Source organism: Delphinus delphis, chromosome X, assembly GCF_949987515.2.
Source record: "Delphinus delphis chromosome X, mDelDel1.2, whole genome shotgun sequence".
Lineage (NCBI taxonomy): Eukaryota > Metazoa > Chordata > Mammalia > Artiodactyla > Delphinidae > Delphinus > Delphinus delphis.
The window spans coordinates 15030281-15174459 of NC_082704.1; the positions used below are offsets into that span (position 1 = coordinate 15030281).

The window sequence follows — 144179 nt, forward strand, 5'->3', positions numbered from 1 at the left end:
CGAGGCCGGAGGGCTCCGTCCGGCTTTGGCCCGCGGGCAGCGGGTCAGGTGGCCGCGCGCAGAAGGCCTAGGACTCGGACGTGGGTTTCAAGTCCCCAGCCTCTCGGTCCCCTGGGACTTGGGCCCTTCACCCCGGAGAAGTCAGCCTGTCCTCCCCGGGTTGGGGGCGGCGGGCAGGCTCCCCGCCTCCCGGGAGGAGGGAAGGAGGGAGGAGTCCCGCGGGGCGTGTCGCGCGAGGGCGCGTTGCGCGCCCGGTGCGGGCCCCCTAGGAAGTGGATTTGGACGCTCCGGATCCAACCCCGCTTCCAGGTTTTCTCCCGTCCCGGCCCTGCTTGCTCCCGCCCGTCTCCGGCCCCCCCGCCGCCCGCCCCCTCCCCCTGAGTGCCGCCCGCTGGGCCAAGTTTGTGGAGCGTCGCCGCGCACGCCGGCCAGTCAATCAGCGGCAGAGCTGAAGAGGGCACAGCCGTGCGGCCGAGGGCAGAGCGAGCCGAGCCGAGCTAGCAGGGCGGACCAGCGCCGGGCAGCCCGAGCCGCGCGCCGCGAGCGCCCGCCGCCGCCCCTCACGCCCTCCTCGGCCTCCGCGGCGCCTGCCACCTTCCCCTCCTTCCCCGCGCCCCTGTCCCGCCTCCGGCCAGCCCGCCCCGATCGCTGCCCCCGCGGAGCCGGGAGGTCACCGGCCCGCGCCTCCGCTCCCCTGGGCCGCGCACCGCCTCCACGCCCTCCTCCTCCTCCCCGGGCTGGGCGCCTGGCACCGGGGACCGTTGCCTGACGCGCGAGGCCCAGCTCCACTTTTCGCCCCGCGTCTCCTCCTCCTGCTCTCCTCCTCCTCCTCCAACTCCCCTCGCCCTCAGACTCCGCTCGCGAGCCCCCGACTCCGCGCCCGCCCGCCACTTTCCGTCCCGCCCCGAAGGTGGGAGCGCGTCCGCCCCGGCCGGCACCATGGCACGGTTCGTCTTGCCCGCGCTGCTCTGCACCCTGGCCGCGCTCAGCGCCGCGCTGCTGGCTGCCGAGCTCAAGTCGAAAAGTTGCTCGGAAGTGCGACGTCTCTACGTGTCCAAGGGCTTCGACAAGAACGATGCCCCCACGCACGAGATCAACGGTAGGTGGGAGTCCCCGGGAGGCGAGCGCAGAGACGGGAGAAGGGGCCGCAGAAGCCCCCTCGCCCCGCCGCCCCTCGCGCCGGACGCAGGTAGCCGAGACGGAGAAATGGGCAGGCGCGCCGGAGCGAGCCCCGACGCAGAGCGTTCGCTGCGGACGCCGGGGCCCCGGGTGCGCCAGCAGGCGGAGGGGCGCCGCCGAGTTACCCGGCGGCACTCCCGCGCTCAGCTTCCTTCCCCCACCCCCCCTCCCGCGGTCTCCCTGGTCCCAGGAAGCCCCAGAGGACTCTGGCCCGCAAAGTGCGTGTCACCGGCTCCCTCGCCTTTTCCGGGTTGAACTCCTTACTGGGCTCCCCGCTTTGTTGTGTGGGTGACGAGAGGTCGGGTAGGGTGGAGGTTGCCAGGTTCCGGGGGGCGCAAAACGTGGAACTTGATGTTTCATTGATGTTCTTTAAAAACCCACTCCCCGCCTCTCTTCCACCGCTGACACGGATTAGGAGTTTTAGTAGCTACAGCGGCTTTAGAAGTGGCCTTTAAAAACCAAACGACTCTCCCTCCACTCCTCCAAACCCTGACTTTTGGGGACTCTCCTGCTTTCCGGAACGTGTTGGACGAGAAGGGTATTTCCCCCCCTTTTCTTTATTTCTCACCCCATTTTAAGGGTTAATTGCACTTTAAATTACAAATCTTTGAAAGGACTGATTACTAGGAAGCCTGAATCTCAGTTGGGAGATGGTTATGCAAATAGAGACCGCTTAGCCTGTGAAAAAGTTCACCGGGTTTCGGCGCTGGGGGTGCGTGGGGTGTTTGTGAAAGCCCTTGCAGCGCTGGGGAGGCAGCTTTGCGGCGGGTGCCCTTCGCCCCTCCTCGCCAGGCTGGCGGCGGTGGCCGGGCCGATCCCCTCTGGGTGGCACTCATTCGCAGAGGCCAACTGTTGCGCGCAGTCCCGCGGGCCGCGCTGGGGCCAGCGGCCGCGCAGGTAGCCTCTTCGCCCCGAGGGTTCGGAAAGAACCACGAATCTAGCTGGCTGATGGCCAGCTTAACCTAACGGAGAAGTGAGCGATTCGAGCCCCGGGGGCCAAGCCTCCATTCCAAACCTTTCATGGAAGTGAGCAGAGCGCGCCTTTGCCTCGCGGTGTTGGTCACCCGGGTGGGGCGGGCAGGGGGCCGGCAGCCAGCAAAGGAAATACTGTAATTTCAACCAGGCGCTTCCAAAGGCTTAGGAAGACTTGGGGGTCATTTTTTGGGAAGGGCTATTAATAACCTTGGAGATTAAGTGCAGTCATCAATTACATAAAAATTACAAAGGTAGTTGAGGGAAGTTGCTGGGCACTTTTCTTGTGTGACCGGCATCTATCTAGAAATAGAACCTAAGAAATGGTTGGAGCAGCCTAGGACCCCACGCACCTTGGGAGTTATCAAGTAACTCGCACGTTACTGATTAGAGACTGTTTGCCCTTGAGCTGCTTTTTTGGGGGGGAGCTCACGTCTGTCTTCACAGCGGCACGATTTTATTGGTTGTAGAGCCCTAAGAAGCCCTCTTTCTTTCCCCTCTCCCTTCCGCCCCGCTCGAAAAAGTAAAGTTGAGTTAGTAGCCACTGAAGCTTGGGGGCTCCACAGGTCAGACCTGGGGTCTTTGTGCCCTGCACGGTTTGGGCCCGGGGCCCAGTGGAGATGATTGGCGTGAAGGTTACAGTTGTCATTCCCACATTTTGAAGGGATAGATGCAGCGATGCACTTAATGGGAACGTGACAAGTTTTCATCTTCTGCTCGTGCAAAACAATATGTGCCTTTGAGGTGGACTGGAGGCGTTCGGGGAGTGGGCTGTGAAATTGTCCTCCCCACTTTCTCCAGCTGTGTTCTGTGCAGGCTTGCAAGGGCAGGACATCTTCCCCCGCCAGCATCTCAGGAAAAATGAAGTTTGAAGGGTGCCCAAGGACAGTGCTAGGTGTTCCCTTTGATTGTCATGGTCCCCAGAAAACACCTGAGGAATGTTTTTGCATAAATATTTCTCTGGACATATTCCCCCTAAAGATAAGAGCGTTATTAGTGACCAGCAGCAGGAAATGGAAGCTAATGTGCTCACACCCAAAACATTTTATTCTTTTTGTCTTGTCCTTCATCTCCCTCCCAGGGCTGCTGCTTTTATTTCCCCTTTTGAATGACCTACTGGACTGCATTCTCCCGAGGAACAAAGGAAGTGCCTTTTTAGCTGGAATCCTTGGAAGACCACCAAGGACTTTAGCTCATGCAGTGCAATTTCGCACCACTTTCAACAATAACAAAAATGCATGACTGAATGGCTCAAAAATGTGGAGTGTTAGAGGCATTCATTTGAGTCTAGGACACTGTCACAACACAGACAGACCCAAGTAAATACCTTTAGACGGCCAGTATAGAAACGGGGTAATCTTTACCATCACCCTGGCCTCTCCAGCTGCATACATTGTCGTTGTCTTCCCTGGGCTCCACTCAGATAATTTTGGTCATTTGGGAGAGCATAGTCAACGTAGCGACTTCAATGAATTAGTTGCCAGGCACTTTCTTTGGTTGGGGGTGTGTGCGTATGTTTTCTTAAGTGCAAAAAGTCCAGGATTGTTTTCCAGGCAAAGGGTCACAGTGTCTGGGTGCCTAGCCCCAAGTTTAAGGTTTGATTCTTGATGGCCTTGCACTTGCCTTCTAGAGGTTTGAAGAGGTTTTGAGAATACTCCACGTTCTTAAGGAACGGTTCAGTCTTTTTAGATTATAATTAAGATAATTTGATGTGCTCTCAAGGGTGTTGGGGAGTACAGCATGCTGACAGGGCTCCGACCTAGGTCCTGCATTGCCTATCCACTTGACCCCTGAACTTAACCAAATAATGTGTAGCCCAGATGCCATGATCAAAAGGGATCTTTAACACAAAGGATGGGTTTTTGTTCAGCTTCAATGGGCATATCTTTTGGAGCACCTACTGTGTGCGAAATTCTGTGCTTAGCATCATGGGGGCAGCAAGAAGGACGGGAGGGCCTCTGCCACCAGGACCTTCCCAGGTGATAGGGAGATAAGCCTTGCACACACACGATTGGAATACAACATGGTGTGCGATAAGGACCATATGAGTGGTACAGATGAGGAGAAAGGAGTACCTGGGGAGTTCAAGGGAGAAGGGATTTGGGACTAGGATATTAACTTACTAATGGTAGTTCAATAGTAAAAAAAAAAAAATAGTATTTATAACAAGGAATTGTAAAATCTTACCATTCTCATTGCACCTCCCTCCGTAAGGACAGGATAAAGGATATGCAATAATTGGCATTTATTACTAATCTAATCTTTGCTTGTAATTGTCTTGAAGAGTGAGGCAGTTGGTTAGAAACCTACTTCACCTTGCCAAAGGTCCCTTCCACAGTGACATCGGATGATACCAAGGAGAACTTTGCATCACAGGTGTGATTTGGGAGTTTTTATTTTCCTGTTCCCATTTACGCTCATGACCAGTGCACCTGTGAGTGTGCACGCATGCGCACATGTGTACCTCTGAGGGAATCACATAAGCTGTTAGGATTACATGGGAAAACGTGCTGGAGAAGTAGGAATACTTCCTTTTTTTTTTTTTTTTTTTTTTTTTTGCGGGGCCTCTCACTGCTGTGGCCTCTCTTGTTGCGGAGCACAGGCTCCGGACGCGCAGGCTCAGCGGCCATGGCTCACGGGCCCAGCCGCTCCGCGGCATGCGGGATCCTCCCGGACCGGGGCACGAACCCGCGTCCCCTGCATCGGCAGGCGGACTCTCAACCACTGCGCCACCAGGGAAGCCCCAGGAATACTTTCTGATACTGCGTTGATTATTCCATGTAAGACACAGCATATGTCTTCAAGAATTGTATTCCCTCTTACCTACTTTAAGTAGATGAGTTGGATTTTGCAGAGAACTTGTGATTTTTCTCACCTGTCAGTATAGAAATTGTCCCAAGTAGTACAGGGACTATCTCCTGGACATGCTCAAAAAAGAACTTGGTAAAAGTTCCGGCTTATGCAGCTCAATCTCTAGTTAGAACATACAAATATAAAATGTTTGATTCAGCATAATTACTATTTTCGTTTTTTGTTTGACTCACGTTGGGTTGCACGCAATTTCGGGATTAGCTGGAGAGTAGACTGAAGAATGAAAAAGGAAGGTTTTTTGTTGTCTCAACAAGGGAAACATCAGTGATTATCTAAGTCAGTTGGGAAGGGGTCTGTGGCTCCCCAATAACATCTGTTTTAGCCCTGAGGTGGTTGCCATATATGTTCACCAAAAATGCATTTTGGCTTCAATGAAAAGATGAAAAGAGCTGGTGGCTATTAAGTGCTTTCCCTGGGCCTGGTCCTAAACAAGATCGTCTCATTTAAAGTCCACAGCAACCATATAAAATCAGAATGATGATTATATTCATCATCCCCATTTTACAGACAAACAGATTCAGAGGGATTTAGAAATCTATTCGCAGTCTTACAGCTAGTTAATGTTGGAGGTGGGATTTGAACCCTAGGTCTTATCTGACCCAAAGTATAGTCTATGCTGTGTTGTACAGATAATAAGAAAGTACCTTCCCAACTCCCATAGGGGGCTGGTCTTAGAAACATAAGCTATGAGAGGACCAGCAACTAACTGGTAAAAGACCATCATCACAGCACTATGCTGATGCTCTAGTAGAGAGATCCAGTCGTGTCCTTTGCAGGCAAAGTGTTGTACCCAGACAGAGACAATCTAATGTTAACAGTAGAAGGACTGTAAATTGTATTTCCTGGGTCATGGGGAGCCCACGATAGCTTCTGAGGAGGGGAATTTCGTTAGTCAGGCTGTTTCAGGAAGATAACTAGTGGCACTGCAGAGTTCAGGGTTGGTGAGGCAAGGGGAAAGCAGGGAGAGCTGTTGGGAGGCTGTTTTAAATAGTTCTTAACTGCCTCTTGTCTGTTACATCGGATCCATGGTCTTTGCACACAGCTGTCTTGTTTCCTAGTTCATCGTGTGTGCAGGCACACGTGTGTCTTCTTGCCTCAACTGTAAGTAACCTGAGGACAGATGGCAGCTCCTGGCATTTTGTGTGCCCAATGGTACCAGGTGCGCGAGTGCGGTGCAGTATTTGTTAAACGGGTAGGGGGATGACAGATAATTGTATTGCCTTGTCTGGCAGGACACCGGTGCTATCATGGGATTATACTGCCTTGGTGATAGATCATCATCCCATGGTCTCTTGCTCTCCTGGGAAGCTTTTGGGTCTAAACATTCTGAAGTGAAATAAATTTAGAGTAAGTCTCCTAGAAATGTTGTTATAACTTGGAGAATGTTTTTATTCTCTTGGGAGTGTACTCATCTTCACCACTTCATTAATAACCGAGTGTCATAGGCATTTTTCAGAAGCATTCGGAATTCTGTTTTTCTTTCCGCCTTGAGATATACTTCTTTTAAGAAAGAAACAGTTGAGACTTGTGATGAGGCAATTTAGAACAAATGGAGAAGAGTAATTTAACACCTTAGATTCAGCATATAGAGCTGTCTGATGCACGTCAATTACCTTTAAAAAAATAAAATCTTAAATTTGTTGTCTTTACCAAGGTGAAGAACACAGGCTTAAGGATATCAATATTTCATATAAGCGGGGAATTCCCTGGCGGTCCAGTAGTTAGGGCTCTGTGCTTTCACCTCCTATGCCCTGGTCGGGGAACTAAGAACCCACAAGCCGTGTGGTGTGGCCAAAAAAAAAAAAAAAAAAAAAAAAGCAGACACTAAAATACGAACAGGTAAAAACTAGCATTTTCAATTCCACTTGGCTAAACATCTGTTGCTTACTATAGAGAACATGAAAGTGCAGAAAATTCATGAAGCAATTCCATCTTGGAGGTAATTTGAAATATATTTAAGTTCTGATGCATTTAATTCAGCAATCTGGTGGGAGAGAAAAATCAAAGAGCTCCATCAACCAGGTATTCAACCTTTGAAAAAGAAACTCTAACAAATGTTAGAAATTAGGAAAAAAATTGAATGGAAGAGTTAAAAAAAAAAGTCAATAACCTCCAGGAAGCCTGGAAACTATGTAAAAACATCTTATTGGAAGCCCAGATAAATGTGTGCCAGACATCAAAAAGACCAGCTGCTTGGGGGAAGAAAAAAAGAACCCGGCATGACTAACTGGCAGAGTGAAAGAGGTGCTTCAGGGAAAAAGGCATCTTTCACAAAATGGAAAGTTTAAGCCAGCAGAAGAGGGAAGTCCACGAGGTATGGCAGGGCAGGTACAAACTAGAAATTAAGTGAGCTGAAAGAATCAGAGGTGAGCCTTGCCAGGGATTTGAAAAAGGGCCCATGTGATGATAATGGTGAAAAGGGTGGGCTGAGTCCAGCCTCTTAGAGGAAAAGCAATATGGCTTCTTTAAGGGGCAGCCATGCCTGATTAACCTCCCAGAGATCTTTGAAAGAAGCAAGTGGGTGGATACAGGGAAACAGACCTAGTTTAGATTGTCAAGAATTATGCAATGGGATTCCAAGACGGAGTATATTCAGAGAATGCATTTACTTTGGGATAGGTGAGGACATTGGGTTATTGAAAAGAGGAAATAATGGAGGAAGGGCGGGGGAAGAGGGAAGAAACCCCACTGTCCTAGGTGGAGTAGTTTACATGGAAAGGCCATGGTTTCTTGAAAAGAGCAGTTCTAGCCTAGCTCTGTGACAAATCAGTTGTCTTGATACCTTTGGTGAGGTTCTTTCTCCTCGATTTGAAAAATGGGAGTGGGGTTGTTAGAATACTGGATTACATCAGTGATTCTCAACCCTGGCAACGCTTTAAAGCACCTGGAGAGCTTTTTTTTTTTAAAAAATAAATTTATTTATTTTTGGCTGTGTTGGGTCTTCGTTGCTGTGTGCGGGCTTAGTTGAGATGAGCCGGTGCTATTCTTCATTGCGGTGCATGGGCTTCTCATTGCGGTGGCTTCTCTTGTTGCGGAGCACGGGCTCTAGGCACATGGGCTTCAGTAGTTGTGGCGCATGGGCTTAGTTGCTCTGCGGCATGTGGGATCTTCCCGGACCAGGGATCGAACCCGTGTCCCCTGCATTGGCAGGTGGATTCTTAACCACTGCGCCACCAGGGAAGCCCTTGGAGAGCTTTTAAAATCCACTAGTGCCTGGGCATCACCCCAGACCAATTAAATCATACTTTCTGGCAGTGGGGCTAGGTCTTGGTAACTTTTTAAAAGCTCCTCAGTGGCTCTAATGAGCGGCCATGGTTGAGAACCAGTACCCTAGATGATCTGTGAGTTCCCTTCCATCTCTGAGATTCTGTGATTCTGAATTTTCCAGTGAAATTCATCACAAAGTGTTATCTCAGAAGAGAGCTTTGATTTAGACCCAGTGCATGCTTGTTTCAATTTTGGCTAACTTGGATTTCAGAGGAACGTCTGGTTTATTTATTTATTTATTTAAAAAATTTATTTGTTTTATTTATTTATTTTTGGCTGTGTTAGGTCTTCGTTGCTGCTCGCGGGCTTTCTCTAGTTGCGGCGAGCGGAGACTACTCTTCAGTTGCGGGGCACGGTCTTCTCATTGCAGTGGCTTCTCTTGTTGCGGAGCACGGTCTCTAGGCACGCGGGCTTCAGTAGTTGTGGCTCGTGGGCTCTAGAGCGCAGGCTCAGTAGTTGTGGTGGTGCATGGGCTTAGTTGGTCCGCAGCATGTGGGATCTTCCCAGATCCGGGCTCAAACCCGTGTCCCCTGCATTGGCAGGAGGATTCTTAACCACTGCGCCACCAGGGAAGTCCAGGAACATCTGTTAAACTTGGGAAAAATATTTTTTAATCAAGACGCAAGTATATGCCATAACCAGTGATGCTTTGCTGAGGGTGGAGAAATAAGACTAGGACATTGAGAGTACTTTGGAGAGAATTAGACAGGAATCCAGCCTTGCTGTTGTTTATTGATTGTCAGTGTGCTAGGTGATACTTCTTCCCATCTCTTTATTGGTAAAATAAAAGAAATCTCTTTATCCCTTACTTTAATGTCCTCTTTGCCATGTGTTTATTCTCTTCAAGTATCTTATCAAGAAATAGAAGTACAGTAAATCCCTAGGCTTCTGGTCGGCACAACCATCCAGAACACAGCTGGGAATGTGGAAGTAAGCAGAAAAGCTAAATGATGGAAACAGCTGTCATAAAGCCCATGCATTCTACTTGGAGAAAAGGCCTTCAGAAATTTGTCATCCGCAATCATTGATTTTTTTTTTTTTTCGGTACGCGGGCCTCTCACTGTTGCGGTCTCTCCAGTTGCGGAGCGCAGGCTCAGCGGCCATGGCTCACGGGCCCAGCCGCTCCGCGGCATGTGGGATCCTCCCAGACCAGGGCACGAACCCGTGTCCCCTGCATCGGCAGGCGGACCCCCCAACCACTGTGCCACCAGGGAAGCCCCGCGACCATTGATTGAATAGCTCTTCTATCAAGAGCAGAATGCTAGGTGCTGGGGATTCAAAGAGTTCCTTTAAAACCAGAATCAAGCTTTTTTGAGGCACTTACATTCAAATTAGGTAGATAGGGTTTAAATGTGGGAAGATAGAAAGTTTAGGTTACCTGGCTTCCCAGCACTACTTGCTACTCCTTACCTGATTAGGAGTAGCACGTAGTGCTGGTTGGGTTGTGGACCCATCAGAGGAAGGGATGGGTTTGGAGGCAGGCAACCACTGGACTGCCAGGGAAGTCCCTCAGGGCAGTATTAAATAATTGTATATTCTGATTTAAAAGTTCCGAAGGTTTTTTTTTTTTCTTTTTCTGCACCATGTAGCTTGTGGGATCTTAGTTCCCCCACCAGGGATTGAACCTGGGCCCTCAACAGTGAAAGCGCAGAGTCTTAACCACTGGACCGCCAGGGAATTCCCAGAAAGTATATTTTAGAAAGAGTGGACATCTTCTAAATACAAAAAAATTGCTCTTGAAAGCACATTACCTTTTTAGAGCACCTAGTTTCCCAACAGTGCTGGGTCAATAAGGAGTAAATTCTGTGTGTCACTTTGTCCTTTTCTGGAAAAAAAAGTATTTTAATATTAATATTAATACCACTGAGTATTACTAATTCAGTGGTTTACTCACTTCAGAGCTTTTGGTTGGTGATTTTGTTCCTCTGCACCTTGTCTTCTAATCCCCTTAGAATGTCAGATACTGCTGTTACCACCTGCTGTGCTCAGCTTGGGAAACTGACATGCTGACCTGAAGCCACTAAAGGCAAGAGTTGGTTTTGAGTTAGAGGTGACAGGTTTAAATATGTGAATATTGGTTTCCCTTTTATACATTTACCAAACTAAGTAAATGGATAATCATATTTAAAGAAACACTAGAAGTTAAGGACGGGAGTACTGTATTAAGAATGAGGACACATTTGAGGGTCCTTGTCTCTGATGAGGTGGCTGTTGGAACCTTTAAAGGAAAAGAAGCTGTTGCTGCCCGGTCACGGCCATGTAGCTCCAGCTTTTATCACACTGCCCGGCACATGGTAGGTGTTAGAGAAATGTTTGTGGTTCACAAAGAAGTTCAAGCATGATTTGTGACTTTTGTATTCATTCTGGGAATGAATATTTCTATTCATCCATCCCTTTTAATTCAATTAACTTATTTTTAGCTATTTATTTTAAAATTTCTAATACGTTTAGTCCTAGATGCCTAAGTGAGAAAGAGAATCTTTTTTTTTTTTTTTTTATTTAGAATGTAGTGTTATTTCTCAGCTTGCTCAGAGGTGGGAGCTAAGTATTTCATGTGGTTTGTTTTAATCCTGGTAGACAAATGGTTGCTGCTTCTTACATTGTCTGTTCCAGACATTAATAGGAACTCTGCTGTACCTGCAGAGGTACTTCTAGAAAAAATAGCCTTTGCTCCTGTTCCTTTCTTTAGACTCTCAGCCAGGTGTTTGCGTCCCTCCCCTTCCCCAGGCAGTTCAGGTTGGGCCCCAGACAGGGTTGCCCTCTTTGTCTAGTCTAGCTCAAGGTCACCTGGTCCCCACTTCATCCCAGCCATCTTTTCATGCCAGTCCTTTCTCCTCCCAGCTACTTTGTCCGTTGGCTTTCGCAAGCCTCTTTAAGCCTGGCTTCTTTCTTGATGTTGGGCTTCTGTCTACAGGAGCAGACTGGGAAGTGGTTTCTTTTGGACTGCAGAGGTTTCCTTAGTTCTCCAAACCCTTGACGTCGGCATCCCAGCAAGCATCAAGCCGCAGAAAAAAATTTTCCCTTCAGTTATTGTTTCTATTCCACCAGCCGGGTTTGTCTCCGTTGAGTTTTCAGTCTGGTGTTTGGTTAGAGATGAAAACAAAGAACTGTGTCCTTGCAAACTGCAGTGTGAAGCATGTGGTTAACAGTTACACTTGCAATGGTCCAGCCTGAGTGGGAGTATCATTTTTCTTGGCAGTCACTTCACAGAAAATCCTGCTTCTTTGGTGCCAGAATAAGCAGTCATTGCATTCCTTACAATTTATAGTCAAATTATTATCTACTATTGTTAAAATTGCCTTAATTATGGAATATTTCCCCATGCTAAGATTTTAAAAAGCAACGCAAGACAACTTTTCACTGGTGTACTTCAGAAATAGTCCTTAAAAATCACTCTCTGACTAGGATGTTAGAGGCTATGATGAGGAATAGTTTTTTGTTTTTATGAGGAGAATTTTTTTTTTTTAAGGGGAGGAGTGCAGTGGGTTCACTTTAAACCGAATCCTAACTAACTACCCCCAGCTGGCTGGTTGGTTAATATTGTGCCTTGTTTATCCCCAGTTTGGAAGTAACTTTCTTTTTCCCCTGCCTCTTCAGGTCCCACAAGCCTGGATTCATTCTGGGAAGAAGGCTTTACTGGTGGGAGGTGGGTTGATCATTAAGCAGTGTGGCGATGGGAGAAGATGGTCTTGTGTCTTTCAGGTTGGAGGGCAAATGAAGAAATCAGAACCTTCCAAGATAAGACACTGTTCGTTTTCTTGGGATCAGAACAAAGGTTTAGGTGACTGGGTGGGCAATGTTTCTGTTTAGATGCTCTCTCAGAATCTCTGCCTTTGAGCTCTGCTTTCAATATGGATCCAAGAATCTGTCCTCTTCTCTACCACCTCGGTAACTACTGTCCTGATCTCATCTCCCATCACCTCGTCCCTGGATGATCACAGCTGCCTCTGACGAGTCTCTCCGCTCTGGCTCTTGCTCCAGCCTCTTCCCCACCAGTGTGTTCCCAGCACATTAGCCAGCGTGATCCTATTCTGTTAAACCTCACTCTGACCTTATCACTTGTGCTCAAAGTGCTCCAGTGACTCCCATTGCCACCCAGACCGAAAGCCAGAAGCTTAGGAGGCCTTACAGGGTCTGCCTCTGGCCCCCTCCCGTGCCAGCCTGCGCTTTTTATAATTTTCCCCCATATACTGGTCTGTCTTCCTCAGCAGGGCTGGCTCCCTCACAGGGTTCTGGGCTTTGCTTACCTATCCCCTTCATGGAGGAGCCTTTCCTGACCTCCGTGTAAGCTAGAATGCCTCCCACAGACACTTTGTCCCTCTCCCCCACTGCTTTGTTCAGTTCTCACAATCTGACCTAAGGGCAGGGACTTTGCCTCTTTTACTCACTGCCCTACACCTAGTGTCTAGTGTGTTGCTTGCACTCGGATGTTTCTTGAATGAATGCATGAGCGATTCCTCCTGGCAAGTAGCGTGCTCTTAACCGTCCGAAAGCTTTTTCCTGACTAAGAGCATCCTACTTGCGAGTGTGAGGCTACACATCTGACCCTCCATCTGTAGAAGGAGGGTGCCTAGGCCGAAGGTTCATTCAGCAACTGCTTTCGAGTACCTCTGAATTGATGGGCATGGTGCTGCGCGCTGAGGGTGAGGCAGCGACCAAAGAGGACACAGGCTTCGCATGCATGGCGTCACGGTCTAAACGGCGAGACACATATTGACTTGGTAGTTCTCCAAATCAGTATTTAGTGACAGTTCTGATAACTACTTTGAAGGAGAAGTAGTCTTGAGTGCATATTGTACATGATCGGAGTGGAGCACAGTGTGCTGGAACTTTCGACCCCCCATTTAGGCCCGTGGGGCTTTTCTCACTTCCTAGGAGATGTGCGTTTTACACCATCACAACCACCACCCCTGCAACTTGAATGGCAGGGTCTGTTACTGCCAGTGGGTCCTGAGGCGAAGGCCGGAGTACTTGGAACAGCACAGGGGAGATGGGCCTAAGTTAGCGAGGCTTACACGGAGCACTCTTCTCTGGTTTTATCTCTTGGCCATCATTTTAGAGATGGGGCTTACGTGGGCACCAGAAAGGGCACGGTGAACTCTTGTGTCACCTTTGCACAGTTGTCTTCTGTTCTCGGGGTGCTCCGTGGGGGAACCACCAGGTACCATGAGTACTGAAGCCTCCAGGTTTCTGTGAAAGGTCAGCGTCCACTCTTAGCCCCACAGAGACCACAGAAATGCTAGTTTTTAGAAAATATTTTATTGAAGTATAGTTGATTTACAATGTTGTGTTTAATTTCTACTTTGCAGCAAAGTGATTCAGTTATACATATATATTCTTTTTCATATTCTTTTCCATTATGGTTTATCACAGGATACTGAATGTAGTGCCCTGTGCTGTACAGTAGGACCTTGTTGTTTATCTATCCTGTATCTAATAGTTTGCATCTGCTAATCCCAAACTCCCAATCCTTCCCTCCCCCACCCCTCCCCCTTGGCAACCACAAGTCTGTTCTCTATATCTGTGAGACTGTTTTTGATTCGTAGGTATGTTCATTTGTGTCGTATTTTAGATTCCACATGTAAGTGATATCATGTGGTATTTGTCTCTCTCTGTCTACTTACTTCACTTAGTATGATAATCTCTAGGTCCACCCATGTTTGCTGCAAATGGCATTATTTCATTCTTTTTAATGGTTGACTAATATTCTGTGTATATACATATGTATATGATACACACATATGTGTATTATATATACACATGTGTATGTGTATATATACATATATGTATGTATGTACACCACATCTTCTTTATCCATTCATTTGTCCAGGGACATTTAGGTTGTTTCCATGTCTTGGCTATTGTAAATGGTGCTGCTATGACCATTTATATAGCGTGTATCTTTTCAAATTATACTTTTGTCTGGATATATGCCCAGGAGTGGGATTGCAGGATCACATGGCAACTCTGTTTTTCGTTTAAGGAACCTCTGTACTGTTTTCCATAGTGGCTGCACTAATTTACATTCCCACCAACAGTGCAAGAGGGTTCCCTTTTCTCCACATCCTCTCCAGCATTTATTATTTGTAGACTTTTAAATGATGGCCATTCTGACTGGTGTGCGGTGGTACCTCATTGTTGTTTTTGATTTGCATTTCTCTAATAATTGAAATGCTAGTTTTTTTGACCAGTGAGTGGCTCAGCATGAAGCCCTCCGGCCCCTCAGTGACTATTCCAGTAGAATTCTGGGTCAGCAGAAACGGGCCAGATGCTCTTGCCAGTTGGTAGCAGGATTCCTTCCCTCCCCAAGCCTTTATGAATGGCAACCAAGTGTGCAGGTCTACAAGACAGGGGGACCCTGGCTGTGCAGATGACAGGGGGACCCTGGCTGTGCAGATGAGTGCAGAGGCTGGCCAGGGAGATAGGATTGTAAGGAAATGCAGCCCAAGTGATAAGTGTTCTAGCAGTTATCATCGGAACAGGATGGGAAGGAGCATTCCCTGCCGTACATTGAGCCCCTCAGAACAGGGTTGTCCCCATTTCAAGAAGGAGTGTATTTCAGAATTTTATTATATATATATTTTTAAATTGAAATAGGATTGATGGTTTTCAGAATTTTAGATGAGTACTCTGGATGGAAGTAGGGCCTTATTTTTGTTAGTATGTTCGGAAATTCCAAGCTCTAATGAGGAACCCTGAGGCTGAATTATGTATAGGCACCACCTTGCGTGCTTGACAGTTTTACCTACCAGTGCACAAGTAGTCATGAGATCCCAGTATTCCCAGTGTTTCCCGGTTACAAACCAGTGGTTTTCACCATCTTCTAATCCAGACCCCCTCCTTTTACAGCAAGGACAGTCTGTATTGCAGTGTTGAAGGCTGAAGCCCCAAGCTCTTGATTTAACGTAGTGAACTGGCTGTATCTGTAGTAAATGGGTGCGTATGTTTGTATGCAAGGGCCAAGTCTTGCGTAGATACGCAGATTAAGGTGTTCCCTATTTTATATATGGATTTAAATATGAAGATTTTGGCATATGCCCTATTTTAAATACAATAGGCTGGCACTATCAATATATAAGGATAAGTTGCCTGATTAAAAATAGAAATAAGCATTTTGTTTCTTGTTGTCCAATCAAGCAAATGGTCCATATGCTATGAAGTACTCATGGTTTGGACTAAGATGTGTGGGTTCATGCTGGGGCAAACCAGTCCTTAGCTATCTAAACATAGCTTTAAGTTTAGGGAGAAGTGATTAATTGTCTCTGGTTTTATTTTTAAAACAGACACAGCATGGAGCATTTTTTCCAATAACCTCTTAGTGTTTCTCTTAGAGCCCAGAGATTTTCTTCGTTGCTCCTAAGCTCAAGAATGAAGTAAAATACAGTGAGATTCTGGGATAATGGAGGCTGAGGCTAAGCTTGTTTATCTCTGCTGGATCTGTAATAAAAGGGTTTCCTAGGCAAATGAATGGTGTAAATAAGATCTTAGGAGATGTTTGACACCTGCATAGGGGAAGCCAGGATCTCCGAACACCTCAGGAACAGCCATTTTAATTGAAACCATTGTGTTAATTACAAGTATCTCTCTGTTTATTGAAGTAGGGTCTCTAAGTTACTATGGTGGGAGAGTGGGAAGTCACTTTGGGTTTAAAAGTGATAAATCTGTGTTTCTTTAAAATATTGTATAATTCAACTCATATTCCCTCCAATTAGTCAAATTTATAGAAGGCATTTCTGTAATTGACCATAGCAACATGAGCAACTAATGGCAGTTCTGCTGTTAGGGCAGGATATGTTTTCCTTCTTGAAGTCCCAGCAGCTGTTGTATCCTCAGAGTTTTCAGAAGGGAAAAACAACCCGAAAAATTGAGATGTGTTTTTCATGTGAGAGGAATGCAAGCTGATCACTAAGAATAAAGGGAAATGACTGCATTGGCGCAGTTATTAATTTCAGAAATGTCTTTGAATCTGTGCTATATGCCGGAGTGTTATGCCAATGCTTTGTGGCTTCCTGGGGTGACACTTAAGAAATGTAAGATTTAGATCCTGTATTTTGCCAAATACGAATTGCCTCAGTATTAAGTGTTTTTCTTAAAAATTGGTTGTAAAGGAATTTTTCACCATTTTCAAGTTACTTGATGTGTGATCAAACCTTAAATTTTCATAATAGTGTATATTTAGTAGTGTACGCTCTTGTGGAAGAAAGCAGAACCCCAACTGCAGACAGCTTCCAAGGGACCATTAAAATGTCCTTAAAGTATTTCACTTGTATAGTCATTCTTGGAAATGAAGGACAATTTTGATCCTTAATTTAAAAAAGGAAGAATAGGGCTTCCCTGGTGGCGCAGTGGTTGAGAATCCGCTGCTAATGCAGGGGACACGGGTTTGATCCCTGGTCCGGGAAGATCCCACATGCTGCGGAGCAACTAAGCCCGTGCACCACAACTACTGAGCCCGCGTGCCACAACTACTGAAGCCTGCGCGCCTAGAGCCTGTGCTTTGCAACGAGCCCGCGCGCCTAGCGCCCGTATGTTGCCACCGCAATGAGTAGCCCCCACTTACCACAACTAGAGAAAGCCCACACACAGCAACGAAGACCCAGTGCAGCCAAAAATGAATGAATGAATGAACTTATGTTAAAAAAAGGAGTTACTCCCTCTTAATTGGAGGGAATATTAAAAAGAAAAAAAAAAGGAAGAATAGGTACTTCCTTGGCCATCCAGTGGTTAGGACTCCAAGCTTCCACTGCAGGGGGCACGGGTTCGATTCCTGGTGGGGAACAGATCCCACATGCTGTGTGGCACAGCCAAAATAAAAAAACAAAACAAAACCCCAGGAAGAATAGCAGGACATTTTACTCCAGCTAAATGTAAAATATTGGAGATTTCTTCAAATACCACATCACTTCAGTACGTTTCTTGGTTGTATTGAATTCTGTCCACTGAAGTAGTTGACTTTTGTGCTTTTGTTCTTTTCTAAACAATTTATTGTAACCTTGACCAGGCCTTTCTCATCTCCTTTCTCTTCTCTTCCTTTCCTAATATTTGTTTTCTTTAATCAGTCAATATTGATACATTTTTTCCATTTTAAAAAAACAACCAAGAGGGACTTCCCTGGTGGTCCAGTGGCTGGGCCTTCAGCACTCCCAATGCAGGGGGCCCAGGTCCAATACATGGTCGGGGAACTAGTTCCCGCATGCCATAACCAAAGATCCTGCATGCCGAAACCAAGACTCGGCGCAGCCATATAAATAAATATTAAAACAACAACAACAACAAGAAGAGGCTAACGTGATTTCATTAGCCCTCTAATTGCTTTATTAATGGAAACCTGTTGGTCCGTTCAAGAGCGAGGGTGCTGGTGACCGGTTCTTCAACCATATGTCTTTAATTTTTAAAAATCTGGCAGGGCCTGAAACTTTGAGAAGTCATGTCATTTTCTTCCAAGGTTTTAAAAATTTAACTGTAATATAAACACTACCTACTTAAGATTATTTAATCCATATTCAGTAAGATTCCTACAATCATAGTGATCATCATTATTTTAGTTACAATAGATAGTATGTACTGAGCACTCATTATGGATCTGTTTGGAAAGCATTATGTAGAGTAACCCATTTTATATAAACAGAAAATAAAAAGACACGATGGAAGGAGAAGGGAATGAGGAATTGTAAAAGCAAGGCTTATGCCAGTGAATGGGCTATGCCAGTAGGCTTTCCAGGTAGCATTTATCTGAGAAAAAGAAACCTGACAGTTCTTCAGGCAGGACACTTTCTTGTTGTTACTAAACCTGGAACGAATTTATTATATAGGGTTTTACGTAAAAGACATCAAACAGTGTAATAATCAGTGTCATCAATATGATGTCATTTATTGTACTGATCTCCCATAAAAACCCCAAGAAACAACATTTGAGAAATTCAGTCTGGCTTTCAGATCCATGGTATTATCTTCAGTCTAAAGAATTCACCTCTTCTACCTTTCTGGGTAACTGCTTCCTTTTTGTGTATGAATTCATATCTCTTGGTCTCTGAGTCAGAGCTCTCCTGTAACAACCCCATGATATCAGCAAGTACAGCCACCTGCAATGTCCAGAAAACCAGAAAGAGTTACATACCAGGGGAAGTGAGAGCCTGTGGGCTGAAGCCACTTTAGATCTAGGGATTGAAACCATTTTGGGGAGCTGGACAGCATCTTTGATTCTTCAGCCATTTTTCTTCTCCCTGTCCTAACTCTGCTCTCAGGACTTTGTACCTGGCACTCAGAATTGTTAGAGTGTCATTTGGCCTCCAGAGATTGCTGTTTATGGTAGGTTACATATTTTCCAATTGAAAAGGTGATAGAACAGTAATAATAATGAGTAACTTTTATATCCTTTGCACATCACAGCCCAATCCCTATTCACATGTACACGTTTCTATGTGGCTTAAATTATAGTACTTGGTGTATCTGCTATTTTTCCAGTTTGATTGAGATATAGTTGGCATACAGCATAATGATGTGATTTACATATACCATGAAGTGATTATCACAAGTTTAATTGAACATTCATCGTCTTGTATAGATAGAAAATTAAAAAAATAGAAAAAAAATTTTTTCTTTTGATGAGAACTCTTAGGATTTCCTCTTTTAACAACTTTCATATATAACATACAGCAGTGTTAATTCTATTGATCATGCTGTACATTACATCCCTAGTACTTATTTATCTTATAACTGGACATTTGTACCTTTTGACCACCTTCATCCAATTTCTCCTGTATCTGCTATTTTTAACATAACATGAAAAATGCTTCTGTAGTTCTGTCGAATTCAAATTTTCTAATAACTGTATGGTAGTCCCGGAAGTTGATGTACCAGAATCTACTTTACGTACCCCATACGGCTGTTTAGTTATTTCTGGTGGTTTGTAGATGTGTGTGTTGGGTTTTACATTGAGCACAACGGTGATCATCTTCATCCCTATGTGTTTGGCTTCTGTTGAAGAACTTCCTTAAGTTAAATTTATGTAAATCTTTTTTTTTTAATTTCAGAAAGCTTAAAAAAAAAAAAGGAAACGTTCCCCTGGTGTCTCAAGGGTGCTGGCGGCACACTCCAGCCTCCTCTGTTCAGGTGTGCAGGGAAGAGAGAGGAGAGGAAATCTGAGGTTTAACCCAGGGACTTGGTCAGCTCTAAGAGTTCAGTTGTTTTTTCCAGCATTTCCCAGATGCACCCTCTCTCAGCTCTTGCCAGGAACCTACATGTACTTTGGTCCCTAAAAACCTAGTTCAGCAATAATCCCAGAAACAGCTCAAATGTTGGTTGTTGGGAGGGGGGATTAAACCTGAAGGCGCGTATGAATTAGCTGCTTGCAGGGCAATGCCTTTTTCTCTTGTTCTTCTGCCCTTTGATTGGAGGAGGGTTTCCCACATGTCTGTGTGTCCCACTTAAAACAAAACAAAGGGGAAAACCCCGAACAAAACCCTTCCTAAAAACATTTGTCATTTAAACAGAACTTCCTAGAAAGCAGTGTCATTTTTTTTCTCAAAGGAGGGGCTTGTAATAACCCTCCTTCTCACTCCTCCCCCAGTTTTTGACAATGAGAAGATTTTATGACTATTAGTGGTGAAATGGCTTAATTCAGCTTCTTATTCTCTATGGAAAATAACTTTGCTATGCCTAGTGTCTGTCTCTGGTCAAAGGGCGTTTCCTCTGTCATTGACTTCCACGGTTTGTCTGCTTTCAGCTTTGTGGACGGGAGGGTACAGTCTCGCCTTTTAAATTGTCCGCTTCATCTTTTATCTTTCAACAGGTCCTGGAAAGAAATCGTCCAACGGCTTCTTTCCAGTGTCAGTTTTTGAAAGATCCATGGTTTGCTTTATTTTGACAGGTGGCTGGTGAAAGAGGTGCTTACAGGGTGGGGTAAAGGAGGAGGGGCATCTCAGTGCAGAGAGAGGAGAGAGGTTAGCTGCTGCTTCTGGGGCTTTCTGACACAGGGCGAGTGATTATTGTGCTCTTTCTCCTCAACGGGGCCTTGAGAGGAGTTTGCTGACAAGGCCTCCAGTTGGAAGACAGCTGTACCCTTTTTAGGACCGTTTCGGGGTCTTTGCCTTTTACTGGGAGCAGAATTAGAATCTGGAGAGGATGCAACTGTGTGGATTAATTTCTGGTGATGGTGAACAGTAGTGATAAGTCATTCAAAAGCTAGGTGTCTTTATTTGGGGGAGCTGTAGCTTTGGATCAGCCCCAGAGGCCAGGCCAGCGTGCTATCTCCGTTGGTCTCAGCGACCCTGGTGTTCAGGGATATCTTCCAATCGTCCTGAGTTGCTTTTAGCCATGCTTGCGTTAGTTTATACCACTCCTGGGGATGGCAAATTGACTGTCGACTGCCTGCTGGATAAGTTAGTGCTTCTTTGTTATAACTGAGGCAACCCCCCAGGTCTTTTAACCTTTGGTTATTGGTAGCTTCCTGAGATTGTCACTTCTAGGGTTAATGGGCCTTTATGATGTCCTAAGAGTTAGAATACATATGTATCCCTTTACATCTTCTCTCCGGTACCAGACTGCCCTCTCTCCCCATCCCATTCTACCGCTGACTTTTCATCATTCCAGTTTCTGTCTCCTGAGCCTTCAATTCAGGTTACGGCTTGTTTCATTTGCACAGCCCAGCATTATACAAGAATATTCCAGGTGGTTGGAAGAGAGGTAGGAGAGTGTTTTCTGACTCCCATCCCCTCCCTACGTTCGGGGACAGTTTTTTTTGGTGTTGTCGACTACAGTACATTTAACAGATTAAGCCCTGTTAATAATTAAGAACAAGATGTAAGGTTTAAACGGGTCTAAAGAATTAACCAGTAAAACAAGTGAAGCTAAGACAATACATAATTGAAAGGATTGGGGATCCAGGAGGCTCTTTTCCAGACCCTCTTTTCTTGCTCAAGCCCAATCCTGGCTTCCAAGTGGCCTCTTGGGGAGGAAACTGAGTGATCAGTAACGGTGAAAGCAGGGAGCAGAAATCGGTCCACATTGTCTTTTGTACTAGAACACTGTGGTAACAAAGGCCTCTTGGAAAGAGGGCCATCTGCTGAGGCAGGGAAAGCTTTCTGTCTGCCATGAAGGGGGATGCTTCTTGCATGGGGTTTTAGGAAATTCACTGTAAATTAGAGAGCCTTGATATTAAAGAAAGTGGCTCAGTGTCCTAAGTGAAGGCAGATGCTAGCAGTAACAGCAAATAATAATTAAAGTTTTTTTTAGGGAGGGGTTTCGAGAAACTTGACAATATGCATAGCTCTTAATTCCTTTTGCTGACCTTTTCAGAAGTTCTAAGCTACTCCACTATGCCGTTTGATTAGAATATTTACATTCGACTTTAAGCTGATTTGTTTGGTTTGGTTCGGTTTGGTTTTTCCCGTAAGCAGACACAAGCTGTAACATAAGCACGGAAACATATCACTGGCAGGCAGGAGAGAGCCTTCCTTGGATGGCCTGTGAGTCAGGAAGCCTGGGTTCTGCTCCCTGCTCGGCCCCTGACCAGCGGGGGTGATGGGCATTCAGTAAGTCATCATATCAGGGCCTGGTTCCTGGTGTTCATTAAAGGAGGGCGTTGCACTAGATTATCACTAAGATCCTTTCCAGCTCTGATATTCTGTATTTCACTGCAAATGTGTTGAGAGCTGATGAGATGATCTGGAAAGATGAGAGGAATAGAAGGAAAGCCCTTTCCTCATTGCATATGTATTCTCGAATACAATAAAACCTTGAAATGAGCAGTTCTGGGTAACTGAGCTTTCTGAATGGTTTTTGTCTCCTTCCTCGCTGTCAGCTGTCATTCTGTATCGCTGTCAGCATGCCGGCTTTTAGCAACTCCTGTCCCCCCTTCTTGGCTGCTTCCCTTGTGTTCTTAGAAACCGTAGCATTAGGCTTACCAGAACTCTGTGCCAAGTAAGTGGAGAGAAGCTGCTGGGAGGGCCTCGCCTATGACCCCAGCCCGTGGACGTTGGTTGATCAGAGCTTTTTGGGGCTTATTTTTAGGTTCCAGATAGGCCATGTGTCACTCTATCCCTGTTTGTCTCAGGCTAGACATTAGTGTAGTTAATAAGCACATTTCTTTTCTAAGCTAATTAGTCACAGTAGGTGGATGAGAGGAGGTGCGGAGGCACTGAGACCGGGAAGGGGCCGGGGACTCAGTGTGTATCCCAAGGTGTAGCCAGATGGCTAGACATGCATCAGAAGATGCCTCGTTTTCTAAAGGATCAGAAAAGTGGTTGGGAGTGAAGAGCTAGGCTATGGAGCCGTGGCTCGGATTCTAAAGAGAAACCCGGCCCAGGCGGGCCTCTCTGCTTGAAGTAGGGTGCTGCCCGGGCCAGTGTGTGTACGTTTAGGATTCGCTTGTCTGCCTGGTGCCCGGAATGTTGCACTCGAGCTTCTGAAAAGCTACAGACACGCTGCTTGCTCCCTGTGACTCAGGACGTAGTCCCAGAGTGGGAACTTCAATCAAGCCAACCCTCCAGAAAGTTCCTCGGCAAGGCATTAACATCCCAATAGGCTTCCTTTTTCTGAATTTTCTTTCAGTGGCTCCTGCATGAGACAGCAGAAGTGAAATGATTCATCATTACGTTCAGAATAGTCTCTCTGGCCATGAGGCCAATAGCAGTACGTAACCCACAATCCAGGCGGATAAACCTTGCCAAGTAAAAGAAGCCAGACTACTCATTCGCCAAGAACAGCAGGACTGTCAGGTCCCCTCCCCACCAGCCGTGGCACACGTGTTCTTCCTTCTGCCTAAACTTGCCCCTACCTACTTCTGCCCATTGAATATTCTGCGTCTCTCACAAACCTTTGCCTTCATTTTCTCTGATACCCATGGTTGAACATCTCCCCTTCTTGCCCCTAGCATTTTGCTAGGAAGGAATAGATGGACGAATGAATGGACATTAGAATTAGAATGAACTATTCATTCACTTATTCTGTAAGCATTTATACAACATCTTCTATGTGCCCAACTAAGTGGCAGTTACTAGGGATATAAAAAGACAGATCGTGTCTCAGTCCTCAAGGAAATAATCCTCATCTCCTACTAAAATTGGCTATTGGTTTTATTACCTCTCCAGGTTTGGAAGCTCCTTGAAGTCAGGCATCCTGATGTCTTGCTCAGCTCTATAATCCCCCATCATGCCTCGCAGCACAGTACAGGAGCTCCATAAGTGTTTATTAGCTTGATTTGAAAAACACTCAACTTTTGCCCATGAAAAAAAAAAGGGCATACGTTCCCAAAAGCCCTTTCCAAAGTGTCGTCGTTGGCGTGGTGCTTTGATCTAACAACAGCAGGCGTGTTAGTCTTTGAAGCACACACTTCCCTCAACATCAAGTGGACTAAAAACACAGAGGGTTAAGACCAGTCGCTGCCAGCCAGGTACAGGAAGGGTCTTCTTTTTACTGTGAAGCCTCCAAAATAAGGACTTCTGCCCACTTGTACTTCTGGATAAGTGCACGTTCCAGCCTGCCACCTATCTTGTTATGCCCAGAGTTGATAGAGTGCTTTTAGCTACAAATATGTGCATCTATTGAAAAGATTCGATGCCGTCTACTCAGCTGTAGAAAAGCCTAGCAGAAGAATTGTTTCAGGAAGAATAAGGCTTTTAGACCACACAGTGGTGTTGGAGAAAACAACTTCTAATTATCTAGTTCTTGAGTCTAGTGTGAAAATAATATAGCTAGGGATAATTTATTATGCTGAGTGTAAATGGGTGTTCAGAGTTAGAAATTGAAGAACTTACTGGGGGAATTCAAGTATTTAAGCCCTTTGATTCAACCATCAGCACTGCACTGAGAGTTAGGAAAATGAAGGGCTGCAACCTCACAGGTCCTACATATCATGTGATTAATTATCAACAAACCTTTCGAAGTATGATGATAAAATTAAATCCAGCTCTCATTTACAGGAAACCCTGCCTCTAGTACAAATTATAGACTTACTAGGTTTATCTAGCAAGGCCTGTCCTTTAAGTGCTATATAATTATTCCTAAACCTTTCAGGAAAGAATTTGAGAAATAATATTTTAAACCCATAAGCTATAGTTCACTAACAAGTTGGAAATCTCATTTAGTCTTCTGTGCTTGCTGGCTGGCTTATTTATTTATTTATTTAAAATGTTCAAAAATTAACCTTTCCTGCCCAGAAATGCTTCCAATTCTCTGCTGTTCCTACTCTGGCAGACAACTATAAATAACAAGGAATTAATATCACTACAAAATGCTTCGGGACAGTTATTCGCAGCATGTAATTGAAACCCACTGCTGTTTTCATGCCGCATGACTACGATAACAGAAAATACTGGGAGACCAAAGGAGAGACTCTCGGCTCACCCCAAGGATAACCGGACGCCTTCTCCCATAAAGCCACTTTGCCCTTGTGAACTGAGGCCGGTGTGTTATGGCCAAGTAAGATTTAGTGGACATCTGTGAAAACAGGCTCCTGTCAGGACACAGCTGATCAGCAGTCACAGTGAGGATCTGAACGGCCCATTGGCCCATAGCACAGGTATCCTTCTTCATGGGCTGCAGATCCCAACATCTGCTACCTCCAATGGGCTGGGTCGCGTGATGGACGCCTCAGAGGGAGGGACCGAAGGCTTCTGGCTGCTGTCCCCCTCAAGTCTTCCCACAGAATCTGGTCTCTAATGGCCATAATTAGCTTGGGGTCCAGAAGCACTGGGTGTGAGGTTTTTTCTAAAATCAAATTCTAAAATCAAATTCTGCATAAAAGGAGCTCTCATCTCAAAAACATAAACTAAACGGACTAGAAACTGGAGGCGGGGGGTGGGGGGGAGTCCTTTGTACTCAGAGAATAGGTACTTTTACTTTAAGTGTGCCAGAGTGAATTAGGACTATTAATGCTTTCACAACTCTGCTAGTTATTGAGCCGGTCCTTAAAACAAGGGAGGCAAGGGGGGATCTGAATAGACGGATCTCTGACTTAACAGCCACTTCTCAGGTTGTTCTTTAGGCTCTGAGCATGTGCACCTGCCTCTCATTTCCATTCACGTCATTAAGAGCCGCATATCATGTGTAATACAGGACCATCAGCGTTCTTTATTGCTGTTCTTTGAAAGGGAATAAAATCATGTCCCTTTCATTCTCTCTGAAACACGACGTGTTAGAATTAAGGGCCCTGGTGCTTTGCCCAATTACTTTTCCAGATAAAGTTTCTTGATTAATGTGCCTAGAAGTAATTTTCATTTAAACAGGCAAATATGTATTCTTTGTTTAAACGTTTTCCAGTTCCATTTGTGTCCCTGGTAGAGTCCTCTGAAGGAACTGCTTAGATTTAAAAACAAAACTAAACCAAACCAAACCAAACAAAAAAACCCCAAAGAACAAAAATACCTCCCCAAACCAAATAAAATGGACGCCGGTGCCCTTAATGCTATTTCACAGCCACGAGGCCCCGGTATCAAAAAGCTGCTGCATAAAGAACCGGCATCAGTACCCTCAGCAAAGCTGAAACCCCAGTCCTATCCCTCTGCCAAACTACTATTATCAGTAGTTTAGGAATGTCCCTTAATTTTAGCGTTAGCTTAATAGCACATACACATAGATAAGCCATCCACAAATCAAACATGAGTTTTGGCTCCCTTGCTTTTTGGGATGTGGGTGGGAACAGCAAAAGGAGCTCAGCAGTTAGATGACCTGTATTGTAACTAGTACGGAGGGCCTATTCTGGGATAAGCTTCAAGGAATCTTATCGATATATCAACTTCACAAGCATCTTGGAAGAGGATTTTATTTCTTCATTTTTCTGATCAGAAACCGAGCCTCAGTTTTTCTGACTGTAAAACACGATACTACCTTTGACAAAAGAAAGTAATATATGGGAAGATGCTTCAAGAGCCGTATGAACCACGTGAGGCGGCATTGTTAAGACAGCTACTTCTGTTCTGGTTATACATAGGTACTTTCAAGTAAAAATCAAAACCAATGAGCCCAATCTTTTGACTGTTCCTGATGTTTAACAACAGAATTTTTTAGTGTTTCTGACGTTTCTTCGAAGACCACCTCGATTACAAACATTTTTAGACTCCTTTTCCCCAACCTGCCACCCCATAAAAATTGATTTGTAAATGCCGCTGCAGGTCACCCTGTTTGCGAGCAACACCGCGTCCTTGAACGAAATGCTCTACTACAAAGTCAAAAAGGACACGTTCCTGTGAGGCAGAGGCTGTGTTGCCCCTAAATACATTTTCTTTATTTACTCACAAGTTGGAAAGGTGCAGGGACTTGGTAAGGAAGTAGTACTAGGCTCTTGGAGTCATCAGTTACCTGTACTGAGATACATTTTGATATTTTTATGCCAACAGATGTGCATTCATTATGAGTCCTGGCTTAGGGTTCTCTGGCCCTGATCTGAGTCCCCTCTTGAGTTCAAAAGGGCTGCTGAGGGGATCCTGAAGGGCAGTGCCTCCCAGCAGGGTGTTACAGACTAGAGAGGGCAGGCCTTAGTTTTCAAGCTGGGTCCAGATACCCTTCCTGTTCTGTGGGGAGTGGGCGGCAGGTCAGAAAGGGGAATGCTGGCTAGTAAGAGATTTGCTGCGGGGGGGCGGGGGTGTCAGGGCTGTATGCATGTGCCTGAGATGTGACATCTGTGCTGGTAGCTTCTTAGGGTTCCTGGTTACTCTGAAGGTCTTTGCTGACACCCTTGGGGAGTGATGTCTGACCTGGGACCTTTCGAGGTTCCTGCTTGTACATGTAGCCCAACGTCTGAAGCCTCCTGAAGCCTTCCGGAAACGCTTTACATGTGCCAAAGACAAGGCCCCGAGTCTGCTTTTGGCCTGGGTTCTCCCTCCTACTCAGGTAATTGTGCATCCTTATGTAACCTTTCAAACTGAAGACTGAGACATTTATAGCAACCCTAAAGTTCCTCTCATCTCTTCTCACTTTCCCCTTTCAAAGTTTGAGCTTTGAGGTCCGGGGTGTGTGTGTGTGGGTTTTTAAGAAATGCGTTTAATTCACTGCAGATTTAACAACGTCGTATGTATGGCCCTGCTCCCAGCTTCAGCTGAAGGACGTGGCTTTGTTTGACAGAGATCCTTGAGACTTATTAACTTTTAAAGAACAGATAGCACGATTCCTTCCAGGAAAAAAGAAAAAGGTTGTATGGCTTCTTTTCATAAAGGAGTCAAAGTTGTCACAATTAGTTAGGGCTTTTTTATTTTGTGCATGGCCATTTGCTCTGGGTAGTGGGTTCCTATGGACACATTAAAGTGCAATTCTTTGTGCAATTTTAGTTCTCTGAAGAAACTTTTCACGTTGCATTATCACAGTAATAAGCATAAATGTTTTTGAAAGGGCTTTTTAACTTTAAGAGCAACTTTTAATATTTTTTAATGGACTTTATTTTTTAGAGCACTTTTAGGTTCACAGCAAATTTGAGCAGAAAGTACAAAGAGTTCCCATGTACCCTACGCCTCCCCACATGCACAGCCTCCCCTGCTATAAACATCCTGCACCAGAGTGGTGCATCTGTTACAGTCTGAGCCTACAGAGTTACATCAGTGACCCTACGTTATCACCCAGAGTCCACCCTTTACATTAGGATTCTCTCTTAGTGTGACACATTCTGTGGGTTTTTGACAAATGTATAATGACATGTATGCACCATTACAGTATCACACAGAATAGTGTCACTGCCCGAAAAATCCTCTGTGCTCTGCCTATTCATCCTTCCCTCTCTCCCTGCCCCCAACCCCTGGCCACCACTGATCTTTCTACTGTTTCCGTAGTTTTGCCTTTTCCAGAATGTCCTATAGTTGGCATCAGACAGTATGTAGTCTTTTCAGATTGGCTTCTTTCAGTTAGTAACATGCATTTAAGTTTCCTTCATGTCTGTTCATGGCTTGATAGCTCATTTCTTTTTAGCACTGAGTAATATTTCATTGTCTGGATGTACCACAGTTTATTTATCCATTCACCTACTAAAGGATATATTGGCTGCTTCCAGATTTGGGTAATTATGAATAAATCTATAAACATCTGTGTGCAGGTTTTTGAGTGGATATACTTTTCAGCTCCTTTGGATAAATGAGTATGTTTAGTTTTGTAAGGAACTTCCAAACTGCCTTCCAGAGTGGCTGTACCATTTTGCATTCCCCCCCAGCAATGCATGAGAGTTCCTGTTCCACAGCCTCACCAGCATTTGGCGTTGTCAGTGTTTTGGATTTTAGCCATTCTAATAGGTGTGTAGTGGTATCTCATTATTGTTTTAATTTGCAATTCTCTAGTGATGATGTGGAACATTTTTTCAAATGCTTTTTTTGCCATCTGCGTATCTTTGGTGAGATGCCTACTCAGGTCTTTGCCTCATGTTTTTAATCAGGTTGTTCATTTTCTTATTAATATTTTTTCATCCTATGACAGATGTTCATTTGCTCTCTTCTAACTGGCAGCTAGACAGTTAAATTTTGGTTACATATCTCACCTAAGATATGTAGGGTTTAAGGCAGATCATGCTTGGTATATGTTCCCCCGGGCTTGCTGAAGGATTCACTTTTATGAACATGACTCTGGTGAAAGGGCAGGTAAAAGTTAGTGATCAATTAAGTGTGCAGCTGCCAATTAACCTATTGAATGTATAAACCATGTCAGAAAATCCAGTTAGTTCTGCTATAACACAACTTATTCATTCCTAAAAGTCACTCTGCTATGTAAAATCATGCAGTGAAACCACAGGGCTTATTGGGAATATTGGGGTTAGGGTCCAACAATTAAAAAAAAAAAACTTCACCTGTGGCACATTTTAAAAGCAGGAAACCTAAGAAAAACAACAGCCTACTTTTGCACATGGTTAAGAAATATATAAAAACTACAATAAATACGACACTTTACCTTAAAGAACACCTGAAGTTTGCTTGTGGTCACGGGGGTGGGGGGTGGTCAGAAGGGTTGCAGACTGTGAGTCCTGGAAGTGGTAGAAGGGTGTTATCTGAAGTCAGATGGGAAGTTAATAAATGTGAATGGGTGTGACTCAACAGGTGAACTGACAGAGCTGGTGGATGTTTGTGTGTTTATGTGTAGATTCCTACTTGGTTTGTTTCAGCTGGTTGGAGTCCTCTGCTTCTACCTAGTGTTTCTTGAAGATGAAATCACCAGTGAGGGAACCACAAGTGAGCTGTGAAATTCACAATTATGCCCAAATTGCTTCCTGATTTATCAATGGCATTGGAAGAAATTTACATTTTCAAAATAAGCATTGTAGCCAAGTGGACTATAGTTAATATCCTTTGTTGATTTCTTGAGTGGCGGTGGGTAGTAGCTGCTCACATGTGACCTCCTTTGTATGTGCTGCTCAGAAGTGCTCCTCTTGAGGGTCCACTGACCAGGGCTCTCATCACCAGTCAGTCCCTCCACAAGGGGCCTCTTGTGCTGCCTGGGAGGGCCGGTTAGCATGCGAAGAGTGACTTCTGGTTTTATATTGATGGGAGAATGCTGTGTTAAGACCTCTGGCTTACTCATAATTGCTGGTGTGGATGAGGCATTGGCCAGCAATGAGTGGCAAGAAGGCTTCCCTGGAGCTGGTCTAACTAAGGCTGGCTGTATATTTGAGCCCTCAAATGGACTGTCGTCCTAGAGTAATTAAAAGCATATTAGACTCTGGTCTTCTTTCCAGTCTCTGGCATGGATCGTAAGAGGACTGGATTCAGTTGTGTCTCTTTTCTGTGCACTTTTCCCCTGATGGATTAAAGAAACCAACTTTTACTAGGGAAACTTTCAATCATGTCAAAACCTCGTTTTCAAAGGGAAAACACCACCTTAGAGAGGAACTTATTTTCAAATATAGACATTCACATTGCATATAAGTATATAGACAAGTGCTCTAACAACAGCAGCAAGATGCTGCCCTTCTGTTCTGGAGAACAAATACATTATTTTCACTTTGGAGGGAGGGATTCTCCACAAAATACAGATGCTCTGCTCTATGTGTATTATTTCCTATAATTCCCCTCACTAAACATGCTTTGGCTCTGTTATTCTTGGGAACCTTTGGGTTTTTCTGTAGATTGGCTGAGACAGATCCTTAGCCTTAAAACTTCTTGCTATCTGGGAGCTACATCAAATTTATGGGGCTGCTGTGCTTGATTGGGAATGGGTCCTTGGAATTAGGAGCTGACATTGTAAAAAGGTCAAGGTTTTGTGAAGAAAACTCGGAACTGTCCCATCTCCGGGTCAAAGCCATCTAGTTTTCCTGGAGCCCCATATTTCTCTGTTACTATTTCCTATTTAGGACCACTCTCTTATCTATGGAAAACTCCACTGTTTCAGCACTGATTTTCGTGTGTCACCTCCTTTCATTCTTGCAAAACATTGTAAAATTACTCCCCCCTCCACCGTTTTCCACTTAAGGGAACTGAGACTTATCTAAGTCTCTTGCACAAGATCAAGCAGCATGCAATTTGAACCCAAGACTTTCTTTTTTTAACTCTTATTTTTTTTCATTGTGGTAGATTTCACATAGAAAATCTACCATTTTAACCCTTTTCTTTATTTTTTTTGGCTGTACCGCATGGCTTGTGGGATCTTAGTTCGCCAAGCACAGATCAGACCCGTACCCTCAGCAGTGAAAGCGTGGAGTTCTAACCACTGGACCACCAGGGAATTCCCTATTTTAACCATTTTAAAGTGTACAGTTCAGTGGCATTTAGTACATTCCATAATATTGTTTAACAGTCAGCACTCTAATTCTAGAATATTTTCATGTCAAAAGTAAAATCCTGTACCTGTTAAGCCACCATTCTTCATCTGCTGCGCCCCCCCCCCCCCCCCCCCCAGCAATCATTAATCTGCTTTCTGTCTGTAAGCATCTTGCCTATTCTGGTATTTCATATAGATGGAATCATACAGTATTGGACCTATTGTGCCTGGCTTCTTTTACTTAGCACGGCTTATCCCCATGGTTGCATCTATTGGCATTTTATTCTTTTTATGGCCGAATAATAGTCCATTGTATGGACATACCACGTTTTTAGTCCATTCCTCATTTGATGGATGGCCTGTGGGTTGTTTCTACCTTTTGGCTATTTCAGTAGTGCTGCTATGAACATTCATGTACACGTTTTTGCCTGCAACACCTGTTTCAGTTTTCTTGAGTATATGCCTAGGAGTGGAGTTGCCGGGACATATGGTCATTCTGTGTTTCATTTTTTTTTTTTTTTTTGCGGTACGTGGGCCTCCCACTGTTGTGGCCTCTCCTGTTGCGGAGCACAGGCTCCGGACGCACAGGCTCAGCGGCCATGGCTCACGGGCCCAGCCGCTCCGCGGCACGTGGGATCTTCCCGGACCGGGACACGAACCCGTGTCCCCTGCATCGGCAGGCGGACTCTCAACCACTGCGCCACCAGGGAAGCCCTGTGTTTCGTCTTTTGAGGAGGTGCCAAACTGTCTTCCACGGTGGCTGCACTATTTCACACCGCCATCAGCAGGTGTGAGGTGAACGCAGGTCTTTCTGACACCAGAGGCTGTGCTCATTTTCTTAGGCCATACCGTCTCCTAATAACTCCGCAAAGGCTCCGGCAGCCCCCTGCCAAGTCTCTCCTCCAGCCAACAACAGAAGCACGTTTCAGCATGTCTCGTGTTTCGAGGGGAAGTTGGTGGTAATACGACTTCGGCTTGGGGGAAAGAACAGGTGTTTGCAATTTGTCAGTGGCCATCTCCTCTTCCTCAGTGTCAGGTAGTGGTGAAGAGGGTAGGCTCTAGAACCAAATACTGTATGATTCCAATTCTAGGAAATATCCAGAGTAGGCAAATCTATAGATAGTCGGGTCAGTGACTGCCTAGGACTTAGGCAGTGATAACTATGGTATGGAGTTTCTTTTTAGGGGTCATGAAAATGTTCTCATGTTGGCTGTGGTGACGGTGCACTAAATATACTAAAAACTATCGTGTGGTATACAGTTCTTTTTTTTTTTCTTTTTGGCCACACCGCGCGGCTTGTAGGATCTTAGTTCCCCAACCAGGGATTGAATCCAGGCCCCTGGCAGTGAGAGTGCAGAGTCCTAACCACTGGACCGCCGGGGAAGTCCCTGTGTGGTGTACTTTAAATATTGTATGTCACTAAAGCGTTAAAAATCAATGTCGGCTCTAGAGTCTTACTGCTGCTTATTAGCTCTGACCTTGGACAAGTTCCTTAGTGACTTCTGCTCCAGGGTTCATATGTGTAAAAGATGGTAAAATAATAGGTTATACCTACCTCATAGAGTTGTGAAGATCAAAGGGGCTAATATAGATAATATAGTGCTTGGCATGGTGTCTGACACATAACCAGTGGTCACTGCATGCTGGTAACTATTAATATTAGCATCATAAAATAGTTTTTGAAGATCCAACTGATAGATGGTGTTCATGATGGGACAGTGAAGACAGGAAGTAGGTGGAATTCCTCTTGCAATTTGAATTCTTAGTTCAACCCTGCTGCCGAGGGCAGTGAGCGATACAGGACAGCATAATGAGGCAATAATTCGGATAGTAATGGGAGATGAGGTCATGTGGCAGGGGGCGTTGGGTAGAGACCTAAGGGCTAGAAAAAGAATATTGGTGCTGATGTGGGAGAGGAAATTGTATTAAAAAGGCTGCTCTGCCCTTCACTGACAACAGATGTTGGGAGGTCTTGGGCTCTGGGCTCCAGGGTCTCTGACCCCCTTGAAATTCTCTCCGGTTTCTTTGGAGGTCATGATCCCACAGTTGGAGGAGTCCTGGTGTAGATTAGCTCCCTTGGATATGTTTTCCTCTGTCTTTGCCTAATGCCTCCCATACCCAGGAACTTGGAGGTAGGTGCTCATGCTAGCAAAGGAACCAGCAGCTTTTCTAGAGCAACGGAGGAAAAAGCTGGGATGGGATGGAAGGCAGGAGCCTAAAAGACAGGGATCTGTGAGTGAAAAGAAAGCAGAACAAAACGCCGAGCTGCTGCGCTGGTCCAGTTGCTCTCAGGCTGAAGGCCCTCCAGAGAGTCAAGCCCTTGTCTGTGTTCCAACTTGCAGGCTCCAGGCATGGGACGATGTCCCACTTGAGGGGCACACAAGAGCAAAGACAGCCTCCCTCCCCCCAGTATTTGAGGAGACAGACTCAAAGCAAACACATAAAGGGACTGAGGATCATGTCCAGAGAACATGCTCTCGAGTCCAATGGGCAGGCTGTAAACCGAGTGTGTAAAGTGCCTAGCGAGGCAATATGGTTAAAGGTTTAGGTTCACAGAGTGCTTTCCTGCCGTCTCTGCACCTCCTTTCCATAAGCCGGTGTCCTGCGTGGACTGATCGTGTTTTACGGCCGGGAACACCCTGGGCTATCGACCCGCTGAGTGATTTGTCACTGAGAGACTGTTCAGCGCTGGTGTCTGCTTCTGTGAGGGTATCTGTGCTGGATTCCATCATGGGGGTAGGGATGCCTTTGCCAGCCGAAGCCGCACACGCACGCTCTGTGGCCGAGCGCATGCCTGGGCCATCGTGGCAGATATGGGGATATCCTTGCCAGGAGGCTGGCAAGTGTGAAATGCCATTGGCAAGGACCGGGGCCCGGAGCGTGCAGCGCTGTTGCCCGGGGCAGGGGAGGGGGTGGTCGTGGGCAGCAGGAAGGGGCCTGGGCTCTGATGTGCAGCTTCTCCCTGCCTGCTCGCCCACCCCTCTCCAGCCTGCTGTCTGCCCATCAGCTGTGGGACTGCCAGCCTGAGCACGTGGGCTGCTTCTTGGCTTCGAGCCAGTGGCGAGCTGGGAACCTGTGACTTTGAGACTTGGCCCTTTTCAGTTCTCTTTGTTCAGAAAAAAGTTTCATCCTGGCTCTCTTCAGTGGCTGCCGAGGATTAGGAGAACCCCGGGGAGACTTGGCTATAGGACAGCTCTCAAAGCTGTGCTGGGAAATTTGAAGAGGGGCCATTTCTCTCTGTCTTATTTCAAGTGACATTCTTCTCTCCTTTCCTAAACGGGTTTTTACTGTTGCAAACCCTACAGCATAATCCCCTCGTGTACTTTTGTGATTCCGCAGCTATGGAGGGGATTAGACCAGTATCTGGACCAATAAAATATGGTAAGGACCGTTGAAATGGACAATAAGAAGGAAAGTTCAAATCTAGGCGCTTGTTTTTAATGGTTGGACCAGTTAGAGCCTGTGCTTGTTTTCCTGGGTTAGCATTTCTCATTCTTTAAAAAAAAAAAAAAAAAGTCTGCTTTTCACTGCCTTGGAGGGAAAAAGAAAGAAGGGAGGCTTTGCTCCCCTGAACAGAACTTGAGAACCGGACAGCTAAACGGCCAAAGGCTATGGTATTCCCAAGTACAAGTGGGCCATTTTCCAGAATGTGTAACTGCTTGTACTTTCCCCAGTTTAATATTGTTAAGAAATGGAAATTGCCTCGGTTGTAAAGTGGTTTCGTATTAAACTTTCTTTTATTAGTGTCAATGGCTTTTAGCTTTTAAAAAATGCTATTTATTCCATGACTATGAATAAATTGTTTTTTGAGAATCTGATTATTAAAAGAGACAGATTTTTTCCATTTTCTGTACACTGCCCTTTGGTATATATGATAAGTGCCTCTGTCCGTCTTGTTACCATGTTTCTTTTGGTATCTTGGGGAGAACTTAACTGTGAGCTGCTTCCATTAGAATTATTTCCTGGAGGACACATTAACAAATCAAAAAGCTGTAGATGACTACATATACACATACCGGGGTGCTTGGTTCGGTTTCTGTAATCCCACAATATACAAATGTTGGCAGAATTTCCATGATTGTATTAATCCTGTGAGCTACTTTGTCATGCATGCTAGCTGATATTTACAAATGGAGGTCTGAAATGGTCCGAAACTTTGAAGTTGCTTTATTGTGCAGTATGTGAAAGTGGAAGTGTTTATATTTCTTGTTTTAGACTATACTGGCCAACTGGGCAGCAAAAAAATACACAGTCTCCTAATAGGCTGCAACAATCTCGTAACAAACCTGAAGGTTCCTGGGGAGTTTTCACAGCCTAAACCAACAAGGTTTTGTCAAAGGTTTTGCCAAGGTCTTAAACCCTATGGATGGGTTTTCAATATCTGCTGTGAAATGTTGGTCCATTTCTATGTCATCCACATACCTGCTGAATGACTTTCTTAGTCAGTTTCTGTATTGTGAGCTCAGATGGAATACGATAGCCCTGCTACAAGGAGTTCCTGGTTTTTTAAGGGCTCTGCTTGATTAATGGGAGAGGATTTGAGCATAATTAGGAATCACATTGCGTTTGAAGACTGGAAGTGGAAGCCCAAGAAGGGTCACTGATTTGTTCTCAAGGTCATAGAGTCAGACCGAGTCAGCCTCGCTTCCTCTCAACATGTGTAACAGACTGGATATAGGTTGCTTTTGCCCTTTCCCCCACTCTCCCTATTGGATACATTTTAAAGGTTTCTATAATCAAAGAAGGTCTCGGCTCACCCTGGCCATGCTCTTTGTGACTTTGCACATCTCTCTTTTCTTTCCTCCACCCACCTTCCACTGGTTGTCTGTTTCTCCCACTGGCCTTCTCCCTTCCTGTCCCTTTCATTTTATTGTTATTGTTGCCCTTCTGCAGAAAGTCTCTTGGTAGTGTTCATGTGTTTTAGAATAGCAGACGATATTCCAGGCACAAGTGAGTTACCCTTTGGTTTGTATAAAGAGTAGGCCTTCCTTTTTCCTTTGGTTGCTGCGGGGGGGAGTGTTGGTTTTGGTCTCTCATGGACTGGAGTATTTCCCCCCTCCCCCAGCTCTATAAGGCATGCTATGAAACTTACCGTGTTAAGGTGTACAATTCAGTGGTTTGTAATATAGTCAGAGTTGTGCAACCATCACTTAACAGTCTATTTTAGAACATTTTTGTCTCCCTCCCACAAAGAAACCCCTCTAGCAGTCAGTCTCCCCTTATCCCCCCCCACCCCGCCTCAGTCCTAGGCAACCACAAATCTGTTTTCTGTGTACAGAGTGGCATCCTGAGGGCCCAGTGTATGGTCCCTTCCCTGTGATAAGAGGAGCCGTGTGGCTGCTCGCTTCCCCGCCTTGACAGTGGCCTTCCTGAGTTTTGCCCAGTTTTCCTCACTAGCTTGACATATCACTAACTTCTTTAGTCCAGTAAGCTTGGAGATGAGTGTGCCCTGCACTCCAATTCCTATTCTACAGGTTCCGGGATAGGACCTTGGAGAGCCTCTGTGTTGAACTCCCTTTCTGATGTCTGACTTCCTGCCGCCTCGTTGTTTGTCAGATGCCCCTTGAACCCTGGTGATAGAAAAGCCCAAGACTGGAAGCCTGCTCAAGGCAGGGACTGTGAAACTCCAGCTCTGAGCCCAGTGCCTGCCTGTGGCATAGGAGATGCTCAGTATTCACTGAATGAGTGAGCTTACGCACTGATATTAATGAAGATTAAATTACGCTAGCATTTTGAGACATACCTGTCACTGTTAACTGAGTTCATTTATGCTGTTGTGTACGTGTGTGTTTTCTTTAAATAACCCAACTATGGAATCATTTTAAAAATAGCATGTAAAGCTGTTGTCAGAACAAATTCGGGATGTATCTCATTTTGTGTATTAATGAGACATATGCTTTCCTCTCAACCTTTTGTTTCTTGTGAGTTGGGTCCCTATCGAGGAGAAAACAACATGATGCTCTGTTTATTTTCAGGGGAAAAAAGGAGACGGTTTAGAGGACGTAGTAGGACTAATGCTATAGACATGAGTACTCCAGGTAGCTGCTTTGGTTCTTTTTAGCGTTTTTCTCATTTATATGAGGATGAGCATCTGGTAAGGAATGCTTTTACTTGCCATTGAGGACATGCCTGTCGTGCAGTCAGAAAACAAGTGGGAGTGAGACATTCTATCTGAGATATCTCTGATTGCCGGAACAGCGGGCTTGGTGTCAAAGTTGAGAAAGTGTCAATAAAACGTTAATGGGGAGACTCCAGGAGTTCAGGGCATTTTGAAGCTCAGCACGTATTCACATCCCTCTGGTATCAGTGAAGATTCCAGAGTGAAACCTGTAGGGTCATTTGGTTTTAATGTTGTCCCGCAATAGGATATTAAAAGCCACACACTAAGGAGCGCAATATTGAAAATTGCTTTGAACTTGCAAAGCTTGCTATCTCAACTGTCCCAGCAACTTTCAAAATGTGATAAGCAGGAATGCAGCAGTTCCAAAGACATGTGCTTGCTCTTAAGCAAACGCCTCAAATGCTCTTAATTTGTACCAGAGACCTTATCAAAGGCCTTGGCAAAACTTCCCGTTTGGCAGTTACGAGAATTAGTTGAGCTTAACCTCTGAGGCGTGGGGTAGGGGTTGGGGAATGAGCATTTCATGCTACTTTCTCGTTGTCAAGGCAGGTGGACCATGGACGAGTGGAAAAGGAATTGGGAAGCAAAGGGGAGGGAATTTGAGAGGATCCTCTTTTCCGAGCTGCCACAACTTTCCCTCCAAGACCACTGTCCCCACCAGGCACAGTAACCTATTAGTAACAACGTTAACCCCATCAGTGAAAACTTGGCTTTGTGTTAAGCTTTGGATGTTGGCGCTCCCACCCTCAGGCCCCATTTAGCCATGATACTGCTAGGAATAAAGCCTTTTTAAAGAAATTGTTTGTTCATTCTTACTAAGGACTTTTTAACAGTCCAGAAGACAAATTCCGCGTTAGGAAAATAAGTGATGCCTATCTGGCTGTCTGTGACCTTGAAGTAATGACTGGCTTTCCTAGAATTAGGATCTGTATTGCTTGAGAAGCTTTTATTATTTTATTTTTAATAGATCTTTATTGGAGTATAATTGCTTTACAATGGTGTGTTAGTTTCTGCTTTATAACAAAGTGAATCAGTTATACATATACATATGTCCCCATATCTCCTCCCTCTTGCGTCTCCCTCCCACCCTCCCTATCCCTCCCCTCTAGGTGGCCACAAAGCACTGAGCTGATCTCCCTGTGCTATGCAGCTGCTTCCCACTAGCTATCTGTTTTACATTTGGTAGTGTATATATGTCCATGCCACTCTCTCACATCGTCCCAGCTTACCCTTCCCCCTCCCCGTGTCCTCAAGTCAATTGTGAAGCTTCTAAGTAGATGGTAGAAGAGTGGGTCAGAAGAATATTTTCAGAGATGCAAAGTATCTACAACTTTGTAGATACAATCGTCAGCAACCAGAATTTTGAAATAATTCCATCTTCCTCAGGAAAGATGAAGGGATAGTGTTTATCAGTAAATGGAGACCACAGCTGTTTTTCTCTAACATATGGCAGGGGGATAAAAATCTTTTACTATATTTTGGCATTTAGGAAAATGTTATAATTTGGTTTTTTTGGAGTGGTGTGTGTGTGTGTGTGTGTGTGTGTGAGTGAGCGAGCGAGTGTGTGTGTGTGACACATTCCCCTTTATACCATGTGTCTCGATTTTTAATCATTTCCAGAAAATGTAAGAAACGGAAAGAATTCTGAAGGAACTAGTAAGAAGTAGGTGTTCATATTGAACCAGAAACTGCATTTAATGGTGTTTTCTCCGTGAACATCTAAGAGTAGTTGTCAGTAGTCCTGAAGCTGACTGGCTGGGGGGGATCTTTACATGTAGGGTTAGATGACTCTGGAGAGAGGGGTCCCGAGGGTTAAGCTTGGGAGTGGGTCAGGAGATTTCATTCTAGAAAATGAACACCCGCATGTTATGATTACCCTTAATTTATACCCTTGGGGCCTCCTTACAAAACAAAAACACATTCTGGAGTTGAAAAGCAAAATTTGGGCTTCATGGAGCCTCCTTCAGCTGTTGAGCCAGGGTCTGGGTGGAGCCGCTTGGTGTTGGGATAGGGGGCCACACTCATTGCTATGAAATTACCTGTAGCCCTTTGGGCTCAATTTTAGAATGACTTTTAGAATGTCCTGGAAAGTAAATTACTTACCTTGGGGCCTCGGTTTCTGTGAATTGCCTCGCTCTGTTGGAAACCTTGTAACTCATATAATAGCCTAAGGTTTGTTAGATTTATATCGATCAGTTTGGAAAAAGAGAAATCAACTCAAGCATGTTTTTTTTTTTTTTTTCTGTGAAAGAAATCCTGTGTCCATTAAGGACAAGCTTCGTGTATAAAGATAGCTTTATTTATATTTAGAAATGATAGCTGCAGGCTTTTTAAAACATTAATTAATTAATTTGTTTTTATTTTTGACTGTGTGGGGTCTTCGTTCCTGTGCGCAGGCTTTCTCTAGTTGCGGCGAGCGGGGGCTACTCTTCGTTTCAGTGCGCGGGCTTCTCATTGTCGTGGCTTCACTTGTTGCGGAGCACGGGCTCTAGAGTGCGGGCTCAGTAGTTGTGGCACACGGGCTTAATTGTTCCGCGGCACGTGGGATCTTCCTGGACCAGGGCTCGAACCCCTGTCCCCTGCATTGGCAGACGGATTCTCAACCACTGCGCCACCAGGGAAGCCCTAGCTGCAGGCTTTTCTTTGATGAGTTTGTTTAGATTCCAAAACCTGAGCATGTTTCAGCATTGGGGAAGGGAGGCTACTGACACTTCCCCCAAAAGACAAAGTGATTTGAGTAAAGCAAAAGAGTTGGTAGTAATATGTACACACGTATTGTGTGTATGTGAGTTTTTAGTCCTGAAACTAAAATAACGAACACTGTGTTTCAACGGACTGTGTATTTGCCTTAAAAGTATCACTATCACTGAGTATGAGTTGCTTCTTAGCGATTTGTAGTTCTGCCCTGTCTCATTTAGGCCTAGAAGTCAAGAAAAAAGTAGACTTGTAATTAGTAGTTTTAAAATTTGCCATAGTTTCCAATTATGTTTATATTTGAACAGGAAGAAGGCTTAGGACTTTAAGAAAAGTGATGCTCATAAAACACACTGAAGGGGAACTTACTTGAAGACTGGTTTCATATATGTGTACACACACACACACACAGAGCAGTAAATTGGGAAGCCACAGCTTGATGAATTTTTCAAATATTTTAGGAAAGGTTTCAGAGCACTCATGAAACAAAAGCATTAAGGACTGCTTGTCATAGCTAATAAAGTTTGCTTGGATCTCACTTGATTTTTCTGCTTCACTTCACAAGGTAATTGAAACTTCCTTTTTACTTCGAGCTCCCCCCCCCCCCCCCCCAGCAAGAGCTACAGTCTTAAAAGAACATCTCTTTTGGTTAGCAATTCTATGGAATTTTTCTGAATGTAGGACTAGGTCTTAAATAGTTATAGAGCTAGTGGTCTTTCAGTCCTTGGCAGGGAAATTAGTAAAATCTCTAAGTGGCTTCTGGCGGCTGAATAACATCCAAAGAGGAAAAAATGGCTTATTACAGCTGGAGCATTTAAAGCATCTCTTGGGTAAGACTGGAAATTTGATCCAGGTCGAAAAGTAGAGATGATGGAACTGTCCCCCTGGAACAACGAAGGTATGAAAATAGGAATCTCCAATCGTCAAAAATCCCTGAAGAACTTAGGTATAGGAACTATGAATTGATGCAGATGAGTCCAAATGATGAGGTTTCCCAGTGATCCACGTCTGCTTGTTTGCTTCTTTATGTCAAGTGGTTCTCTAGAAAAATGCTTTTCTCCATCAAATAAACCAACCTGGAACTCTTAACCAGCTCTTGCAAAATAGCTTCTTCCTCCCTCCCTTCCACCCATGGTTGGTTTTGGGTTGACAGTAAAAGACAAAACAGATTGTTGACTTTACCAGAAAATTTGGGGGACAGATTTTGCTGCTGTGGCTGCCGCTGAGGTGAACAAAAACCTCAGATTGCATGTCCCGTATTCTCAGGGCAAAAGCACTTATTTTGGGAGCGATGTGGGTGGGTTTTGAGGCGCTCTTCTGTTTTTGTTTTAAAGCGTTTGGTAAGAAGACACTTAACTTTGAAATTTTATTTTCATATGTACTGGCTTGAGAGCCCTGACCTCCCACCTCCGCTCAATCCACCTTGTCAGCTTTCATTTTTAACTAAGTAATCAACTAGTTGACATAACTTGCTTATTTTAAAAGCAATCATATGGGAGTAATTTGGCCTCTTTTTTTTTTATCAAGTCGAGTGTTAATTATTTTGATCTGCCTCTTGAATGGTGGGTTGTTAATAGTAATATTAGTCACAGCTGGGCTGTGAGTGCTTGAGTCCGGATTCCTTGGTTGACTGTTTCATAGGTCACTAAACAATTTTCTGATGAAAATGATTTATTTAAAGCCTAATTCTTGACCTCTGTCTTCCCCAGTGCCTTAGGATAATTAAATGCTCAGTACTGTACCTCTAACTAGTTACTTGCCGTTCAAGAATTCCTCATTTCAATGTTCATATCATATTCAGAAAGAATTATGTGTCCTGGAAGGAAACCTTTGTAAATACTGGGGTGTTTAATTCAATTTAAATTCATTTTGAAGAGACTAGTACCATGGATTGAGTGACTGCATTATAACTCACTGTGCAAACGAAGGATTTGAAAAATATTTTGACGTTCTTGACTAGGTTTCATGCCATTCTTTATCAAGTGCATCATAATATATTAGGTTTCTTTGCTTAGCTCACACTGTCTAATGTGTACAAGTTTAATATCATTTAAGACAGACTCTGGTTATCTCATATAAGTGACAGTGGTTCTGTGAGAACTATAGCTTCACAGAAATATAAGAGAAACAGGAACTAGGGTCAGAGGCCCGCCAGGGTATGAAAGGATCATAACCTTTCTCAGAGAAGGCCAACTTGACTGATATGCTAGTTTTTATAGAGCACTTTATTACATGAAGGAATGTAGTAACAGGACTGAAAGCAAACATATAGCAGTAATAAAGATTAAATCAATTGTATGTCCTGCTTTGGGGGGAGATAAAAGGATGTGGTTTTATATAAAATTACTTAATTATAAGTAGGATAAAAATGTCCTGGTTTTGCATATCAAAAAGGTACAGCTCTTCCTCAACTTACAGTAAGTCAAAAATGCATTTAATGCACCTAACCTACAGAGCATCATAGCTTAGCCTAGCCTACCTTAAACTTGCTCCGAACACTTACATTAGCTTACAGCTAGCTGGGCAAAGTCATCTAACACAAAGCCTATCTTATGATAAAGTGTTAAAAATCTCATGTAATTTATTTATTTATTTTGCGGTACGCGGGCCTCTCACTGTTGTGGCCTCTCCCGTTGCGGAGCACAGGCTCCGGACGCACAGGCTCAGCGGCCATGGCTCACGGGCCCAGCCGCTCCGCGGCATGTGGGATCCTCCCGGACCGGAGCACGAACCCATGTCCCCTGCATCGGCAGGTGGACTCTCAACCACTGCGCCACCAGGGAAGCCCTCATGTAATTTATTGAATACTGTCCTGAAGGTGGAAAACAGAATGGTCGTTTGGGTACAGAATGGTTGTAAATTTATCGATGGTTTTTCCTCGTGAATGCGTGGCTGTCGCTGCCCCAGCATCACCAGAGTCTCCTACCACATACCCCCTAGCCCAGGAAAAGATTGACATTCAAAATTCGAAGTGCGGTTTCTATTGATTGTGAATCACTTTCGCACTTTCCTAAAGTCGAAAAATCATAAGTTGAACCTTTGTTAAGTCAGGGACCGTCTGTACTGTATTTTATGACGTGTTGCATGTATACGTTTATGTATAAGTAGGATTTACACTTGGATATATGAACAAAATCAAGAAGCCAGGTCAAAGTCTAAAGATGTGTCATCCTTGTATCCCTTTATATTGAAGTAATGTCAGTATTTTCTTAGATGATAAAATTACCATGCTCTTAAAAATATTGAGCGTGAAGCTCTAAGTGAATCCACAGTCTTTTAGATGGTAAGTCATGAGAGTACAAAAGACGTCGAAAGGTGGTTAATTTTATTAACAGAGCTTTTGTGAAATGAAAACATCCCCTTAGACCTTGGTGTGGAGGAGGGAAAGAAGGCGGTGTTTTCAGCTTGGACATTGGGAGTTCTGTAAAATATGCTCCCTCGCCGGCCCCGGGGTGTCTTGTTCAGGGAGGCCTGCATCGTTATTGAAGGGCCTAGATTGGCCATGCAGATAATTGGGATTAAATTAAGACTTCATACGCTGCCAGGAAAAATAATAGCATATCCATTTCATCTCCAGTACGGTTTCAAGATGATTCACAGTTGGAAGATAGATGGCATGGACTTGAACCACTATGCATTTTATTTTACCCTTTGATTTGAAAATCTCAGCAAATAGATACTTTACTTGAAATATTATAGGTGAGGGAGGGGCTCATTGTTCCAGTTTGCCCAGCACAGTCCAGGTTCTCAACCTGTCATCCCAGCATAATTGTTAATACCGCCTCCTTTCACTCTCAAACGTGTCCTGGGGTGGACTGTAATTTACGGTCACCCTAAGGACAGGAATCGGTATATTCACAAAAAGAACTCGATAATTAAATATGATTTAAAAGAGTCTTGCTCCAAAAAAATGGGTACGTGAACTTGCAAATATTTGCTAGATGTGAGTTAGCCTGAGTTAGCAGCAGGTTGATGTCCTGGAGGAGCAGGTTCTGTGTATGTTGGAAGAGCACTTTTCAAAGACACAAGAAAGCCGTCTAGACGGTGTCTAAAAAGAATCACTTAGAATAGAATTAAGGCCTATTCCGATGGCACTCCAGGGCCCCCATTATGAACAGCCCCTCTCCTGACCCTGGCTGCGCACGCAGGCACAGTAAGAGTGGGGGCTCAGGGCTCGCACGCGCTGGGAGGAGTTTTGTGGGCTCTCGAGTATCTGCTTCCCTCCACAGGCTTCTGCCTGAGAGTTGGATGCGGTATATGCAACTGCCTTCCTCCAGGGCCTGCCAGTGTTTGTGTTTTTGAAATCACCGATAAAGACAATCTTTTCTTTTGTGAACCTCTTTCCAGGGAACAACAAAGAGCAGCCAAGAAGCGCGCTTTGCTGTTTTATTTGTGCATTTTTTTAAACTGCTTCCAGTGCTATAGGGCGAAACTATGAATTATGGTTTTGTGCCTGGTGATCAAATCTCCCCAGCCTAGGGAACACCATAATACCCAAGTTGGATAGAAATGTCCAAATAGTGCAGAAGAGGTGTTTTCGAATCAGATTTATGTGTTTATTATTATGACGTGGTTTAGTGGACCTGGAGCAGGGTGATTGATTCCCAGGCTATATGGGATGACCTTGGATAAGTCACTTAATCCCTCTGTGCTTTAGGTCCCTTTTCTACTTTTCCAGGCTTAACAAAGCTACGGAAATACTCTTCTGGGGTTAAAGGAGTGAATTGCTTGCTTACAGGAGACACATTCACTCACCCACCCTTGTGTCTTGCTTGCTAAAACAGGAGAGGTCACGGAGGGCTTGACAAGCGCCTTCAGCTCTAACCCTTGCCCCGAGCAGGATGAGATTCAGAATGCATAGAGTTCCCGGACAGGAATGTGCAACCTAAGTGTAGCAGGAGGTAAGAAGGCCTGGAACTGGCCCGCCCACAGGCCTGCAGGACTATTTTTAGTTCTGGGGCACTAGGGTGGGTCAACTCCTTTTCCAGGGCAGTGTTTTAAACTGGAGCCATGAGTGGCAGGCCCCTCTGGGGAAGCTTTAAATTGGGCCAGGATCGGGTCCCAGTCCATCCCTGGCTGATGATAAGAAAACTGAGTTATTTGGGCAACAGTGGATAGGGCAGTTACATGTTACTTACCAGGAGAATATCTCAGTTGAGAAAACTGGATTACCTTGGAGCAGTTGGGAAGTGCTTCTTTTCGCCATCTGGTTCAGAGAGACCATGACAGAGGGAATAGGGCAAAGTAGCAAGGATAGAACACATGGCTCCCCATGTTTTGAAAGTACCTTAGCTCATAAGGCCAGACTCGGACCACCTCCGCCTGCTTTCCATGGAGCCCTGTGCCCTTGGAGTTCATTGTCAGAGAGCTTCACGTGTGCACCTTTATGGTCATGGGAACAAGTTATGTTAATCTTGCTGACTTTCAGTTTCAGTGGTGATTACAACACTTATTTCTTAGGATTTTCTTACCTTAATCAATTGCAAGTGATTTTTCTTGGATTCTTTTAAATGAAAAATTAAATAGAGAAAGACCATAGTACATTAGACTTGGGGCTAGCGTACAGGGGAAACTGAGACCCCCAAAGGTTAAGTACTTTGCTTGGATACAATTTATGAAGTTGGTCCTAGGGACTTACCTCTGTCGTGCTAGGCTGGCACTGGGAGTAGGTTAGGCTGGCAGTGGCCATGGGAAGAATGTTTTGCTTTAGTTTATTACCGTTTAATTCATTGCTGCTTTTCAGTCCTTTACCCTTTGATAGAATCAGAATCATATTGTTTGTCGGTGGTATAAGTTTAAAATTGATTTCCAAAGGATAAGTCTGCAAAGTCCGTTTATTTCTGTAGAAATGTCCCCCCATTAGCCTTGGCAGGCCTCCAGCCTTGCAGACGTAATGGACCGAAAACTCTGCTGGTTGCCAGCTTTTGGCATTCATACACTGGAACGTACCAACTGGACCATCCCACAGAGGTAGACGTAACTGTAGTCTCATAACTTACAAAAATACAGCTACTCTATTTGGCCTGCTACTAAATGTAGAATGTAGAAGTTGCCGTTGAACACAGAGAGGCAGGGTTGGGGAAGAGAAAGTACACTGCAGAAGGAATCCGAAATGATCCGATCTTCCTAAGAACCTCTAAGGACCTCCGTTGACTAAGAAATGAGAGGTTTGGTCTGAAGGCCCTTTCCAGCCTTCCTATTCATCCAAGTATTTACTGAGAACAACTCAACCAGGTACTGCAGCTCTGAGGACGCTCAGGTGAATAAAAGAAACCATTGGCTGCTAGAGGAGCACCCAGTCTAGGAGCTCATTCGGGGGGCCAGTGCTCCTTAGCTCTGCCCTCCACAGGAGGTCCCTGGGTGCCCCTGAGGAACAGAATCATGGGAGCATAGTAAGATCTTAGAGCTCCTATGAATGTTGGAGCTAGAGCGGGGGTCAGAAGTCATTTAACAGATGAGGTCACTGACACCCAGAGAGGTGTCACATCACCTGTCATACTTGACCCACATCACCAAGCTGGCTTGTGGCAGAGTCAGTTTGAGGACCAAGGCTTCTTATCTTCTTCATCATTGCTCTTTTAAAAAATCAATCAACCTATCTATCTATCTATCCATCTATCTATCTATGGCTGCATTGGGTCTTCGTTGCTGCACCCAGCCTTCCTCTAGTTGCAGCGAGCAGGGGCTACTCTTCGTTGCAGTGTGTGGGCTTCTCATTGCGTGGCTTCTCTTGTTGTGGAGCACGGGCTCTAGGTGCGCGGGCGTTAGTAGTTGTGGCACTTGGGCTCAGTAGTTGTGGCTCGCGGGCTCTAGAGCGCAGGTTCAGTAGTTGTGGCACATGGGTTTAGTTGCTCCGTGGCATGTGGGATCTTCCTGGACCAGGGCTCAAACCCATGTCCCCTGCATTGGCAGGCGGGTTCTTAACCACTGCGCCACCAGGGAAGTCCTTCATCATTGCTCTTTAAATGATACTGTGGTACTCTCTCTCTCTCTCTCTTTGGGCTTAACAGAATATTGGTTTGGTGTCATCCATGGTGACCATTTTTTGCTGAGTACAGAGTGAGAATGGTTCACCATCCTTTCCTAAATCATTTTGATCATTTGTCTCTGGTGCACCAGCTCACTGGCTGCGTTCTCTGAGGGACGCGCAGTAGTGCTCAGGGTAGGCTGCAGTGGATCCCAACCTTTTGTAGTCTGAGAAAACCATAGTGCGTTCTGTAAGTGGGGCAGTATTCAGTGTGCAGAAAGTACTTGGCAGACCTGTAAATCCATAGATGTTTGGCAATATCGCTAAGACCCACAGGTTGAGAACCACTGAACTGAACCATTGGAAACACGTGTGTGCGCCTTCATGTAATGATAACATTTGGAGCTTTGGTCTTGGAACTTGATGTTATGATCTGAAATGCTTTTAAACTTGAGTCATCTCAGTGCATACGTGATCTATGCCTTCATTACATTCTTTTGACCTGAAATGCATGAAGCTGATAAGGACTTGAGAAGGCCGTTCTGATGGCATGTAAACACTTGGACTGATAAATGTCCTGCTATAGTATTATATCCTCGCTGTCCAGCTCTTGAGGGATTGCTTATTAACATTTTATCAGCCAATCATTTGCCATTTCTGATCTTACTGTCTAAAACGTGTGCCCTCTAACCTAACATCTAGTACAGGATGTTGCTCCGTCTTTTTGCAGAGAAAAGCATGTGAAACAGCTGCAAGTATTTAGGAAAGATGAGTAATGCAGAAAATAGTGCATGTTTGCAGGTTTTAACAGGGTTGTTTCCTTTTCTAACAAAAAATAAATGAGAAAAATCACAGCCTGTAGGTTTGGAAGACCTCAGACAATAAAATCATTCTGACTTTCGTTTATGAAATGGGGCTGGAAATTCTTCAGACTTTCTGTTCTTGAAGAGATTTCCCTGTCAATGTTGGTATTCAGCATCAGAATAAAAATGGAATAATTTGAGTATGGTAGAGCAGTAAGTCAGAGGGTCTTCTGGGAACAGATCTCAAATCCAGCAGGCTCTCAAATAGATGGTTTGACATGGAAGCTTGGTAGGATGTTGTCATAACTGGGATGGAATGGAAATGGGTAGGGGTGGGTTGGTGGAATAATGCATACTAGACCCCGAGCTCCTTTAGGGCAGAGAATGTGATCATTTTTTATCCTCATCACCTGGCACAATACTTGAGTGACTAGAGACAGAAAACTGGTGGAGATATAGGTAGAGCAAGCATGGTAGTGGTGAAAGACTAATGAAATTGGGATGAAAAAGCACAAGTTTTAAAAATTAGGTGGAAACCACAGGGGGTGTCTACAGGCAGCCACCAAAACTATAGTTGAAATAGAATGAAACATTAAAAACAAATTGGGGGAGGTTGTAAAAAATTACTTATTTGGCTTTGGGGCTAAAATTCTGCAGCTGTCATCAGGGAGAATGCTCTGCCCGGCAGCCTGAGTAATGAACAAAAAGAATTTTCAGAAGAAAATAAATCAACAAGCTCTGTGACTGGCCAATTGTGGCCTCCCACCATCTTTGACAAGAATGACATTTTACCCACCCAAGCCATTCTCCTAAAATGAATTGATAATGTTTGCATTAGAAGGATCTCTTGTTAGAGAATGAGACTGTCTTAAATTTCTTACTGAGCTTTCAGCTGTGTTAGAAACAGTGGCTATTCTTAGATTTTCAACAGCATTCATATCTGGATATCTTTGGGATAATTTGTTGTGTTCTGACCTGGAAAGTTGATTATGTTTTCCTTTTACTATTTCTGAAAGATGTAATTCACATGAGAGTTATTAAAGTTATCTGATTCTTATTTACTATTTCATTCCAGTTTTACAGTTGTGTGTGTGTATTTGAAGTTCTGAATGCCCTGGCTAAATTTTAGGATGAAAACAGGAAGTAGTGACTATATTTAAGTGTTTTCTTAGTTGAGGGATTAAAACCCATGTTTTCGAGTTTGTTTTGTTTTGGCCATCACTCCCAATTTAAATGGCGTTGTTGTTTTCTGGTGGCCAGAGGAGCTTGTGGAGACCAATAACTTGTGTTAAGCTTGTATGCGAGGTCATTTCAGATGAGATTCTTAACTGTAAAACGTCTATGGATGGCATTCAACATACTTTTTGGCCTGACTGAGTAATTCCACTCCTAGGTACATACCTAAGAGAATTGAAACCCTTTGGGCAGAAAAAAGAAAAACAAAACTGTAAATTTGGGGATTACTGAGATTTTAGTGCTGTAAAACTGGTTTCCTATTAATGTTTGTATCCAGTATCAAAAATCTGATACTATAATAAATAATGTAAGTATGTTTGTCACAACATTATCCACAGTTGTCACAAGGTGGAAACAACCTAAGTGTCCATCAACAGATGAATGGATGAACAAAGTACAGGCCTACATCGTTTTATTGTGCTTCACTTTATCGCACTTCACAGATATTGCGTGGTTTTGTGTTGTTTTGTTAAACAAATTGAAGGTTTGTGGCAATCCTGCATGTTCATGTCTCAGTCACATTTTGGTAATTCTCACTATATTTCAGACTTTCATTATATTTGTGATGGTGATCTGTGATCAGGGGTCTTTGGCGTTACTATCGTAATTGTTTTGGCATTTTTAATAATAAAGCATTTTAAAATTAAGGTCCGTACTAAAGAAGGCATGTAAAATTAAGGCATAGTGTAGTGTAAACATAACATTTGTACGCACCAGGAAAGCAAAAAATTCACGTGACTTGCTTTGTTGTGATAGTCACTTCATTGCGGTGGTCTGGAACCAAACCTGCAATATTTCTGAGGTATACCCCTAAGGTATAGCCACACAATGAAACATTATACAGCCACAAAGAAGAATGAAGCACTGATACATGCTACAGCACAGATGCACCTTGAAAACCTTATGGTTTGTGAGAAAAGCCAGTACAGAGAGACTATATATTGTATGATTCCTTTTATATGAAATGTCCAGAAGAGACAAATCCATAGAACCAGACAGTAGATTACTGCTTGCCTTGGGCTGATGTGTGTGTGCAGTTGGAGGGGAGAGCATGATGGTGACTACTAATATGTATGAAACTGCTTTTGGGGGTGAGGAAAATGTTTTGGAATTAGATAGTGGCGATGGTTGCAAAACTCTAAACGTACGAAAACCCACTGTATTGTACACTTTAAGTGGGCAAAGTGTATGGTATGTGAATTATATTAGGGTTTTTAGAAGTTGCAGGGTGGGAGTGGAAAGCAGCATGTTAGCATCGTTTCCGATGTCCAGTTCTCAAATGGCTAATGTCGGGGCTCACCTGACAGATGGGATGGAAGAATTACAAGCTGGACCACAGGAGACCAGGGTTCTAGCCCTAACCAAATAAGCTGATACTGTCCCACCTTGGACAAGTTCATCCACATTTGCAGGGAACTTCATTTCCCATTCTATAGACTGAGGAAATGTGATCTCGAGATCATAAGTCCCTTCCAGTTCTTAGTAGTTGGAAACTTTGATGGCATTTACTTACGTGCAACCTTATTTCACTGTTCTCCATCCCCAGAGAATGAAGGGTGATGTTGGGAGTTGAGCCGTGGGAAAAATAGCGTATCCTTTTCATAATAAAAGGATTGAGGGTATCTGGGGAAGGGGGGAAGGAAAGGAGCTTGGCTTAGTCACTTTGGGCTGCTATAACAAAAATATCATAGATTGGGTGACTTAACAGAAATTTATTTCTAACAGTTCCGGAGGCTGTGAAGTCCAAGATCAAGGTGCCAGCAGAGTCAGTGTCTGGTGGGAGCCTCTGGGGTATCTTTTGTAAGGTCCCTAATCCCATTCACGAGGGCTCCACCCTCATAACCAAAGGCTCCACCTCCGGATACCATGACAATGGGGATTAGGTTTCAACATATGAGTTTGGGGGGTGGAGGTATACAAACATTCAGTCTATAGCAGAGCTATATGTTTAAAAAACAAATCTGATTTCTCAGACTATTGGGTGAGGGCATGCATGTGGGGTTAATTCCTATTACTGATCCAGGCCGGACCTTGACAATGATTTACCCAGGCACCCTTTGGCCTCTCTGCCTTGGAAATCCCAGCTCTCCTCATGCCTCAGCTTTCTGTCAGAACCGAAATCCATCACCACCATTTGTTTTACCAAAAGTAACATCGTCTCTGCCCTGCCCTCCCCTTCTGCCCTTAGCCTGGCTCGCCTGACCTGACTTACCTGTTCTTTGTGGTGGGAGACAGCTCTGCAATGGGTGGGAGGTGGAGGGGGTCCAGATCCACCGCAGCACCCATTCATCATCGCTCTGAGAGGAAGCAAGGAGTTTACAAGCTTTTAGTGAAAAGTCATCGTTGTGTAGGTTTTCCGGAAATAAAGATTGTGTGAGCCATCACCGAGGGCTGTTTTCAGGACATCCCTCACAGAGGATGTTCGTTCGTTCCCCCCAGAAATGCTGGCAGTGTGTAAGCTTTTCATCCCTTCTTTAGCAAGGCATCAGTCTGGTGCTTTTAGTGTCTGATCCTGCTAAAGAAGTAGGAAGTGTTAAGAGGGCCTTGTTCTAAAGAAATGATCTCTGAATATCAGTGCTAAGCACCATCTATGACCACACACATGTCCATTTATAAAATGCCCTATGACACTGGGAGCCATGATGGTTTTATATCAAAGTTCAGTCTCCAAATCGGGTCCATTTAAAATTGTAAAACCGTTCTGAACTTGTATTGTGTTTATGTTACACATAGGGTGCAGATGTGGCAGGTAACATTTGGTACACTGGCACTTTTAGAATGAGAAATAGTGAGCTACTGTTTTCTCCTGCTTCTTCCCTTCTCTGTCCTTTTCCTTCAAGGTTTTTGTTTCCATTATCATATGTAATTTGTTTGGGGGGGTCTTTCCCTTACTGAGCGTCCTGCCTTGTCACTTGTTCTCTTTTGTGAGAGATGAGCAATTTTTGCATTGGGGTACTCTAAAATGAATGAATGATAGAATTTATGCAATTTGGTGTTCCAGAAACTTTGCTTATTTTGGCCTTTGATATCACCCAGGCTTTCTAACATTTTATTTCCCTGGAGCACTTCAGGCAGCTATGGTGTTCTTCTGGCGTGCGCAGTGGCTTATTCTAAGGCATATGGTTTGAGAAATGGCTCTTCTTAAGTATCTTATTTTTGCTTTCTTCTTGGATGTTTCAGATCTGTTTCCTTCACTAAGACCTAGTTGTCTTGAGATAAATTAAGAATGGTCTGAAGTGCAGACAGCAGAGTCTCTCTTCCCAAGTAGGAAAATATGTGTTTGTAGAAATAAACAAGCCCGTTCTGAGAAATAAATTTATTTTCATGTTTACTTAACTTTTTTCTTTTAAATCTTTTAGGATTAACATTTTCGGTAATATGAATCAGCTGTTTGAAGCCCTTTGAAAGAAAAAACAGCATCATGACCTGGGTCAGCTCTCTGGTCAGTTGTGTCTCTGGCAAGGACACCACACTCAGGTGGAAGGACAAAGAATGTTCTTTTTTGGAACAAAATCTAAGGATCTAAATGTATACAAAACAAACCAGTTTTCGTTAATAAATCACTCCATTGATCTCTCTCTGAATACATCTAGAACTTTTGTGAAGCTCTTGAGTTGTAACCTCGGACAACTGTTGACCTTACACTTGTGGCAGTCAAATATGTGTTAGTTGTCTTGCTTCATCTGAAAAGGAAATATTTGGAGTAACAGATTTTTCTAGATAACTGTTCTTTTACACATCAAACAAACTTTTAAAGATGTTCTAAACATCTCAGTGAAAATATTTCTGAAATATTTATTCTCCTGCCTAATTAAACAGAACGATAAAACCATAACTAATTAAAGAAGACCCAGGGTCAGCAGGGAAATCATATAATAAATGATACTCTAACGCAGTAATGTCCTTAGGGGTTTTTGAAGTATGAGGAGCTATTTGCCCCTAAGCTAAATGGCCCTAGAAGGTTCTGCCTGTGTTGCTTCTGCCTCCGTTTTCAGCTGTCACTTGAGCTGTCCTTGATTTGGGTTCACTCTTTGTCGTTTTTCACCCAGGGCAGAACTGAAGGTCTAGAAATCAGACAACAGAGTTGGTCAAATATGCAACTGGAATATTTGTGTGCAAAATAAAGGCGGCGTCCCAGAGGGTGGCTCCAATATTCTGCAGTAAATTTCACAGACTTTGACTGTTTCTGTTTTCCTCTTTTTGTTGTTGTTAAACCTCAACTTCCCTTGCTCATTGGGTTGTCTCAGAGGTTGAGGCAATGTGTGAGCGATTGCTATGCTTCTAGGGTTGTTTACTGAATGAGTGTACTATATCGGTAGTCCATAAAAAATACTTTTAAAACCTCTCCATACGTGTAATTAAAAAAAGTAATATTCCCATCTTTCCACACCAAACCTTAATTTATTTTCCTTCGTCTCCTCCAACTCCCTTAACTTCTTTTTATCTAACTTCGGAACTTTACTTACCTCCTTTGTATCTTTTAAGGTTCAGTGCCAGTACACAGGAGCACAGGTGCATGGTAATGCTTTCTGTTATGTTTTTAGCATCCTCCGTAACTTGTATATTCAGGGTCCCCTTTATTCAAATGCATATTCTCCTTGCCTCACCAACCCCACAAGCTCTAGCTTATTAGATGAACGGGATTTTTCTCCTTTGCCAAAATATTTGGTGTTCTGTCTCCTCCCAGGCTTTATTTTTGTAAATATGCACTGATTTCACCTTTATTGTAAAGTCGGCCGGCCTACTTGATATGGAGATGAGTCTTACTGGTTTCTACTTCCCAGGGTCCCCTCTGGAACCCTTCTTATGAATAGGAATCGCGTTGACAAGCACCAATCTCTTGGGCACAGTGGCTGTTTGTAATGACGGCCGACACATGTTGGCCAAAACAATTTCACCCTTGAGTGATTTCAGAACTGGCTGGTGGATACCATCTGGTCCCAGTGATTTATCTACTCCTGGTTTGTGATTAGATGCAGAGCATCGTGTTTACCACTATTTGATCTAGTACCTCTGACCTGCTGAGTTCAGTGTTCTGGTTTGGGAATGCGAATCTCTTTCCAAGACAAAGAGTTCATTCAGTCTCTTGAGCATCTCCTTTTTAGCCTGTGACTGTGATTAAGTGGGTCCTCGGATGCTCTAAATGGCTTCCTCTCTTACTCTGTTGGCTTTGCGATCTCTTGCAAGTGGCTCCTGCCTAATTTTTATTTTGTGTCTAACCTTCTATGCCTTTGGGGCTTTTCTCCGTACCCAGTCTGGGACTAGCTTTTTATTTCATCGATGATACCTTTACTTCTTTTTACTCTGGCCTTTTAGCCATGAGGAAGGTTCTCTTCTCTCTCTCTCCAGCCCTGTCCTCAAAATCTAAGTGCTTGGGAGCACTTACTCTGAAGTAACAATAAGGAAAGGTCCCCCCCTCCCAACCTCGTATTTTCAAGCCAGTCTCCAGGCATCTTGCTTGTTGTTTACTTTCTGAACCCTTTTTTTCTCTCCCTCAGTAATGCCTGGTTCTGTCATAGCTTCTTACTCTAAAATGGGCCATGTAATTTTGAACTTTTCTTTTCCTCTCCCATGGCGTTGTTGAATTTCATAGTGCTGGGATCCCCACTACACACTGTTTATCCAGTTCTTTGGTGCCTAACTAACTTCTATATACTACTCAGGACCAAGGCCAGGGTATCTCAGGCCCCGTCCTCCCCTCCCTCCCTGCACACCCCCACCCTATGGAAACATTTGTTCAGGAAGCACTTTTCATCTTTCCAAACCCTGCCTTCACATCCTGGCAGGTGAGTATTATGTTGATGAGTTTTCCTTTTCTCACTCATGTCTGTAAATTATATGCACAATTGTGAAGGGGAAATGCAGGGAAATGTATGGCCCCAGTCTAAAACCTAGTAGAGAAAGACCTATTTGACAGAAATATTACAGAAATAAAGAGAATAAAAGGAGGTGATCAGATGATAAACTGACAGACGCTCTGAGGTCGATATACTCTCATCAGCAACATCAAAAAATCAGCACTTAAATGCATCACGATTGTGCGGGGCAGCTGTCATTTCCATCTTTGTTCTCCCTTTCTTTGATGTGATAGGGAACAAACTCCCTTCATCTGGGGGTCAGTGTTTTTGTTTGTTTGTTTTTATTTGATACACACTTATCCTTAGATACTCTAAATTTCTGAATCATCCACCTTTATTTTATAGAGCAGAGTGTTCTTTCAACAAAGTGATTGGCTATTAAGAACTGATCATTTGTCAGGATAGTGCAGTTAACATAGTATGTACTCCAGGCACATGCGTTTTTTTAAAAAGTAAGTTGCATATTTAAGTAAGTAAATAGGAGTGTCTTATTTCAGTCTTTTGTATTCATGAGTGCAGGAGTTCTAGAATGCAAATGATTCATAGTTTATTTGTAGAAATACTTGGATGTTGATGCAAAGTTGATTCCTCAAAATATTAGGCTGGGCTATGTGAAATTGTTGAAATTTCACCCTTTTGACCTGAAATAATGGCAACTTCATATGAATCAACCTTTATTATTTTTTTTGTTAATCTCCAACTTTATAACAGAGCCACTTCAAAACTTAAAGAAAAGATCCTCTAGTCTGTAATCCCAAAGTGATATTGCTATAGCCTGAAGTTTTACCAAGGGACAGTTTTGTGTTTGGGCTAAATAAAGCTAAATTGCTGGTTATTTCTGTAATTTTTAGAAGCAATGCTTCTTAAGACTACTAATAATAGTAGTAATAATCACAACAGGAAAACAACACTCTTCCCTTGATTAAATATAGCTGAACCCTGAAGCATAGAAAGGACCTCCCTTCTGAGGAATATACAGCCATTCCTCGGGATTGGGGTGGGGGGTTGGTTCCAGGACCCCGCCCCCCCAGGGATACCAAAATCCATAGATGCTCAAGTCCCTTATGACCTAGTACATCGTTCCATATGCTTTAAATCATCTCTAGATTACTAACAACACCTCATACAATGTAAATGTTATGTAAGTGGTTGCTGGTACATGACAAATTCAAGTTTTGCCTTCTGGGACTTTTCTGGAATTTTATTTATTTTTTAAAATACTTACCTAATTTATTTATTTGGCTGCGCTGGGTCTTAGTTGCGGCATGCGGGATCTTTTTTTTAGTTGCGGCATGTGGGATCTAGTTCCCTGACCAGGGATTGAACCCGGGCCCCCTGCATTGGGAGCACGGAGTCTTAACTACTGGACCACCAGGGAAGTCCCTAGAATTTAAAAAAAATACATATTTTCTATTCACGGTTGGTCGAATCCACAGATGTGGAACCTGTGGATACAGAGAGACGACTGTATAGCATCTTTTGATGTCAGTATTTATAATAATAGCTACTATTGAGTGAGGCCCTATATAGTTTAATGCTTATATTGTATATATATTATATATAGTTTGACATATATAGTTTAATGCTTTCAACGATAACGCTTTCAACGAATCTATGAAGTAGGTTCTGTTTTTGTCCCTGTTCTACAAAAGAAGTGGTCTAGAAGTAAAGAGATCAACCCAAAGTTGCACAATTTAGTAAGCGACAGAATTCAGTGCAAACTCAGGTCTGTGTAACTCCAAAGCCTTGATTCCTTCCGTATAACATGGTGCCTTCCTGCCTCAAAGACTCAGAGCAAGTACTGTGTGTAGGAAGCTTTTCAGTTTCCTTTGTTTGAGTTTCCTGCTTGTTGTGACTTCATTCATTTGTTTTGTAATGAACTGGTCTGACTGAGGAACCTTGGTGATGGGGAATAAAATAAGCTGAAGCTCTAGGTTCATTAAGAGCCCGATCCTTCCTGTTCCAAGTTGCTGTTCACTGTGAGATGAAAAGAAGCTTGAGTTCTGTATGCTATTCCCGGGCTGCCACATTTGTCAACACTATTATAAGAGTTTTAGCCAATAATGCATCATGTTTTTTTTTTTAAAACATAGGCTCATTATTTTTTTTCCATAGGCTCATTTTGTAATAATCCCTTAGGTAATTTCTGTTTACATTTGCGGCCACAGATCATGGTAGCACAGAGGTTCATCTCACAATAATGGGAACAATGCCTTTTCATAAGAGGATACCCACCATTTACCCATACCCACTCAGTCATCAGGCCAAATGGAAACCCAGAAAGTCAGACTTGTGTCACTGAGCACCTCTTGGCGTGTATGTTTATGAAACTTGAGATTGAGCTGTGGTTCTTTTCCAAGCTTACTTAATTATGGTCTCAGAATCATATTCTATGATTGAACTTATCATACCATAGTAGGGTTAAACTTCGATATGATTAGTTGGTCTTTTTGTATTGGGCTGTATCCATTGTAATATATTCAACCTAGAAACGCCCATGGGCAAAAACATAAGTATTTTTTTCAGATCACCCGGTCAAACTCATTCTAACTTAAGCTGTTCATTTGCAAAAACCAGGGCTTATAATGCTGGACATTCAGCTTTTGGAACGGCCTTTCCCTACTACATTGAAACTGATTCCAGAATGTGATTGAAAATCTTTCACCATGGTAATGCCTATGCTCCTGTAACATTGGCTCTTATTTGGGATCATGCCACCTTGGCTCAGAGTTAAAACATAAGATTAGGTAGGTGTTTTTTAAAAATGTGACCTTGCACGGTTTATGATCCTATGAAAGGCAAAGAGGACAAAGTAAGCTATTCTCCGTTCTTTCATATTTCTAGTTACCAATGCTCATTTAAGTACAATAAAATGTTTACTAATTCAAACAGGTAAGCACAGCACCGCCCAGTGTTATTTTTAAAACAAGACAGACATTTAGTGTCGCTTGTTGTTTGTTCTCATCCTCCAAGACAGTTTAAAAAATTGCCTCTCGTGGGTTACTGTGGGATCTGGAAAGACTAGGAGCTTGTGCAAAATATAGATGTGTGTGTCTGCAAGGAGAAAGTTACTTTAGTTTTTACTTTCCTTTGAAGTACCTTTAAGTATATTCTTAAAATACATCCTAAACCACATACCATTATTCATTTTTCACATAGGATAAAACATCTTCAAGGAGAGGAGCCGAAAACAAGTATATTAAAGTGACTTATTCTTTTCTGGCAAGAAGTCCTGGTATGAAATTGGGTCCTTGAATTTTCCAAAGGAGGCTGTATTTACTGACCTTCTTTTCTAAGAAGGGCCATTTTAATAATTCTTGCTCGCACATCAAAGACTTTTCACAATAATTATAGTCAATAATTGCAGTAGTAATGCTGTGTGCCATCTGCAGGCTCTGTGTAGTGGAAACTGGATAGAAAAACGTGTCCCTCTGCTTGATGGGAGTTACCGTGAACTTGAGGCCCTGGTGCCAGATTGCCACTAGCATCAGCTTTAGGTGGTCCTGCCACTACTCGGCCCTGGGTCTCATACCAGCTTCCTTTTCTTTCCCTTTCCCTGGGCCCATTTCTCTTCAGTTCTTTCTCTCTCCCTCCCCTACCCCTGCAGCCTGAACCTCCCCATCCCCCATGGTTGTTGCTCATCCTAAATTAGCTGATGGGTCTTGATGCAGACTCACATTCCCAGACTGGAGGAGTAATTGGAACTTCTTTGGGATCAGATATTTGACCAAATCAGTTGCTTTACGAGTAGTTGGCCCATGACCCAAAAGATTTATGGAAAGCAATTGGATATTGAAATAATGAAACAGGTACTTACTCTCCCATTGCTCCAGGCCTTTGAAAGCTGTCTGATGTTTGGAGTTTGTGAACATGAGGCCTCCAGACTATCTCCTGGCCAGACTCTGATGCTCTGGTACTTCTCTTAGGTCCTGTGACAGACACCATTCTATAGTGATTCCAGTGTCAGCCCTATGGCAGCAACCTTCCGGTCTTCGAGGCTCAAAGCAGAATGGCCTCTCTCCTTTCATCCCCACCCAAAGCAAAACACGGGAACACGCAACCCCTTTATTCTTAGTTTTCTGACGGTTCTGCAGGAAACAGGGCCAGGGTACCTCTGATGCACTAGTTGCTTTCTGGAACATTCATATCTATCTCTGTGGCTCTGGGGTGACTAAGAGGACTCTGATCTGGCCAGCCTATATCTGAGGATGGTCAGGAATTAAATAGGCCAGTGGGGGCTTGAATGCAGAGCGAACGACTGGTTTCTCTCTTTTCCTCGTCACTTGTTGGCAAGGTCAATCACTTTTCCATCTTCTTCTGTAACGAAGTAAATTTTTTTGTGTGTCATAAATAAGTAATCACATTAATCTGTTTAGTGCCCAAGATCTGCCCTTATTTTTCCCTTCTCTTAAACCAGAGGAAAATGGTAGATGGCTGGCATGACAGCCCAGCCGAAGAATTTCCTAATTGATACCTTACATTTAACTTTAAGTACCTTTTTTTTTTTTTTTTTTTGTGGTACGCGGGCCTCTCACTGTTGCGGCCTCTCCCGTTGCGGAGCACAGGCTCCGGACGCGCAGGCTCAGCGGCCATGGCTCACGGGCCCAGCCGCTCCGCGGCATGTGGGATCCTCCCGGACCGGGGCACGAACCCGTGTCCCCTGGATCGGCAGGCGGACTCTCAACCGCTGCGCCACCAGGGGAGCCCTAAGTACCTTTTCATCAGTTTCAGAGCCCAGAACAAACAGGGATTATTCCTAGCACGGTAGAGAGGAATTATGAAGTCTCTCAATTCCTTTGCTCTTTGGTTTGTCAGTCACTTGAGGGCATAGAAGCTCCTCTCCTCTGACCTCAGCTGCAGGAGTTGGATGGGGTGTCACGCCAGTGATTTATTGACTATTGGAATATAAGGTTCGGGAAGCTCATCATCAAGGGACCAGATTTAGATCTAGAGACGTGTAAGAAATTGAAGCATGAACATCGTCTGAGAGATGGCATTTTTAAATTAATTTGCGTGTTCAGTGACCTGATTTGTCAAGCCAAATAAGTAAAGCATTTGTGTGAAGTTTTTCCTTTGTGGATTTTGCTTTATTGACCAAGAAAGGCAGCGGAACTAGATGCCCAAGGAATTTGCTCATTGCAAGATTTTGCTTTGAGTCCAAGCTAGTACCTTCTGTTAGTTTTGGATAACTCAAAAAATGGCCACGGCATATCTGGCAACGTATAGATTATATTTGAGTAGATGAATCTCTCCCAGTTTGTCCAAAGGCACCTCCTAAGGCACATCTGTTGATGCCCCCAGTGTAAGAAGCATGGGCTGGGTGGATTTGCCTGGGATAGTGTCCCCTCTCCTGTCTTTCGAACTTGAGTTGTTTCTAGATGAGATCAGAAGACCTCAGAGATCTTTGGTCGGGGGAGGGTGGAGGAGTGGCGTGATTCAGAATATATACATTAAGAGGGAGAGAGAAGAAGCCTATAGAGCAACAATAAAATCCACTTCTGTTCATCTTGTAATTTTCAAGAGGGTGGAGACCGAGCCTTTTGCCTTTTCTGCACCGAGGAATGGCATGTAGCACGTAAGAGGCACTGGGCAAATACTGCATTAAGCACCAACAATTTTTTTTGTGTTGTCAAATTGGGCCAAAGGTTAGTTTGGGAGAAGTGAACCAATACTTTGATACAGAGTTGGAGAAAATTTTAGGACAGGGTTCCATTTGCAGATAATCTCTTGAGGTGGAATGGTTGAAGTAGTAAATGTACTCAATTTTTTAATCCTCATGAACAAATCAAATGTAATTAATCAACAGGTCTGATCCTAAAGGAGAGATTCTGAAAGGTGAGATTGGGGAATTGAATGGCGCCAAGGAGACGGTCATTAGAATAAATAGGGAGATGGCCATTAAAATAAATGCCAGTCAGACCTGGGATGCCTCACTTATAAAGGCAAGCAGGTAGAATGTATAATAGAGAATGGGAACACTGGAAAGTTAAGCAAACTCAATCTTCTAGGAAGGGCAACATCATTTCTGTAAGTGGAATCTGTGCTTGATTAATGACCTTGTGTTTTTCAAGGGACTAAAGCATATGTGGACAGAGGGAAACCAGTGAATGTGATCTATCTGGGCTTTCAAAAAGCTCTTCGTGGGATTGCACAGCAAGCCAAGGAAACTTAAAATAACTGGCATCACCACAGAATTGTGGGGCTATTCCATCCAATACTATGATTGGCTTTGAGGCAGGAAGCAAAGGGTTAGCGATAAATAAGTCAAGCCTCTGTATAGCCACATTAACAGTGGCATTCTCTCCAAAATTAAGATGGAGACAAATTTTGCTTGAAACTCTAGTAAATGGCCTAAAAGAGGAAATGTACGTTGAAACTTTACTTTTGGCAACAAAAATGGGACTGAATTCTAGGGTGTCTGCCCCAAGGGTGGCAGGCCCAAGTGTTAGGATACTAGATGATGGTGAAGAGGAGCTTTTTTGAGGGTTGGGGAAACTCAGCCTTGCAAAATGAGGGCTCTGCCTTTCCTCCATCTGCCTGCGCTAAGGTTGCATAACACTTTTATCTCATGCTATAAAAATTAACCCCTGTTCAACTGTGGCCCGTGTCCATGGGAAGGGAGACTAATTAAATTAAGAGTCCTTAAATGCACATCTGTATTAGAGTCAGCTGTAACTTACTGTGACCTTTAACAAGAATTTTGTGCAAGTGGGTTTTAATTAAGTACAGACTTTGAAAAAGTAACTTTTCTTTCCCCTTCGCCGTTTCATTGATACCTGGCTAGAATTTTAAAGAATGGTTCATGTGGCTTGAAATCTGTTGTTAGAGAATCATTTTTCTTTACGTGAGGCAGTGAACTTTCTTATCACTCAGGGTAAAGGCATTCTAAGTAGCCATTTGGAAAAATATCTGTGGGAGAATTCCTAATGAATGACTATGTTGTTATTTAGGTATATTTTTCCTAGAAAGTAGATTTATTAAAAACCTATTCTCACACTGTATTCAGGAGGGAGGAATTTTAGGTATGTCATGAAAGGGGGAGTAAAGAGAAGTTAAGGAGGGTTTTTATTTTTCTAGTTACCCAAGCTGAAAAAAGGCATAAAAAAGGAGAAAACAATGTTAAAAATGTTCGTGACCCACACGACCCGTGACACGCATATAAAACGAAAGGCATTAATTAATGTTTGTATTAGCGCCTCCCCACCCACCTACTGCATTTTCTCCTACACTTGGAATAGACTTGGTACCCAGCTGTTGACCCTTTCCAATCTTGCTGTGAAACCTAAATGGCTGTGGCGGGTTATCTTAGAATGGGGCTCCTCGGGGTTTCTTTAGAGATGATTAGGAGATAATCAGGAAAATCGCTCCCTGTTGGAAGTCTGGTGTTCCGTCAGACCCCTGGGAGAGGGGGACAGGAGCGTCTCCAGTGTTTTTCTGAGGATGCCTTCCTCCTCCACTTTCTCTGAGGTCTGATGTGGTTGCCCGCAGGAGACTGCTCTCGGGGATCATTGTAAGAGTGTACGCTAGGGGTGCAGAGAAAGGACAAGATGCTGGGGGCCAGCATCCCTCCCATCCCAGGAATCCCCGTGACCCTCTGAGCCTGGTCTCTTCACTGTCTTAGAGATGGCCCTCACGAGGCCTCGCTCTACCAGTAATTAGGACGCTTGGCTTGGGTACCTAGGTTCCAGAAAGAAGTACTGTTGGGCACCAAAGAAAAAAAAATGTCCTAGCCAGTGGTGTTTCCCCTCTAGGCTACATTTTATTTGTAGCTGAATTTGAAACAGGCGTATTTGGACTCGGGCATTCTGTTAAATGACGAGCTCAATGGAGATCGGAAACTAGTGTTCGAGAGAAACTCTCAAATGATGCTACTCCAGGTATGTGCACCTGAATCACTGACAGGAGAGATCTTCATTATTTGTAAAACAAGTAACAGAGCTCCTTCTTTTCCTGCTTGCCCCTGTCGGGGGCCCCCGCCCCCAAGTCAAGTCACCAACACATTTCCGGGAGCCTTTTATTAGCTTAGGTAGTATTTACTGGATCCTCAGAATTGTTGAAGAGATTGGGGTTAATCGCCAGTATTATTATTCCTGTTGAGTCCTGGACCGGGACGAAGTGGTTGGAAATGTGCAGAATAGATACAGTTGCTCTACGTGCTCTAAAGTGATGGTAACATAAGGTCAGAGTATGCATTTCAGGTCATTCACTCAGTTTGGTTGATGTGCCTTTCTTCAGTGAACCTTTGGTACAGTTAAAATGGAGATTGAAGATTGTCAGATAAAAACTTTGGTTCATAATTTGCTTATCAGTATAAAGCAATAAAAAGCCCTGCTTGATTTCTATCTCAGGTGGATTTTAAAGCTGTTGCAAGCTCACTGAAATGAAGTGCGGGGTTTGAAAGTAGCAGCCCTGACTCTTCCAACGACACTTAAACGAAGTATTCTTAGGAAAATATAATAGAACTGATTTTTGAAATGTATGTGTTTCTGATTGGCCTTCTAGCCTACCTTGCAGGATTAGTGGACCTAAAAATAATCAGTAGCAAAGCCCTCCAGAGCTGTATTTCGGAAAGGTTCTGCAAAATGCTAACTGGCTGCATTTCCCCTACTGATTGGTAGGTGATCTCAAATCATACATCTCCATAATGACTGTAATTTATGTGCTTTATTATTACGGTTTAGGTCAGAAGGCTTCAGGCTTTGGATGTGCATAGCACATTACATGCAGTCATTTCACTGCTGTTTCGCAAGGGAGGAAGGATGGATTAATGTATACATTCCCTCATACCCCTGGGATTATTAAAAACCTTTAGAGATTTTCTTTCTTTGTTCCCATGAAGCAGAGCATTGTATATTCCTCCTGGGGTTCTTAGATAGCTTGGAGGGGATGGAGTTATACAGCAACCTGCATTTTAGCTCATTTTGTGGCTACACGAATTTAGATCTAGAAAGTGAACGGAAACTATTTTGGTAACTCTTTAGACCAACGGCAAGGAATTGTTTTACCTTCAGAACAAATAAAAATTAGGAAAAGAGTAAAGTAGCAATCGAGGGATTAGGAAAATTACTGCAGCAAGTAATAGTTTGATGTTGCTCCTCAATATTAGAATTACATCAAGTGTTTGATGTAATACTGATGAAAGCCCCCCCCACGTATTGATCCTTTTTACTTTGAAAACTGAAGCTTGCTTTTTTTTAAATTTTTTTTATTTTTTATTTTTTTTTGGCTGCGTTGGTTCTTCGTTGCTGCGTGGGCTTTCTCTAGTTGTGGCCAGCAGGGGCTTCTCATTGTGGTGGCTTCTCGTTGCAGAGTACGGGCTCTAGGCACTCGGGCTTCAGTAGTTGTGGCTCGCGGGCTCAGAAGTTGTGGCTCGTGGGCTCTAGAGCGCAGGCTCAGTAGTTGTGGCACACGGACTTAGTTGCTCCGGGGCATGTGGGATCTTCCCGGGCCAGGGCTTGAACCCATGTCCCCTGCATTGGCAGGCGGATTCTTAACCACTGCGCCACCAGGGAAATCCAAAGCTTGCTTTTTAAAAAAAAAGAAAAAATAAAATTTATCTTAGAAGGGTTAGATTTACAGAATTTGCGAGGATAGCCCAGAGCTTTCCTATACCCCAAACCCAGTTTCCCCTATTATTAACACCTTACATTTCTGTGGTACATTGTCACAATTGATAAACCAATATTGATGCATTATTGTTAACTAAAGTCTATATCTTATTCCGATTTCCTTAGCTTTTTTTTTACTAACAGTTTCATTGACGTATGATTCATATCCCAAACAATTCACCCATTTAAAGTATACAGTGGCTTTTAATATACTCACAGAATTGTGCATTTATCACCAAAATCAATTTTAGAACAGTTTCATTATCCCAGAAAGAAAGCTCATATCTTTTAGCTGTAACCCCTCCCTTACTTCCCATCCCCCTGCCCACCACCCTCCCCTCTCAGCCCCAGGCAACCACTAATCCACCTTCTGTCTCTATAGATTGACCAAGGCTGGACATTTCATGTAAATGGTATTATACAATATGTGGACTTTTGTGAGTGGCTCCTTACTTAACATAGTATTTTCCAGATTTCACCATGTTGGAACACGTTTCAGAAGTTCATTCCTTCTTATGGCTGAATAACATTTCATTATTCAGATACACCTCATTTTGTTTATCCATACATTGTTGGACATTTGGCTATTTTGAATAATGCTGCTGTGAACATTTGCATGTAAGTTTTTGTGTGATTTCCTTCATCTTCCCCTAATGTCTTTTTCTGTTCCAGGATCCCAGCCAGGGTACCACATTATGTCTCGTCATCGTGTCTCCTTAGGCTCCCAAGGCTTTTCTTTTGAAGGCCCTTTAAATAAATGTCTGTACTTACTTGTCATCAGTTCCCCATCACTTATGCATGCCACTGAACTCCTAATTGATAATGCTGTCTTTTCTGGCTATCTTTATTCTCCTAAATTCTGCCTCCAATAAGAAATTTCCCTGAAGTAGCTGGAAGAAAGAAGGTGCTGCTCTCCTGGCCCCTCTGCCTCTCCTAGTACAAGTCATCAGAAAAGTCTCTTTCTGGAGAACTTCATTCAGTAGCTTATCGGTATAATAGATGCTCTTCATTTTTGTCTTGGTTTTGTAATTGCACTGTATTCATAATGCTTCCTTCTTTACAAAGGGCTTCTTTAAGAGCCTACAGTGAATCATGTAGAGCTGGGACTCAAACCCATATTTCTTGCTCCCCAGATCAGTCTCTTCTCCCCAGACTACCATTAGACCTACAGAATAAAAGACACAGATAGTATCAAGTATTTGGAAGCTTTTTAAATTCACTTCTTTAAAACCCCTTGTCAAGAGCTAAGTATCCATAAACTTCACCAAGGAGGTAAAAGAATTATATGCTCAGAACTACAAAACATTAATAAACGCATCGAAGATGATTCAAAGAAATAGAAAGATGTCCCATGCTCTTGGATTGGAAGAATTATATTGTTAAAATGGCCATATATCCAAAGCAATCTACAGATTTAATGCAATCCCTATCAAATTACCCATGACATTTGCCATAGAACTAGAACAAATAATCCTAAAATTTATATGGAACCATAAAAGACCCAGAATTGCCAAAGCAATCCTGAGGAAAAAGAACAAAGCTGGAGGCATAACCCTACCAGACTTTAAACAATACTACAAAGCTATGGTAATCAAAACAGCATGGTGTTGGCACAAAAACAGACATGCAGCTCAATGGAACAGACTAGAGAGCCCAGCAATAAACCCACACACCTATGGACAATTAATCTTCGACAAAGGAAGCAAGAATACACAATGGGGAAAATACATTCTCTTCAGCAAGTGGTGTTGGGAAAGTTGGACAACCACATGCAAATCAAAGCTAGAACACAGCCTCACACCATACACAAAAATAAACTCAAAATGATGAGACACCATAAAACTCCTAGAAGAGAACAGCAAAACATTGTCTGACATAAATCGTACCAATGTTTTCTTAGGTCAGTCTCCCACGGCAACAGAAATAAAAGCAAAAATAAACAAATGGGGCCTAATGACACTTAAAAGCTTTTGCACAGCAAAGGAAACCATAAACAGAATGAAAAGACTGGGAGATAATATTTGCAAATGATGCAACCAACAAAGGCTTAATTTCCAAAATATAAAAACAGGTCCTACAATTTAATAACAAAAAACCAAACAACCCAGTTAAAAATAGGCAGAAGACCTAAATAGACATTTCTCCAAAGAAGACATACAGATGGCCAGCAGGCACATGAAAAGCTGCTCATCATATCTAATTATTAGAGAAATGCAAATGAAAACTACAATGAGGTACCACCTCATACCAGTCAGAACGGCCATCATTAAAAAGTCTACAAATAATAAATGCTGGAGATGGTGTGGAGAAAAGGAAACTCTCCTGCACTATTGGTGGGAATGTAAATTGGTGCAGCCACTATGGCAAACAGTATGGAGGTGCCTCAAAGAAGTAAAATTAGAGTTTCCATGTGATCCAGCAATCCCACACCTGGGCATATATCCAGAAAAAGACGAAAACTCTAATTCAAAAAGATACCTGCACCGCAGTGTTCATTGCAGCACTATTTACAATAGACAAGACATGGAAGAAATTCAAGTGTCCATCAACAGACGACTGGCTTAAGAAGATGTGGTGGATATAGATAATGGACTGTTACTCAGCCATTAAAAAGAATTAAATAATGCCATTTGCAGCAAACGTGGATGGGCCTAGAGATTATCATACTAAGCGAAGTAAAGTAAGAAAGAGAAGGATAAATACCATATGATATCACTTATATGTAGAATCTAAAAGATGACACAAATGAACCTATTTGTGAAACAAAAACAGACTCACAGATGTGGAGAACAAACTTGTGATTGCCAAGGGGGAAGGAAGGATTGGGAGTTTGGGATTAGCAGATGCAAACTATTATATATATAGAATGGATAAACAACAAGGTCCTACTCTATAGCACAGGGAACTATATATTCAATATCCTGTGATAAACCATAATGGAAAAGAATATGAAAAAATATATATATGTGTGTGTGTGTGTGTGTGTGTGTGTGTATATATATATATATAAACTGAGTCACTGCTGTACAGCAGAAACTAAACACAACATTGTAAATCAACTCTACTTCAAGAAAATAAAATTTTAAAAAACACACACAAAAAAGGAGCTAAGTTTTCTCCAAATCCCTTTCTGCATGAAAGGCCATCGCAAAATCGAATCTCTTACATTGGCAGTTTTCCTAAGCGCTTTCCAGTCTGTTATTCTCCAATGTCCCTCACTGCAGCCCCCACCCTTAGGGTGCAGTTTGTGTGTCTCTTCTTTACCAAAGGCATTTGGTTGCATTTTTGGTAAAATGAGTTGGGCTACGGAGAATGCTTGCTGTCCAAATCGTGCTGGTGCTGGCATGCCTGGGTTTTCTGCATTGTCCCATAAAACTTTCTGGCTGCTGTTTCCTCCATTTAGGACTCTGGAGGAGTAATCCTGAAGACATTTACTTTATCTCCTACAGGTATAGAAAGCTGACACCCTAGCGGTAACTACAAGTATTCCTCTATCATCATCTCCCCCAAAATGTGTGAGAATCTGAGAGACATTTTCTTGGCTTCTACTTGGACTTCAAAATGAAGTTACAGATAAATTGGGAGATTGGGATTGACATATATACACTAATATGTATAAAATGGATAATTAATAAGAACCTGCTGTATAAAAAAACAAAGTACATGTATGCTTTAATAAACGTATAAATTGGGTATAGTGGTGTATCAGGGAGCATCTTATTATAAAATACGTTAATAATGTCCCTTTACTCGTCTTTTACATGACAATGACAGAAAATGTCCTGTTATGTAAAAAAGACATGAATCTGGATGTTATTTTAAATGCATCTTCAATAAAATATGAAACTAAGCTGAAAAAAAAATGAAGTTACAGTTAGAAGTAGTTACGTTGATAGTAAATAGGCTGGCCTGAGAATGTAACCACCATTTATAACATTTTCTATGGGCAGGTGGGTTATGAGTAACTGGAAATAAATGGACATTATCTGCACCCCATCTGTACATCACAGCCAGCCTTTGGTGAGAGGAAGAAATGAAATAAAATGAGAAAGCACAGTTCTACAGATTGCCCGCCGCAGAGCCCTGTTAAAGGATGGACTAGATTCCTCATAGTCAATGCCTGCTTCTTTAACTATTGAGTTGAAGTGCTTCAAAAAAAAAAAAAAAAAAAAAAAAAAGGAACCAATCCACACACTCAGCAGGATTGAGTAGTAATTTATTGTGATTGTCTTTGTTCAGCTTTGAAAAACGAAGGCATTGATATTAAGACTAAAGGGAAATTACACAGAGCTGGTGTGACTGAAAAAAGTTTGGCTCTTTCGAGTGATTTTTTTGTTTTTAATGCCACAGAGTTAAGCTTTAAAAGCACGCTTCATTGACTCTCATCCAAGCCTCCGACGACAAGGCTAAGGGACCTTTTTTCTTTTGAGGGCCACTGACCCACAAAGAAAAACCCTAATCGAGGGCCATGTACAAAAAGCAACTTAATTTAGGTGCTTTCTTAGAAATCCATAAAGCCTTCAATTCACCTGCTTTTAAAATTAAGAACAGGGAACTCTCAACAAGTATAACAAACAAAAAAGTCCTTCGGTTTCACATTATGTGCAGTTAGAAGAGGTGGAGTGTGGTGAGAGAGAACAGGATGAGCAGAGTGAAAAGAGAGTGGAAAGCAGACAGAAGAGGGTCATGGAGAAGAACACAGAAGGTCCCGGAAGCAGGAGGTTGAGTTAGCGAAATAGAGGAGGCAAATGATGGTTGTAGATCAACCCACTGTTGACTCAAACCATTGGATGAACTTCGATTCCCGGTTCTTCTGTGGCTCTAATGCTTCAGCCTTTCAAACTAGAATTCTTCAGGAAGGGTATGTATCAGAATCCTCTAGGGCCACCCCGCCCCCCTTTTTTAAATGCATGAGCTCACCGCTTCCCCTGCAGTGGCTGTCATCTTCCTGTCCCACATTGGATCCTGTCGTCCCTGTGCTCAACGCTTTCAGCCTAAAGAACAAATTGTGACATCCTTCTTAAATAAGAAGTATACAGGATCACCAGGTTGAGAGGTGATCTGCAGAGAAAAAAAGCATGTCTCATTCAGACACAGCATTTTAGAGGCAGTCTCCAACAGGCAAAATGGAATGTCTTTCCATTGATACGTACGCCCTGGCTTTTAATCATAGAAATCATTTTTGGTGTTACAGTAGAAATATTCAGGTTTTAAAAATCAAATGAGTTGCTCCAGTTCTTAGTACAGTGCAGAGCTGTAGTTTCATTTTCAGATGCACTTGTCCCCTTTTCCTTCCTAGTAACTTCTCATCAGCGGAAACTGGTTATGGCACTGAATCCCCACTGGCCCATGTGTGGCTTGGGATTTAATTCATAAGTGTGTCTTGGACAGGGCCTTTGGCAAGAATGCCAGATTACATTTTCAAGGAATGCTTTTTAGAAACAGACAGAATACGTGGTGTATGCAAGGCTCAAATGGGCAAAAGTGGCCCGTTGGTGTGGCTTGTTTGCACTCAGGGGAAGATGACTTTGCCAGCAGAAACATTACCCAGGTATCTACCCCGTTGTCACCCTTTCCACAAGGCAAGCCTTTACCATTAGACAGAGTCTTCCTGTAAAGATCTTATCTGTAACATGGAAGTGGACTCTTTTTCCTTAGTTTTTGCCAAAACAAATAAATGTGCTTCAGTGTTCAGATATCAGCAGGTCTCCCGAAGGTCCTGCTGAGGGCCCCTGGTGGGTAGGTGGTGGGTGGAGTGCACGGGCCTTTTGTTTAGCTGCTGGCTAGTTCAGTCGGTCACCAGTAAAACTTTAATTGCTGTGACCCATTTTTGAAGGGTGTTTGTTCAGTGCCCAAATTTTAAACTCTCAACATCTAGCACCTTCTTATATGTAGACAAGTATTCTTTCCTTTTGTCTCTTCGAATTTTCTGGCTTTAGGTTCTGTGTGTGTGTCTGTGCGTATGTGCATTGGAGGTGCAAAGAAGGGTGCTTTTTTCCTTGGTCATAGATGCCTATTTTGATAAGATCCAACGAATGACCCTTTCGTTTATTGTATGTGTGAACCATGTTAAGATTAGGTGAATATAGATTCGCTTCCAGACTCTGAACTGTTTTGCCTTGGAAATTCAGTGCATTACCACAATCGAATCTTTGCAGGGGCTTGAAAACCAGCCTGTGATTAATTTTAGCCTGTGAAAATCTTAAAAAAGTAGCTGCTCTCTTATTATAATTCATGTACCTAGTTCTGTATGTCCTAAGTTCTCATTGTGAGCATTTCAGTTAATTTTCTTCGTGGTGTGTGAGAGTGATATGGACTCTTTAATACAGCTACGTCAAGTACTGTACTAGTTGGGGGTCCTTTGTATTACTTTATGTATTAAGATTGTGTTTGGGGAGATCCTCAACCCTGAAACCAGGAGACACCTGGATATCTCTTTGTTCATTAGGTGTCCCAGTACCAAAGGCCTGTTGTGAACGTGTTAATCCAGTCAAGAGGCAGTTCTGGTTTTGGTTGTAACAAGGTGTTTCCAGAAAACTAAGCTTCTTCCACTAATGAGATCTAAGATGTTCGGCAACCTCACAGCTCTAAACTCCTTCACATTCTTCCCTGTGCCTCCCCCCAGCCCCACCGCCTTTGTTAGAATTATCGGTTGACCAAGGGTTTCAAAAATGCCAAATGAAGCATTGAGCAGTTTCTGGATGAGGAAGTTATTTGAAGAATGTTTCCCTTCTCCCCTTCTTTAAAAGTCCTTTAATGCTACGTATCCATTTTTGTCTGGCAATAACACTCTCCCTACTTTTGAATTGCCAGGAAGGAAGAACGATCAGGAATATATCTGATTATGTAATTATTTGCATCTGTGCAGTTGACGGTACTAGTGTTCGTCAAATAAATTGCCAACACCATGTTATTTGAAATCCACCCCCTCCGCAAAACTACTTTGGTATCTGTCCGAAGTGAAGGCTTATTTCCTCTAAGCGCCCACAGCCAAGAAGCAGCGATGGCCGTCTGCTCCTGGCCCAGTCCATGTCCATGATTAGTGTTGTTAAAAAGATTTTGCTCTTCATTCCTGCTCCCTTGATTTATTATACACACTTACCATTGATAGGTTCATATGTCTTCAGTATACGCCTTCCTGAGTTCCTGAGACCTTAGGTCTTTTCAGACCCCTTTTGTCTGTCATGGAACATGAACTGCAATGATAGAAGGAACAGTGAAGGTGAATTGGTATTGTATTGGTGTGACTAACGTGATAGTACCTGGTGGGGTTAGTTTTGAGTGACGCCGTATCTCTTGGTCATTATGAGGGAGAGGCGTGGTCTGTTCAAAGCACAATTTTTGGTCTTTGACAGAGGAGGAACAGGGCAGAAGCTCTCCAAACTCTCAGGTCCAAACCACAAACAGAATGCCGTTGGTGTAGGGGAGGCAGATGGTCTGCATGTCTTTGACATTTTCTTGGCCCTTAGGGCTACCTAAAGGCGACATTTACTGGAAGCCATTCATCTGTATTTGGACAAGTGGCTACACCGCACACGATCATAAAGGTCAATGTTATAGTGTCTAACATCTGTACAGAAGATGCTGGACAAGAAAATCTTAAAACCAAGAATCATTTAACGTCCCCCTTTGTGACTTACCATCGACTCAAATCCCAGCGTGGACTCCGTTCTTTCCTCTTGGCTGACAGCTCCTTGAAATGCACTTACCCTTTGCTTTATTCGCCACATCAATTGCTTATATATTTGCTCAGCTTTTGGTTGTTGTCACATATTTTACAAATCATTCTTCATTTAACGGTACCCTCTCTTGCAGTGTAAACTCTCAAAGCTAGAACAACGATGTCTCATTTGCATGACTTGCACAGTAGGTAGCATAAAATCTCGAAGAATTTATGCGAGCCTTCCGTTCATATTGAATGATACTCTCTTTACTGGCCACACCGATTTTTCCTGTATGATAACAATCTTCCTGATTGGAAAGTTCTTTTGCCTTTTGGAGATGGCTTCATTATCTTATTTTTCCGAGAAGGAAATCAATATTTTCAGTATAATGAAACTTTTTAGATAACGCATAATGCCCGGGCCTTTGCAGGAACATCACGGAGAGAAATGAAGCCAAGCGTGTGCACCTAAATCAGACTCTTCCGTTTTGGACTTGATGAATGATGACGGAGATTGATTGTCCTACATTTTATCTTCCAGGTGATCATTTGAAGATTTGTCCCCAGGGTTATACCTGCTGCTCCCAAGAGATGGAGGAGAAGTACAGCCTGCAAAGTAAGGATGATTTCAAAAGCGTGGTCAGTGAGCAGTGCAATCATTTGCAAGCTGTCTTTGCGTCCCGTTACAAGAAGTTTGATGGTATGTATTGGAACTTTGGTCTACGTAAGTGTAGATATTTGCTTTGTTCTTGAATTCTTTTTCTTTCTTTTTGCCATGCGGCTAGCAGGATCTTAGTTCCCTGACCAGAGATTGAACCTGGGCCACAGCAGTGAAAGCGCTGAGTCCTAACCACTGGACCGCCAGGGAACTCCCTTGAATTCATCTTATACCTTTTAGTCAAGTCAGATCTATGAGCTGCCAGTGAAGTTCGTACAGTTGCTTTTCCCAAGTGCCTTTCTTCTCTCAGTGTTCAAGTTTTCTCCCAAGAGGCTCTCCTGGCTGGACCCCAGGGGCAAGTTAGCCTTACAGCTTTATTGTAGAATCCTTCCAGATACACTAGAATCTGTACGGTATGGTAGCCATTATGGAAATATGGTCACAAGGAGCCAAAAAAGAGATTAAAGTAGTTTAATTTAAATGCTTTCATTTATTTTCTTGGGTGAACACACAATAGTGTTGTTGACACAAGTCACTAAAGAAAAATCTTCCTAATAAAAAGCAGGCATCTGAAAACTTAGTCAAAATAACCACAGAGATTCTGCAGATGCTGGACTTCAAATTAAATTTCAAAATGGATCCCTCAAAGCCAACTAGAATTCCTAGAAGCCCTGTAGAACACAGGATTAATGCTCATGCCGCAGTGACCACGCGGCAGTGACCCAGAGGTAGCTGCTGGGCTCCAGTCTTCATTAAGTTCAGCACCATTCCTGGCCTCATTTTAGCTGAAGCTTTGGTCAATCCACGTTAGAGCCACAAGAAAACCTATTTCAGTCCCCTGTGCCAAACACAGATTTTCACATGCACACTTTGTTTTCAGAGTGAAGAAATAGACAATCTGAGCCAGAAGAGAGGTACTTCAATCGTATCTGAAGCAATGTAATAGATGACAGACTTTCAAAATGAAAGTATGGGGTCCAAACACCTCAGGATTCCTTTCTCTGGTGCTGTTCACTCAGTTTGCAGGTCGTTATGAAGTAGATTTAATTTTAATAGGGATGATTTCCTTTGTACCTGTTGTAAAGGCCATTCTAATTACATAGTACCTTTGAAGCATGCTTTTCCTGACATTCTGTGGTGAAGAAGTACAAGGCAAATTTTTGAGACGTGAAATGTCTTTGAGCATTTCTGCAAAGGGCTCATTACCATGGTGAGAAGTGGGATTAAATTAGATTTGATCTAGCTGATAAGGCAGCTCCCAGCTAAAGAACAGGTTGTATTTCAAATGTTGCCTTTGAGATTCGTTATTTGAAACTGATAACTGATTTAATAAGTGTTAGTCGGTTCCCAGGCTGGACGACAAAAGCATATATATATATATATATATATATATATATGTTTTTTATAAATTTATTTATTTTTATTATTTTATTTTTGGCTGCGTTGGGTCTTCGTTGCTGTGCGCGGGCTTTTCTCTGCTTGCGGCGAGAGGAGGCTACCTACTCTTTGTTGCCGTGCACGGGCTTCTTGCAGTGGCTTCTCTTGTTGTGGAACACAGGCTCTAGGTGCACGGGCTTCAGTAGTTGTGGCACGTGGGCTCAGTAGTTGTGGCTCGTGGGCTCTAGAGTGCAGGCTCAGTAGTTGTGGCATGCGGGCTTAGTTGCTCCGCGGCATGTGGGATCTTCCCAGACCAGGGATCGAACCCGTGTCCCCTGCATTGGCAGGTGGATTCTTAATCACTGTGCCACCAGGGAAGCCCCGACAAAAGCATATTTAATTTGTAATGCAGTTGAACTAAAATTTTCCAGGTAGTGTACCATTTATTGTGCCCATTTCCCCCAATGCTTTGTATGTGGAGTTGTGTTTAGTCTTTATCTCCTTTCCCTGGATGGATGGAAATAATTTATGTATCCATATATCCTGTTTATTATTCTATAATCCCCAATGCACAGGCTGTTAAGTATGTTAACACCACGTGAAGATGAGTGTTATTGGCAAAAGACATCTTAGACCACCTCTGTCTCTTGGTCACTAAGTTATCAGTATGATTATTGAAAAGAATGGTATTCTCTTGACTATGGCGTTTCTCATTCAAGACAGTAACTGAAGCAATTCTTTTTCCTTTGAGGAGAAAACTTAGAGAGCTAATCAGACAGTCATCTTTGAAAACTTGAGATGCTGATATTTAAAAATTACCACTTGGGGGTTTAATAATGGGACTTACAAGGGAAAATTCCTGCTCTTGAGAAATGGCTAGCGTGTCAGTAGCAAGATACAGTGGAGATGAGGCAGCTTCCAACCTCCAAGGTCACTGCCTCCAAATCACCCCATTTCTTCTTAGACGTGTCTCCTCCAGGTGTGGAGTGCACAGACACTTAGTGATTTCTCTTCCCAGTGGGCCTGGTAGTTTCACTATTCTTTCCCCTTCTCACTCCCCATGGTTTTATAGCATTACTCATGTGATTCCAGTGTGTACTTTTTAAAAAGCCACACAGAGAAATTTTATCAGTAAGTATTAACATGTTTTTTTAAAAAAGGACAGAAAGGGGCTTCCCTGTTGTTGCAGTGCTTAAGAACCTGCCTGCCAATGCAGGGGACACGGGTTCGAGCCCTGGTCCGGGAAGATCGCACATGCTGCGGAGCAACTGAGCCCGTGCGCCACAGCTACTGAAGCCCGTGCGCCTAGAGCCCGTGCTCCGCTGCAAGAGAAGCCACTGCAATGAGAAGTCCGCACACCACAACCAAGAGTAGCCCCCAATCGCCACAACTAGAGAAAGCCCGCGTGCAGCAAAGAAGACCCAGTGCAGCCAAAAAATAAAATTAAAAAACGGGGGGGCCTTCCCTGGTGGCGCAGTGGTTGAGAGTCTGCCTGCCGATGCAGGGGACACGGGTTCGTGCCCCGGTCCGGGAAGATCCCACATGCCGCGGAGCGGCTGGGCCCGTGAGCCATGGCCGCTGAGCCTGCGCGTCCGGAGCCTGTGCTCTGCAACGGGAGAGGCCACAACAGTGAGAGGCCCGCGTACCGAGAGAGGGAGGAAAAAAAAGGACAGAAAAAGTTTCCCTTGCCCTTCCCTACCAGCCTTCACCTCCAATAAATGTGTTTAACGCTGTTTCTTTATCAGTTTCAAAACTGCCCATGAAAAATGATGATGAAACCCCAGTTTGTTTCTTCTGACTTCAAATTAGACTATGGCACAGACAATAAAGGTAGGGAGCATAGATTTAAATTTTTTTGAAGGAGTTGTAGCCTCAATGTGTTTGGCCTGGAGATCAGAACAGAGCTGGGATACTTTGCATATTTCCTCCAAGCTAGGCTTTCTGAGACAATTAACTGCTTTTATATGGTGAAATCTCAGTTGATTGGTATCCAACAAACCGTAATCCTCAAGTGGGTGCTGCATTTATTGATTGATTTTTTTTTACATCTTTATTCGAGTATAATCGCTTCACAATGGTGTGTTAGTTTCTGCTTTACAACAAAGCGAATCAGTTATACATATACATATGTTCCTATATCTTTTCCCTCTTGCGTCTCCCTCCCTCCCACCCTCCCTATCCCACCCCTCCAGGCGGTCACAAAGCACGGAGCTGATCTCCCTGTGCTATGCGGCTGCTTCCCAGGAGCTATCTATTTTACATTTGGTAGTGTATATATGTCCATGCCTCTCTCGCTTTGTCACAGCTTACCCTTCCCCCTCCCCATACCCTCAAGTCCATTTCTAAGGTTGGCAATTATGACCTGCCAATAGTCCACAAGGCCTAAAGACGATGTTGAGTGAAATTGTGTAGGGGCTATGGTGACTCTTAGAAATTCAAGAGTAGAGTGCTTTGGTCAAAGAATTGTCTAAGTTTTTATAAAAGTCAAACCCTGGGTTACTGATGTGAACGGAAGGGAGGAAGTTTGGCAGAGTAACAAGATGGCGACTGGAGAACCAAAATGGGGCAGCAAGGTGGCATAAGGAAGGCTGGGGATAAGTACTGAGGAAATAGCAAAGGACACGTGGGAACATAGGAGGTCAAAGTACTTCAGAGGAGCATCTTTTGCCATCTCCAAGCTTACAGTATAACTTTTTTTTTTTTTGCGGTACGCGGGCCTCTCACCACTGTGGCCTCTCCCGTTGCGGAGCACAGGCTCCGGACGCGCAGGCTCAGCGGCCATGGCTCACGGGCCCAGCCGCTCCGCGGCATATGGGATCTCCCCAGACCGGGGCACGAACCCGTGTCCCCTGCATTGTCAGGCGGACTCTCAACCACTGCGTCACCAGGGAGGCCCTACGGTATAACGTTGAAGTGGTGATCCTGAGCTCAGGCAACTTCATCTGTCATCAAAACTTCAGTCATGGGGCTTCCCTGGTGGCGCAGTGGTTGAGAGTCGGCCTGCCGATGCAGGGGACACGGGTTTGCGCCCCGGTCCGGGAAGATCCCACATGCTGCGGAGCGGCTGGGCCCGTGAGCCATGGCCGCTGAGCCTGCGCGTCCGGAGCCTGTGCTCCGCAGCGGGAGAGGTCTCAACAGTGAGAGGCCCGCGTACCGCAAAAAAAAAAAAAAAAAAAAAACTTCAGTCATGTTTATGAGATACCACTTCTTTCTAAGGCAGGAACAAGGTTTTTTGTTTTTTTTTTTTAAATAAACTTTCAAATAAAAATAAGGTTTCGAGGCTTTTAGGGAATTAGCCTTCTTTTACCAGAAAGCATCCCATTATCATTCTGCCTCCATGAGCTCTGGTCAGTGTGAGCGCTAGCGTTGGCATTTTGGAGTCAGTCCACTTATCTCTAAGGTCCTTTTTTGTTCTACACATGTAATTTTCTATTGTTTGTACCTCTAAAGAGACTATACAGTGTATAAACCAGTTTTGAAGTTGTAAACTCTGTGCACGTGTGTGTGTCTGCAGACCTGGCTGAAGTACAGAAGAACTTCCTTAGGCAGCACCTCCCCCCCTCCCAGTTCTCAGATTTCCCATATTTTAAACCTGCGCCTCTGAGTTTAAGGACTCACCTCTTTATTTTCTTACACGTTAATCTTCTTCATCTAATCTTTGACTTAGAATATTCAATATCAGAAATCGACTATCCTGGGCTAGAGACATAGAGTCAGAAAACTTTAATGACAGAGCTAGCTGCTCCCCCTGTTGGCCAGTTTTGGGAATTTTTCTTTTTTTTGAAGTAGAACTGCTAATTAACATAGCTGAATCGGTTGTCTCATGAATATGCTAATCAGATCCTCCGTTCAGGGGACTTTGAAAGAATTGCTTGGCAAAAGGAATAGAAATAATAGAAGTGCGGCATAATCCGTGTTTGGGGACCACAACATAAAAACCCGCCCCCAAATGTCGCATTTTGTGAGAGACTAGTTGTTTTTCAAAGAATCCGAGCGAAATCAAACAACCCAAATAGATTAAGATTAGAGCTGCCATGTTAAATATATTTCAGAATTACATAGTAAAAATGATGTTAACAACTACAAAGATAGATTATTGCTTGCAAACTCCCCGAATCAAATTATTTGCTAGGTGTTTTTGCATGGTGTAAAAGAAATTTTAAGAAAATAGTGACGTTGTCTGATGCTAGCCCATTGGGAATACTACTTTCATTTGCCATTGTAGGAGCAAATGTAGCAACTTTGCCCAGGAGGCAGAGCCCTCCCGGTTGTCAGCCTGTTTCTGCTGTGAACCCACTGTGACCTGGGGCAATTAACTGGTCTCAGTTTTCCCATCCATAAAATCAAGGGGTTGAGCTGGATGCTCTCTAAAGACCCTTTCAATTCTACAAATTCTGTGAATCTTCTCAACATGTGACTAGACCAGCTGCTTCAGTGAAAGGTCTTACAAGATGTTAATTAGGCGTCTGCATGGTCCCCTCTATTTTCCTCCTATCATTTCTTAACCCTCCGCTACTTTCACTGGGTCTTTGAAAACCCTCCCATGAGCCTGAAGCTTGTTAACTCGAATAATAGTAGAAATGTTCTGAATTAGCTTAAAACGCACATAAAAGAAATAATTGTCCCATCTATCTGAAGAGTGCTTCATGTCCTGCCTTTGTGAAATGATAGAAAACAAGGGGGCTGGAGAGCTTAGGGGAAAGGGTGGCCACTCTTCATATTGAGCCAAATTTCTGTTTTAATCAGTGACTAAAAGTTTTCCATGGTTCATCCTGGCCATTACCTCATTAGGCCAGTAGGCTCAGCAGTGTCGGAGACGCAGCAAGTTGAAGGCATTTGAATTCCCATGCCCATGAAAGACAAATATAGCCAACTAAGCTTCATGGCTTTTGGCTAAGCTGAAGTTTTTGGAATTTTCCTGACCCCCTGACTGCAAGTATTTTTCAACTGCACGGTTTTCTTATTGTCCTTTGCACGGCCATACTGACTTCGTACAGACCTCCCGGGTCTTTAGTTTAAGTCTTCGACATCCTCAAGATAAATGTGTCATAGAAATGTGTGACGTACATACAACATACGGCTGTTTTTGAATCCTTACCTCAGATTTCATTCATTAAGATGTCTTTTTAAAATTTGTTGCTTTTTTAAACCTCTGCTACAGTGCGGCAATCAGGATGCGTAGCCACGAAAGTACAGAAAAAGACATGAGGCCTCTGACCTTCCTGCAAACGCAGTGTTCCTTCCAGATCATACTATGGGTGTTTGATTTGGTTGGAAAGCACTGCTACTCTGTGCTTTACAATTCTATTTTCCTTCTTTTTTTTTTCTTTCCATGCAAAAGAGACTAAAACACTGGGTAATTTTGCTAATTCTTTGATAATCTCTGTGAAACGCGATGAGAAGGAGCCGCTGCCAGCTTACTGGAATCAAATCAAGAGCTCAGATAAAACGCACACTTTTCTGTATTGACAAAGGTTTTCTGCCTTTTGAGTTGTTATCTCAGGTGTGGCCAGTTGTGGCTCTAGCATTGGCCGTCTCATTGAAAATGCTTGTGCAGCTTCCAGGGAGCCCTGAGCACACTCTCTTTGGGCCTCTGCTATTAGCTGTGGCTTCTTAAAGAAGGCGTGGTGTCAGCAAGAAGCAGCCGATCTGTTTGGAGGCGAGTAAATAAATACACAGAAGAGCTTCAGCCGAATTGCTTTTATCTATTTTTTGGTTCATTGTACTTTGAGCCTGGGAGTTGAGAGCCTTGTTGATCATCTCTGCTCACCCTTTTTCCATGCGTCTGTCTGTCCCAGCAAAGAAAAGGGCTTATTTGATCTAGCAGTGACTCTGACTGAGAGAATTCCCAAGCCAGTCAGGCCTTTCTTGTTCATTGTCCTGGCCCATCTCTATTGCGCGCAAAGCACGTGGTCTCTCTCTCTCTCTTTCTCTCCCTCCCCTCCCCTCCCCCTCCCCCTCCCCCCATTCCCTCAAGAATCTGAAGCTCTTCACAATAGAGAAGACTGGAGCGGGGAATGCTACATGGGCATACCTTCTCTGGAGGTCAGTTTGGCAGTGTTATCAGAGGTTTCAAATAGCTTCATTCATACCCTTTGACTCAGTAACTGTACTTCTAGGTTTTGATCTCAAGGAAGGAAAGATCTGCGTACAGATTTATGTACAAGAATGTTCATCACAGTATTACTTGGAATAATGAAAAATAGGAAATTATCCTGAATGTCCCATAATGATTACATTATGATCTGTTCGTATGGTGTCATAGTATGCAGTTGTTAAAACTGATGTTTCTGAAGGCTTTTTAATCACATCGGAACTGCTAAGCATACAGTGTTCCATGAGAACAGGGTATAAATACAGGATGACCTCAACCATGTGACAATACATACCTTCATAGAAAAAGCAGGAAAGCAATTCAATAAACCATTGTTGTTCTCTTAATGGTGGGATTATGGGAATTTTTGTTTTCTTCATACCTTGCCATATTTTTCAAATTGCTGCAATTTGAAAGGAATACTTTATAGGAAAAAACGGTATTTTTAAACGAAAAATGTAAACTGCTTTGGTGGTGTTTTGCCGTGTTTGGGTTTTTTTCCTCCAGTATTACAGTGCTCACTGTAGACAGTTTGGAAGAAGCAGAAAAACATGTGTCAGGCTCCAGCATTTAAGTCGGATGAATAGAATAAAGGGAAATAAGTCATTTTTGAAAGCATGAGATAGATTACTTTTCCTATTAGATTACTTTTCCTATTGTGTCGCTGCAAAATTGGGGTGAACTAAATTGAGAAACATTGAAAAAAACCACGCCGATTCCCTAACACCCATCCAATACCACTGTACGCGCCTCGTCTTTCTTTGGTCAGGTAGACAACGTATATACATACATACAAATCAGAATCATCGCCGATTGTGCTATTTTGTGTCCTGAGTTTTCTCTTGATATTAGATCACGAGCAGATAGACTGTCTTATGAGGTTTGTGTATGAGGTCATACAATAGGTCCACGTGGAGGTTAGTATATGGAGCACTTGGAACAGTGCTTCAGCCTTGGAGCATTCTTTTCTTCTTCAGTTTTTTTGGCTGACCACGCAGCATATGGGATCTTAGTTCCCAGATTAGGGATAGAACCCATGCCCCCTGAGGTGGAAGCGTGGAGTCTGAACCACTGGACCACCAGGAAAGTCCCCTCAGAGCTTTCTTAAACATGCCCTCATGGGCCCTTCTCAGTGAGAAGGAATCCGGCTGTGCTAAAGAGACTTGGCTAGCTGGTGCTGGGAGTACCATTGCTAGAAATGGAATGTGGTCCAGGGGAAGGGACCTTACCGTACTGACCGTGTGTCCCTGGCCAAGTTAGCCCGGACAGAGAATCAGCATTCAAAATGCATTAACTACTAAAAGTAACCTTGGGAAGAAAGGGCTGCTCCTACAGTGGCAGGGTCCTCCAGCCCCCTTTCATATGCTAACAGCCCCTAATAAGGGCCTCAGCTGGCAATGGCCTTCTCCTCCTAGGAGAAGACCATTGTTGAGCTACAGCTGTTGATTGTTAGTCAAGTACCCCTGCTTTTAGTACACCGTGCCCTCCCTAGCAGGCACTCCTGAGGAAAGTGCCTGTTAGAAACTTAACACAGACTTGACCAAAAAAGCAAGACAGAGGAGGAGATAGACTTTGGTTTCAGTCAGTAAAATGCTTGCTTAATTTCCTTTTTTCCCCCCCCTTCCATTTGTAGGTGCTTATGTTAGCTGTTCTTCATCAAGTACTTGATCTTGGGTGAAAGAATGGATGGCTATAACTCTGAGTTTTCTTAACAGTGTGAGAAGTATGATTTGTAGCATGTAGCAGGAGACTTCTTTCTTAGGAATTTTGTGGATGTGGTAACTTACTGTTTGCACGCCACACCAGGGCTGTGAAACACAGCCTTTACATTAAAGAGGAAATTAATCCTTATATGTAAAAGGCAGCTTCCTAATAATATAAATACAAGGGGGTAATTTATAGCACCAAGCAAATGGATTGAATAGAAAGGGCTTCCAGTCTCTTCAGATCACAGGTTAATTCTAGAATGCATCCTAGCACATTAATCAATAGCCAATCGATTGTTTATAAAGTAGTAGCTAATGGCATTTAATAGCAGAACTGAGGGTCTTTTGACCTGTTTCAAGAATTTTGAATGTTTATTTGATGCAAGACAAGTGGCGGGGGGGATAGACGTTCCAGAAGTACGTGATGTTCTTCTTTTTGTAAAAGACAGGATATTTACATAGAAAACTTTTATATGGAAAGGTTTTGCCTTTTCTCTCTAGTAGTTTTTCCCATGTTACATTGGTACTACTGACATTAAGAATAATCAGATGTTAGAGCCGGAAAACACTCCCACTCTCCCAGTCTCCTAGCTCAACCGTTGCATTGAGGTGCTTCTGGTACGATGCAGATGAAATATACATGGGGAGGGTGGGGCATTGACCTGCCGCTTAATTCTCAGTTTTCCTTTCCCTGATTCTTTGCCTCGATCTTTTTGTATATACGCGTGCTATGCATGATACTCTGTGTTGTAATATCATGTAAAATCTCTTCCCTGCATTTCTTCATCCCGTGTTTTTCACTCAGGAGTTGCTCCACCCTCGTAGATGTCTGGGATGTTTCACAGAATTGGAAGCTAGAGCCATTAAGCATTTCCTTTGGCTGAATTGGTCCCAGTTTTATAAGGCCTTGGGTCTTCTTAACCATTCTCCAGCAGCTTTGGCTTAATTTCTATCCCCCCCAGATGGCTAATATTTGACTCTGCCAAGAAAGATAAAAACCAGCCTTGAAAGGTTTTTTTTCTTTTTCAATAATTGTAGATATAAAGAAACTCTGAAGGTGACAGTAACATTATTTCACATATTATGAATAGTGTCCACTCACTGAGCAGCTATTGTGTGCTAGCCATTATCCGTATGAGGTGAGCAGTAACAGCCCCATTTTATGGAAGAAGAAGCAACAGAGGCTCAGAGAGTTTAGATCTTCTGTCCCGTCGAGGTCACACAGCTCATGCTTTTCCTCCTGTGTCCTACGACTTCAGATCCTAGCACATTAACGTGTTTATTTCCATTCCTATGTTGTGGTCATTCATGAGCCCTAGGCGTAGCAGTTGCTTCATCCTTGGAACATAAATCCTTAAGCCCCCAAACTGAAAATTGAAGGCGAAATAAACCCTGCTCACAGACACCATATTTAAAATGCTTATAAACTGTCTCCTCTCTCACTCTCCTTTCAGGCTCTCTGAGCAGCATTTTTCATGAATACAAGCATTTGCTGCAAGGGAGATCTGAATTCCAGTCAAGTCAGCTTCTGATCCTGGTGGAACTCTGGTTTACACTGGTCCTGGCTGGTTCTCTCTTAGCCACCAAGTGTCTTATAATTGGCTTCAGGCATAATGTTTACAATGGGATGATTGCTCGTTGTCTCAGACCTGCGCAGTTTTTCTTCAGCAGTTAAGATCTGATTCTGAGTTCTAAATAATGGGGGGGAAAGTGGAGATGAGCTTTGCAGCGATGAATGAAGTTGCTCTTGGTGGCTGGGGACCAGGTCCTGAATGTCTAATTTGTGTTCTATCCCCCATTGTAGAAGGAAATGTGGGAGGGGAGGTGGGGAGGAGGGGAGGTTAAGGAATCTACAAGAACATATGAGAGCGGCTAGTTTGATAGGAGAAATAGATGTAAAAGTTTTTCCCCCCTTTTTTCTTACAGCAAATTATTACGCTTTGATATTGTACCTAATTGGTATGGATTTTAGAATTTAAATTATGTCTGCCATCCTTAAAAGATCTCTTTGAGACAAAAAGCATAGGTAGAATAGTCCCATTTACCAGGACCAGTAAGAACACGTCTAAGGAGAAATGAGTTTGGGTCTTTTGGTTCGCTTGACGTTTGTTTTGTTGACTTTGCAGGTGAAATAGATGAATATTAAAAAAAAAAACTTGCTGTATGAAATGAAAGATTAAGGATTTTATAGATAGTTTAAAAGTCTCTGGCGCCTCCATGAAACCATGCGTGGAACGTGGCGGGTATAGTAAAGGTGAATTGGATGGAGAAAATTCATCTTTCTAGAAATTTTCATTACAGTCTCTTTGGGCAGGAAGGTTAAGATGCATGGCAAAGCTGTGTGCTTTGATTTGAGCCCATACCAACCACTTAGTACATAGTTGTCAAATTATATAGCTAGTTGGAGAGATCAAATTAGCAGATTTTAACTCCTTATATCAGTTCTGTAGAATTTCTATATATAATCCACTCAGTGGAATTATATTTGCAACTTATACGGCCACACTAAAGAATCTTTTAAAATGTGAAGGAAAGGAAATCAATTTTCTGAATGATTAAATGAATTAGAGTTTAATATGTATACAGCACCAAACTAAACTCTGAAAATATAAGCTAACATCACACACACACACACACACACACACACACACACACACACACACACACACACACACACACACACACACACACACACACACACCCCCTTCCTAGCAGAATTTGAGTCCCAGGAAATAAAGTACTGTCCATTGTGGTATTGGACAGAGGGCATGCTGGGTTAGAATCAGTCCTGTTCTTCGTTGGATCATTGCTCTTGTACTTTGAAGTAGCTGTATTATATATAACTACACCAACCCATAGGCTGTTGACCTGAATGAGGATCTCTAAGAATGTTTTATTTTTTCCATAAAATGTTCAGTGTCTTAGCGTTTCTTTGACCTGGAACACTTTTAAGCCTAAAAAAATAGTGACATTTCATAGTGTTTTTCAGTTAAAACTGAGCTCGACATGCCACTCTGCCCCAACCCTTAAAACCAGCATTCATTAGAAATGCAAGTGAGTATTCAGAATTACTTATTTAATGAGACATGAAAGCGCAAGTCAAATAATTCTCAACATCCTGTTTCTGCACTAAATGACGTGTGCCAATTTTATGAGCAATATAGTAAAAATCCAATCTAAGGAAGGACCTATGGTTGCCTTTGGAATGTGCTCTTTTGGATGGTGAAATAATTAGTAGCACTGGATTGACACAAGGCTTCCATGCTGATCTCAATAACCAGGCTTTATTTTTCCAGTATGTGAAAGCCAGCACCACTTGGCAAGGACGCTAGTGATTCAAGGACAGTACGGGAAGTGGACCAGATGACATTTAAGGTCTTTTCTCGCCCTAAGATTCCACAACTTTGAAGTCTAGAAAAGTGCTGCCTGCATCTCGACTCTTTGTTGAGAGATACTTCCACACAAGAAAATTCATCCCCAAAACCTCTTTAAGAAATGACACCCAAGAATGCAACAAAAAATTTTAAACCCAATTTATTGGAAATATATTTTCCTCTAATTAAAACATTACCCTTACCCTGAATGCTCCACGTTCAGCACAGTTGCCAGGTTGGTGCTGATGGCTAGTGAGAGGCAAAATGGGAGAAGTTTCATTGGCTAGAGTCTTGCTTCTCAAACTTTGGTGTATAGCAGAGTGCCAGATGGCTGGGTCCCACCCTCCAGAGTTTCTGATCCAGTAGGTTTAAGGTGGGGTCCAAGAACTTGTGTCCCAGTGGTGATGGTGTGTGCCCATGGAAGCGCACTCGAGAACCACTTGGGGTTTGGAGAGAATCAGAGGCCTTCCCGGCTACCTGATTTGAGTAACTCTTTTCATTATCATTCCCCTAGCTCCTTATGTACTTTCTGGCCTCCTTCCAGGGAGAGAACTTTGGTAAAAATGCCAGGCTGTGCAGTTGTAATGGGGATTTCCCTTTCTCTCGCTGAAGAAAACCCAGGAAATAAAAGGCAAACGGTAGAGAATGGTTTTGTAGCGCTATTGCATTTTGAGAAGATCACTTAATGTTCTGGCTTTGAAGGAATTGTCTTATTTTCCTTTCTGTTCCATGTTCAATTGGAGGCAGCTTCTTTCTTGATGTGGTCCTTATATTTTGCTTTGGTATTTATTACATTTCCTGCTTATAAACTTGATACCATGAGGTGTTTATTTTTATACCAGACAGAGTCTTTAAGAATGATTAATGTTGCAGATAGACTGTTAGCTCCTCTCTTCAGGGAACTCCCTGAGAAAAGCTTCAGGAGAAATTAATTTGACATTTGTATTTAAGAGATTAAAGTCTTTAACATTTAGGCTGTGTGGGTATGCGGTGCCCAAAAAGTAAATCTGAAAAAACCCCAAAAAACACAGGTATTCTTTTTTTTCCCAGTTATTTTTCCATGTTATCTTAATCTCATGGTTTTACTGTATGAATCCTTTAGCAGCCCGAGGTCACCTTGGATATCCCAGTTTATACTAATGTCACAGGGAACACCTGAGAAGCTCTTTTCCTGCTTATGTGTGCTGTTTCATTCTGTTTCTTGGTCTCAAGCATTTCCCAGGCAGTTTTCTTATATGTCATGCAGATGTAAGGAGGAGAAAAGGAAAAAATAATCATGTCTAAGTAAACAGCATGTCTTGAAAACACCTGTCCTGGTGTCAGGTTACAATGAGGAGGCATTATCCACTTTGGTTTAGAATCTTTTTTTTTGCGGTACGGGGGCCTCTCACTGTTGCGGCCTCTCCCGCTGCGGAGCGCAGGCTCAGCGGCCATGGCTCACGGACCCAGCCGCTCCGCGGCACGTGGGATCTTCCCGGACCGGGGCACGAACCCGTGTCCCCTGCATCGGCAGGCGGACTCTCAACCACTGCGCCACTAGGGAAGCCCTGGTTTAGATTCTTATAGTAAAAAGTTCTAGGAAACCTCATGTTTTAGACTTTATGTATCCATTTTTATCCAGTTCTTTGTTTACCTTGTGACTAAATAAGAAAAAGGAGGGAGGGAGGGAGTCCTGAGAAGTTGTCTGTTTAAAGTTTCATTTTTTCCCCTCTTAGACATAGACACACGTGACTTTGTGACACAGGTTTCCTTTCATTGACAAACGATCAGAGATGCCAAATCCCCCCAGAGAAATCCACCTTATATACAAGCATGTTTTCCAATTTAATTTCAGGATTTTTTTTCCAGTTTTCAGATTTACCTGAAAAGCAAGCACTCTGTTATTGAATTACTGAGAACTCTTTCTTTTTTCCTTTCTTTTTTGGTTTTGTTTTTAGAATTCTTCAAAGAACTACTTGAAAATGCGGAGAAATCCCTGAATGACATGTTTGTGAAGACATATGGTCACTTGTACATGCAAAATTCCGAGCTATTTAAAGATCTCTTCGAAGAGTTGAAGCGCTACTATGTGGCAGGAAATGTGAACCTGGAAGAAATGCTGAATGACTTCTGGGCCCGCCTCCTGGAGCGGATGTTCCGCCTAGTGAACTCCCAGTACCACTTCACAGACGACTATCTGGAGTGCGTGAGCAAGTACACGGAGCAGCTGAAGCCCTTTGGAGATGTCCCTCGGAAACTGAAGCTCCAGGTCACTCGTGCATTTGTAGCAGCCCGCACTTTTGCTCAGGGCTTAGCAGTTGCAAGAGATGTAGTGAGCAAAGTCTCGGTGGTAAGTGCTGTTTGCATTCTGTGTTATTGTTTTCTTTTGTTTCACATTAAAAGAAAGTTTGGGAGATGTGGAAAAATAAGTCAGTAGAATTCCATTGTCTCAATAGCAATCGTCTTTTTCTTCTGTTCTTTTCTCATCTTTCTCTCCCCTCTTCTCTCCTACACTTCGTCCTGATACATGTGCATCATGTGGCTATAAACAATACGGCGATGAACATCTTCACGTATCAACATCATTCTTTCCTGTGGTTTCTTTGGTAACTATTCTTAGAAGCAGGATACGTGTTCACTTTGGAACCTTAATTTTATTTTATTTTTATTTTTTTATTTTTTGCAGTACGCGGGCCTCTCACTGTCGTGGCCTCTCCCGTTGCGGAGCACGGGCTCCGGACACGCAGGCTCCGAGGCCATGGCTCACGGGCCCAGTCGCTCCGCGGCATGTGGGATCTTCCCGGACCGGGGCACGAACCCGTGTCCCCTGCACTGGCAGGCAGACTCTCAACCACTGCGCCACCAGGGAAGCCCTGGAACCTTAATTTTAAAAATGGATTTAGGGACTACCTTGGCCATCCAGTGGTTAAGACTCCATGCTTCCACTGCAGGGGGTAAGGGTTTGATTCCTGGTCCTGGAACTAAGATCCCACATGCTGTGAAGCCAAAAAAAAAAACAAAAAAACTTTCAAAAACATGGATTTAATACCTCCATATTCTTTTCAGCTCTTATTCTGCTTCTCCTTCAGAGAAAGAAACATATACAGATAGACTCCACATTTGGTTGTTTTGAGTGACTCTGTTTGAGCCTGCTAATTACAGTCTAGAAAAGAATTTCACATCCATTACTATACGTTTCCTTGTTAGAAGGTATACTCAGAGCCCTTTAGAAGACAGACCTTTCTATGACCATTAATGTGGACCACCTGCTCTTGACTTAATGGCTTTGTTTATAGAATTACCAGGAAAGAGAATGGAATTGTACTAGCAGGAGAAAGCAAATGAAATGAGCCACATTTTCCTCATTTGTAAATTAGAGGAATTGGACCAGACCAGTATTTTTCAGACTGTTCTTTGGAGCCAGCTAAGGAGGTACCTCCGGGGCCTCCTTGAGGAGAGATAAGGGAGACACAGGGTTCTTCTAGTGGACGAGACTCTGCATCTGTGCCTTTCTCTCCTGGCTGCACCAGGGAAGCTTTGCTTTCCTCAGTTGTATGTAGTAGGGTTTTGAACATGATTTCAAGGGGGAAAAGATTCTATGGCCCCTTCACTCCCCCCACCCCCCAAAAAAGATGAAATTTGAAAACCTTTTGAAGGCCTTTGCACCTCTCCCCTCTGTGACTCAACGCCAGTGAAGAAATAGAATATTCTGGAGCAAAGTTATCTTTGCAGGACTGATCTTAGTGCTGTTACCTTTAGGCCCTCAAAGGAAAAGCCAAATTTTAGCCCATTTGGTTGTTTTGAGGACTGGAGGACTGGTCAAAATACAAACTAGACAGTGATGCTAACAGTAAAATATAAATCCAGTGGCTTCTTAGAGAGTTCATTCAGATTTAGAGTAGCCATATAATTTATTGTCCAAACCAGGAGGTGCTTAAAAACAATTATGCCCAGATAACATGGGCAGACCAGGATTCATGGTCCCCCTAGCGAGGAATCTTACATTTACCAGAGTGAAGATAAAGAATTGTGTATTTTAAAAATTAGGTGCTTATTGGCTGTCTCACTGGGAGATGTTAGTATTAGTTTGTTGGTTGCATTCCATTATTACAGTTGTGTGTGTGTGTTCCCATTTCCCAGCCATAAGCCATCAGGAAACAATTCATTACAGTACGTTTTTGTTCACTCCTTTTCCTCCTGATATTTTCATCATAAATTGCAAAAAAATAAAACAAAAAAAAATTGTTGGGGCATATGAGGGGTGGGTGGGAGCAAGTAGGGAGGTGATGGGTATAATTAAAGGAATAGTCGGAATCCTGAACTGCTGCCCCCACCTCTGCAACCATTATTAATCTTGGAGATGCTCGTGTCAGAGTCCCTAAACAATGCACAGTTAATCCAGATCAAAGTTAATTACATTGTAGTTCCCCTAACACATCTGCCCTCCTTCAGCAATTCCTCGCATTTATCCTAAGCTGAATAGGCAGAAAGGTGCTGCTTTTTCTTTTTTTGGTGGCGGGGGCGGGGGAGCTGCATTGGGACTTCGCTAATGCGCGCGGGCTTTCTCTAGTTGCGGCGAGCGGGGGCTACTGTTCGTTGCAGTGCACGGGCTTCTCATTGCGGTGGCTTCTTTGTTGCGGAGCACATGCTCTAGGTGCACAGGCTTCAGTAGTTGCGGCGCACTGGTTCAGCAGTTGTGGCTCGCAGGCTGTAGAGTGCAGGCTCAGTAGTTGTGGTGCACGGGCTTCGTTGCTCCGTGGCATGTGGGATCTTCCCGGACCAGGGATCAAACCCACGTCCCCTGCATTGGCAGGCGGATTCTTAACTGCTGCGCCACCAGGGGAGTCCATGCGTGCCGTGTGGTTTTGAACGTCTATGTGCGTGCCAAAGAGAAAAGCAAGGACTAGAACACCCTTTGCAAGTGTCTGAAAGTGGTTTCTTTACATTAACCATCCCCCCTCTGAGTTGATTCCTGGGGAAAAGGACCAGGCTGACACAAGCCTGCCACGGTGTTAGCCTCCCTTAGCCCCGTTGGGACCCCTTTAGAGAACTGAGATTCCAGAACCCCTAACTTGAGGGGGAAGGTGGTGGTCGAACCAAGGAAGCAGGTTAAAAGATTGAGGGCTAGAAGTCTAGTCCACGTTATGCCACCTCCCAGGGTAAATAAACACTCGAGGCTTCCCAGTATCGCATTCTTCTTGACATGGTTCCCAGAATTAACTGAGAACCAATAAGATTGGTTCACCACCAATAAGATTGGTGGCAAATCAATAAGATTGACTGTTCACCCTTACTTACCTGTGCAATAAAGAGTATGTGACCCATAAGGAAATAATCACAATTTCCAATGTTACTTTTGGTATGAATTTTTTTTTTTTTTGGCGGTACGCGGGCCTCTCACTGTTGTGGCCTCTCCCGTTGCGGAGCACAGGCTCCAGATGCGCAGGCTCAGCGGCCATGGCTCACGGGCCCAGTCGCTCCACGGCATGTGGGATCTTCCCGGACCGGGGCAGGAACCTGTGTCCCCTGCATCGGCAGGCAGACTCTCAACCACTGCGTCACCAGGGAAGCCCTGGTATGAATTTTTTTAAAGCAAGAAAGAAATTTCTGTGTACCTTAGTTTTGTCAAGTTGTTTGAGAAAGTTAATTTCCAAATATGACCCTAAATTTTTGGAGAATTGATCCCTATTCTATATTCATTGTATTCCCATGTCTGCCTAAGAGTTGTTTGCATCGTTATATGAGAATACAATGAATACAAGCTGTAGGGCTCAATTTACTTTCAGTAAAACATTACTTGCCAATTGTTTAGTGGAAAATACTGTTATGACTTAAATTTTTTTTATTATAGCTGATTTACAATGTTGTGTTAGTTTCTCGTGTACAGTTTCTCATTACACACACCCACACACACACTTTTTCATATTCTTTTCCATTATGGCTTATCACAGGATTTGAATATAGTTCCCTGTGCTCTACAGTAGGACCTTGTTATTTATCCATATTACATATAGTAGTGTGTATCTTTTAATCCCAAACCCCTAATTTATCCCTCCCCCACCCCGTTCCCCTTTGGTAACCATAATTTTGTTTTCTATGTCTGTGAGTCTGTTTCTGCTTTGTAAATAAGTTCATTTGTGTCATCTTTTAGATTACATATAAAAGTGCTATCATATGGTATTTGTCTTTCTCTGTCTGACATACTTGACTTAATATGATAATCTCTAGGTCCATCCATTTTGCTCTAAATGGCATTATTTCATTCTCTTTTTATGGCTGAGTAGTGTTCTATTGTATATACGTACCACATGTTCTTAAGCCATTTGTCTGTTGATGGACATTTAGGTTGCTTCCATGTCCCGGCTATTGTAAATAGTGCTGCTATGAACATTGGGGTGCCTGTATCTTTTTGAATTAGAATGTTTTTCTGGATATATGCCCAGGAGTGGGATTTTTGGATCACATGGTAACTATTTTTAGGTTGTTTTTTTTTTTTTTTTTTTTTGACGAACCTCCATACTGTTTTCCATAGTGGCTGCACTAATTTACATTCCCACCAACAGTGTAGGAGGGTTCCCTTTTCTCCACACCCCCTCCAACATTTTTTATTTGTAGACTTTCTAATGATGGCCATTCTGACTTGTGTGAGGTGATGCCTCATTGTAGTTTTGATTTGCATTTCTCTAATAATTAGTGATGTTGAGCATCTTTTCATGTGCCTATTGGCCATCTGTATATCTTTTTTGGAGAAATATGACTATTTTAAATGTTGTGTTTGTAATTGATAACTTTAAAAAATAATGTTTTGCTTTACCGCTGAGCATCTTCTTGACTTAAGGACTGACTTGAAATCAAACCCTTCCACTAGGTTGAGTTATATCTAAATTACATAATAATATGACACTCAAGCATCAAATCAGTTTCTAAAGATGCCAAAGCACAAATTATGTAAAAATCTATCATCAGTGTAATGTTTCTTTTTAGAAGGCTGGAAAGGAATACTTGCACATTTGAAAAAATATTCATTACATTCGTTTTTGGAGTATGAGTACCAGCTCAACAGAGATTTTAATTTAAGGTATAGTGGTATGGGGAAGACAGTAAATGATCTGGCTATGAAAAGCATATTTCAAATTGAACATGTTGAAAATAATCTACATTTGATTGAGAAAAATTAGTAAGCTCTAACAGTGTGGGGACCCAAGCAATGTTTTTTCATGTAGGAACTGTTGTCCAAATGTAGTTGACGGGTGGAACTGGAGCAACCCAAGAAATACATTCCTTCTTTTGGTGTCCAGGAGAATTAATTACCTTGGGCCTGAAAAAGACCCTTCAGGGTGGAGAACCTCACCCACTTCATCTACAAAGAAGGCTTTAAAGTCAACTATGAAAACCATTGTGGTCTTGGGACTAGTTATGCATACTTAACTCAGAGATGTTCACACTTTCTTTTCATGAGCAGATGCCCTGCTTCTCCAGTTTACTTTTGCAACAAAAGGGTTGCTGTTATTTGCTGAGCAATGATTTGATTATCACTAAACCTTTTAAAGGCTATTAGCACCAGCAAGCTTAACTGACTTCAGGAGAAACTCGCCTCTTACTTGAAGTATGCTTGCCTTGCTTCAGTTTTTCTGGGCGCAGACATCCAGTGATTTCAGCTTACTCCATTGAGCTTTGCAATTCAAACTTCAGAAAAGTCCCTTTAATTAGGAACAGATGGTTCACGAATACCCTGGTGCTACACATCTTTGTATTACTTATTCCATCTTTACTTGTCATGGTTCAGGATACATTTCTTATTTACCTGCTAGCAGCAGCAGTTTTGCGTGGAAGGGTGAAGTCTGTTGTGGTCTTTCAAAAATGCACAAGTGGTTACATGCACCGTGAAAATTAATAGCTCCTATGCCAAAGAGAGTTGCATTCTCATGGTTTCAATTAACACTGACATAATGGGGCTGTGTCTATACCCCAACCCCAAACTCCGGGGACTGTAATTAGAAATCGGTGCCTTAGCCTTGTGATGTCTAAATGACTGTCCTGCCTTGAAAATGATTTCCATTGATCCCCCTTCATTGTTGTCTATTCGCAATGCCCCGACACCTACAAGAGTACTACACAAATTAGCTTACCATTTCCCCAAATCATTATGTCTATTTTTAAAAATGAGCAATACAAAAAGCTTTTAAGTGTAGATATGTATTCAACATTTAATATTCTTTTTCACACGCAACCTTAAAGACTAGAATTGCAAAGAGGAAGGTGGGATATATATATATATATGTATGTATATATATATTCTATACACTATAATACATACAGGGGTGGAGACATGGGGAAGGTAGGGGTGTGGGAAATGTCAAGGACCGAATACTCTCAAAACAATAATAGAGCCCTCTACAAGGGGGCGGATACAATGATGCTTCAACTTATCATAACTGAGTCTAATTTAAAACACAAGACTTATTTTCAAGCATTTATGCAGTTTCAGCTACAGTGTGGCTCCAAATATTCCTGAATGAATCCTAGCTTATTTTATATGTTTTGTTATGTGTTTAAAATCCTATTATCAGGGACATAGGAGAATCTCCACCTTCTTTCTTAGCACGTTTGTGTATTGAAATCAAACCGAGTTGGGAAGTTGTTGAATATACCCTTCACATCTCACAGCATGTTTGGGTTCCCTATCTTTTTCTTTTTTTTTTTTCTTTTTAAAATTTTCTTTATTTCAGGCTGTGTTGCGTCTTCATTGCTGTGCGCAGGCTTTCTCCGGTTGCGGCGAGCGGTGGCCTCTCTTGTTGAAGAGCACGGGCTCTAGGCGCATGGGTTTCAGTAGTTGTGGCACGCAGGCTCAGTAGTTGTGGCTCACAGGCTCTAGAGCACAGCCTCAGTAGTTGTGGTGCACGGGCTTAGTTGCTCTGCGGCATGTGGGATCTTCCCAGACCAGGGATCGAACCTGTGTCCCCTGCATTGGCAGGTGGATTCTTAACCACTGCACCACCAGGGAAGTCCCCTATCTCTTTCTTTGATAGTCCCCCTATCTCTTTCTTTGGCCATAATTTGGGGAACGATTTCCTGTTATTTTTGTTGGGTGCTTATGTTACCAAGAACAGATAAAAATCTAGACCCTTTCTGTTTGTTTGGTACTATTGGCAGTGCAGGGGAAAAATGTTGTAGTGAATGTATGTTAGGAACTGGAAGAAACTAGAAGGAAATGTGTTTCTAACTTGAGTGCCGCATGTTGACTGCCATCACTGTGTAATGTGGCTGAAGGCTCATTCTGAATTACTGAAATGAGATCCAGGCTGTGTGAAGAGTTCTGTTCCAGGATTTCTCTTTTTTCAGGCGGCTTGCAGTAGTTTTTAATGTGGTGTTTGGAAAATGCAGGTTATTTGGTAGAAAGTCCCAATCTATATTAAGAGAGTCTTTGCAGAGAAAAGGACTTTTCTGCAAAGGCATTTTATAGCAGAAATGGAGTGCAGATGTCACGTTAAATTTATACCCCGAGGAACGCAGGAATGAGTATTTTTAAAAGAGTCTTAATAAGTTAAAAAGGAAATGAGGACCCCTCCCCCTCCACTGACTTTTACCATGAAACATAGACTAGCTCCTAAGATCTAAATTCTTTGTTACCTTACCATTTAGAAACACCTTAGTCAGTCTTGAAGGATTTCATAAGGCTTGGAAGTTGACTATTAATGTATTGTCATTATGCTCAATAACTCAGATTGATTTTGATTTGAGTTAATAAAGGAATATCGAGTCCAGATGATGTTCCCTTTCTATCATACTGGTCCCCCAAAGTAAACAAATCAAGCCATCTCATTCTTCTGTAATTAATGTCAAAACCTTTCCCTTATATAAATAATATGCCACGTTCTAGTAGAAATCGATCATCTCTGCTACATTTAGCTGCAAGTTTTTCAAACTGTTAAAACTTTGGCAAAATATATAGTTTCCTGTTTTGTTCCAGTAACCTCTTTTCTCTTCGTGTCCAGCAGTGTTTACTTGAGCTTTTGAGTTGTGTCTACCTCTGGTGAATATTTTTTTTTCTCATCCCTGTAGCATGGGTTTCAGTACTTGTGGCACATAGGCTCAGTAGTTGTGGCTACTGAGTGCATTGAGTGCATAAGTCATTATTAAAAATTATTAAAATTATTATTAAAATTATTTAAAAATCCGTCATCTCATCCATAGTTGTCCAGTCAGATATCGTTCCATGTAGAACAGTTGCATCCTAACTTGCCCATCAACATAAAAACTGATTCATTTGGTCAATAAATTTGAAACCTGCAAATTCTCACTAGAAAATATCCAACCCCAGAGCTGAGGTATTCACTGTGTGTGGATACCCTATGTTAGATCTGCGAGCTATGCAGGAGGACCAGCCCCATGTGCTGCCCTTGAGGTTCCGATAGTCTGGCACTCAAAAGATATACGTCAAGGAAATTGAGTGTACCTGCTCTAGGACAAAACTGCCCCATTTCAAATCTTGGCCATCTACTGGAAGCTGTTGTGTTTGTCCCTTAATCTCTTTAGGCCTCTGTTTCCTCATCTGTGAAACAAAATAATAATACTCATCTCCTATGATTATTTTGAAGCTTAAATGATTTAATACATATAAAGTACTTAGAACGGAGCCTGGCACATAGTAAGTACTCTATATCATATAAAGCAATAAAGTCCAATAAAAGCTGTCAGTAGAAAATTAATTCTGACATCGAACAGAGTATTTTTCTCTTCAGTATTAACATCATGACCTTCATGATCATGAAACCATAGAAACTGAATAAGCATTTTCTGTCTGAGACCATTAACCCATTCTTTATGTCAGTGGTTCAAAGGAGGAAGGGAAGTGTGTACAGTTTTCCTTTTCCTGTTTTTTCTAAATATCATTTTGAGAAATACTTTTGAATTGCTAAGTGAGGTCCGAAAAATCTGACTTTTATAAAAGCAACCATAATTAACCCCTACCCGACTCCTCCCCCAGCCCCAAGGATTCTGGAAGTCACATCTGGGCTCAACAGACCCTTCTAAATAAAAGGAAAACATATCAAACATTAGTCAAGACCTGTGACCCAAAGGAATAATCGGATTGATCATTTTAAGTGGCACGGCATGCCATAGAGAATCAGTACGTAAGTGAGGATTAAAGCAAGGTCTTAGAACATGGTTGCCCATTTTGTTAATCCCCATGTGGCATGATCTACCACTGAGTCTTGGGTCTTCTGGTATAAATTATTTCAGTAACTAAGTTATTTGAGGACTTGAGAGAAGTGATTGATTTTGAGTGTTACGAGGGAGTAGAATGTGAGTGAAGTTGAATTTATATTCAAAATTATTAAATCCCCAGAACACAGTATGACTTCGTCTACTATTATATCTGCTTTCGGGTGAAAGGTTTGCCCCTGGCATGGTGGAGAGACCGTCGAGAGCTTGTAATGGAGTGCCCTTGAGGGCCTGGTATATCATGACATGACAGCGAGAGCCATCACTGGATCAAGGAGATGCTAGATTTTACCAGAAACTCCACAGGAGAATTTAAATTGAAGTACTGTATACTATTAGGCTTTTTCTTCCCAGTGCAATAGTATTCCTTTGGCTTGTTGACCAACCTACATGGCTCTTTACCGAGAAGCCATAGACGATTCCAAAAGAGAGACAGCCATTTTGTTTGCCCACTGGGGTAGTCCAGAGTCAGAAAGGAGAGCTGGGCCTTAGTACTCTGTGTTCACCATCCTGAACTTGGTCAGGTCAGTGAGAATGGGGACCCAAGACCTGGGGGGTAGTCTCATCACTTCTTCTGGGGGAGTGAGCATTGCAGGGGACCCCTATTTCTTTAGTTCTCATGACTGTTTTAAAAGCCTTTGTCTTTCTACTTTATCCCACACAAGGGGTTTATTTCCCAGGTTCTGAATTCCCTTCATGTAAAAAACACTGCATGGTAGTCTGATCAGTGGTTGTGAGACGAAAGACAGATTTTCTCTAACTTTGGTATTTCATATGTCCTTTCTCATCCCGGTTTTCTTATAACTTCCCCAGTTCTGGTATTATTTAGTGTTTCCATAGCATGTTATTGCTGAGTTCCTTGTGATCATTTTTAGTAGTTACACAACAAATCATGTGCAGAACATGAGCCCGTACTTAGCCAAAGAATGAAATGGAAAAACTCCGCCAAACCCAGCTTCATAATCTTCCTTTAATAAAACTCTACTGTGTCATTTGGTTTGGTCTCTCTTTTAAAACTTGAGGCTCCAGCAACCTATTTTAGGATACTCCTGTAAGGCCTACTGCATAAATGATTTGACTTACAGTTGAACCAAGGATGTAGTGAACCTCATCGTAGAGTTAAAAAAGAGAAAGAAAGGGAAAGGACTTCTTTGGCCAAAAGCGTTTCTCGAGCACAGTTGTGGAGTTTAAAATTTTTGCTTATTTCCAAAAGGTCTACACCATTTGGAAATTTCTTTGTGTTTTCTAGGACAGGTCCCATAGTCTAGAAATTCCTACTTGCCTTGCTACCTAATCACAAATGCATTCCAGAATAATCCCTGGCACATAGTAGGTGCTCAGTAACTGCTTGTTGACATGTTAACTTTTTACATTGTTTTCTCGCACGAATCATTGTTTCCTGATAAGCATCATCATAAAAAAACGCCATGCGCTAACCTGGTTTTCACAGGCATTTTCATAATAACTCTTTACCTCTCCAGAATCCAGCCATTTTGGCAATCTCACCAATGTGGAACCTAATTTAAGATAAAGCAGAAAACTACCGATGCTTAAGATTCGAGTTTCATAAATTCAGTTTAAAGAGGCAGGGACACATGATATATGTGGGCAGTCGTTTCAGTGTTTGCTAAGGTGCAGTGCTGGAGTCATATGCAGTGAGGTGGCTGCCCACAAGTCAGTTATTCTCTTTGGCTTTGGTTTTCTCATCCCTCAAATGTGAGAGCTGTACTCGGTGATCTCTAGGGCCCCTTCCAACTTCTATGAATGTCTGGCCACCTCCTCTCTCCAGGCCTGTTTGTTTGTTCCTCTGTCCAGTGAGGGGGTGGGAAAGTATCAAAGTCCTAACTCTCTGTGACTTTAAAGGCATGCTCTTGTTGCTGTCCAGGAAACCTAGCTATCCAGATCGGCTATTCCTCCAGGGCATTGTTTAGCCAAGATTTTACTGTACGTTAATACATAGTTAAAAGGACTAATTTACTGCCTAGGAAAACATTTGGCACTGGTTAAAACTGTGGAAAAGTCCTAATTGTTCGCAGGGAACCCTGACTTCGGTGTATACAACTACCGTCCTGTTGGATGTACCTCCCCCTTTTAGGCTAGAGTTCTGTTTGAGATAAGAGGGTGTGTGTGTGTACATCAGATAGGAGCCTAACAGTGTGAAGTTTTTCTTCTGATGGTGCTAATCTCCCATTCCTGTCCCTAAGGCTACTGTTGATAAGTGGTATCCAAAGTTACGCTCCAGAGCAGGTGAAGTGCACTGCTGGACTGCCCTGCATCCCAGCATCTGTTCCCTGCGGTGGTATCTGCTTTCAGAAGTCTCTGTTTGCAGAGCTGGTTGGTACTGATAGAGAGGAATGCACTAATCCTCTGATATTGACTCCAAAAGGGGAGGGTGGCGCAGAGAGAATGACAACACAGGAACTCTTGGGGAGCTGCCAGCTTGTGATCCTGGCCATGATCCTTTCTAAGCATTGATGGAAATGAGTGACAGGATGGGACTCGGCTCTTCTATGCCCAAGACAATTGCACCCTATAGAAGTGCAATTGAAAGGCCAAACAATTGAAGAAAGATGAAACCAAGTCTCATTTCTCTATAGAGGACGCCTAGCCCAATCCGTCTTCGGTGCCACCTTCATCCTTGCCTCTTCCTTTGCTCATGAACTTTCAGTAGCTCCCTGTGTCCTGCCATATGGTGTCTTGATTTCTGCCTGGTTTTCAATCCCCTTTACTGTCCGGTCACATACACAGCCCTTCCTGTACTCAGCCAACCTTATTTCCCATAATTCCTCAACCCCGTTCTAAGATTCCACGGTCTGCTCAGTACCATGTATGCTTTTGTTCATTTCATTCTTCCTAACTGCGATGTTCTCCCTTCATCTGATCATTGAAATCCAACCCCTTCTGATTAGCGGATGCAAACTATTATATGTAGGATGGATAAACAACAGGATCCTATTATACAGCACAGGGAACTATAGTCAATGTCCTGTGATAAATCATAATGGAAAAGAATAGGAAAAAGAATATAAATATGAGTCACTTTGCTGTACAGCAGAAATTAAACACAGCATTGTAAACCAACTCTACTTTAATGAAAATTTTAAAAATAAATAAATCAATCCAACCCCTTCTTCAGAATTTAACTGAAGTCCCACCTCTTCATCAAGTGTTCCCTGAGCACTCTATGCTATACTGCTCCCAAGCCTGGACGGCCTTCACAGAACCCCAGGTTCAAATTTATTCACATTCTTCCCTGTAGGATACATTAATTTTGTCTTCTGTGCAGCTGTTGGCACAGAAGGGAGTACACACGAGGTACCCTTCTAAACGACTGGGGGCTTACGTGTGAAAGGGCAGTCTTGTAGTCAATGTGTCTGAAGAGAAGATGTGCTTGAGTTCCAGTCTGGGAAGGCAAACACGGTGATGGGAGAGGCCACAGCTGGCCATGGATGGCGGGCAGGTAAAGACCACCTCTACTACTGCGTCTTACGGTGATCCTGGAAATTTATTCGTAAAAGGACTTTGAAATCGTTGAGCCGTTTAAAATGAGTGCGAGTAGTTGAGCCTGTGTGTGATATGCAACTTTGTTGTTTAAGGTAATTCAGTGTTCATCCCTACCTCCACCTTCTTCCCAGCATACCCCTTTTCTTTATCTAATTTTGCTCTTCAGGAAGCAAGCCAGGCCTGCTAAATGTGACCCATCACGACTCATTCTTAAGGGAAGTTCATGGCCAAGCCTTCAAAGTCAACTTGATAGACTTGCAATTGCTGTGTCTATCTTTGCCCCACCGTTGTTTTTTCTTCTCCCAATTAGGTAAATCCCACAGCCCAGTGTACCCATGCCCTGTTGAAGATGATCTACTGCTCCCACTGCCAAGGTCTCGTGACTGTGAAACCCTGTTACAACTACTGCTCCAACATCATGAGAGGCTGTTTGGCCAACCAAGGGGATCTTGATTTCGAGTGGAACAATTTCATAGGTGAGCAGGCGATTAATGTATTTCTGTTGCTATTGATTGCTAAGCTTCTGCCACAAGGAATGTTTTATTTATTTTTTAATTAAAAAAATTTTTTTTTTTTGGCCACGCCACGTGGCTTGCGGGATCTTAGTTCCCCGACCAGGGATTGAACCCAGGCCCTGGCAATGAAAGCGCAGAGTCCTAACCACCGGACCGCCAGGGAATTCCCTAAGGAATGTTTTAATTGTCAGTGATGAAATTTCTGTTCGTTATGTAGTGTTTGCCAGAGTTCTAACTGTACTCAAAGTTCACACCACTCTACAGGTAAATGTTGCCTTGAACTAATGGTGGCATTTCCGAAGACATTAGACAGACATTAGACGCAGCGAATACCAACTTTTAATAACAAGAAAGTGATTTTTTGACATTTTCCCCCTAAAGGTCAGTTTTAGTTCTGCATCATAGGCTGGTATCCATGTAAATGCTGGAGTACAGCCACCACTGAGCTGTGAAAGCGGCTTTTCAAATGTTATATCTGTTACATTGCAACCAAATCTGCAAACGGCCAGATACCCGTTGGGTATTTGGATCAGGTGCAATCTGATTGTGGAAATGTAAGGGTTATGTTTCTGTAGAGATTTAACAATCACAGACTGCTCTGGTGAGAATGGAAGGACTTTTGTCCTGATAATTTTAGAGGTCAATGTTCTCGTCTACACCTAAAACTTAGAAAACCATTACTGGGAACCCAGACACCAATGGAAGTAAAGTGGCCTGTTTCTAAGAATGTTAATTATGTGGGAAGGGACAAATTATGGATGATTGAAATATCCAGTCATCGACTCCCTCGATGCCTGCTTAATGCATAATGGGAATCCCGGAATGTTAGTCGCAGTTGTTGAAGCTGCTAGTGGTGGTGGGGCTTCACCCACGTACTATCAGCACCCCAAAACAAACTCAGGTTTTTCTCCCATACCCAGCCACATTTACGTAATTGTAGAATTTGAGTGTCTTTGTAAGCACCTATTTTTCACTTACTTGTCCACATCATGGGAACATGTACGCAATTTGCTGAGGGTTTTTTGGGGGAGGGGAATGCGGGGATTGGAGCCGGGGAATGCTGTTTAGTCTGCGTGAGAGCTGATTACCATATTAACTCCGAAAGTGCATCAATAAATTGGCTCCAACAGATTCTTGAGAACACTGACACAAGGGGAAAAAAAAGATGTGAATATCAAACGCTTCGGCACAATTGTAGCCTAAATAGCTCAAAGCTAGAAGACCTGAAAAAATCTTCCACACACAGAAAAGCCGAATCCCATGAAAGGGAAGGCATAAGACCAGTCAACACACACACGCACAAATGGCCCATCATGCCCAGAAAGAAGCCATGGGAGAAATTGTTGCCGGAAAATATTTCCCATGGAAATAATAAGCCCATGGCGTTTCTAGATCTAAAGTTGAAAAGTTTTTTTCTTCCTCTCTTTTTTAATCCCACTCTCACCCCCACCCCAAATGTCAAGTTTGCAGCTCACTTTTGCTAAATTCATTTTTAAACAACAAGATGGTTTGCCTTTTCGCTTTCCCCTGTAACATCTAATGCACTAGTTCTCTGGGCAGAGCTGTAGCGTTTGCTATACAGTAGCAACAATGTCTGGTGACAATGATCTAGTTTGGGTAACTTTTCTACAGGCATATCAGGAATGAGGTACACTATTCTGTTCTTCTAATGTGTCTGACAGAAACTATAACTCGTCTTAAAATACAAATTCTTCTACATATTTTTTCCAAGAGTCTGCAGGTCCATATTAAAACCATACTCTGGCTTGCTTAATTAACGTCTTCAACCAGGTACTCCAAATCAAGGAGGACTTCCCTTGCTGCCACTATTCTCGCTGTGTGTTTTACAAATTACATTTGTTATCTTTGATGAAACAAAAATTCAACCCAAGTGGAAATTGGTAGGATTTCAGAATCAATTTTCTTCAGTTATTTTAAGTGATGCTTTCTGGAGGGAGGAGGAATATAATTATGTCTAAGCTTCATTTTTAATGGGTGTTTTATTATTTATTTCTAATAAGCTGATATAAAAGGCCAGGAGTAATAGACATTGTTAATCTCCAGTGCTTTTTCGTGGATTTTCACAAGGGTTTAATTTGCTCTGTGGTTATAGAATTCAGTCCCAATTTACATACCTTTACCATAAGTTCTTTTTTTTTCTTTGCAAGGAATTTTCCCCCCCTTAAAATGACTGCAGTTAATGAATGGGCAAGGGATTTTTTCCCCACTTCTTTACATCAGATGTTGGGGTTAAGTCGGGAAACTGCCTTTTGTTCATCCAGTCGGGTCGCGAGGCTGAAGATTGGGTTTCTGATTATCGGCGGCACAGTGCAAGAGGAATCGCTTTCTCTAGTGAGAAGGGGCTGCTTTGTTGCCCGGGTGGCGGGGGGCGTGTCCTGAGCACTAAACTCCTGCAGTTGGACTAGACCCTTTGAAGAGACTAAGGATGAGTTTTCCAACTCTGCCTTCTTGCTGCCGAGCCCTCGTGTCCCTCTCTTGAACTGTACCTATTAAACTGTCGTCCAGCTTTATCAAGGTGGATCCGAATAGTCAAAACACCTTGGACTTGGCTTCGTAAGAGGTTGGTTACAGGAAACCTTCTTTTTGACAGATACTCCCACCACCACCACCACCACGAAAGTCAGTTTCTGGGAAATCATAAATTACGGGTAGGTGCACCTTGCTGTCCGTCGCATACTGCCATCGTGGTAACATTCATCTGGCTCCTGGCCACCCTTATGAACATCCCATGTTTGCTGCCACTGGGAATTTAGTATGAGGGGGTCGGGATTGCCGGCTGGGACGTCAGCCAGTTCCTGGCAAGAGGCAGGAGCCGGTCAGATACCCCGCAAAGGGAGACCTGCAGCCTAGATCCATCAGAAGCAACAACACCGGACCAGCCATCGTGGGACTCCTCTCGGGGCTTCTCATCAGGGCCGTCCGCTTCTATGGAGGCGCTCACTGGATAGCCAGGCAGGACTTGCCCTGGGGCTGAGGGGCGGCTTTGGCTCCCGGGTTGCAGCCTCCAGGCGGACCACAGCCTCGCTCGCATTCTTCAGTCTCGGGGACGTGCAACGCCGTGGCAGCGGCGCGACAAGGGCCCGGCCCCTCTCCCTTCCCAGGGCCTTGTGCACAGCCGGCAGGCCTGGAGTTGACAAAGACACCAAACAGCCAGAAGAATTGGGGTTTATGTTCCCTTTCACGAACACACGAACACGTTCACGATCTGGCCTTTCCTTGCCACTAGGGGAATAAGTAGTGACGAGGTGCGCCGTTTCCTTCCTGTTGAAACCTCTGTGTTTGAGATGTTTATGGTCTGTCCCTTCATAACATTTTTCTCTGGAGCCAGCAACTCCTTCTCGGCTCTGAAGGCATGTGCTCTCTGGACGTGGCAGCCCTGATGCTTCGACAATGATGAACACGTTTAGGTTGTGCGCCACTTGTTTACAAAAGTCCCCTTTTGCTAGCACATCAAACGCATTTTTCCTCTCCTCGAGCACAATGGTATATTCATGCTGGCAGCCTTTCCTTAGAGGTTGGAAGTGTCAGTTTATTGGCGCTTGCCACAATGCAACCTGAAACTTCATTTGTTATGACTTTCAAAAATATTGCATTGCACGGACATCTATTCGTGGTTTGTGACATCGGAACTGTAGTTGAAAGAAATGAGCCCGTGCTTTAAAATGTTGGGTTGCATTTGTTCTCGGGGGAAGGTGAAAGGTCGCTGACCAGATTTGGGTTCACTGATCTGCTGATGCCAGAACTCCTTTCCCAGCGAGCTCGGGTAGAAGTTCAGCTGTGGCCTGCGCTTTGAGAGAGACACACCATCTTCTAGAAACTCGCCCTTCTTTCTGGCAGCTGTCCTTGGACTACCTGAAGGCTGTGGAGAATGTGAGACTAACTCTCCTTTAAGGGGAAAGAACAAGTTTAAAAGTTCACTGCGTGTCATGAATGAGGCATCCTTTTTCTCATTTGGAGATTACCTTTCCAATTTCTTCTAATTTTACACAATAAGTATCAGGGAAAAATACTAAATCGCATAATCCCAAGAACCATGGATGACAAGAAAACCCATACAGTGCTTTTCATTTAAGAGATTCAATGTGTCCTAAAAAATTCTAGACTCCTCCAAAATGAAAAAGTGATTTCCAGAGTAATTAGTGAAGACTCATATTGTGAACACATGGATTTTGCGCCCTGTCTTGGGTTGTCTTTTCATTTGAATAAAAAGAGGTACAGGGCTTCCCTGGTGGCGCAGTGGTTGAGAGTCCGCCTGCCGATGCAGGGGACACGGGTTCGTGCCCCGGTCCGGGAGGATCCTACATGCCGCGGAGCGGCTGGGCCCGTGAGCCATGGCCGCTGAGCCTGCGCGTCCGGAGCCTGTGCTCCGCAACGGGAGAGGCCGCAACAGTGAAAGGCCCATGTACCACCAAAAAAAAAAAAAAAAAAAAAAAAAGGTACATGTTTTTGCTTTAAAATAACTCAAGGCCCTTGTATTTGAAATGGGAAGTTTATCTTAATACAAAAATTGCATTTCTCAAAATGTCATTATTTGAAAGATCATTAGAGTTCCTAGGAGCACTTTCATTTGTATTTTCTAACTGTGCACTCAAGGATCTGAGAGGGTTTCATTTAAAAAATGAAAGAAAAGAATTGGTATGCCGGGATTCGAACTGATTTATGTTTTTGACGCTTGTAAATGGAACATGAAATGAGAAGATCCGTGGAGGTCTCTGGGAGAACGGGAATGTTATTCTGCTTCCAGCCTTAGGTTTGTCAGCTGGGAGCTAGCTCAGAGCCGTACAACGACAGCCACTGACACGTGGAGGGATGAATAATCAGTGTGTTAGAAGGTTCCCGATTGGGTTTCCTCGCTGTGGAATAAAGCCTTCGTCTGGTCACTTCACACTCTAGAGAGCTAGTGGTACATACTGACTGAATGAAGTTCTGTGTCATAGAAATAGATCTAAAAGCATGAATTAATGATGATCATGCCTCGCCCCCCCCCCAGCACCCCCCCCCACCCCACCCAAGGGAATCAAAGACAGTAAAGTAATCAGACTGATCACTCAAGGCCAAGCTAATGATTTCCTTTGTATGCTGTATTGTTCTGCCCCAAACCTCATGTTAGATGCTATGCTGATGGTGGCCGAGAGGTTAGAGGGTCCTTTCAACATTGAATCGGTCATGGATCCCATCGATGTGAAGATTTCGGATGCTATTATGAACATGCAGGAGAACAGCGTGCAGGTGTCTCAGAAGGTAAGGAAGGCCGGGTCCTGGAAAGGAGAGGACGGGGCCCGCTCCAGCCTGCGATGTCACTTCCATCACGTGACCACACTTATGCCAATACAGGTTTTCCAGGGATGTGGACCCCCTAAGCCTCTCCCAGCTGGTCGGATTTCCCGTTCCATCTCTGAAAGTGCCTTCAGTGCCCGCTTCAGACCCTTTCACCCCGAGGAGCGCCCAACCACAGCAGCTGGCACTAGTTTGGACCGACTGGTGAGCACTTTGGCAGGAATGGCCGTGTTTAAATGACAAAGAACTGAAAACATTTGCTCCAAATGCATCTTTATTTGGGACGCTTCCAACTGTTGGGTCTTTTCAAGTGAAAGTTTTCCAGCAACTTTGCACAGGGATGTCAGTGAATCTGCCTCTTTGATTCCCTAGCTCAGAAATTTCATCCGTAGGCTAACAAATGGGGTGTGCCGAGGCATATCTGAACACCTGCCTTTTGTTTCACAGTGTGGGTAACACGTAGGTTGGATCCTGAGTTATAAAAGCCCGCGAGAAGAGACTGTGTCGTATCAGTGTATCTCCGGGGTGTGAGACCCGGTGGGCCTCAGATGGCGGTTCTAATGGAGAGCGAGAATGGACGGTGGATCTAGGCACTAGGCAACATTGTTTTCACAGAGCTTCTATTTCACCTGTTAATTCTTTGGGTGATTTTATACATTTTACATATCAGTGTGATCTGCATTTTTCTCTTCTGACTACGGAGAGACTCTGAGATACTTTACAGTGATGAAAAGGGCACATGTGGAGGTGGGTTTGGGGGTTTTACAGAGGTCTCTTTTTCTCTCTTTCTTAATGAGGTTACTGATGTCAAGGAGAAACTGAAGCAGGCCAAGAAGTTCTGGTCCTCTCTTCCTAGTAACGTCTGCAACGATGAGAGGATGGCTGCAGGAAACGGCAATGAGGATGACTGCTGGAATGGAAAAGGCAAAAGCAGGTTAGCCTCCATCGAACGGGTGTGCAATCTCTCCCTTCCTAGATGCCCGGAGACCTTTCAGAGAAGGTTTGCTCAGTTGTTTAGTCGAGGCAGCATGAAGCATTTCACAAGTAGGTGGCAACAACATGGAAGGCTTCTAGACATTCTTAGGAATTGGCTCTGCTGTAGAAGTGTCAGGAAGGCCCCCAGCTACTTGCAAAGAGTTCTGGGTCAAAGGTTTGTGACAGTGGTTATAAGCTGGTGTTACAGCTGCAATGAGGGATTGAGCGGTTTTAATAGTGTCATTATTTTTAATGTTTTATACCTGTGGTCCTGTGCTCGATGGCCTGGCCTCATAAAGTACCAGTTCTCCAAGGGTCTCATTCTCTTACTTGACGATGCTCTGTGTCCCTCCCCTACATACTCAGTAAGTTAGACAAGTACCCACTTCACTCTGACCCACCAACCTCCACGAAATGGGTAGTTTTCAAAAAAGGTCACAGTCAGATTGGAGAAACATAATGTATACCCAGGAAAAGGAGAGATTCAAGTTATTCGAAAGGCAAGCACTTGCATTTCATTGCACTCCGTGGAAAATGCTAGAACCTAGGCAGGAATCTTTGACTGTCTTCTGTAACTTTTTGTTTTACTGATCATGTGAATGGGGTCATTCCTCATTGCAGGTACCTGTTTGCAGTGACAGGAAACGGATTAGCCAACCAGGGCAATAATCCGGAGGTCCAGGTGGACACCAGCAAACCGGACATACTGATCCTTCGTCAAATCATGGCCCTTCGAGTTATGACCAGTAAAATGAAGAATGCTTATAATGGGAATGATGTGGACTTCTTTGATATCAGTAAGCATTTGTGCTTCTAAAGGACAAATTGTTATATACCTTGTGATGAGAAGCAGCGGAGTGAAATCTCTATTCCATTGTTTTTTTTTCAAAAATAGGTGATGAGAGCAGTGGAGAAGGAAGTGGAAGCGGATGTGAGTATCAGCAGTGCCCTTCGGAGTTTGAGTATAACGCAACTGACCACTCTGGGAAGAGCGTCAGCGATAAAGCCAGCAGCGCTGGGGTCCCCGCTGGGGCCCGGCCCTACCTCCTCACTGTCTTCTGCATCTTGTCCTTGGTTATGCAGGGAGAATGGAGATAATTCTCAACCTTAGAGAAGAAGTGTTCATCATCAAAAAGGCACCGGTTATCACTTTTATACCATCCTAGTGACTTTGCTTTTTAAATGAATGGACAACAATGTACAGTTTTTACTATGTGGCCACTGGTTTAAAAGATGCTGACTTTGTTTTTTCATTCAGTTTTGCGGGAAAAGGGGATTTGTACGTAAGGTCGGTCCTGCTTCCTCAGAATCATGTTAAATGTGGCTAACAGTGTAGGTACAGAACTGTAGTTAGTTGTGCATTTGTGATTTTTATCACTCTGTTTGTTTGTTTTTTTTTGTTTTTGTTCTGTTTGTTTGTGGGTTTTTTTTTTCTTCTTCAATACGGTCTCACCTTGTTTCTTACAAGAAAACCAGGGTCCTTTCTTGGCATGTAACATGTACGTATCTCTGAAATATTAAATAGCTGTACAGAAGCAGGTTTTATTTATCATGTTACCTTATTAAAAGAAAAAGCCCAACAAGCAGTAAAATTGCCATTTATCCCTGTTGTTTTTAGTTGCCTTATCTGGAGAGAAGAGGAGGTCATTTTAAAAATGTTTATTAAGTTAGGACAGAATGTGAAGGCGCAAGGGGGCTTCTGAGTCACTTGTCAGGTTGTATTCGAACATCAATACAAGAAGAAGGTTATACTTCATTTATAGCTGGTGACTGGAAGAGACTGCAGACTACCCATTTTGGTTGAGTTGGATTGTATAAACTAAGATCACAGGTCCATTTCTTGAAGCCGCTTAAAGTGTAGTCCATCTAGAAGATTCCTGTTGCATTCTCCCTCGAAAGATATAAGGCATGCAGGATATTGTAGTTATCACCTGTTCACACTTAGTTTGGGGGTGGGTTTGGTTTGGTTTGGTTTTTTTATCCAGGCAAGTGAGCACGCCCACTGTTTGCTGGTCTTCATGTCCACACTTGACCCTCCTTGAATTGATATCCCAACAATCTCATTTGGTCCTTCTTGTTGCAGATTTCAACCCCGGTCATATAGAGGGAGCTGTCTGGGGGCTAGCCAGAACTGGGGTACAGCCTGGGCTCAGGGAGTAACTATCAACACTCAAGCAAAGTTTTCGTCCGAGCAGGTGTATTTGTGTTTGTTTTTGGATCCCAGGGTTTTTTTTTTTTTTTAAAAAGAGATTTAAGGTGTCTTATTTGAGTCTTTTTCTCTCCCAGCCCCGTCTGATCGGAAAGGCAAGGGTCTTGCCGTGCATGGTTCACAGCTGTGTGCTACCCTATCAGGCAAGCAGCCCACTTGGGGAGATCTGAGCGTCCAGATTGTTTTTCATGTGTTGTCAGGATTTGGCGGGGGGCGGGGAAGGAGTCGGAGTAGGTAGAGCTGAGAAGACCACATCTTAGTGATGACCTTTAGCCGCTCGGGTGAACGGGCAAAGGCCATTATCTCTTGTCCCAGGCCAAAGAGTAAGTAAGCACTGCCTTGGCCCCTTTGGAGCCCTTTCTTTCCTTGACTCCTTACCAAATGGCAGCCCATAAAACTATGAGAATGTAACAAAACTACGTTAAAAAGAGTTCCCAGAAGTCTTCAGAAAGAATCACGCTCTGCAAGTCTCTTCCTGCTTTAGACAGCCATTAAGATCCCAACCAATTCCACGGAAGCTGAAACCCACAGAGAGGTTGTTTGTGTTATTGTTTAATCTTCAGTTGTAAGAGTAATTCTCTATTTTTATATTGAAACATAATTACTTGATAGCTCAGGGTCTACATTTCCTTCAACTTTTTACACCAAATTCTGTAGAATGGACAAAATGGAATATTGGGGGCTGTTGTCAACAGAGACTTAATTTTATTAGAAGTAGCCAGTTATTTATTAAAGCATGATGTTAATAAAATAGGCATATTCTGGCTGGTGTGTATAAGTGTTTTGTTCTTTTATTTTTTAAACAAATCACAGAAGACATAAAATTGAAAAGGCGCTCCATTTATGTATGAGGAAAAATTGATTGTAAATAGCTAAGCTGCCTTGTGAGAACTTGGAAAATGTGCTGATACTTAGTAACTACCTCAGTTGTGAGGAATTTCCTTTTTAGCTTAGACTGCTATTATTTTTACTTGGTAGAAATGAATCTGGTCTCCAAAATGTGGCTCAAAGAGTTATCCCCATAGACTTTGTTAGATTGTTTTTTAATTTAAAACCTTGAACTCTGCCCAGCTGTTTTCTTTCAGTCAAGTTCTCGAAACCAATAACATTTTCCGAATTAAATATTCTTGAAGGTTCTTCTGGAGTCTAACTGATTTGTTTTCTTTCTTTGCATTTTTTTTCCTGTTACTCTGTTATTATTTAAATTGTCTCTTGCTTTTGAACTTGAATATGAAATAAACAAATCCTAGACTTTTCCACTCAGGTCTGACTGGATAACTCTTGGCTTCTAACCAGCTGGCAGGCTCACACCCCCACACCCTCCCCAAAACAGGAATAAAGGCAAGTTGAATATTTTAAAACCTAAGAGTTTAGCATATGAGGTAGAAAAAAGCTTTGTGAGGAGACCTTACTTTTCCAAAGCCTCAGTTAATAGCACGTGAAGGGTTCGTGCTTTACAAAGTCGTTTCTCATCTGTACCTTAAGAAACAACATTTTGCGACACTTAGATTTGTACTTTATTTCAAAAAGTCAGTAATTAGCACCTATGATTTTGATAAAACCATACAAACAATTGACTTAAATTTTTGAACTTTAGTTCCTGAGTGTTAGAAGCCTAACAGTTTGCAGGTAATTTTTTACGAAAATTAACACTTAAATTTTTGAAGTAAAATGTATCATATGCGATGACAGAACCAGAATAAAAATAGGTATAGATGGTGCTACACAAAATTCTACTTGCTCTTTTGTGTTGGCAGACTATGTCCATTTGCATAGCTAAAAGGTAGTATGTTAATAACTACTACAGGAAGCCTCTGTGTGTGTGTGTGTGTGTGTGTGTGTGCGCGCACTCACTCTCAAGCAAATACCAGACTACCAAATACAACTTTCTTTTTTGAAATAAAAAAGCACTGAGAAGTTTCTTCCAACTTAAAGCTTAGTGGGAAAAATATAATTCGGCCTTCCGTGATACATTATACTTTAAAAGTTCAGTTTCCACTTTTAAACTCCTTATTATTTTCTTGTAAAAATCCTTTTTATATATGTGAAAAATACCTGAAAGATAACCTGGTAATATAGGAGTTTTGAGTCCATCAGTAAGGCAAATGCCATATAATATTTGTTTGTCTAATTTAGTTTTTACGTAGGTAACATATAGACAGGGTTTAAAAACCAAAACACGTACTATAAAGGTGCAAAGCGCAAGTTTCTGTCCTGTTCCTGCATCCATCTGCCCAGTTACCTCCCACACATTACATAAACTTATTAATTGAAGTTCCTTTATACAAATAGAAGCAAATATGAATAGATTTTTCTTTTTTGCCTCTTTACATGAAAGGTAGCATATTATACCCAATCATCTCATATTTTTTAGATTAACTTTAAAAAGTATTGAGAGGAGGAAGAGGGGTCCCTAAAGATAATGGATTCCTGTTCTAAAGGCATGGCTTCTCCATGCTGCCACAGTTTGGATTTTTACTGCATTTTGGCCCAGATTAATCTAGGTAATTTTTCAAGAAACAAACATGGAATTGACGAGGAGCAGTTGGGCGTTGTAGTGCTATCATCCTGGAGTGCACGATTAGGATGCTGCCTGTGGTTCATTGAGCTTCATTTTTGGCGCTTTATTTCCATATCATCACCAGTGAAGAAGACATTGGCAAAAGCGATTGGGAAGATCCTCTTAGAACACAGCACATTAATACCACTCTTAATGCTTGGAAATGGTTCAGAAATGAAATGTGCTCTGGAATCGGCTCATATTTAATAGAATGAAGTACTCTTAATGTTTCCTCACGCCCAAATGCCTGGAAGCACCATCAGCTGCCACACAGGATGGAGGTGAGAGTGTTAGGAAAATGTGTAACTAGATCGTCCAGGTTACTGCGTGATTTATCTGTCCGGCGGTAGAGGAATCATTAGGATATGCAAATGTCCACATTCAGTTTTCATGTAAGATTAAAGTTTTACTCATCAATGTTTGAAGTGATTTCTAAATTCGGAATTAATCAGTAAAAACTACAGAAATCCATTTCTCAGCATGAGTGTCCATGTGCGGAATTAAATGCCCATTTTACTCTACTTTTGACATTTAAATGTTGGGAATTCTGAAAAAATAATACGGGATCATTGTAAAGAATAAGGTTTTCATGTGTCAATCCTGTCAGGTTAAAGCTGATGAAAGGTGACAGGTGTGGTTAAAGAATTGAAAAAACAGCACATGTGTGTTGACCCAATATGCTTTTCTAAAGGTCTTATGGACTTTGATCAAAGTTCTCTGCACTTGTGTTTCTTAGCAGACAGAGTTGGAAGTCCCGTGTGTTTGTGTGTGTATACACACAATCATATCTACACACAGAGGTGTATTTGTGTATTTTCAAACACTTAATCCCAGTTAGACTCTACCCAGTTAGACTATCCCAGTCACTTATGGGCTGCCCTGCTGGTAGTGGTGTGTGTTTGGGAAATGCACACTATTTTAATAATAGCCTAAGGGAAACATAATTTGGAAGGTAAGTCTCCTGCCAAGAAAAAAATATATACACACATGCACATATAAAATGCATTCCAGATAGAACTTAGATTTACCACTGCCTGGGATTTGCATTTCTGCATCACCACTGACAGCCTCAAGCTGCCTGTAACCCACTGTTCTTGGTGGCTCACGGCATGGGCAGTTGGTGCCAGGTTGGCCAGAAAGAAATAATCATGGTCAGTGGGTGATTTTCTGAACATGCAGTAGGATCTCAATCCTCTCTCACTACATTTGCCCTTCAAGGTCTTTAGTGCCCCTGCTCTCATGTCTCTCAAGTGTAAGGAAAAATTGTTGTTATTCTGTTGGAGTTCTGAGTACTTTGGAATGAGCTCTGGCAGCAGCAAGGAACAGTTATTTGGGCATGTTTACTGTAAAAGGGAAAGCAGTTCCTTGCCGTTAATTCACCTGTAACCTCTCGACTGAGCAGCGAGGTGGGATGAACCTGTGTGCCTGGCACAAAAGCTGGGCCACGGCAATGATCTCACACGATCCGGCAGAGTAGAAATCCCTCCATTTTGCAGATGTGTCAAATGACTGGAAGAAGCTGGGTAACTTGTCCAAGGGGTGACAGGTAAGAAATGCAAGAACCAGGTCTGGAACCGAGGTTGGTCTGCCACAAAAGCCTGTTTATCTCAAGTGGTATTTTTCCTCTGATTACCCTCTTCCCCTTATTCCACCTCCCTGAATCATCAGGAAGGGGGACGGGGCTTGTCAGGCTTGCTGCACGTAGAGCTGTCCTGGTCCTGTGGAAGGGCCAGGGTAAGGGTCATGGCAGACACTGGTTGACTTGGCTGACCCGAGTTCAGGGCAAGGAGTCCAGGACCACCTGGAGACAAATCTTGATGATGCCGAGGTTTTCTAACCGCAGTGGCAGTGGCTCTTTGCTCGGCCCGATTTCAAAACAGAAAGAGCTCGGATGATAGTGCAAGGGACCATGTGGTCTCTACTTGCTGGTTCTTGAAGAACTGGGATTAAGTCAAGTGAACCTGTCTGTCCTCTGCAGGACAGCCTCACGTGACCCTGTGTGAATGGGCTCTGGGGGTGCCCGGACAGCTGCCTTGATCTGTTGAGAAGAATACCATGGTTTACGTTGGGAACATTCACACCTGCTTAATCAGCGGAGCTTTGTGAGGACAGATGGGATAAATGGGGCCCAGTGAATAGTATCTGGGCTTCTTAAAGAGCCCTTGACAAGATTCCACCTTGCAAGTTACACCTGGGTCAGAGATTGGACACAAAGATCCGAGATAACAGGAGCTGCTCTAGCCTGGGGAGTGTAACAATAGGTTCCTCCTGCTGGGCTGGTCTCAGTTCATCTTAGAAAGGACAACATCTGAAGACAAAATGTGTGCTTTAGGGTCAAGAGAGTTTGGCTTGCCATTTCCTGCCTCGGACAAGGGGGCGGAGGGGAGAGAACCCTGGAGCTTTTGTTGGTTGTTTCCTGAACATATGTCCTAGCATGCCCATCAGACAGTATGTGCTAGAAAAATTTGCAAGGTCCTTGACTAGAGGTATTCAGACCTTGTTACAAGGTCCAGAGAGACGTAATTTAAGATCGGCAGGGACTGAGGACTCTGCCTCCAAATGAAAGGCAAGTGTTGGCCTCACTAGTCTGAGGAGAATCACACCTAGAATCGGGAGTTGTGGGAAGGGTGAATTTCTATAACTAAAGTTTAGCCAACTGCCTTCTTAGAATGTGTAAATGGTCCATTTTGAACAAAGAGGGTTTCTTCCCTTACTCAATGAGTAGTGAGTATGTAACTGGATAAACCAAAGATGCTGTACGCTGATGATGAAAGAAATCCCTGGATCCAAGAGGTGGATCAGAGCGGTATGGGGGAGGAAGGCAGCGTCCGAGGTTGCTGTGAGGGACTGGTGTTCTGCAACTTGCCCCTTGGGCCACTGGCCTCCACACAAGTCGGGGCTGGCTGGATCCTTTTGTGCCTCACATTGTGTGATTTGTCTGCTAAGTTCCCATTTGGAGAAATGTACAAGCAAACGAATTTGCACGTCCTTGTCATATTGAAACAGATGAACTACCTAGAGAGGCCAGCTATTGGTGAGCAGAGGTCTCTAATGGCTCTGGATATGTGGGCCTCCAACATCACAGGGATTTGGGGCAGTAATCTGATCTATGACACGTCTGGCCTTGGCCTTGGTTTCTGCACGGGAGGACGAGGGAGGATGGGAGGACGAGGGAGCATGTAAGTCAGATGGGGTCCTTATCGTCAGGAAGCCACTGGGGAGAAACGGGGATGTGGGACTAACTGGTCTGGGGATGGTAGTGTGATAGGTATGCGTAGTGAGGCGGCAGAAAAGAAATGTGCGTAAAACGCAGAGGCGATGCGTTTGCTAGTATGGGACTAGGGAAGCGGGGGGGGGGGTCCAATACGAAGCTCTCAAAAGCCAGGCAAGGGAATTGAAAATTCAAGGGGGGCACAAGCTAACGCAAATAATTGAATGGGATTTGACCTGATGCCCAGGGTGTATAAAGAAGATGAACTAAGTATGGGGTCGTCCTTGGGCTTGACAACGTGCTCAACACTACTCTACAGCCTAAAGGCTCAGCTCCCTTCATAGCCCCGTACACTCTAGCCTCTCCCAGACGATCTTGACTTGGAACTTACTGGTGAAGACAACCCAGTTCCACCCAAGGAGTACTTTTTGGACGTCCAGACTCAGAATGCAGTCAGACACATTAAAAGCGCTCCTCCTGGCCTCCCAGCCCATCACACCCTTGCATGCCAGCCATGCACACGCACACATCTCCATTTCTTTGGGCACTGCTTCCAGCTCACCTGCATGCCTCTGCCCACACAGGCCCTCCAGAGCTCCAAGGCATCTTGGGCCACACCCTTCTGCTCTGGCCTCCTGGCTCTGCAGAGAAACACAGAGAAGGATCCTTGGAGTCTGGTTCCCCAGACACCGTCCTGCAGGGACCTTGGGATTGCAAGGGAGTGGGGAAACCTCTGCAAGCATTAGATGGCCAGCTTGAGGGATGAACGGGCCAAATAACCATCAGGTTAAGGAGAATCCCTGCCTGCTTGCCTCCTGCCGTCCCAGGTGGCTTGTGTCATTTTGCCCCTTGGGTGATCACAGTTTGAAAACTGCAAAGCTTGACTTCTTGCTGGGCTTTTCTCTTTTAGACTTCAGGAGCTGGGAAACAGGTTGGGGCCTGGACAGGAAGGAGCTCCAGCTGCAGGGACTCTAAGATCGTGGCCCCATCTGCCCTCTTGGCGCCCTCTCTGTGGGCTGGGAACTGTCCGCATTTAGAATGGAGCTAGCCTGGACACCGACTATTGCCGAGTGATAGCAGGAAAGCTGCATTTACATCAAAGAGTGAGGTTTTCTAGAAAATGAGCAGATGGGAGCGTGAAACCTGCTTCTTGCTGGCAAGAAAATATTCTAACTCTCTAATGATGACATATTCTGATTTGAGGGTTCAAAACAGGAGAAGCTCCAAAGGGTCCCTTTACCCCTCCACCCTGACCTTTCACTGTTCTCCATCCCTAAAATACAGCTCTTTCTACTCTTCTCTACCAGAGCCCCTAGAGGAGAATTCCACACACTAAGCCTTTTACCCAGGAGGCAGGCAAGCAGGACACTCAGGCGAGCACCTCTTCAGCCTCTTGACCACCCATCCCCACCCCACCTCTCTCCACCATTCTCCCACATTTCCCGCCAGACTCTGAGTTCCTGGGGAGTTGCCATCTGCTTTGTAAAGAAAGGTTTTTCTCTCCGGGTCACATAAGGAAGCCGCACCGGCTCCTCTGATTCCAGAGTTGACAGGGAGAAGGGAGAAAGCTATGCAGAAGTGTTTCCCAGGATCAAATTCCCATCTGTATCTCCCCAAAGAATCCAAAGTGGTCTTGGAAGACCATTATTGGAGTGAACGGGTGATTCTGAGTAATCCCCTTGTCTGTCTTTCCTGTAATCTTCTGGCCCAGACCACATGGATTAAAAGAATGGTTTCGCCACATCTCTATAAGACATTGAGAGGACGAGATCCGATCGAAGATTGTGGTATTAGTTAAGACGCTCGTGGCTACAAGTTAGGATAAATCCAACTCAAAATGATTTAAACAACAAGGGATTTATCATCTCGCATAACAAGACGCCGCGATGTAGGGAAGCTCCAGGGATGGTTGCGTCTCAACGTCATTATGAAGGATCCAGAGCCTTTCCATCTTTCAACTTTGCCAACTTCAGCATGTTGGATAGCTTTGCTCATGGTTGAAAGATGGTTGTAAAACTTCAATAAAGCTGAAAAAAAAAAAGATAGCTGTCACAGTTGTAGTAATAATACATCTTCACACGCAACTTCCTGCTGGTAGCAATGAGACTCTTTTTTTATTCTCAAGTCTCCTTTGAAGAGCTAATACCCTCGTCCAGCAGACATCCCCTCACCTCTCATTGCCTAGAATCAGCTCACATGCCCTGAGCTGTTGAGTATGAAGGCTAACCGAGATTCATGCCCTGGTCGGAGGCCAGTTTTACCTGAAAGACGTGGCTACAGGGAGGGGGATGAACACTACCCTGAATAAATTAGGGGATGATCGGTAAGGAAGAAGGGAGGAACATCTATTGGGGAGGTGAACAACTGGGTTGACTACACCTGTGCACTACCAGAGGGCAACACCAGTAGGCCTATAGGGCACTCTTGCTGCATCTGGGGTGGGGAAGTGCATTAGGCATCAGCAACTTTGGCGGGGATAGACAACTTCATTGAGCTTCAGGGATTCCAGAATGTAGGGGTACAAAGAAAGAAATTCATCACCTTCTGGACATACCAGCTCAACTCAATTCCCACGGTCTCTTCAAGGACATCCAGGTCAATCTTGAATCTTCAGTGATTGGTTGTCCTCTACAGTAGTCCTGCCAAGTGGTTGCCCAAACACTGCTTGAACACCTCCAGTGGCAGGGATCTCACCACTTAACAAGCCATGTTATCTCTAGGGAGCTCTAAATATTAGAAAGCGTTTTCTGCCGACTCCAAAGTGTCCACACATGTACTGTTTGCTCAGTGATTAGGTGACAGAGCCTTTGAAGTTGCTTGCTGTCAGTGTTTACTGGAAATGGAAGTTTTCAGATGTTTCTAACTAAAATTTCCTTGCAACTTCATATGTGTTGCCAAGAGATACTTAAAAAAATAAACAACCAAATAACTCTGGGGAATTTTTGGCTTGTCTTCATTAAGATCTGTAAATATTTTTCATAATTCAAACCCATTTTGGGTTTGACTGGTTTAAATTTTAACAAGAGATTAGACCATAGCATATCCTAATAACTAACATTTTGGGGGAAAATGTTTTAAGGAAATGCATTGCAGTATTAGCTTTGAAAGTAGTCATTGTATGTGAGTCCCACATTGCTCCTTCCCAGGTTAGATTGGAGAAGCCTAGCTGAACTGGTTGTCCCTGTGGGAAGAGGAGATCATTTCCCTTGGCGCCACCTTCACGCAGTGTGGGGTGGTGTATTTGCTGTGTTCACGTGAATCCAGATGAATGGGGAATAACAATGGCTCCCGCCTTGGCCATGACAGTTCAAGGGCTTGGTAGCATTGATTGCTGGGCTGCAGTGGGTAGGGGTTGGGGACAATGTCCCAGGGAGAGTCTAGGGTAGAGATTAAGGGACATTTTGTCCCCCAGTGACTGTTCTTCTCTGACTACATGGATCACCACTGCCTAACCAGACCAAAAGTAGTTGTCCAGGCTCACCAGAATAATGGATTCTAGTCAATTGTTCTCGAATCTCAGTATGATGCTATGGAAAGATTTTCTCTATGTCCAGCTGGGAAGACTGCCCATAAATATGCTTGCATTGTCAGAGACATGATATCACATTTTTTTGAACTGAAGTATAGTTGACGTACTGTAATATTATGTTACAGGTGTACAATATAGTGGTTTACAATTTTTTAAAGTTATACTCCATTTATAGTTATTATAAAATACTGGCTAGGGCTTCCCTGGTGGCGCAGTAGTTGAGAATCTGCCTGCCAATGCAGGGGACACGGGTTCAAGCCCTGGTCTGGGAAGCTCCCACATGCCGCGCAGCAACTGGGCCCGTGAGCCACAACTACTGAGCCTGTGCGTCTGGAGCCTGTGCTCCGCAACGAGAGGCCACGACAATGAGAGGCCCCCGCACTGCGATGAAGAGTGGCCCCTGCTTGCCACAAGTAGAGAAAGCCCTCTCACAGAAACGAAGACCCAACACAGCCAAAAATAAATAAATAAATTAAAAAAAAATACTGGCTATATTCCCCATGTTGTGCAATATATACTTGTAGCTTATTTTATATCTAATAGTTTGTACCTCTTTATCCCCTACCTGTTTTTTGCCCCTCCCCCCTTCCTCACCCCACTGGTCACCACTAGTGTGTTCTCTATATCTGTGAGTCTTCTTTTTTATTATATTCACTAGTTTGTAGTATTTTTCAGATCTCACATATAAGTGAGATCCAGTATTTGTCTTTCTCTGTCTGACTTATTTCACTTAGCATAATGCCCTCCCAGTCTATCCATGTTGTTGCAAATGGCAAAATTCCATTCTTTTTCATGGCTTAGTAGTATTCCAGTGTGTGTGTGTGTGTGTGTGTGTGTGTGTGTGTGTGTGTGTGTACCACATCTTTATCCAGTCATCTGTTGATGGACACTTAGGTTGTTTCCATGTCTTGGCTATTGTAAATAATGCTGCTATGAACATTGGGGTGCATGTATCTTTTCAAATTAGAGTTGATTCCATCTATAATGTTACCCCCTCTTTTCACCATCCTCCTGATTCATGTTCCTTCCCTCCACCACCAACTCTGAAGCCACTATCCTTGCAGCAGCCCTACTCCTCCCTTTTGGATTTGGTTTTGGCTTTGTGGAAATACGGTTAAGGCAGATTCATTCTTCTCTAACAGTGGTCAAGAGTCTGACATAGCCTGTGGAACCAACCTTCAGAAAATTGTTCCCAATTCCCAATAGTCATACTTGGCCATTCTTCTCCTTTAACAGATGTGCCCTCATTTTTCCAGTGGTGTCTCCTGTTCCCTCAAGAGGTCAGCTACTCACTGCTCCTGTTACTCGGTAGGGAGTGTTGTCCCAGCCTGTGGCACACTTGGAGTCCCCCCCACTTTGGGGCACATCTCCTGACTCTGAAGATGGATATAATTTTTTGAATAGCCAGAAGTTAGTAAAGGCCAAGTCTGATGCACTGGACACAGCGTTCTGTCACTAACCAGATCCTTCTGCATATTATATAGATGCCAAGGAAGCCAGGTTCTCGTGGGGTGCCCTCAGTCTCAAGGTAAGTAATTTTACTCGAAAATGAGATGTGATTATGAAAGGAGAGAGATTTTCTCGCTCGACTCAGAAGTGGGTTCCGAAGGCAGGCCACGTGAACAGTGCTTCACATCTGTACTTGGGAGGAGGAAGCAGCATGCTTGGAACTGCAAGTCCTGCTCTGTCGTTAAAAGTCACCGATTTCATGACTGCATGGACTCATGGTGGGCTGGTGTGAGGCTGCATCAGGAGGTCCTATCAGCTTGGTGGTCTTATCCAGCTTCCTTCAACATTGGCCTTTGTCATCTTGTCACCCATGACCTGCTTCTCCAGCAGTCATCGCTGGTGTGATCAGTGCTCAGACCCATCGGAACCTCAATCTCTCACAGACAAATTCTGAAACTGGAAAAAAAAACTAAGGAAGGCCGGGTTTGTCCCAGGCCCCCTCAGCCTCCCAGGTAGCAGTCTCTTCCTACCCTAGAGACTCGGATGGTGTGCTTTCCCTCCTGGAGCATCTGCAGTTTGACAGGGAGCAACGTCTTCAGCCGAAGCAATGACATCATCATTGAGGGATTTGAGGAGAGGGCGGTGCGGAAGGGCAGGGCGTGGGAGGCTGCTTCCAAGTTCCCAAATCACTCATTAGCTCCGAAAAACACCAGCCACTGGACTGTTTCACATCCTCCAGAGAACGTGCCACCAAGATGGTCTCCAGAACCTTGTCACGACTGGCCAAGAGGAAGATGGTTTCCATTTAGTCTATACTTTCGGCTGCTTCCCCGAGGGAAGGCCGGGCCCATCCTACTCACTGTTTTTATAACAGGCAGGAGCCTGTCTGGCGATGCGGCCAAACTTGTCGGGTGGCTACGTGGATTGCAGATAAGCTGAGTGACGACTCAGGGTGGAAGGCACCATGAGTGGATGCCAGCCAGACCACCACGGCGCAGGCAAGCTGATTATACAGGCGGATCCCTACTCTGGAGAGGGCTGGGCTGTTGGGGAACTGGAGGCTGGTTCAGCCGTCCACCTAATTTGAGACCTAAGTAAAAATGTGTGTTTGGTAATGGAGACGCTCATATTGAAAACAGGTGGTGTTTGGGTTTTTGCCTACTCTCGAAAATGGATTGTCTGAGGCCCACAGTGCTTTTCTGGCTCCAAAGTCTCAGCCCGTTGTGGGTTTGGAGCTCCGCTAAGGATGAGGCCTGCTTGAACCTCTGTTCTGAAGGGGGCTCCTTGAAGGTCAACAAGGATATGGGGTTGTCGCTGAGTTGCAGACCTTGCCTCACAATGAAGAGCAGGGGAAAAAATGAAGGCTGCTGGTCCAAGGCATCATGTAAGCACATGGGAGAGAGAAAGCTGCAGCTGACATGCTAGTACAAGGCATAACATGCACAGAAAATGACAAACGTAGAAGGTAACGCAACTGCCAACCAAGCAGTACGGACTAGGGTTTTCCAGACTCTTCTCTCAAAGCTTACTATAGTGCATTGGAGGTATTTCATAAGTAGGGTTGATTCGTTGGTGCATTCCTTGATGCGTTTATTTATTCATTCCAGAAACTTCTTCCATGGAGAGAGGGGTCAGTGTGTGTGTGTGTGTGTGTGTGTGTGTGTGTGTGTGTGTGTAAGTGAGGGCTCCTGGTTATTATTTAAATAATGCATTTCCTTTCTTTGCTCTCCGCAAATCATACCCTCATCTTCATCCTGTACTGTGCTTATTTTCAAGTGCAGTCAAGAATAAGTCAGAAAGTGATCTGTCCAAGTGTTGCTACCTAGAAACAGAAAGTAGATTCCATCTGTATGCCCAGTCATCCGTAATAGCCTCTACTGCATGTCATCTCTTTTTTTTTTTTTTTTTTTTTTTTTGCGGTACGCGGGCCTCTCACTGATGTGGCCTCTCCCGTTGCGGAGCACAGGCTCCGGACGCACAGGCTCAGCGGCCATGGCTCATGGGCCCAGCCTCTCCGTGGCATGTGGGATCCTCCCGGACCGGGGCACGAACCCGTGTCCCCTGCATCGGCAGGCGGACTCTCAACCACTGCCCCACCAGGGAAGCCCTATCACCAGGGAAGCCCTATCATTTTTTTAAAGAGAAACAACACCCACCATTGTATATTGGTTACAACCAGTCAACGTAGGGCTTAATTGGAGTTTTTGTGGGTTGGCGCAGTTGGTGTGCTGGTCCTATGTATGTGGATGTAGAGCTCAGACAGGTTGAAAGGGGGGCATAGTGGGATGCCTGCCACCACCAACCCACTCTGCAAACTGTCTTTGGGTCAGAAGAACCGCTATGTGTAGGTAATGCTTCAGTGTTTGAATGGGACTTCTAAAGTTTCGACCTGCTCTACAGGTCAGTGTTTTAAAGACAACTCAATGGATTACATTAGTTCTACACAGTTGGGAAAGGGTAGCCAAGGGCTTGAGCGTGGCCCTTATTGTTAACATCACTTTTGATTGTGGCTTATATTAAAAGACTACAAATACCCCCCCCAAAAAAATGAAAAGGAAAAAAACTACAAATACAATGAATAAATTTACTGTGAGATTTTCAATATGTTGGGCCACATTTGGCCATCTGTGGAATTACTGGGAAAATTACCTGCAAGATTTTACGTAGTTACTGGTCTCAAATACTTACTGGAATGCAACAAATACAGAATCATCGACATATACAAATCCTGATGAATTTGCAGGTGGGTATCTGCAGGGTGTTCAGCAGCGAGCTAGGTGATTCTCTGAATTCAGTTCCCGAACTAGGAAGTTCAACCTTAGTACTTTGTTTCATGTGAAAATATGGGCAAACTTGGTCTGGCTTTCTGATTCCCATAGAAATGCCCTGGAGAACACTCTTGCACTGTTGGTGGGAATGTAAATTGATACAGCCACTATGGAGAACACTATGGAGGTTCCTTAAAAAACTACAAATAGAACTACCATACGACCCAGCAATCCCACTACTGGGCATATACCCTGAGAAAAGCATAATTCAAAAACAGTCATGTACCAAAATGTTCATTGCAGCTCTATTTACAATAGCCAGGTCATGGAAGCAACCTAAATGTCCATCAACAGACGAATGGATAAAGAAGATGTGGCACATATATACAATGGAATATTAGCCATAAAAAGAAATGAAATTGAGTTATTTGTAGTGAGGTAGATGGACATAGAGACTGTCATACAGAGTGAAGTAAGTCAGAAAGAGAAAAACAAATACCGTATGCTAACAGAGGTATATGGAATCTAAAAAAAAAAATGGTTCTGAAGAACCTAGGGTCAGGATAGGAATAAAGACGCAGACGTAGAGAATGGACTTGAGGATACGGGGAGGGGGAAGGGTAAGCTGGGACGAAGTGAGAGAGTGGCATGGACATATATACACTACAAAACATAAAATAGATAGCTAGTGGGAAGCAGCTGCATAGCACAGGGTGCATAGCACCCTGTGTGCTAAGCAACCGCATAGCACAGCTGGGTGCTTTGTGACCACCTAGAGGGGTGGGATAGGGAGGGTGGGAGGGAGGGAGACGCAAGAGGGAAGAGATATGGGAACATATGTATATGTATAACTGATTCACTTTGTTATAAAGCAGAAACTAACACACCATTGTAAAGCAATTATACTCCAATAAAGATGTTAAAAAAAAATAAATAAAAGTAAAAATAAAAAAAAGAAATGCCCTGGAGGCTTTCCGCCTCTGCAGTCTGTGGGTCTGAGCCTCACGTTGGACAGCATGGCAGTGTAGCCAAAGGGGATCTGAGACTGGAGGCCATTTGGTTTATGCCCATTTGGGGGTCTTAAACCCTCATGAAACTGAATGGGTCTTTTTAATTTTGTTGCTGAGTGAGTGGGGTAATTGCTTCAAATTCCATTTTGTTCTGGCTGGGGCCTCATGCTCTTGTTTTTGTCTCTTGAGGACTGTACTTGATCTTCTCACTTGAATACTGTAACTGTGCTGTCTGCAGTGTCCCTAAGGGGTGCACTCTTTGGCCATGTTCTCTGATAACTGGTGAACGATGAAGAAGTCCTGCTCGTTTTCAGTGACTAAATGGAACGGGAGTGTAGAGCTTTGATCCCGGTCATGAATCTTTCAATGAACTCTCCTGTGAAGCCTCCCACAAACTGTTCCTGGAGGACACCTCCTTGTTAAGGAGACACCACAGATCTGAAGGTAGTCTGCCCTGGATGTGACCAGAGGGAGGAAAAATGGCGTGGGAGGTGCTTCATATACCCTTTGGGGAGATTTCTCTCTGCATATATGTGTGTGTAAAAATATACATTGTGATTTTGCTTTCTCTAGCATGAACTCAGCAAAGTTAACCTAATTAATGAACTTAGAGACCATTCGAAACCTTTTCTGGTTTCTTTATGCTATGCTGAAATCCACATATAATTAGCCATTCATTTTTAAATCCAGAAGAAATTATTCATATGTGTAGGTGAAAATGTTGAGAAATAAAGAGGGAAGGGAGAGGGTAGAAAAAGATCATGTACAGGCACAGTACATGTGTTTCAAATTTTTTTTTTCCTGAGACTCTGAAAAGAGAAATGAAGTTTTGCATTTACCAAGTCTATTAGGTTTTCTGATTTCAGAACAGGATAAACTGGGTTTTTCCTTCCCAGTTGTAAGCTAGAATTGAAATTCAGGCCAACTTCGTCTTATTGGACTTAGAAAGTATTTTCCAGGCAGAGTATATTAAGGCACAACTTTCCTCGTAACTGATAAGTATATACAAAAATGTTTGAACAAATGCCTTCTTCATTCCATGGAAAATAAGGTTCTGATAAGATACAGGAATAAAAATATAACCACCTGTTCAATAAAGAGTTCCATTGGGGAGAGAGAGGCAAGGAGAATCTGTGTGTTCCTGTGTCCTCAGCCCAAGGACTTTCCTAGTCCGAATGACCTAAGTTACTAAAAGAAAAGTGGGTGAGTCCCAACCAATATATTCATAAAGTTTGCTGCTTTCTTAGAAGTTGCAACCAAGCATCGGGCAATGCTCCTTGGGCATTTTTCATGGGCTAGTTTGCGAAAGTCAAGTGAAGGAATTGTTTGAATCTTCTTTGACAAGTGCTGTGTGGGCCAAAGCTTCAAGGAGATTTATCAAAGTCATTGAAGCAGCTTCTACAACAGAGGAGGGATGTAATATCTAAGTTGTGTAAACCTAGGCCATTCGGGCTGGGAGGCAGCTGAGGGTGAGGCTGTTTTAGCGGAGCCAGCATTTCGAATTCACTCTTCCCTTATCCTCCTTGGCCTACCTTCTCAGTAATGGATTTGTCAGCGACAGGATTGACCTAACCAATTTCCTAACAGCAACGCCTTGTTGTCGAGCAAACAATTAGAGTAAGAATGTTGAGATTTGTGCTCAAATTGTATTTTGTTACACCGACTTCCTTCAGACCTCAAGTGAGTATGGTATGGAGAGCTTTAACATGAAATGATCTCTATGAAGAATTTCATTTTCCCAGGATCTTTGAATGAAATGGATACTGATCCGCTATTGTTTTCTCCCGGGGCTTACCTGGAGGGAGAACAGAGGGGCTATAGAAGTGTGCGCTCCTCTCTTTCTTTGGGGGAGAGATCAGGCAGATAAGAGTGAGGGATCTTCAACCAGCAGGGACTCCCCTTCAGAGCAGGAATGTGAACAGGTCAATTCTTCCAGCTCTTGATGGGTTTGGGTTAGGAGTTTGTGTGTATTTACATGTATAGAATTGGACACGCTAGCCCTGTCAGCTTGGGCTCATAAACAAATACGATCAAGGGACTCTCTTTACTTGATCTTTCTTTGACAAAGAATGTACATCCGCACAGGGCTGGAGGGTCCCACTCTTCCCTGCAGCCCGATGCAGCCATCAATCGATTCCCTGCGTAGCGGTAATGTACCAGGTGCAAACCTCCTTAAATGTTATCATCCAGCCCACATTTCGCCATTTTGTTGATGAGACTATCGTGGAAGACAATACAGTTTAGAACACACAGAGGATCAGCAGAGCTTAGAACGTGCAGGTAAGAAAGAATACTTATTGGACCAGAAAGTCTGGAGCAGGGGCTTCACTGTTTTGTAAGTGAGGAAGGAATTAAGAGTCAGCATTAGGTGCTGGCTTCCAATATACTAAAATTGGAACGATATAGAGAAGATTAGCATGGCCCCTGTGCAAGGATGACACCCAAATTCGTGAAGCGTTCCATATTTTTGAATGGACTTGAGGACACGGGGAGGGGGAAGGGTAGGCTGGGACGAAGTGAGAGAGTGGCATGGACATATCTACACTACCAAACATAAAATAGATAGCTAGTGGGAAGCAGCCGCATGGCACAGGGAGATCAGCTCGGTGCTTTGTGACCACCTGGAAGGGGGGGGATAGGGAGGGTGGGAGGGAGACGCAAGAGGGAGGGGATATGGGGATACATGTATACGTATAGCTGATTCACTTTGTTATAAAGCGGAAACTAACACACCATTGCAAAGCAGTTATACTCCAATAAAGATGTTAAAAAACCCAAAAAGTCAGCATCAGAAACCCACTCTAAGCTATTCTAGGTTGTTGGTTTTATTTTTGTTTGAGAACACTGTTGCAAAATATGACCCATGCTGTAGGTTCAGTCATTCTCAGTACTTTCCACGATCTTCGTGATGTCCTGTATTTAACACCTCCTGCAGGTGTTGTTATAGAAGGAGCACTGTGGCCTTCCTGCTTCCCGTCATCAAACATCGCTCTTTGACTGGAGCTGCTCAGAGGTTTCCTCTTTAACATTTTCAAGCCCAATAGTGTGTGGGTTCCACATTCTTTTCTAAATATGCAAAAGCCACCTGTTTGAAAATGTGGTCCAGAATATTGCTGGGGCTCAGTGTCGGGCTCGCTGCTTTTCAGTTTCCGGAATCCACCCATATGTGTGTCTATATTTAGCTGCCACCATCAACATTTTCCATCTCTTACATGTTTAGCCAACTTTTGTGTGGGCTGTTGCTTTGACCTTGCAGCGAAATTCTAAGCGTGTATGGGACCAAAATAAATAATGAAAAGATCATCTGTTCACCGCAGCCAGGCATACTAGAGAGACGAACAGCTCCTCTCAATGGCTTTGGGTGGCTGAGCGTCTTGTACCGGCAACTTGGGTTTTTGCCCCTCGGCAGAGACGCTCCCTCACAGATGCACGGCAGGGCCCCATCCACTCTGGGAGGGGTGCAGGCGATGTAATGGGGACTGGTCATAGATGCCTGGACCACAGCATTCTAGAAAAAGCCCAACCTTCCACCTGCTTGAGTGGGACAGAGACTGGCAACAGAGGCTATTTCTGGGAGATCCAGAAGGGGAAGGAAATCACATGGCGTAGATTGTTCTTGTTTAATAATTTCCTCCATAAAACTTGCTTCAAATGAACAGCCAGGACAGATTAGCGAGGAGATGTGACAAAAGTTGAGCCTTTGAGGGCAGGGATTATGCTGAGAAGGGACTGAGGAAAACCCCATGACGACGCAATTGTCAGCTCATTTCCTTTGCTCTGCACAGGATGGTCATATGTCAGCATCTGGTGCACTATCCCCTGTTAAAGGAGCAGAGTGGGACAGCGTGTCATAGAACAAGCCCTGGATGGTCAACTCCACGAGGGAGGGGCCCAGATCTGTCTTGTTCAGGCACTTATTCAAGAACAATGCCTAGAACAATGCCTGACATGGAGTAGGAGATCAAGCATTTTTCGTTTAAATCCACGACAATACATAGTATCATAATGTAGTTTAAAGAACGAAACAAGAAAAAAATTAATAAATTCATTGGTCTCCTTTGAGGATGTTAGGTAACTAAATCATCTGAAAAATGGTGAGTAGAAAGAAAGAATCAAGCATTTATCTTCCTTTCCTACGTAAACCATACCCCAGGGGAACCAAATATATTATGAGGCGAAGATTCATTTTACTGCAAGCATTCCAGCTAATAAATGAAGAGAGACTGACAGAATTTTGGGGTGTCAAGACTTTGCATCCACTAATAAATCAATGAGTCCGGGCCTTGATCATCGGCCGCATTAACATCACGCGAAGAGTGACAAGCAGACAATGCGTGCTTCCTGATGACCTACATGCCACCATTTATGAAGGAATAGGCCAAAAGAATAGAATCTGAACCTGATCAAGCTTCTAATTCAAGCTTCCAATTGACAGGAAATCTAGGGAACAAAGCAGTATGTTGTCACGAGTAAAATCCAGACTGTGGGAAACTGGAAAAGACAAACGCTAAAGGAAAAAAGGAGAGAAAGAGAGAGAGGAAAGGGGGACCTGAGAGATTTTCAAAGGCTTAAGAAATGTATTGATTAATTGCAATGAATGAATCGATCCTGATTTGAACAAATAAATTGTTTTAAAATGTTTTTAAGGGAATTCCCTAGCAGTCCAGTGGTTAGAACTTGGCGCTTTCACTGCTGAGGGCTCGGGTTCGATCCCTGGTCGGGGAGCTAAGATCCTACAAGCCGAGTGGCACGGCCAGAAAGAAAGAAAGAAAGAAAAAGAAAAGACAATATAAATCAAATGTTTCTTAAAAGAGAGAAATATTTGTTGATGGATGAACGGTGGCAAGTTGAAGGGGAAGGCTGCAGCTTGACAAGCTCGTCTGCGCTCGGGGACTAGCCCAAGCCACGGGGCAGCGGGACTAATTTTAGTTCCCACCTGCTGGTGGAAACAGGGCTCTGAAGATTCTGCCAGGCTTGATTGGAATTATGCTCCATTTCAAAGCTGTAAAAAGTAGATGCGAAGCTTCGAGCGAGCAGAGACCACATCTACCTTATTCAGTGTCTTCCAAGTGCCTAGGAGCCATGCGAGGCACACAGTAAATGCTCTGATGTGTTTGCTGAGCTGGGAGAGCTGAATCCACATCCCGCCTGTGCCGCTAACTTGCTGTGAGATAGCTAGGCAAGTTATTGCTCCTTCTCTGGGCTTCTGTTTCTTCACACCTACAAAGAAGGAACTGGGCCTATTGCTAGCGAAAACCCCTTCCACTTCACGTATTCTGTGATTACAGAAGAAGCACTTCTTTTCCCAGAAATGTGACCAAGCTTAGCCCTAGATCAATCTGTGGGAATTACTTCAGGGCCACGAACACCATGACACTTCCTGCATTACACCAGCAAACGTCCTCCTTGACCACAGGAGAAAGACCACTGCTTTTGTCCCATGGTTGTGCACTCATGGGACTTGAGTTTTCTTGTGAGTTTCCAGTTTGCTTTATGTTCACAGGAAAGGGGCCATATTGACCCAGAAGCATTTCAGTTTGTCTCCCCACAGGGAGCCAGCTGAGTGAAGGTCAAAGGCCCACCTGCTCGGGTGGTGTGAGCTGTCTAGAGCTCATTAAACCAAAGGGCGGCCCTTCAGAGCTTCCAGAACTGCTGAACAGCTGAGCAGGTTCTTTCTGACCCACGGAGCATGCTCACACAAGTTTCCTTATGTGAGCCTGATGGTAAGTCCGACTCTGTACCCAGAAGCATCTCTCTGGGTCTCCAAGCAAAGGAACTCCCAAGGAAGAGCGAGGACCACAAAGGCCTGAATGGAGGGCTGGAAACAACTTCAATTCCTCCCCCACCTCACCCTGCAACCAGGCCCCAGCTCCCAGCTCCTGTTTATTCATGGCCTGAGAGCTGGGGGGAGGGCCAGTGATCTGAGCACTCTCCTCTAGGGAATAAAGCCACCCTTCAGTGATGGTTTAACTGCAGCCCACGCGGAGGCTTATTCAAGGATTGGAGGCTTATTCAAGGCCATTTATCAAATCAACCAGATACAAATGTTTGTAACTTCCAAGGGTTCTGTCCCAGGGTGTGTTGTGTTGTGGGATCCCGCTGCACCGAGGCTTGCAAAGGCTGCAGCCTGGTGAGTGGCTCCGAGCTGGACACTGTTGGAAGTTAGAACTGTTAGTCTAAAAGGGAATATTAAGGCGGAAAAAGGCGTCAACAAGAGGCAGCCAATACTAGACAATGGACTTGAGGATACAGGGACGGGGAAGGGTAAGCTGGGACAAAGTGAGAGAGTGGCATGGACATATATACACTACCAAATGTAACATAGATAGCTAGTGGGAAGCAGCCGCATGGCACAGGGAGATCAGCTCGGTGCTTTGTGACCACATAGAGGGGTGGGATAGGGAGGGAGACGCAAGAGGGAAGAGATATGGGAACATATGTATATGTATAACTGATTCACTTTGTTATAAAGCAGAAACTAACACACCATTGTAAAGCAATTATACTCCAATAAAGATGTTAAAAAGAAAAGAGGCAGCCAAGTTCATTGGAGACCTCATCCAGGGTGAGGAGAGAGAAAATGTGAAATTTGCTCATAAGCGATCCATCCCGACTTACTCCACTAATGGGGTGTAATTTCGATAAGGGTAACCATCTAGTTTGGTGATGGCGCAGCCCATGATTTTCTGAACTGTGCTGGTTCCAGATTGATTTCTTACCTCACTTGCTTATTTATCATTTGGTTTCTACCCCCATGCACTTCCCTTGAAGGATTGGAGGCGGCTTTCTTCCCTAGTGAATTTTCAAAGCAGGACCATTTTGAAAGACCTTTTTACACTGCTAGCTGCGGCAGGCTGCCGGGCTGCAGGGGGCAGGCCGGCCCCCAGTTCTGGTTACTGAACCATTCAATACGCCAAGTATTTATGGGGCACCTGTGTGCATAGTTCTCTGGGGCTACAAAAGAGAAAGAAAAGCTGTTTCTGTCCTTTCTACTTGGCCCAATCCACTCCCAGGGCCTCGGGAACTCTAAGGGGTGGGGAGCAAAGGTGAGAACCTCAGAACAAAAGGGCCATGTGGCAATTAGGAACTCAGGAGCCTCCTATAGAAACCGAAAGATGGCCGGGCCCTTTTAGACATCACCACCCATGCTTCCCAAACTGAGGTCCGCAGACCCCTAGGGCTCCAGGGCCGTGTGCTGTCGATGGCGTGGGACTTGAAACCACCGGAGAAAACGTATGTCTTCTTACTTAAAGATAGCGATTAGAAAGTGGAGGCAGGGAGAGAATTCTTTTTTCCTTTTAGACCTGTTATTTTTATATTCAAACAAGCACATAAGCATTCATAAACTGAACACATGAGATTTCAAAGAAACCCCCTGCTTCTGGCAGCCTGCTTCAGATCATGCTCTGAAGCAGCCTGCCCCCCGCCCCCCGCGTCGGTGGGACTTGGATTGAGTGATATTTCTGTGGGACATTTTAAGGGGCTCTAAGACTTATGACTGTGCAAGCTGGTAGAATATGCGCCACATGGGTAATTTCAAACTTCTAGTAGCCACGTTCAAAAGAAAAAAGGAACAGATGAACTTGATTCTGGCAATAGAGTTGCTTTAACCTGATAGACCCCCAATATTATCATCTCAACCTGTAATCAATATTTTAAAAATTAGCGAGATAGTTTACATCCTTTTTTTCATACTAAGTCTCCGAAACCTGGTGTGTGTTTTCCACTAACCACACAACTCAGTAAAGACCAGCCACCTCCCCAGTGTTCAATAGCCACGCGTCACCAGCGGCAACTTTACTGGACTGAGCAGGCCTCACCTGCTCATTTTATAAATGACGAAATAGCGCCAGGCCTGGAAGTTACACTTTCTGGTCTCTGCTTCCTAAACTTCCCGCAAAACTTTGTATTCTTATCCCAGATGTTTACTCTTCTCTTCCTTTAGGGTGTGACTGTCCTCTTACTTGGGGAGGCAGCAGACAGACAGACAGACGCGCACACACACACAGAGACATACACACACACAGACACACACAAAGTATTTGCTCACATGCTTTGCAGTTTGCTTTCCACACTGCCTTCCTAGCCCCACACAAACGAAAATGTTCTCTCCTGTGGCCGGCTGCCCCCGGGTCCAGGCTTCCAGACTAGCAAGGGAGATGCTCCACCCCCAGGTCAGAAGTTCATGGGTGCCAATGGGTTCACGTGCGAAACCTCCATCCCCACCCTGGCTCACTCCACACATACTCCCGTATTTTCAAAGAGGCCTTCTGGACATCGGCTCCTTAACCTCACTTTGACTGTGGGAAATTTTACACACTAGGGCTGCAGTCTTTCAGGGTGGAGTGGGTCAACGCTTTTCCAGGAGACTGCATAGTCATTGTTCCAATAAATGAAAAAATCCAGTGACGGTAAAGAGCAGAAGGAAACTCACCCACGATCCCTCTCCCCAAACATAAGCACTGCTCGTAGTATTTCCTTCCTGCATGGGGCCTTTTGATGGGCCTGGGACACTTATTAGGAGGGCCAGCTGGGACTGGGACCACGGTGGCCTTAACCTTCTCTCAGTGTGTTTCCCACAGCTCGGGCCGCTTGCAAGGGCTTCCTAAGGAAGGGGAGCCCTCCCAGCCCCTTCCCACACGCATCCCCTCCTGACAGACAGGAACTAGCAATGAGACTGACCCTCTCCGTCCCCAGCGCAGCCTCAAGCTGTCAGTCGTGCACACAGGAGCCCAAGCAGCCTGTGGAGGTTCCTTGACCCCATTGGCCCCGGGCTGACCTCCTGCCAGAGCGGAGGAGCCCGACTGCCAAGAATGCAGTGGAATCCCGCTGAGGCTGGAGCCGAGGCCCGCGAAAATGCGCGGAATGCCATTTGTTCAGACACACTGGCCTTTGCACAGAAAAGCTCTTTGGGCTTCAACAAAGGTAGGACACATTGTTTCAAGACTAAGGGTCTTATCCAAGTTCACTTCACTCGTCTCAAAAGGAGGACGCCAGCTCATTAAAAACAGAGCAAAGCAGCGGTGCTGCAGAGATGACTTGAACTTGACAAAGTTCCCACCCTGTCTCAATTTTGAGACTGATGTCAGATCTCATGTTAAAAAGAAAAACCAAAAAGAAAAAAAAGGCCCTTGGGCTGTTCACAGAATGGGTATTCTTATAAGGATAATTCCACTGTGATTTACAGTGTAAGGAAAAGATTTAGAAATTACTATTATTTAGAAAATGATTTTTTTAAATTTAAAAATTTTCATTAGGATTAATTTTCATTAACTTGAGGGGATTCCATTTTGGTGGCAGGGCGGGTGTGTGCTGGTGAGAGGCACGTGGTAAAGTAACATCAGAACTAGACGGGGGCTGCCTAACCTTTTCCTAATACTTTCCAGTTGACACACCTTTTTTAAAAAAAGTCATTTTTCCACATAATTAAATAAAGTGTGACCTTCAAGGTAACCAAACAGGTACGGGCTGTTATCATGGTGAGATGAAGAAACTGAGGCAGGCCACCAGGAGGTGAAGGGACTAGCTCATGCCGAAAGGCTAATCCAGTAAAAATACCGTTAGTAATACAATCATCAAATATCATATGATATTGCTTATATGTGAAATCTAAAAAAAGGGGTACAAATGAACTTATTACAAAACAGAAGTAGAGTCATGGATGTAGAAAACAAACTTATGGTTACCGGGGGATATGGGGCGGGGAGGGATAAATTGGGAGATTGGGGTTGACATATACACGCTACTATATATAAAATAGGTAACTAATAAGAACCTACTGTATAGCACAGGGAACTCTACTCAATACTCTGTAATGGCCTATATGGGGAAAGGATCTAAAAAAAAAAGAGTGCATATATGTATATGTATAACTGATTCACTTTGCTGTACACCTGAAACTAACACAACATTGTAAATCAACTATACTCCAATAAAATTTTTTTTAAAATACAATCATCATCATCATCATCATCATCATCCTACCAATAACATCTGACATATATACTGCTTCCTTCATGCCAGTTACTGTTGTAAGGGTTTTGAACATATTTCCTCTTTACACTAAACATAGTCCTATGGAAGAAGGTACATATCATTGTTATTCTTCCCAGTTTATAAATGAGGAAACTGCAGCACAGGGATAGTCAGTACCTAGCCTACAGTCACACAGCTAGTATGTGTCACAGCCCATATTTGAACCCAGACCTCTCCAGCCCCTAATCCTGGCTCCTATCACCTTTTCTCCTTCGCAGAGTGGAAAGAGCATTTGATAAATATGGAAACTGGTCCATTGCAGCTCTGTCATGTTTGACCCCAATACACACTTCCTTCTTTCAGCAGTTATCGAGTGACCACTATATGTATGGTTCCGTGTGTGTGGTATAGGGGACATGGTTGGGGGGCAGAGGTGAGAGAGAAGAGATCTTCAAGAAATTTACTGATTTACTTATTATAAATTTATTTATTCGTTGTTCCTGTCCTCACTGTGTTTATGCTCCCGGGTGGCAGACAAATGTGTAAACATCTAGTGAGGTGGAATGCAAAGGGGTTCAAGGGGGGTGCTGGTAATCTATAGGGGGACCCAATGCCTCAGCAACAAGGCAGGGACATGGGACAATGTGACTAGAGCAAGGCCAGGGGAGAGCAGGAAGCTCCATGTGACTGGAACCTAGGATGTGGGGAGGCTTGAAACACTGAAAGGTGAGTCCAGAAAGGCAGTTTAGGGCCAGATGCTTGAATGGAATGCTGAAGAGCTGAACTTTTATCCCTTGGGTGATGGGGAACCACTGAATGATTTTGAGGAGGAGGATCAGAGAAGGATATGACTTGCTATGCTTTTTGGCCTCACAGCTTGCAGGATCTTACTTCACTGACCAGGGATCAAACCCACGCCCCCTGCAGTGGAATCACGGAGTCTTAACCACTGGACCTCCAGAGAAGTCGCTGACTTGCTATGCTTTTTGAGGAAGAGTACACGAGAGGCTGGGGGAAAGCACCTTCACTGGGAATGCTGAAAGAAGATCCTGAGTTCCAAGTGGAACGAGAGACATCGGATGATACTTCCTATCAATACAGCATGCACCTCTGTCCACCACCTCTGAGATTCCTGTTTAGAGGATTAAAATCATGGCAATGATCTATTAACTTACTTCTTAGAAAGAAACGAACAGGACCTGTTGGAGGGCATTCCAGCCTACTCATGAGAGATACCTACTTTATCAGTTTCCTAATGTTACTGTTAACAACTTACCACAAAGGCAGTGGCTTGAAACAACACAGATTTATGATCCTAAGGTTCTGGAGGACAGAATTCCTAAAATCAAGGAATCGGCAAGTCTGTGTTCCTTTGGGAGACTTTACCAGAAAATCGATTTCCTTCCCTTTTCCAGCTTCTAGAGGCTGCCGGCATGTCTTAGTGGATGATGCCTTCCTCCACCTTTAAAGCCAAAATCCCAGCATTTTCAAATCTCTCTGACCTCTGCTTCCATTGTCACATCTTCTTCTCTGACTCTGAGCCTCCTGCCTCTCTTTTGTAATGTCTTTGTAATGACGATGGGTCTACCTGGATGATCTAGAATCATCTCTCCAACTCAGTTGTGATCCTTAACTTCATTACATCTGCAAAGTCCCTTTTGCCATGTAGGATAACAGGCTCTGGGGGTTAGGCTGTGGGCATCTTTGGAGTGGGCATGATGTAGCCTGCCATGCCTAAACTCCTTTAAATAATCTATTTCTTAAGCACCTTAGAGAAAAATGGATGTCCATCAACTGTAACTATTTATGTTTTCTTCCTGGTACTTGAGGAAACTCTGGTGGAGACACCATATGGGTCAGTAGTGGTACGCTCCATGGCTGTCCCCTACCACTCACAGAGGACCCTGACAACAAGACATGGTCACTGACCTCAGAAATGAGCCACTTGGGCATGGACATATATACACTACCAAATGTAAAACAGATAGCTAGTGGGAAGCAGCCGCATAGCCCAGGGAGATCAGCTTTGTACTTTGTGACCACCTAGAGGGGTGGGATAGGGAGGGTGGGAGGGAGATGCAAGAGGGAAGAGATATGGGGATATATGTATATGTATAACTGATTCACTTTGTTATAAAGCAGAAACTAACACACCATTGTAAAGCAATTATACTCCAATAAAGATGTTAAAAATAAATAAATAAATTCAATAAGAAACATAAAAAAAAAATCTCAGGAATTCTGAGCTACCTCTGAAGGCTGAGGAAGAAATTGGTATCAGGGTGGGCAACTAGCTGAGTCTTCCACAGTTTAAAACAAAATGAAGAAAGAGCAGTAGAAGCGTATTATGAGATAGAGAAGCAGACAGATGAAACGGCTAAGGATGTAAAATGGTGGTTTCTGGGAAGTGGGAATTGGGATGGGGAAAAGCAGTTTGGGGTTTTGCTCTCCTGAAAGCCTTGCGTCATTTGACCTTTAAAATTAGGTATATACATCACTTAGATTTTTTTTTTTAAGCTGCTTTTGAAACGGGTATGGGGGGAAGGGCATGCAAATACTGCAGATGGCAATATAAACTTGTACAAGGTTGCCGAATGGCAGCTGGGTAATACGGATCAAAACTTTTCATGTGTGGAACATTCAGTCCAGCATTTCCACTCCTGGAATTTATTCTAAGGAAGTAATTGGACAGCCAGTGCTTTGATTATAAAATAGAAAAATTGGAAACTATCTACGTGCCTTGATTTGAACAAGTGATGGCTCATCCACACAGTGCAATTCTATGCCGACGCTTTAAACGACAGATTTGATACCTACCAGATGGTCAAAACTTGTGAAAGCCTGAGGGACTTCCCTGGTGGCGGAGTGCTTAAGAATCCACCTGCCAATGCAAGGGACACAGGTTCGTGCCGTGGTCTGGGAAGATCCCACATGCCCTGGAGCAACTAAGCCTGTGCGCCACAACTACTGAGCCTGCGCTCTAGAACCCACGCGCCTAGAGCCCCAGCTCCGCAACAAGAGAAGCCACCAGAAGGAGAAGACCGCGCACTGCAACGAAGACCCAATGCAGCCAGAAATAATTAAATTCATTTTTTAAAAAAAAATTGTAAAAGCCTGAAAACAGCAGGAGTTGCTCAGCATGTGAAAAACAACGTAATGTTGATATAGTGCTGGCGAGTGTACCCTGCTACAATCTTTTTGGACGAAAAAGCAAAAATTGGCATTAGAGAAATGAAAAGTGAAATACACACTTTGATCAATTTTTCTCATAGGGAGTCTAAAATGGTATGACTACTTAGGAAGAAAAACACCACTACTTAATAAAATGGAGAGTAAATCAAAGGCCATTGTCCCCGTACCACTAGGTGGGCCGTGCAAGACCATCTCTCATAGTGTTCAGAGGGCCTGAGGCTGCATGCACTCAACCCGAACGTCCATCAACAGAAAACGGAAATACAGCAGTCCGTGATGAGCCGAAAGACACACCAAACAGCAGCACCCAAAGTAACGCGAGAACATCTGCGGGGTTTGCAAACATTACATTTTGCGGAAGACAACAGAAAACCAGTGAACGAATTCACTTAGGTACATAACCTTCCACGTGAAGAAAACGACCTTACACGGAGAATCACACTCGGGAGATTTAAAACCATGAAAACCAGTACTAACACCGCGAGAAATGCACCTCCCGGAGCCTAGTTGAAACCCGCAGCGCTTTCCTCAGGCTTTTACTTAATTCCAGTTTCACCGGGTCGCGGTTGCGGCTTGCGGAGTGCTTCCAGGTGGCTAACGAGTCCTTTGCTTCCCAGGCAGTAGACCCACACAGAAATACCTTCGTAAATAAAGCCAAACGAAACCACAATGAACCCTGAGTCTATGCACCGAGAGTAACACGGCTGACAAGCTGATCGAACAACAAGCTTTCTCGTTAGGTCTATTTTTTTCACACACATATCAGCCCTGCTTATTTTCCGCAAGGCCTCCAAAAATTAGAAGCTCGGTGTTGCTTTGACTCCTCAGCAGGCGAATCTTCCGAAAACAACAGAAGATTTACACATGCTGAGGAGGGGGGGGGGCCTATGTGCAACAGTCTCGGAAGACAATGCCAGGGAGATTGACCCCACTTGTACAGTGAGGGTGAACGTAAGCTCGGGTCAAGAGCTTGCAACACTTCTTTCCAGTGAAGTGACTGAAGTCTCATTCTTTGAAATAATAGCTTTAAAGGAAAACTATGGCTTTCATTTGAACATATATCGCATTTCATTCTCGTTATGCAAATGAACGCTGAGTCCCCGCCCCCGAGATTCACGCCCAACGTGGGCCGAAGCCCGCTTCCGGTGGCGTTTACCCGCTTCCGGTGGCGTTTACCCGGGACCCTGACTACGGGTCTTCTGCTTCTCAAGGCTCTGAGTGTGATTTCTTTGGGGTAAAGGATTTTGTTGACTGCTTAAGAAAACGTCAGAGCTCTGCATTTGACACGAGAGACGGTTCACAACAGAATATCAAATGAAAGGTAAAAGACAACTATGAAACTATATTTAATATTAGACTTTTTCTTCCAAAAAGAGATGTCTGTGTGTGCGTTGGGCATGTACATGCACAGAAGAGTGCTTACACCAAAATTATGCTTACGCTAAAATATGACTGGCCGTTATGCCTTTTGTTAACTCTTTATTTTCGTCTATGTTTTCAGAAATTTCTGTGCTTGACGTATGGAGAAAAAATAAGGAAATCAACAAAAAGATTTCATAATAAGCAAATATAAAGGAATTACAAGAAAAGAATAATAAGCACAGTAGAAATAAAGACAAAGAATCAAGGAAGCCAAAATGAGTTTTAAACCATTTTTATTGGACTATAGTTGATGTACAATATTGTGTTAGTTTCAGGGGTACAGCAAAGTGAGTCAGTTATACGTATATATATATATATCCACTCCTTTTTAGATTCCTTTCCCATATAGGCCATGACAGAGTATGGAGTAGAGGGCCCTGTGCTATACATTAGGTCTTTATTAGTTGCCTGTTTTATATATAGAAGTGTGTATATGTCCATCGCAATCTGCCAATTCAGCCTCCGCAAATGATTTAATTTTTTTTAAAGATTTCATCAAGGAAAAGAAGAAGGCGCGAATAACACTAGGAATGAGATATGGGATATAAACAAAGATACAAAAGTGCGGCCCGCCAGGCTGGCTCCACACCCAGTATCATTCCTCTCCTTCCTCCCTACTGAGTGTCTGCATGATAAGGGGCAGCAACGTGAGGTCATAGGTCAAAACTTCCTTACAAGTATTGGAAGATACAGTCGAGACCATCTTCTAGAAAATAGAGCCAAACAGGAGGTAGAAAGCTGGGAGCGAAAAGACAAAAACTAGGGGTTCGTTCCAGGATGTACTACATCTAACTAAAGGAAGTCCAGAAAGCGAAAACAAAATGGAACGGAGAAAGTTAAGAAAGAATTAGGGTGCAAAATAGAGAGCTAGTGGGAAGCAGCCGCATAGCCCAGGGAGATCAGCTTGGTGCTTTGTGACCACCTAGAGGGGTGGGATAGGGAGGGTGGGAGGGAGACGCAAGAGGGAGGAGATATGGGGATATATGTATATGTATAGCTGATTCACTTTGTTATACAACAGAAACTAACAGACCATTATAAAGCAATTATACTCCAATAAAGATGTTAAAAAAGAAAAAGAAATGAGCCACTTGGGGCCCATGAGCTCAAAATTATGAATGTAAGAATTAAGGGTGGGGACTTCCCTGGCGGTCCAGTGTTTAAGACTCCACACTCCCAATGCAGGGGGCATGGGTTCGATCCCTGGTCGGGGAACTAAGATCCCACATACCGCACAGCACAGCCAAAAAAAAAAAGAAAAGTGAAATCACTTAGAAAAAAAAAAAGATTAAAGGGAACCACAAAAGAGCTTAATTCAAAGACTTTCCCTGAGCTGCTTTTTTTTTTTTTGGCCAGGGACTGTGCTAGGTGCTTGGGATATAATCATGAATAAGGCTTGGCCCTGCCCTCCAGATGCTCACACTCTCGTGGGGAAGGCAGACAGTTTAACAATGCAGTATCATGTGACAAATGTCCCCATGGCTGCATGGCCTCCAGAAGGCTGAAGCATCCGTGAAACCCTTGGGGAGGCCTGGAGGTGCTAAGCTGACCCAATAAAAGGAGGAACTAATAAAGAGCTACATACATTGAGACTTTTCAAATTCACCTAAGCACTTTACATATGTGAACTTATTTCATCCTCATCAATATCATTATGCCCATACTACAGATGAGAAAACCGAGGCACAGAGAAGTTAAGTGACTTGTCCAAGCTCACAGAACTGGCAAGTGGCAGACCTGGAATCCAGCCAGACTGGCTTCAAAGAACATGATTTTAACCACAGTGTTATAATGGCTTCCTACGTGAAGATGCTATGCTTGGGTTGGTTCCCAGAGGGCTGGGATTACTGAGGTAAATCTCCAGACCAAAGTAGAGCTGCCCCCTGACCTCAGAGTCCCTGGAAAGTTTGTTCTCAAAAACCACATTGCAAGGTAGCCTGGGAGATGGTATTCCCCCATCAGCCCTGGAGGTGTCAGAGGCAGCAAGGTGTTCGCAGGGTTCCTGTGAGCAATTCAGCTGCATTGTAGCCCACTGGGAATGTTAGGTCTTGGAACTTGGCTGGCTTTGTCATCTAGCCCCTCGGAAACTCTGGAACTGCAAACTGGTTTTCTTGTTTCATCTAACAAAGACCAAATAGAAAAGGTAAATGAGAAAAATTCACTGTATCTCTGCTTTTAGCGCTCTGTGTGAACACTTCCCCTCTTGTTAGGGGGGTTAATTAAGAGTTGACTAGATACATATCTTGACTATATTGCTGGAGTCTCTAATTGAAACCCCATCCATTTGAATTTCACACAAGCGTTGAGTTAAAGCTTCTTTTGCCCTGGCTATGAATAAATGGTTTTCTGGGCAAATTCATGGTGTAAACTCGAATGCCTGGATGAATTAAAGAGAATAAATATCTCAACCCCCCCTCAAACACTGCAGGTGTGTACACTGACAAAAAAATAATATGCTGATTAAAAATCATTCTTACTCATTCAGTGGATCCTCCAAGGAGTTCCATGTACTCGTTTTGTTAGGCTGAACCTAATAACTGTTTGAAAATAACGTTGGAACCAGCTTGTGGGGTCTGGCACACCCCACCTCTGCTTTGGATCACTTTGTGTATGCATAGAATAAGTTATAGGGCTTCAGCATTCCCTGACATTTAATTTAGTTATTTCATCAACTATTTTCAAAGGGACCTTTAAAAGGCTTCTTCCCCCACCCCCACCCATTTCATGGCATTATTTGAGCTAAGTGTGTTTTTTTAAATAAATTTATTTATTTATTATCTTTGGCTGCATTGGATCTTCGTTGCTGTGCACAGCCTTTTCTCTAGTTGTGGCGAGTGGGGTCTACTCTTCGTTGCAGTGCGTGGGCTTCTCATTGAGGTGGCTTCTCTTTGTTGCCGAGCATGGGCTCTAGGCGCGCGGGCTCAGTAGTTGTGGCGTGCTGGCTCTAGAGCGCAGGCTCAGTAGTTGTGGTGCACGGGCTTAGTTGCTCTGCGGCATGTAGGATCTTACCAGACCAGGGCTCGAACCCATGTCCCCTGCATTGGCAGGAGGATTCTTAACCACTGCGCCACCAGGGAGGTCCAAGTATGTTTTGAATATATTACAGCCAAGCCTCTGGAAATAAAGTGAAAGGTTTTGAATGATGTGGTCTCTGGGGCCTAGACTGGCCTTCCCCCAGACAAATACCTACTGGTGTTTGGAGTCAGCCGCCCAATGGCCACTCCTTCTCTGATTGCCCAGGAGGAATGGGCCGCCCCTCTGCCCCTCCCGTGTGACTTCTCCCACAGCCCCACCGCCCAGCACATGCTTTGTGTACCTCTCTGTCTCCATCAGACTCTTTTTTTTTTGACATCTTTATTGGAGTATAATTGCTTTACAATGGTGTGTTAATTTCTGCTTTATAACAAAGTGAATCAGTTATACATATGTTCCCATATCTCTTCCCTCCTGCGTCTCCCTCCCCCCCCACCCTCCCTATCCCACCCTTCTAGGTGGTCACAAAGTACCGAGCTGATCTCCCTGTGCTATGCGGCTGCTTCCCACTAGCTATCTATTTTACGTTTGGTAGTGTATATATGTCCATGCCACTCTCTCACTTTGTCACAGCTTACCTTTCCCCCTCCCCATATCCTCAGGTCCATTCTCTAGTAGGTCTGTGTCTTTTTTTTTTTTTAACATCTTTATTGGGGTATAATTGCTTTACAATGGTGTGTTAGTTTCTGCTTTATAACAAAGTGAATCAGTTATACATATACATATGTTCCCATATCTCTTCCCTCTTGAGGTCTGTGTCTTTATTCCCATCGTACCCCTAGGTTCTTCATGACATTTTTTTTCTTAGATTACATATATATGTGTTAGCATATGGTATTTGTTTTTCTCTTTCTGACTTACTTCACTCTGTATGACAGACTCTAGGTCCATCCACCTCACTACAAATAACTCAATTTCGTTTCTTTTTATGGCTGAGTAATATTCCATTGTATATATGTGCCACATCTTCTTTAGCCATTCATTCAATGATGGACACTTAGGTTGCTTCCATCTCCTGGCTATTGTAAACAGAGCTGCAATGAACATTTTGGTACATGACTCTTTTTGAATTATGGTTTTCTCAGGGTATATGCCCAGTAGTGGGATTGCTGGGTCATATGGTAGTTCTATTTGTAGTTTTTTAAGGAACCTCCATACTGTTCTCCATAGTGGCTGTATCAATTCACATTCCACCAGCAGTGCAAGAGGGTTCCCTTTTCTCCACACCCTCTCCAGCATTTATTGTTTCTAGATTTTTGATGATGGCCATTCTGACTGGTGTGAGATGATATCTCATTGTAGTTTTGATTTGCATTTCTCTAATGATTAATGATGTTGAGCATCCTTTCATGTGTTTGTTGGCAGTCTGTATATCTTCTTTGGAGAAATGTCTATTTAGGTCTTCTGCCCATTTTTGGATTGGGTTGTTTGTTTTTTTGTTATTGAGCTGCATGAGCTGCTTATAAATTTTGGAGATTAGTCCTTTGTCAGTTGCTTCATTTGCAAATATTTTCCCCATTCTGAGGGTTGTCTTTTGATCTTGTTTATGGTTTACTTTGCTGTGCAAAAGCTTTGAAGTTTCATTAGGTCCCATTTGTTTATTTTTGTTTTTATTTCCATTTCCTAGGAGGTGGGTCAAAAAGGATCTTGCTGTGATTTATGTCATACAGTGTTCTGCCTATGTTATCCTCTAAGAGTTTTATAGTGTCTGGCCTTACATTTAGGTCTTTAATCCATTTTGAGCTTCTTTTTGTGTATGGTGTTTGTGATTTGCGTATATTGAAGAATCCTTGCATTCCTGGAATAAACCCCACTTGATCATGTTGTATGATCCTTTTAATGTGCTGTTGGATTCTGTTTGCTAGTATTTTGTTGAGGATTTTTGCATCTATGTTCATCAGTGATATTGGCCTGTGGTTTTCTTTCTTTGTGACATCTTTGTCTGGTTTTGGTATCAGGGTGATGGTAGCCTCGTAGAATGAGTTTGGGAGTGTTCCCCCCTCTGCTATATTTTGGAAGAGTTTGAGAAGGATAGGTGTTAGCTCTTCTCTAAATGCTTGATAGAATTCGCCTGTGAAGCCATCTGGTCCTGCGCTTTTGTTTGTTGGAAGTTTTTTTTTTTTTTAGACAGCATTTTTAAAAATTAATTAATTTATTTATTTTTGGCTGCGTTGGGTCTTCGTTTATGTGTGAGGGCTTTCTCCAGGTGTTAACCTTATGGGGATTCCCTTGTGTGTTATTTGTTGTTTTTCCCTTGCTGCTTTTAATATGTTTTCTTTGTATTTAATTTTTGATTAGAGATAGTAACCCAAACTGTAAGATAATTTCTGATTACGGTAAATGCTATGAAAGAAATAAAAGGATCATGTGATGACATGGCCTAGAGGTTGGAGGGTTCTTGAATTGGTCATGGAAGGTTTCAAGGAGCCATTCATGTGGTGTGTAAATGTTTGTTGAATGAATAAGTAAATGAAATAATGACAGATGAACAAATAGAAGTAAGTTGGTTTCTGGTATGAATATATGTTTATCATTCCATAGTGTATGTAGCTCTGTATAGCTATAGTTGTCTATAGAGACTTGTCTCCTAAGGATAGATCATGGGCTGGGTAAGACCAGAAGTCCCCAGGTTAGATGCCACTCTAACTCAAGAAGGAGCCTAGGGGAATCAACTGTGAAGACCAGGATTTTTGCTCTTGGGTGACTTGAAGCTTTGAAGCTCATAGGCTGATGCCCTTTTCCTTAGGGGAGGGTTTGAGAGATGAGGTACCACGAGCTTAGTCTGTATAAAGTCACCTGCCCACCACCACTTGGCACAGGCAATTACAGGATGTGTACCTGCAGGGAAGGTTGAACTGGGAAAGAAGCGTGAGTTGAAGGGTACACGAGCAGCTGGGGTGGCATCAGACCTTCTCAGAACTGGGCCACCACTGGAGATCATGGTCTCACCTCCCTCTCTATCTAAGGCTCACAAAGAGCGAGAAAGCCCCTAGTAAGCCTCAATTCCCTCCCTCACTGGGAGGGAGACAGATAGAAACGTCTCTGTCAGGAAGGTGGGGAACTGGGGGAGCCATTGGAAGCAGAGCTGATGTCAGAGCCAGAGACACTGTCCTCAGTGGCACTATTGCCTTTTTTTTTTTAATAACAAAGGATGCAGTCTTTTATTTTTTTTGAAGATTTAATTTTATTTATTTTGGGCTGTGGCTTCTCTTGT

General features: G+C 43.5%; 1 protein-coding gene and 1 non-coding gene across 2 annotated transcripts; both read left to right on the plus strand.

Annotated features, from left to right (window-relative positions):
* The first annotated feature begins 738 nt into the window (after window positions 1-738).
* GPC4 (glypican 4) lies at window positions 739-110073 on the plus strand. Its single transcript, XM_060003097.1, has 9 exons — window positions 739-1099; window positions 72443-72601; window positions 87048-87439; window positions 100130-100295; window positions 105466-105596; window positions 105690-105836; window positions 106430-106566; window positions 107229-107404; window positions 107503-110073. Exons 1-9 carry the CDS (start codon window positions 940-942, stop codon window positions 107703-107705), a joined length of 1671 nt encoding a protein of 556 aa, XP_059859080.1. The 5' UTR covers window positions 739-939; the 3' UTR covers window positions 107706-110073.
* Window positions 110074-125709: 15636 nt separating this feature from the next.
* LOC132419125 (U6 spliceosomal RNA) lies at window positions 125710-125812 on the plus strand. The gene has a single exon (XR_009518132.1). It is a non-coding gene; the product is annotated as a U6 spliceosomal RNA (small nuclear RNA).
* Window positions 125813-144179: the final 18367 nt, after the last annotated feature.

Bases quoted from the DNA above. Each gene is read 5' to 3' on its own strand.
- GPC4 (XM_060003097.1), top strand. From the start codon at position 940: ATGGCACGGTTCGTCTTGCCCGCGCTGCTCTGCACCCTGGCCGCGCTC. The intron at 105,837-106,429 runs GTGAGCACTTTG...TTTCTTAATGAG, and splicing joins GCACTAGTTTGGACCGACTG to GTTACTGATGTCAAGGAGAA. The intron at 107,405-107,502 runs GTAAGCATTTGT...TTTCAAAAATAG, and splicing joins TGTGGACTTCTTTGATATCA to GTGATGAGAGCAGTGGAGAA.